This window comes from Ictalurus furcatus, chromosome 8 (genome assembly GCF_023375685.1).
Source record: "Ictalurus furcatus strain D&B chromosome 8, Billie_1.0, whole genome shotgun sequence".
In the NCBI taxonomy this organism is placed as follows: Eukaryota; Metazoa; Chordata; class Actinopteri; order Siluriformes; family Ictaluridae; genus Ictalurus; species Ictalurus furcatus.
Genome location: NC_071262.1, coordinates 3752709 through 3879009, shown reverse-complemented (window position 1 = coordinate 3879009; position 126301 = coordinate 3752709). Strand labels below are relative to the sequence as shown.

Genomic DNA, 126301 nt, shown 5'->3' with positions numbered 1-126301 from the left:
TTACCCTTTCTTCCTTTCCTGTTTTTGCACCTCAAACCCAGAGAACCTTAGCAGGCATCCTAGTGACGAAAAAAAGAAAGAAATGCATGCATGGGTCTAATTTACTGAAACCTCTTTAGTGAGGCCTTGTACAAAGTATTTTATTATATTTTGTAAATAAAACCCATATATAAAAAAAAAATTCTGTTGGGTTTTGTTTTTTTGACTGTTTGGATGATTAGCGTGTGAGTTAAAATGTCAGTGCTACTACCTTTTTTTGTATTTTAGCAAAGCTACCTGTCATTTACTGACAACTGCTAATTATTGAAATCAAGTAGTGTAAATGGATGAAAAGAAAAAGGGAGAAACAAAACAAACAAACAAAAAAAAGAGTTAAAAGCTATGCTCAAGCTTCTCCTGAGCTCAGCTGCCCTGTCAGTAGACACTCTCCAATAACAAGTATCGTAACTACAATATTTCCATTTTTAATCATCTATTAGGCCCTGTGATGGGTTGTAAATTGTTCTCAGAAAAACATCGTCTGAGTGTGATTATTAGACAGGCAGCGAAAAGAAGAATGTGTGATGGCTGTAAATTGCTCAGCATTTCATATTTAACCAACATCCAGGAAGAAGTATGCTCTGGCTGTTGAACAGAAATGTCAAAACAAATGACATATAATACGAAATGTCAGTGTTAAAACTGATGTACAGTGGTGCTTGAAAGTTTGTAGGATTTTACATTTACATTTATTCATTTAGCGGACGCTTTTATCCAAAGCGACTTACGAATGAGGAAATACAAGCAAAGCGATATATCAAGCGCAGAACAGTAAACGACCCTGTGTAGGATACATGCTACAGAAAAGGGAGGGAGGGATGGAGGAGGGATGATGGATGATGGAGGAAGGGAGGGAGGGAGGGATGGATGGAGGGATGGATGGATGATGGAAGGATGGATGGTTGGAGGGAGGGAGGGAGGGATGGATGATGGATGGAGGGAGAGATCTATGATGGAGGGATGGATGATGGAGGGATGGATGGAGGGAAAGATCTATGATGGAAGGAGGGAGGGATGGAGGGAAGGATCAAGGGAGGGAGAGATCTATGAAGGAGGGAGGGAGGGATGGATGATGGATGGATGGAGGGAGGGATGGATGGAGGGAGGAATGGATGATGGATGGATGGATGGATGGATGGAGGGAGGGAGGAAGGGATGGATGATGGAGGGATGGATGGATGATGGATGGATGGAGGGAGGGAGGGATGATGGATGGAGGGAGGGAGGGATGATGGATGGAGGGATGGATGGAGGGAGGGAGGGATGGATGATGGATGGATGGAGGGAGGGATGGATGATGGATGGAGGGATGGATGATGGATGGATGATGGATGGATGGATGGATGATGGATGGATAGATGGATGGATGGAGGGAGGGAGGGATGGATGATGGATGGATGGATGGATGGATGATGGATGGATGGATGGATGATGGATGGATAGATGGATGGATGGAGGGAGGGAGGGATGGATGATGGGTGGAGGGATGGATGGATGGAGGGAGGGATGGATGATGGATGGATGGAGGGAGGGATGATGGATGGAGGGATGGATGGAAGGATGGAGGGAGGGATGATGGATGGATGGAGGGAGGGATGATGGATGGAGGGATGGATGGAAGGAGGGAGGGAGGGATGATGGATGGATGGATGATGGAGGGAGGGAGGGAGGGAGGGATGGATGATGGATGGATGGAGGGAGGGAGGGAGGGATGGATGATGGATGGATGATGGCTGGATGGAGAGAGGGATGACCGATAAGTGTTTTCTTTTTTTTCCTGATCTGAATCATAATATGGATAATAAGAATTTTCTGAATGTACTCGACTAACTCCAGCCTTTGTCTCAGACGTTCATACGTTTTTAGAGAGCTGCAAAATACTTTAAAACGCTGTTGAATAGACCCTTCATGATTTACTGGCTAAACTGATCCTACCAAACCCCATGACTGTAGCAAACTTACTTCCTGAACACTTTCTGTGAAGGCTTTTTCGCAGATACATTCTTATTTGGTCTCAGATTGACTGTGATCTTGTTGGTCTAGTTTCATTGTGGAAGAACAGAAACACGCTCGGTATTGAATCCTTCCCACACAGAAACAGTCGAACACAATCATAATTCACTTTTCTTTTTTTTTTTAATATTCAAAGCCCGTCTCGGTCCAAGACGACGTTCAAGGGCTCCGCTACTAGAAGATGTTTCACGACAGGAGACGTTTTTACTTAAACCTGGAGAATTGATCAAGTTATTGACAAACCTTGTACCGCTAACCATCAGTTTTAAAAATCACACTCTCTCTCTCTCTCTCTCTTTCTCATGGGGCAAGATTACACAAAACATTTACCCCCTTGAAAATATTTAAGATATGGTAAGGAATAAAAAAAACTTTGAGACATGCTGTTACAGGATAATAATGTTGGTGTGGCGTGATGCTATTACAACCCAGAAGTTCATTCATTTCCAATAATATTACATCGCAAAGTGTTTTATGCCTCTTATAATACAGCAAGTTGCCAATTATTACAGTATTATATTCATTAAAGAAGGTCAAAAATCTTTAAAAACCTATTAATTAAAGGGCTATGAATAAAACACCTATAAGACCCTCAATCTGAATCTCAAGACATGTACTCCAGCCCTCCTTTTCTCACAGCTCCATCTACAGAGGCCTCGGAAAGTATTCAGACCCCGTCAGGGTTTACACACTTCACTGTGTTATAGATTTCATTTAAAAAACGGATTAAATGTACTCCTTGGGCCATCAATCTCTACCCAATAATCCAGTGGGTTTTTTGTTGTTGTTGTTTTTTGTTTGTTTTAGAAAAGTCTGCAAATTTATTAAAAAGCAAAAAGTGAAATCTCTATCATTTAGAGAAGTATTCGGACCCTCGACTAAGGCACTCCGACTCCACAAACTCGGGTGCGTCCTGTTTGCTTTAATTACTGATTTCATTTCATTTAATCTCTACTTGACTGGAGTCCATCTCTGGCAAATTCAATCGATTGGACATGATTTAGAAAGGCGCACACCTAAGTGCATAAGGTCCCACAATTCACAGAGCATGTCAGGCCATAAACCAAGACGTGTTCTGAAGACAAGGTGTTCCCAGTAGAACCGTAATCAAATTGTGGTTGGGAACCTGGAAGAGAACTAGATCTGGGCAAAACCATTGCTAAAGCATTATATGTTCCCAGGAGTGAAGATCCTTGTGAAATGAAAGAAACCTGTACGCAGGTTAGAAGGGTTTTGGTCAAAGCGGTGACCCAGAACCCAACGGCCACTATGACAGAACTCGAGAAGTCCTCCAGAGATGGGAAAACCTGTTGGACAAACATCTTAGAAACACTCCATAAATCAGGCCTTTATGGTAGAGCGGCTAGACCGAAGCGACTCCCGAGTCAGACGCACATGGCAGGCACTTAAAGGACTCTGAGAACATGACGAAAAAGGCTGATTGATTGATGAGACAAAAAAACAGGTACCGCTCAGCAACACTAGCTCTATAGTGAAACACGATGGGGGTAGAATCATGCTCTGGAGGCGTTTTACGTGAGGGAAGGATTAATGGAGCCAAATGTGCAGAGCTCCAGAGTGCACATGAACTCAGACTGGTGTGAAGGCCACCTTTCAGCACGACAACATCCCGCAGCATACAACCGAGAGTCAGGCAGGGCCGGTATTTATTTTTAATGGCTGAAACTTCGGTGTCTGACAGTTATAGGTTATAGTATCCTGATACTCAGCAGTCTCAGTGAATAGGGCTTAATAAAGAAGTTGCTTGAGAGATGCACGGTTGAGCTTTATCTCTAAGATCGTGCTGAAATCAAGGTTTCTTTCAGCTACGAAGGCATGAGTTTGCTTAAACATCTCTGATTACGGAGGAGCTTCGGTTTTCTTTTGAAGGCTTTGACTCATTCATGCTGCATTAGACATTGTGTCATCGCATCCTGCATTTGCTTTAAACCAGATAGTTGGGTAGATTGAGTCTCATCTCTCGGGTTCAGGGGGGCGCTCGCCTGCAAGAAAATCGCAGCGCTTGTTCTTCAGAATAAAGTGTCATATGAGCATCTGTAACCATATATAACCATAAAACAAACCAATGCTATAGTCGTATTCTGGAAAACCGCCAAAAACGATCGTCAAAGTAGGTTTTTCTGTATGTAATATATTTTGACCCCTCGACTAATGTATAAAACCCCGCCTTGTGCCCGATGCTCCCTGGGATAGGCTCCAGGTTTTCCCGTGACCCTGAAAAGGTTAAGCGGTATAGAAGATGGATGGATGGATGGAATCTTCTGAATTCTTCATATCTCTGGGGAAAAAAAAAAAGCCATCCAATCTCCCAAAACCATGTGGAGTAACGTCCAATGACACCAAAGGTGAATTTTTTGGCCGTAATACCAAAAGATATCACCAAAAGAACACCATACCCATGGGGAAGCATGGTGGTGGCAGCATCGTACTTCAGGGCTGCTTTTCTTCAGCTGGAACTGGGGCTTTAATCAGGATGGAGCGAATAATGAATAGCTCCAAATACCAATCGATTTTGACCCCAAAAAACCTTAAGTCTTCTGCTAAAACACTTAAGACGAAAAGGAATTTCACTTTTCACAATGACAACGACCCGACGCAAACCGCCAGATCAACAAAGGAACGGCTTCACCAAAACAAGATCACGGAGTCCAGACCTAAACCCGATCAAAAATCTGCGTAGTGACCTGAAGACGGCTCTGCGCAGGAGACGCCCGGCCGATCCGACAGAGTTAGAACGCCTTTACAAGGAAGACTGGCAAATTATCGTCAATATCGTTCAATACGTGATCGACTCTAACCCAAAAAGACTAGTCAAAGTTACTCCAAAGTAAGCATTAGTTTAGGGGTGTGCACACTTATGCAACCAGGTTATTGCACTCCCCCCCCACCCCCAACATATTAAAAAACGATTCTTATCGTTGTTGACTTTCATTTCTAAGTTAGAATCTCACAATAAAGGTAAAAAAAAAAAGGTTCTGACATGATTTATCTTGGTTTCATTTTTCACATAAACCCTGCCATTTTAACAGGGGTGTGTAAACTTTTTATATCCACCGTACACGCTGCAGCGAAACGGACAAATGCCTGTTCAGTTCGGCTTGTAATCAGATACCAGCTGTCGAAATGTCCACAAGTTGGAACAGAACCCTTTTTTTTAAATTTATATATATATATATTTGTTCCCCCAAATTTTCCACCAGTTTATTCACCTGCCAAATCAGACCCACCACCAGCTTTCCCCTATCACATGACCGCCCCCGACCGTGAAGGGTGAAGGCTAATATGCGGTTTCTTCGAGACACATGAATCCAGCCAACCTCCTCTTTTTGAATTGCTACTCACGTTGCGTCACAGGGCAGCATAACACACTCAGAGGAAAACGCTATCCCTCCCACACTGAGAACACAGCCAATTTTGCTCCTTTGGCTCCCAGCCATGGATAGCTGTGGCAATAGAGGGACACTAGGGGAATGCTTTTCTTCTGTGCCACTCAGGAGGCCTAGTTTAAGAAAGAAAAAAAAACAGTTTTTGCAACAACTTTACTTGTGATATGTGCAAAAAAAAATATTTCATTCAGGAAAGCCTGTAGTGTTCAGTAATATACTAGATAAATTTGTGAAGGATGTTCCCAGGCCTCCATCCATACATCCATTTTCTGTACCGCTAATCCACACAGGGTCACGGAGAGCTCGGAGAATATCCCAGGAGACCCGGGGCACGAGATGAGGGGCACCCTGGATGGGTGGCCAATCGCACAAACACTCACACACTAACGATCATTTGGAAATGCCGATCAGCGTACAATGCATGTCTTTGGACTGGAGAGGAAACTGGAGTACCCGGAGGAAACCCCCCCCCGAAGCACGAGGAGAACATGCACGCACAGAGCGGAGGTGGGAATAGAACCCCCCAACCCTGGAGGTGGGAGACAAACAAGCTAAGCCCTAAGCCATTGTTTCATACTGGCTTTTACACTAGTAGTTGTTTCGACTCTTTAAAATGAAAGTAGGAACCATTCTAAACACCTTTATCATGGAAAATATCTGGACATGGAAATGATTATGATGATTCAATGGACATGCAAATTAGTACATTAGGAGCTTATCTGGATCCTTAGAGCAACTCTGTCCTGGAAGCACGGGCGGGTAATGAGAATAACGGCGTGAATCACACAACCGCGGCTTTGTTGGTGACTGTACAGATTTATGCTGTTTACGCTTCGGTACAGGACCGAGGAGATAAGCGCAGTGCGACTGTCATCACGTCACTTAAACGTCAGACTTCCTAACAGGAGATGGATGAACCGCTTTGATATCTATGACTTACTTTGTAACATTTATTCCTTAAACCGAGCAAGAGTCATCACCGCAATCTGGCAAGAAAAGACGAGGTACTTTATCATCGTAGCATTGACTGGTATGTCTTCCCCCCCCCATCAGGCACGAGGAGAACGACCAAAGGATAAATCTAACGTGACACATTTCTTCCAAATATAACCCTTTTACTAGGATCACTCGCAGCTATTTATATGAAACACGTCAGGGACAAGCGTAATGCATCTTAACTGATGATAAACTGCTGACCGTTCTCAGATTAACGGACCAGGTTTCATGGCTATAAGGAAGCAGAAAGCTTTACGTAAACCGGATCGCACTAACAGCTTTTCAGGGTTTTTTTGCCATGTCTAAGTGGGAGAAGTTAAGTTCTCTTGTAGCGTCCGAGTTGAAGTTAGGTTAAAACGTTATATACAGGGTTTTACGCTAAACTCATGCTGGAGTTTGCTCGGTGGTTATTGTAAAACCCAGTATAGATGCGCACTCAGTGGTCTGGACTGTGACGTTACTGTACCTGTACATGTCTAATATAAGACAAGACATACATTCATTGATGGATTTTATTCCACACTGATGAACGGGAAAATCGAGAGATGAGAGATGACCAATCAGGTGAGAACGGGAGGAAAGGGGCAGGGCTCCAGGTGTGTCGGTTAACACCGGAGAGTTTAAAACGCCTTTCGAGACGTTGCTCTGTATATGTTCAGGTGTCGATTGGGGGAAAGACGCAGACTTTCGCAGGTTTTTGAGTAATAAACCAACCATAGCATCGTCGTTCTAGGTTAAAAAGAAGAGCTACTATGTAAAATGTGTAAGAGTTGGCAGGTGATGGAGTTACACTAAAAGATACTGAAACTTTTAGAGCTTTCTGATCGTATCGATTTTCAAATCTGACGGGTCAGGCGGCGTCGATTCGTAGTCAGGCGGCGTCGATTCGTAGTCAGATGGCGTCGATTCATAGTCAGGCGGTATCGATTCGTAGTCAGATGGCGTCGATTCATAGTCAGGCGGTATCGATTCATAGTCAGGCGGTATCGATTCATAGTCAGGCGGTATCGATTCGTAGTCAGATGGCGTCGATTCATAGTCATGCGGTGTCGATTCGTAGTCAGATGGCGTCGATTCATAGTCAGGCGGTATCGATTCATAGTCATGCGGTGTCGATTCGTAGTCAGATGGCGTCGATTCATAGTCAGGCGGTATCGATTCATAGTCATGCGGTGTCGATTCGTAGTCAGGCGGTGTCGATTCGTAGTCAGGCGGTATCGATTCATAGTCAGGCGGTGTCGATTCATAGTCAGGCGGTATCGATTCGTAGTCATGCGGTGTCGATTCGTAGTCAGGCGGTGTCGATTCGTAGTCAGGCGGTATCGATTCGTAGTCAGATGGCGTCGATTCATAGTCAGGCGGTATCGATTCGTAGTCATGCGGTGTCGATTCGTAGTCAGGCGGTGTCGATTCGTAGTCAGGCGGTATCGATTCATAGTCATGCGGTGTCGATTCATAGTCATGCGGTATCGATTCATAGTCATGCGGTGTCGATTCATAGTCAGGCGGTGTCGATTCGTAGTCAGGCGGTATCGATTCATAGTCATGCGGTATCGATTCGTAGTCAGATGGCGTCGATTCATAGTCAGGCGGTATCGATTCATAGTCATGCGGTGTCGATTCGTAGTCAGGCGGTGTCGATTCGTAGTCAGGCGGTATCGATTCATAGTCAGGCGGTGTCGATTCGTAGTCAGGCGGTGTCGATTCGTAGTCATGCGGTGTCGATTCGTAGTCAGGCGGTGTCGATTCGTAGTCAGGCGGTATCGATTCGTAGTCAGATGGCGTCGATTCATAGTCAGGCGGTATCGATTCGTAGTCATGCGGTGTCGATTCGTAGTCAGGCGGTGTCGATTCGTAGTCATGCGGTATCGATTCATAGTCATGCGGTGTCGATTCATAGTCATGCGGTATCGATTCATAGTCATGCGGTGTCGATTCGTAGTCAGGCGGTGTCGATTCGTAGTCAGGCGGTATCGATTCATAGTCATGCGGTGTCGATTCGTAGTCAGGCGGTGTCGATTCGTAGTCAGGCGGTGTCGATTCGTACACCAGTCCAGACAAGATTTCGCGATCGCAGAAATGAACGCAAATGCTGCAATATTTCAGAGGAGCTTGCGATTTTTCTAAATGAGAACAGATTTCAGAATTCAGCCAACGCCCTGCTCGAGTCATGTGCGTCGAACACGTGTACAGCTAAAAGGTCTCATTCGCAAAACAATTGGGGGGGGGGGGGGGGGGGAACTCAGCAAGTTGCATCAATTTTTTTTAATTTTTTTTTTTAATAAGAGAGACAGCAAAAGCAAACCCCCCCCCCCCCAAAAAACACAAATAAAAACTGCGAACTCCTGTACGGACTGATTTACTGTAAGAAACCGCAGCTGATAGTTTCGGCTGCAAGACGAATCACAAGTTTTAAATGAATCCTTTCATTCTAGTTCCCTTTTCTATAGTAATAGCGGCTTAACGGACACTCCAGATCCACCGAGTGAACTAATGTGTATTGTTGATGTGAAGTTTTCAACGAGGAGACGTTTTCTTTTCGTGTATTTGGAAGGAGTCTCCAGTGTCAGTTTTATAACAAGCAGAGTTAAAGCTGTAACTTAAATAAATGAGGCTAGTGATGGAACAACTGTTTATTGCTGTGATAACAGGAACTAAATCGCTTTGTGGATGTTCCACAATAGACAAACTCTAAATGGAAAAAAAAAAAAATTATTTAATAAATAAAAAAAACTTTAATAATTGGCAGTATGGGACATAGCGTTATTGGAAAATAGTCAAGAATAAGGTCCATTTAACGCTGATAATTTACAATTGATTATTTTCCTAAAGAACAGCACATCCTGTTGTGTTTTATTCGTTAGATATACTCCTATTGGTGAAAAAAAAAAAAAGTTTAAAATGGCAAAAACCTGAAATGGTTTTTCGAGTAAAATATTCCTTTAAGTAATAATCCATCCCTTTCACAGCACACAAAGGAACAGCGATGAAAATAATGCACAGCTTTATGATCAGAGTATACAAAACCTCAGCGAACACACAATTTGAGCACATTTGATGATACAAAAGAGAACAGAATATGACACATTGGAAGAAAAAAATCTATCTTTATTTATAAAAAGGCATACACTGGTCGACGTGAGGGCATTTTAAAAACTTCAAAAGTAGTTCTCAAAGAGAGTAACACTTCTTTTTTTCTTCTTTAATCTCATCCGTTTATGTGGGAAGAAATCGAGGTTGCCAGACTTTCTACAGAAATCCCTTTTTTTTTTTTTTTTAAATAAAAAATAAAAATAAAAATGTGAGCAAACACAACAAGGAGTTTTGAAATAAAAGTTGAGGAAATTAAGTAATACAAGTATTCATTTTATTTAGTGTATACATAATATACAAATAGACTGTTCATACTGCTTTAAACACCTATGCCTAAATAGCGCATACAGATTAAAAAGAAGAGAAAAATAAATAAACTGGAAATCAAACTGAGGCTGAGATGAATTTTGTTTGCTCAAAAAAAAAAAAGAAGAAGAAGAAGAAGAAGAAGAAGAAGAAAGTGTTGACGTGTTATAAAAACGCAATCCAATTCAGGAGCAACACAACTCCGAACCTGATTCTGTTCGTGAAATACAGCAGCACATTGTGCTAAAAATTGTTTTTTGTGTGTGTGTGTGTGTTTCTTTTCTTTTCTTTTTTTTTTGTACAGAAATGAGCTTTCAGCACGATACTGAAAATGTTACAATAAAAATGGCAGGTTAAAATACAAGCTACGACATTTCTAGGAAATTATCTAGGCAAGCCAAAAATACAAGGGTGCGAACAAATCCTCAGCTCAGACAGTGAGAGGGGGGGAAAAAAAAAAAAACAACAAGAGAGAGAATGAAGATGCTGACATGGCTGAAAGGTGGATGGGGCTCTGACTCGTCAAAGCGCACAACAGGGAATTCTGAAGAAGAAAAAGAAGAACATCATCACTGTGTGTGTTTCGGTCCGGGATGTGCTACATTATTGTAGACAATGCAGCAGCTGTAGTGATTGTACTGGAAAGCAAAAGTAGATACAGTGCATCTGAAATCCTAATGTGGAATACAATAATGGTCAGATTGGTGCGATGGTCTAATACGTTATCGAAACGTACCAACATCACGAACGACCATTTATTCATGCAAGGAGTCCCCGTTGTGTTCGGTTTGCATCGGCCGGAGGTAAAGCTCTTCCTTGAACATTTTTTGATGTAACCTGAGTGATAACGGGAACTAACCTGGTTCACGGACTCGACGTTACATGCGACTACAAGCATAAAAATCACGACGTCTCGTTCTTTAATTAATAGGAACGAATGAACTCGTTGGCATACTGCCGTGGTACGAGAGGAATAAAGCGTGCGGTTTATTCATTTCATATTTTCCTATAACAACGTAAACCTAGTAACCTAGTGTTTAATGCCACAGCACACAAAGCCATCCCTATACAACTGTGAGCTTCCAACTTTGTGGCAGCGGTTTGGGGAAGAACCACATACGGGTGTGATCGTCCGGCGTCCACGAACTTTTGGTCATACTTGGGTGTCATTGTCTTTCGGCTGCAAACTGCACGTGGAATTTTACAGAATGAATACAGAAATGTGCTTCAAATGATCTCATCGAGAATGTACATTAAGTCTCTCTCTAAAAGAACCCAATCCCCACACACAAACACACACACACACACACCAGAATATATATTATTTATTCAGGACTGTAGTTTAATTCTGTGCTTTTTGTGCATCCATAAAAAATAATGCATAAATACTTATAAAGTTTATATTATATAACAGTATTTATGCATTACTTTTTATAAAAGTTAGCGGTGACGAACAGTAAACTGAAGAAAGTTATTGTCGGTGACTCTGGGTATTAGACTAAAGTTAGCGGTGTCGCGTTACGTGCGTATGACGTCATGCACCGTTGACAAGGAAGCGGCTTATACTTCCGGTTTGTAAAAAAAAAAAAAAAAAAATGCTAATGTTCCTTTTGAGACGATATTACCTTTCTAAAATTCATACACTAGACGATGGAGTACATAGTGCATAGTGTAAGTGTATAGTATCATTTGGGACACAACTTTAGCGTTTACTCTCCGAGATTCGTTGAACACGATCTTCGTCGTCGATTATTATCGATTAGTTGTTGCAGCTCTAGATATAAGCGAGTCCGTGGACTGGAAACAATCGATGTGTTGCTTGGCATAGTGTAGTTATGTAGTCTTTTTAAACGACGTTTTAGGACAGAGGGTGAAACACGGCTTTACCGTCCTTATAAAATCAACATAAACGCTAGAAAATGTGTGCGCATCAAAGTTCACAGGCTCTGCTCGGGTCTTACCTCGTCCGTGTCAGGTTACATTATCTGTGCTTTTCAGATGATTTATGGGTGAGGAAACGTTAAGGACGAACGTCTTGATGTGAGAGACACGAAAGCAACGTGTCAGCAGTAACACAAAACTTCCGTGGTACAATGCACACGCCATCAAAAAAAAAAAAAAAAAAAAAAAAAAAAAAAAAAAAAAAAGACAAAAAGACTGCAGTGTAATCTACAGAGACAGGATCTCACGCGGGGGTTGAGCCGAAACGTGTTCGGGAGCTGGTGAAAAAGGAACGTTTGTTTACAGGAAGCCAAACGCACGTCCAGCGATACCCCTCACCAAACGTCTACATCAAAGGATATTGTTTCTTGTCTTCTTTCGCACCGGTGCTGTCGCGCTTTTTTTCAGACTTCTCTTTGTCGTGCCTGGATTCCTGTAATAAAAACACAAACAAATGAGGCGACATGAGAGTGATTGCGAAAGAAGTGAGAGTTCCTTAAATGAACAGGATGCGACAAACCTCCGTCGTGCACCTGAACGGAGCATCAAACATTTCACTGCCTTGCGATGCTGACTAGCAGTTCAAAGTAATAACAAACGAGCAAAATCAAATCGGAGCTTAAATCGAGCTGAATGAGACGGTGTTTAAACATTGCAGGTACAGTATGTGTGTAAATCAATCAGGAGTTTCCTGATACAAAAAAACTGTGCTTGGCAAGAGCAAGGCTTGTGCGATATAATGATATCATCCCTATACAATATTATGATGCCCCGATATCCAGGGAGTTTTATCTCCGATTATATTATATCATATCACCAGACATGCTAACTAACCGTTATGCTCCGCGAGAACATCCGAGTACGCTTGTACGAATCATCAGCGAGAGAAGAGTCAATGAACATTGAAATCCAGAATGAATTGTGCAGGCGTACTGGATGTTTTGAATATTAACAGACACTTCCTCGGAAGCTCCGCCCCCTCCCCCCTTTCCTCCATCTCATGAACTCTCACCGCCAGGGTAAAAGGAGTATGTGTTGAGTATATTGACGAATCTATCGATGTACGTTCGACTTGGATACCATGTAGATAGACAAGAATATCTCGTCACTGGTCAGAACGGCTCTTTTAGGTTTTCGACAGAAGGAGAAGAAGAAAAAAAAAACAAAAAAAAAGTCAATCCAAACCCAAAAAGATTCAAATGGGCCTACAATGAAGTACTGTATCTAAGACTTTTTTAAAAATGTTAACGGTGGTGATGATTTGAAAGTAATTAAGAATGCTGGGTTTGTGTTTTGTTTAACTGCATCCCTCCCGCTCGAAACTGTGAGCAGGATCGACGTAGAAACCGTCGACGGCGTGAACGCCGGACGGCCGATTTCCATCAGAATGCCGAATCGCTTAAAAATCCACCATCCGGCTGAGTCTGTGTGATTGCCGCGGCTCCCGACCGCACCGCTGATGATAACGTTACGTCTCCCCTACTCTCCTAAAATGCCTGTTTTCCTGTCTTCTTTCAGGCGAACAGTTCCGGGCGATTCATCCGTTTATTGTGATATTCTCGAATGGAAAATGGCACAGCATATACTCTTCTACTTTTGACAGCGAAAGCAGAAGAAAGACCGATCACGAGCGAATTCACTGAAGGGGAAAGGACACAGGATGTCCAAAACCTCAGTCTTGTGAGCCAATAGAAAACAAAAAGGCGGTGGTTCTACCATTTCTGCGTTAAATAAACAGGTTGTTCGATAATAAAAGTGTGTAAGGGTCGAATATGCTGTGTCACAGGGCTAAGTTCATATATATATATATATATATATATATATATATATATATATATATATATATATATATATATATATATATATATATATATATATATATATTTTTTTTTTTTTTTAAATGTAGTGAGTATTGTGTGTCCCTGTTGGGACAGATTTTGTCTCATGTCACGTCAGTAATAAAAGTTTAAAGACTCGGGAGCACAGAGCCGCCATGTTTGTGTTAAAACTGCTTTTGTCTGTGAATTTTGTGTCTGTTTTTTTTTTGTTCCGCGTGCTAGGATTCTAGTTAGCAACTTCGGCTGATAAATCTGATAGAGTGTTCACTATAACAATAATTTCAACTTGATTTGGCCAGTGATGAAACGGCTATGCAATCTGAATTAAAGAAATAACTACTGATGCAGGATAAAGGCGGAAACACTCCAAACCTGAGCTTAACTCGAATATACTAAAGCATCAGAGGGACGACTAATTATGTGGATAAGAGAAGGAAATGTGCAGAGTTTATTCAAACACCTGCACGTTACTCGACACTCCTGCTCGCACAGCAATAAATCCAGTTAATTTAACTTTAAGAAACGGAGTAGCTCTTATCGGCTCAAGTGAAATTTGCTCGACGAGCCTTGAAGGCCCGAGGGATTGAGTCAACATGACTGCATATTAAAGAGCAAAACCAGAAGACGTAGTGGTGTGCAATATCCTACTCAAAACGGCAAAAAAAAAAAAAAAAAAAAAAAAGAGAGAAAGCTGGATGTAATTTAAGCAGAAGCAATACGATGCTTATTTCAACATATAACATTTGTTTTGCTGGGAAATAATCAGAAATAGCGGTCTCTCTCGGTACACTCTCGTCCCACTGTGCCCCACATGTACGTGGACTTCAGATTCATAAGTAGACGTCGAGGAAGGTGTGCTGAAAAACCAGTACTGCTACCCAGTATCGCTTTCAATCAAGCGCGAAAGAAAGAAATTACCTTTTTGCCTCCAGAGGCCTTGTCGGTTTTGGCGAGATCGCCCTTGTCTTTGCTGGTGGATTTGGAGCGTTTGCCGTTGTCCTTGTCATTGGAGCGGGGCGAATCAGGCGGACTGGCGCTCTTACTGTGCTTTGAGGAGCCTGTGAGGAATAGGCAACAGCCGGGGTGAAGAAGATAACACACACAAGTGCTCTGATTGCCTCTGCATCTGAAAGAGTCTTCTGGCTCGCAAACAAACGAAAGCAGTTTCGACTCACTTGTTCCGTTCTCGTCTTTACGGCGCTTGGATTCCTGGCTCATCTCACGGTCGCTGTTGGAGTAGTCCTAAGGTGGTGGTGGTGGTGGTAGGGAGGAAAGGGGGGGGGGTGAGAGAAAACGAAAGAGGGAAGAAAAAAAGAAAAGAAAAGAAAACACAAAAATGAAGTCAGAACTGCAAATAACACTCCGGTCCCCCTCCATGCCACACTCTCTCTCACACACCAGGAGCTCACTATCTGCTGTTTACACCAAGCAAACTGCATATTATAGAGTGAGGCTTGTTTGAAACCTGAAGGACCACAATGACACACACACACACACACTTTCATCGCTTGCTGAGCACATGCACGGCCCCATTTTTCCGCCATCCGCCGGTGTAACTTCATAAACCAAGCCAAGGGTTCAAAAGAGGTGCACTCACTCGTTTGCGGTCCTTCCTGTCCTCCTTCTTGTCCCTCTCTTTGGAGCGGTCCCTGGATTTGTCGGACTCTTTCTTCTCGGCTTCGCTCTTGGTCAGGCTCGTGCTGTTGTTGGCGTGATGCTGCTGAAGCATTGTGGGATACAGCAAAGGGGGAAATTAGTGCGACGTCCCGAAGCTGTGGCTGGGCTCGCTGCACGACTCGACACATGAACATCGACATCTCAAACTGACGCTCCGCTCTCCGCGTCTCTAACGTGCTTTATTCCGAACGCGCCATTTCAAACGCACATCGGGAGACGCGCATAAACGGGCGTTAGTCATGTACGTCAACGTACTCTCTCTCTAGCTCTCGCAGGGAGCGGTATATTTGCGTGCGAGGTTGATCAGACGAGGTACTACGGCATCTTCTACAATACAAGTAGCTCGATAAAACTCCTCATCGGTGATGGAGCGTGTGACAACAGCCGGCCTGAACGCGCCGAGCCGTATCGGTGGGCGTGGTCAGCAAAAATGTGCGCAAGACCCTGATTAATAGTAAATAAGTTGCTGATTTCAATACCAATATCCGAGGAGAACCAAAAAGTACCACGACCTTCCGTTTCACGGCACTGAAACGGAACAGTCTAACCGCCATGATGATCAGTTTACCACACACACACACAAATCACATCAAGGCTCTGAAAGGAAGCCCGCGATGTCTAACAATTCCCAAATAAATCTGGGCGAGCGAAATCTCATTAGCACATCACATGAACCATGACAGCAAAAAGCTGCTCGCAGAACTATTCCTTTTGGACTACAAAAGTGGATCCGTTACATGAATAACGCCTTTCTAACTGGGACGCCGGGGTTTATTATTTCAACGGAATCAAATAGCACGACGATCTGAAGAAACCCTGCGTATCAGGATAATCAGAAGAACTTCCTTGTGCACAAATGCGTGTCATTTCTGCAACTCAAATTTTAAGACTTCGCCACAGTGTAGCCTGATCGCTACGAACAGGACAAACGGCAAAAGTGGTCCGTGACGATTCGGTTACATTGTAAAAGGCAGGTTCGCTGCCGCGAGACGAGCGGGAAAAACGAAGACGACACGTTGGTAAATAGCCTGCGCGTTAAGGACAGCCGCGGGATCGTAAAAGCTCTGGCTTTCTCTGGTAATTGACAACAATCTGTCAGTGTAAGCTACTAAACAGTAAATCACCTGCCGAATCCTCTCTGCTACTCAAAAGGCAAAAAAAAAAAACGCTAAATAAAGACAAGCGAGAGAGAGAGAGAGAGAGAGAGAGAGAGAGAGAGAGAGAACGAGCTTGTTAGCGCTGAAGAAGTCGACTGTACCACGGGACTTTCGAAAGCGCCTTTCGAGCTGTGAAGCCATTTTTTCTGGCACCTAATTAGGACTGTTACAAAATCCTCTCACTGCCAAGGTGCATAAAATCTTCATGCTTTCAAACTCAGCATGTTGGCTTGTACGAGGAAACTAAAAAGCTCAATATGGACTTTAAATGATAAACTGAAGTCACTTGTTTCACCTCATTTAGACAACAGAATTAGCTCTTTCCCCCCACCCAAACATCAGAGCTGTAATTAGCTTCGTTTCCACTAACACACACGCAGGCATTGGGTGCGATTTTATTTCCCCGATTGTGCTACCGAGACCTTAAAAAAAAAACGGTTTCTAGAAACGACAGAAGCATCGCTATGACATTTGCATATTATAAACTAAACTCAACTAGCGAGCTAACTGGATCAAGTTGGTCATTTGTACTCGAGGAACTACGTGTAATTATACGACGATGGAGTGAAAAGCTAGGTTTAGTTTGTATTTTGTGTTATTTATTTTTGCGCCACGGTGCGGTCGGACTCGCGAGTCGGATCGATAAGACGACGCCGGTCGACGTTTTACGACGGTGGCTTTGACGGCAGTTCAACTCAGAAGGTTTGGGAAGTGCGCGGCCTCCAACCGCTGGAGCCTACAGCAAACTGTGAGGACTGAAAAGACCATCGGAGTCTCGCTAGACACCAGGGACACCTCGTTCAACGACAGGACGACCCCTCTCATGAGCGCTCGTCACGCTCCTTCCACACGGCAGACGGTGCCACCGCCTGCAGACTCCGCAATAGTTTCTTCCCTGAGGCAGGCAGGTTACTTAACACCCCGCTGCCTCCCAGCGCACACCTGGGCTAGCCAAACACCTAACTCAGTACGACTCAGTCACTTTTATATTATGTTTGCTGCCAGTATTGCTGCTCTATTTGTGCTTCCACACTACACGATGGTTTACGGCCCACGTTGTGTGTACTTACTGCCCTGTTCGGTGGATTTATTGTCTTGCGCTCGTCTCACGCTGTCGTGTATTTGCACTTTAAGTAGTCTTGAGTACTGTTCCGTGTTGCACCATGGTCCTGAAGAAAAGACATTTTGTTCCGGTGTACACGAGCAATATAGAGGAACTATAAACGAATGTAAAGTACAGCTTCGTGAACTGCTGTAAGTGGAATAGAGCCTTTCGGGATGTGGCGTTTTACATGGGGGAGTGGGGGGGGGGGGGTCGCCACTGGGGTAGTAACCCATGTCACTTGATTCGTTTCCATCTGCATTTCTTACTTAAAACGTTATATTAATACTAACAAATCTAACAGAACGAGTACAAGGTTAAATAAATATGATTAACGTAGATACATGAAAACCTTTGAAAGCTATTACAAGACAATATAATAATTGTATCGTTCCATTGTATGACGGAGTACAACAATTAAATAAGCAAACTACTAAAGTGCGCTGGTAAAAGCAGGACTGGAGAAAAGGTTTCTAAAGGTCACGGTCTAAAACAGGATCTCCCAGGGTGCTGAAAATGAGAATAAGAAAGGGCATTTGGAAGAAAGCGGCTGACGGGGCGCTCTCATCGAGACTGTTGTTCAAAACCAAAACGTTATATATAATCCACTGGCAGGTTACGTTATTCGTTTTCGTTTTTTTTTTTTCTAAACATTTCTCTCAGATACTCATTCCTTCTGGCAGATTAAGTTCTCTTTCATGATCATTTCCTTGAGTGTAAATGGTTTGTTCTCCAGTGGAAGAGTAGCACATTAAAGCAGATGCATTGCTTGTTTACAAGATGTCAAAAAAAAGGTACATAAAGAATGGCCACATTGGGTTTTTATTGCTTGCTTTGCTCTGTCTGACGTGCGGTGTTCAAACTTTATATTGCTCTGACAGCTTGGATATTATCTTCTACACCGAGGACAAATGGTCTTATGCTGTGCGGGCTGGGGTTTTTTTTTTGTTGTTGTTGTTTTGTTTTTTTTTGGCTGGGATGATTCGCGTTCGCTTGTCCCTTCAAGACAGAACCGTCACTTCGAATCTATACAAATTCTTCTGACTGCTCACCTTTATCCTATGAAGGAACATTTCTATCCTGAGAGGAGTGGTCTCTTTCAGGACGACCCCCAACCCCAACCCCAACCCCACGCTCAGGGAAACGAGCGCACACGGAACCATTTAACGAGTCCGGGGAGAAAAGGCTGCAACGGCCTTTTACAAAAATCACCGGATCTCAACCCAACGGGGAGAAAAGTTTGGAGTGAAGGGGTTGGGTTAGACAGGGTTCTCCACCAGCATGATCGTCAAAAACACCAACTGAGGGAATATCTTTACGTAGGACGGCTCTAGTACCCTTCCAGAGCCTTGTAGAGTCTATGGCCAGCTGCACTGAAACCTTACGCAGAGAATTTATATTGGGTTTTCCCTTTAATTATATATACACTACAAATACTAAACCTGAAATCAAATTTTATATAAATATACGAACACTACACGCCACTAGAATTCACAAAAATAATAAATGACTATTTAAAAGAACGTCTTCTTTAGAGCTAAGAGTCCGATTTAAAAATGTAAAGCCTCCTCTTCTCACAACCATCTGACCTCGTAAGCAGAAGTTCCTTTAATAAAATATCACATTATTTAAGAAACTCTTAAAGGCTGGCTAAGGAAATGGCAGCCTGCAAATAAATAAATAAATAAATAAATAAATTCTGCAGGATCCTGCTTTTCAGAGAGGCACCATCAGCATATTTTCAAATATCCTGCCGTTGCTTTCACTGGCCATAACGGAAGAAAAACTCTTATCGGCCGAACAGCTGAAGGGAGCGGAGGAATATCAGAGCAAGCAAGGAGTCCAATGAGATGCAAAGACGACTAAGTGAGGCTCAGGAGAGCAGGGGGAAAGCAGAGAAAGAGAGGATATTGTGGAAAAGAAATTACATTAGCAGATTGTGAAGCATTTGTGTGCAGGTGTGTGTGTGTGTGTGTGTGTTGGGGAGCTGCAAGGAAAAAGTAGTTGATGAGATTTATGGTATGATTTCTTTGCACCGAAGCACAGATTTTGAGCTAATGAAGGGGCTTTTCCAGCGCGCGGGTCGGGCAGAATCTTGTTAAAGAGATTTTATTGCACTGGACTTTATAAAGTCATAAAACTCGTACCAAAAAAACCAAAAAACAACGCTCCGAGCACCTAATTCCTTGGGCAAATTTAAACGTAAATCAGCTTAATGTGTTCTCGTAAATAAATAAATAAATAAATAAATAAATAAATAAATAACCAGGAAAGCATTCAGCAGCACGGTTTTAAATGACAGGCTTACCGAGTATGCTCGGTAACACTACTTGTACACCGTCTGCCGTCCGTCCGTGACCTCGTCCTGATCCGACTCTTAACTCTACGTTCACGCTAAGTGGCAGGCGACCGTTAACGTGCGCCAGACGATTTCAGAGACGGCTGCAAGCGACACTGCGCCGAGGGACGTCTGAACCGAGAGTTCGTCCGTTCTTTGCAAATTAGGTATGACGTCGTGAAAAAAAGTGACCCCCCCCCCAAACCACAGGGTTAATTCGCACATGGAGGAAATACTCATCACCACGAGTTCCACCGTCATCTCCTGTCACATACAACCTCTCGATAAACGTGTACAAATACAGTCAAGAAGATACGTTGCTAATCTGCGTAATCGGACCGCACCGAGCCGAGCACTTAACGTGAAAATCAAAGACTGATTAGTACAATCCATAGTAAGAAGCGGTGAAGAAGAAGAAAAAAAAACCCCAAACAGACTGTATGACCAAGTAAGGTACAGCCCACAACAGATAATGCTGACATACGAAAATAAACCATGACGAGCTGGTGTGATATGCTTCTTTAGATCAATAATTATGGGTTTTTGTTTTTTTTTTTTGTGTTACACAACGTGTTCTTGTTGTAAAAAAACAACCCATTTATTATAAGGCTTAGACTGTGTGGAGTTTATACCGTGCACATCCGTGTGTACGTGCTGTCACCATAGAAACAATACCGGATTAGAAATAGCGCATTAATATAAACGCACGATTTGTGTCATGTTACCCGAGCTGTGCTGTTATATAAAAATAAATAAATAATCCGACCAATCAGAGTCGGGAATTCAACCACGCTGTGGGATCCGTTACACAGCAGCTCGTTTGAATTTGATTGACATTGTGAATAACAGCGCTGGGACAGTTCACTCTGTCTGTGTGTGTGTGTGTGTGTGTGTATCACTACTGTACGTTTGCGTCGGTCAGTCTGTGTGTCGCCTAGCAAAGCCCAACACTATCTTCTTTGGGAATGATTTTCATTTACAGAGTAAAAATAAACAAAAAAAAAAAAACCCCTTGCCCGTAGTGTGTCTGAAACGTCCTCGATATTACTCTCCCGTTTATGGAACTGCCGTGTAAAAGCGAGATCACGCTCGCGATTGTGCGGTACAGCAGCGCTCGTGCGCTATTTCCGAATTGAGCCGTGCTACGAGTAAAGTATCCCGACGTACGCCTTAACGTAATCAGCCTACCGGATACGACGCGGCGATCGGTACACTGACATCATCGAGCATGGAAAGAAAACGGATGTGAGTTTAAAAAAACGGTATGCACCTTGGCGGCTGAGTCCTTGAAGTCGTTGAGATTGTCCTGTAGGAATGAACGGAGATGACAGATGAGCTGAAGTAGTTGGCACACAGCAGGAGAAAGAGGTTGAGGGGGTGGGGAAGGTTGGCCGGCATTCAACGCATCCCCATAGAGACCTTCAAAGACTAGAACTTTGACATGGTTAGTGGAGGAAACAACTGGAGGCTAAATTGTGGCCTAATGCAGGAGCAATCTGAGACTAGATGTGCTTGGAGAACCTGGGTTGTGCGTTACTGGGTTTATTCGGTCGAAATAAATAATACATTTGACTAAGTCAGTGTGTGGGGTGTGTGTGTGTGTGTGTGCGCTAGAGGAGATAATTAACTTCAGCTAATGTTCTGAGACGTGCTACATTAAGTGCCCTGGTATGTAAGATATAAGTGAATTTTGTTGGTTTATATAAGGTCTTGGTGGTTGGGTGCATATGTAATTAGGGTGCATATAGAATTACAACAAGCTCCCTGGTTGCAGATAAGCAGCTCCTTCTGGAAAGGCTTTGCCCATGCTTTTTTTCCCCCCTGGTAGCCTTTCCTCCCTCTCACTATGAAGCTGCTGCTGGTGATGCATCATGGGGGTTTCCCTGGATGGCTGGAAGGCCAGTGTGCCTTTTGCAGAGGATGTGAAGATCTGGGGGAGCAGGGGGAAAAAAAGAAGGAGGAAAAAAGAAAAAAAAAAAAAAAAAAAAAAACACTTTCCGCAGATTTGGCAACTCTGGCCCACTTTCCGTCGCCAAAAAAGGGAGGAGGGAAAAAAAACCCCGCACAAGAGCCAAAGGGCGGGAGGGGGAGACGAAGGAAAAAAAAGAAAGAAAAAAAAGAAGCATCTCGATCTCGTCAGGAGGATCCAGGATGGACGTCACAGCTAAGGATGCAGAACACCACCACGCGAATTCCAACCGCTCTCGGATGCCAGGGCGCTCGGACTCGATGCTCTATTCGAGAGATCTTCCAGCAGCAACACGTTCTCTCGTCTCGGTGTTTAAAAAGCGGTGGCCTCGTTTATTTACTTTTACTCTCTCTTGGTGGATTTAACGCTACAGCCGAAGAAAGCCGCTCACAACCATTGGGAAAAAAAAAGAAAGAAAAAAAAGCTGAACGGTGATTTACAAAAATATAATATCTATATTTACAGCAAAACAAAATGCTTTATGTGAGAAAAATATTTTTCCAAGGCACTTGGGAGCTGTTTCGTCAGCACACAATATACAAAAAACGGGAGGCAAAAAAATCCGAAGCGACGGTTTAAATATTTTGGCATTGAAAGTCCATTGAATTCGATCGTTTAAAAAAATTCTATGTATTAAAAATAGATTCTCCAAGAAGAAAAAAAAATAAAAATAGTCCATGTGATGTGTAACTTCTCCCCCCTACTGCTCTCCTATGAAGGCTGGGTTCCAGAGGCCTCTCCCCTGAACTCTGGCATGTGGAAGGAGGGGACAAGAGGAAAACGGCCCTCCTCAGGCCATACTAACCTTAACTGCAGAGGAGTGTGAGGGCGAAGAGTGTGTGTCGAGCTTTCGTCTTTTTTGTTCTAGTGGAGAAAGGGGGAGAAGAAAAGAAGAAGAAAAAAAAAAACACACAAAAATACAAGGCTTTTAGTTTAAAGCTTTTGTTAATCACAAGCATAGTTTCTATTTACCAGACTGATGACATGGCTTCTAAATGTTTCTAGCCATAAAAGTACTTTAGCCCGTGGTGTGGTGTGCACTCAGGATATAGCCTAAGCTTTAAAATATACTATTCTATCCTGAGAAAAATATATTTCGATTGACCTTTAAACTTTTGTTCAATATCTCATTATGGGAAATGCCTCAGGTATGACCAACAACAGAAGCACCAATGACAGCAGATCTATCTAAAGCAGAGACCAATCACGGCAATGACACAGCAGCCTGACGTCCCACATATCACCTGCTACGACACTTGTGTCCGTCATTCTCGCGTACGTCGTTCTCCATAAAGACCACCGGCTTTCACAAACCGTCAAGAATTCTCAACGGTGAAAGTGGGATTACGGGGGTTATTTTTTTTTCTTTCTACTCCATACAAGCGCCAAGTTCGTTCCACTTCCAATGGCACGGCTCATTCCCCAAGCGCCTGGGAAAGAATTCCAACCCAGATTTGAGACGGCCATGCGTGACACTACAGAGCAAGCAGGCAAACTCCCAGCCTAAAGCTCCTAGCCATGCGGACTAGCTTGTGTCTGTAGAAACTCTGTGATGCTAAAGCTACCTGACCACGTCACTAGGATTTTGAGGACACTGAGGATAATATTCCATGATGAGCAGAAATCATGTTCTTGGCTAGGGTTCCTTTAAACGACGACGTGCTTGATAAAAGACCGCAGTAAAAGAAAGGTGAACATTTATTCTCAGTCTGGTGATCATACCGTCCCATGTTATGAGCCCACATTAGCTACAACTTATACTTTAATGAATCACGAGCAAAACTAAAAGACACCCAGCTGAAGCTAAGAGTGAGAAACGTGACTCTACAGCCTCTATGTCCTCAAGACTGTGGGGCAACACATGCACCTACAGTACAGTGATGAAATTATTAGCCCAAATCACACGTCTATACTTGAAAAATGTGGCTTACCCCGTTCAGACTCGATTCCGTCTGATCTGGGAACGGGGGACTTGAGGGACGCAGCGTTTTTCTCGCCCTTGCTGCTTTCCTTTAGCTTGCCCTCCTTGGCCACGTCTCGCTCCTTGGATGACTCTTTGTCTGCAGCCTTCGCGTCACTCTTGCTCTTCTCGTCCTTCTTGTCATCCTTCCTCTTGTCCTTCTCAGCCTTGGGGACCTTGTCCTTGGCGTCACCCGCTTTCTCCTCCTTCTGCTGCTTCTCCTTCCCTCCTGCCTTGGCCTCTGGAGTGCCGGCAACGGTCTTCTCCTTCTTTTCCTTTTTCTCCTTCACGCTCTTCTCCTTGTCCTCCTTCTCTTTGCTCCCTTTGATGCTGTAAGGACGACAACGTGCACATTTTGAGAACACGGTTCAGAGTTGCCCGCGGACTTCCCCGTGGAAGATCTACGACCCTGTCATCTCTTCGTTTGAAAGATTTTTCACATGGTACAGTCTTGCGAGTGGGTTAGTTTACACTCCCTTCAAATCCCCAAAGTAAGTCTTTATGAATGTTTTCTGAACTATGGATAAGAACTATAAATCCCAGAGTAGTATCCAGACCTCTTGCTCCTTTGCACTGAGGTGAACCACCCTTCTATCCAGTATCTGACTAATAGCACTGTCTCTGGCCTTAGCAAAGCACACTGGAGCCTGTAGGAACCATTACAAACTCATTACGTTCCCACTGGTCCCGAATGGGCCTTAATGGAGACCTTTCTTTCCAGCTCTCCGTGTGACTCTCCTTTGATGTCTTCTTTCAAAAACGATGCTTTATACATCCAATTTAACAGGCCTTTCGCGATCGTCTGGACGACGTAACAACCATATCGCGCCGAGACGGCTCGTTTTCAAAAGGGTTCTTTTGAGCGATCGCTCAATTTAATAGAACAGTAAGCAGATTCTAGCCTGGAACACTGTTCAAATTTGATTACGCAGTTCATAAGGAAGAGGTAGGCTTTGATAAAAGATTGATTTATTTGCAGAGTAGTTTGAAATAATAAGCTGGCGCTAAACTTCCTTGCCTCAGGGACTAACCTTTTAATAACGTTATCTAAGAGATGAGAGCGGTACATCATTGTGCAGTGCTCTCAGCGGTGTGTGCACGTGTGTTGGAGCAGGCCTCGGGTGTACCTGTTAGGTGTGCTGCTGCCGTTGCTGCTCGCTTTATTCGCCGCGGTCGGGTTTTTGCAGGCTGTTTTCTGAGCCACCTGAGATTTGTCCTTGGATTTCTCTGGAAATATGCACAAACGCACTCTTTAGGATTCAACCAAACAACATCTTTCATTATGTGACCCATGCTTCAAGCAACTGGCCAAAAGTTTTACAAAACTTAAATAGCTAATAAAGAAAGCGCTGCACTGAAGCCCTGATAAGGACAGACCGTACGGCACACGTATTCGACTTACGGCTCGAGTTCTTTAGTCAGGGAATATGATTCATACTAGGGATGAGTCTTCCCGTGATAATAACGATCAAGCCTAGTCCATGATGTATTTCTGCGTGCGATGGCGTGCGCCCCATTCGCAACTCGCGTGCAGAGCGAAAACAATTACCGTGGAAGGCGGACGTGAAGCTGAGGAGGAGTTTATCGCCAGACGAGGAGCTACCTCTACAATCTGGGACTGGTTCGGTTAGAGAAAAGCAGTTTTATTTTTAGATCGACGTTTGTGTTTCGGAGGCTCTCAAGATCACAGCCGTCACGTGTAGCCAAAAACAGTGGCGCATGGTGGTATGATTATATCGTCACTGATCTCGTTATCGCGATAAATACCAGAAAATATCGTGATATAGTTTTAAATCCATATCGCCCATCCGTAATTCATACTCACACACAGACATATATATACACATGTATATATACACACACACACACACACACACACACATTATACGTATAAATATATTTTAAATGATGCTCAATACATTTTGGAGCTTCCTCCCGCTACTACTCCTTCAGCAGTGTAAATTACACTCATCGCTAAACGTTAACGAATCGGTGAGTACGGTCAGTTTTGGAATGGGAAACGTAATGTGATTTGCTTGTAAGCTACAAATTGGATCAAACAGTCGGTAACCATTTTTGGACCGTACCGTAGCGCTCTTTCTACTCGACTCACCCGTGTCCTCGGCAGCTCCCTCCTCGTTTTTCCCAGCGTTGGCGGAGGCAGGGGCGGCGGTGCCAGGCTTGCCGGAGCTGCCCGGGCCGTTCTGCAGGGCGCCGGGGTTGGCGGTGCTCGCCGGCTCCTTGTAGTGGAACTCGTTCTCGGGCACCATGTGAGCTTTCCTGCTTTTCAACTGGCCAGAGTAGCTGCAAGTCACATACACGGTTAAAAATCACAGCGCACACACACCGCGGTGCACAGTCAAACATCTTTTACAGCACTATCTGATGTAACATTATCAACAAGAACAAACCCCGTACCCTGGGCTAGGTAGGATTCAACGAGTTATAATACGCCGAATGCTTGAAAATGTTTTCTTTTATTTATTCGTTTTATGGTTTGCGTGTATTCCACTTTCTTGTTGATTGCGTACATCTATACGAGTGCAAAAGATCAATAACGCCCCTCCACCTGGTTAGATTAGAAGTCACACTGGTGGCATAAACAAGTTGAATATCATTTTGTCACTTCAATTAACCCACAGGGAAGGCCTGAGTTTTAAAAACCCTCAGGGGTGAAAATGACCAAACTCGTTACTGGAAATCACTTCCTCGTTAACCTTCGACGGCACGAGCCGATCGAGAAACCTCAAATTCTACTCCTTTTATAAAACACCCTTGGTCATGTGACAGACGTGAAGCCGCAAGCCAAAAAGTAAAGGTGTAAATTAGCAGAGCTGGTAAAGCCAGTGGCCTACAGAACATGGAAAATATTTCAACTTGAACGCTTTACCAACTCGCCGCATTAAGTCCGCTCTAACAGGGTTTTAGCTTGAAGGTATTCTTAAAACCTGACCTATTAGTCCTAACATGAGGATATGTTTTTGAGACTGGATAAGAGCACCTGCCAAATACTAAAAATGTCATCGACGGACACAAAACCTAGAGTGCATTGGAGAAAAGGAAAAAAGAAAAAAAAACAACCTTGTACTGACTGATAAGATCATATTTATCATGACAGGACAGGCTGAGGTGAATTAATGGACTTCATTATGCTCCAATCTGGAAGGCTTTTAAAGCAAAGCTGACCATCTTTCTTCCCCATTGCCTGAATTAACAGAGCTAAAAAATACAAGCTTTTTGTAAACAAGGAAAAGTAAAAGCAAGAGTGTCGCATCATATTAATACAAATACACCAATATCGGCCTTATTCTTTTTGCCACCAGTTAAACCTTTCAGAATATATATATTATATATCCGACTACTCCAGAAATGGTACAGGCCGGTCAGAATGCAAGGTACCCCATGGCTAAAGCATAGAGGTCAGGCCTCTTCTCCTTCTCCTCTTGGCAGATCTTGTGCACTCGGCACTCGAGCGCCTGGCCCAGGTTCAGCACTTTCGGGTAGAAGGGCAGGATCTTGGTCAGCACGATGAGGATGTTGCGAATGTGGGTGTACTCGCCCGTCTCCAGGCAGTGCACTGAAGCCTAAGAAACGATACACAAAACACGAGTCTTATTAAAAGCTTTCGATTATCCACACTCACTGAGCACTTTATCAGAAAAACTGGACAGGGCTTCCTTTTGCTGGCAAAACAGCCTCAATTCTTCGTTGCATGGACTCCACAAGTTGTTGGGAACGTTCCTGTGAGAACCCGGTCCACGTTGATATGATTTTTCATGCTGCGAAACTCCGGTTCTACCCCATCCCAAAGGTGTTCTAAACCTCTAAACCTCTAGTGACTGTTGTGCGTGAAAATCAAAAGGAGCTCAGCAGTTACACAAAATCAAAACCAGCCAAGTATCCGGCGCCAACAATCACGCAACCTCCACTCTGATGGTTGATGTGAACGTCATCCAGAGCCTGTGACTTGCATGATTTTATGCGTTGCACAGCAGCCACGTGATTGGCTGATTAGATAACCGCATGAACGTGTCGGTGTACAGGCGTTCCTAATAAAGTGCCCGGTGAATGTAAACGTTGCACTGCATAAACAAATACACAGAATGCTTTGCTCGGCATCCCTTTTAAGACCAGAGGGATCAGTTTGCATCAGAAATTACAATCATCTTGAATCTAATTATAGAACTCTACAGGTACACGGGCCTTTATGTCTGTAGGTGGCATTATAATAGTCCACTTAATCAGCCAATATGCAATATCGGGCGATTTGGATCGACCGAGTTTCTTTTTCCTTCTCTAATGGGCTCCCAGTGAGGGCAGTACAAGACGAAATCGAAGGAGGCATACCATCATCATCTTTTAGGTTCTTCCGAAAGGGTCTAGACGCGTTCCTCAACGCAAGCGGCGACATTATTTGTTAAATTACGAAGTTACGAAATTTCCGAGTAAAATCTCATGTCATTCAATGGCGTTAAGATTATAATCCATCCATCCATCTTCTACCGCTTACTCCTTTTCAGGGTCACGGGGAAGCTGGAGCCTATCCCAGGGAGCATCGGGCACAAGGCGGGGTACACCCTGGACAGGGTGCCAGTCCATCGCAGGGCAATGGATGGATGGAAGATTATAAATCATAAGTGGGGTGCTAGGGAGCAGATTTAAATCATCCGGAAAATATTTTTAAAATGCATGGCGACTTGGCTAATTACGTTCACTGCACACGCTGCACACTACTGTGCTCTCAATCCATTCCAAAAAAAAAAAAAAAAGCAACAAGAAGCACACTAACTTTAGTCAGCTTGTAATGCCATTTGTGAACGACGTGTCTGAAGTTCTCGTAGTCGAGCTGGTCCGCTTTATTTCCTCCGTCAAAGCCACTGGCTCGGAAAATGGTCAGGAACCCTGGGTAATTGCCACACTCCTGGAAATGAAAGTGCAGCGGACGAGCACACGTCAGCTGAAGCCGCAGCTCGAAAAACAGAACGTCACTCACGCCGATACAGAGTAACTCGGCCGGCACGTACAGAGACGACAAGAATAAAATGCTCATGCGTGCACCTTCTCGTAGATGGCTTTATCGCTGTGCCATCGCGTCACCGTCTCCAGCATGCAGCACAGGAAACGGCCGTAACGCCGAGACTCGTTCTCTGTACAGCTCGCCACTGTGTAGATGATATCAGAGAACACCTGAAGACAGGACGGACAGGGACAAAGAAAGTGAGAGATGAGGCAGCGAACAAGACAAACAAGTTTTTTTTTTTGTTTTGTTTTTTTTAAAAAACCTCACACTGCTGCTTTAATGCACGTGATCTGTTTGATCACGTGCATTAAAACAGCGGTGTGTGTTTTTTTAAAAATCACTCGCTTATTTCGAAAGATTCGGCACCTGGCTTGAACGATCGACCTCTGGGGTAGAAAAAAAAAGAAAAAAAAAAAAAAAAAAAAAAGAGTTTTAAAGACTCACGCGATCGTAACAAAGCAGTGTGCAGAAGTTTGGCGTTTTCTGTTGGTGCACGAGTTCGACGAAGCGAGCGCAGTACACGGCGTCGATGGCTGAAAAGACGCAGCGCGGGAACAGACAGAGCTGGAGGAATTTAGTGATGGTCTCGTTCTTGGTCGATTCTGCAAAAAATAACGAAAAGGTAAATGAGAAAAATGGGTCGAGCACAGGAAACTTCTTTAAATATGTTAGTCATAAATATCCTGCGCCATTGGAAAAAACTAGGCAATTATCATCAGGAGAAATCGGTACTCACTGGCGAGTAACCAGTTGTCCTTCTCCAGCTTGAGGCGGTGTAAGACCCTCTGCACGTGCTCCAACTGCTTCTTCTCCTCCTCCTGTAGCTTGTCCTGCAGCGCAGTGCATCGCTCCTTCTCCTTCTTCTTTTTGTTCAGTGGCTTCGACGGAGGAAAAAACCCCGAAACAAAACAAAAAATAAAACACCGCGATCAACGACTTTGCTTCCCGGAAGACGTAAATCTTAAAACTGCTACTTTCTGTGAAGATCACGACCGAATGTCCTCATGTTCATCACACGAGCTCGACTGGTTTAGTATAACCTACAAGTTTGATGTTAGCCGGTTGACGGACTCTCGTAGCTCCGCCCCTTCGGCGACATAGAGCGCAAAAAAAAAAAAAAGGCTCCAATGTTCCACTCTTCAGTTTTCAGCAACTGTATTACTCTTCCTATTGTTCAAAGTGCACTACATCTCCGAGCTAGAGTGAGAAACGATTTAATCTGACTAAATAAACGTTTAAAAAGTTACCAGACCGTCCACTAATCCGACGATAATTAGTGTCTAATCGAAAATGGCTGAGAACAACAGGCATGAAAGAACAAATAAGTGATGATGAAATTGACTTTTTTCGTATCGTTATATTTATCTTGACGTTAAAACTAATCTATAATCATATGTAATTATAGCTTGCCATATAGCCAGAACATTTGACGGTCTCGGTGATGATTTTTTATTTTTTTTTAATCTGTGAAGTGATCTATTCCATATTATTCCTCTTGTCTGTAATGGCATACGGCTTTAATATAATATCACGCAGTCCTTATAAAAGTTGCCTCCTACCATCTCGGTGTTCTCGTCGATGGCCTTGATCTGCATCTTGAGCTTGTTGACCTCCCGGTCGTAGGCGCTATGGGGAACGGACAGGTCGTACATGGTGAGTGACCAGAAGGTGGCGTAGAACTGCGGACGCAGGTCGTCCCATACGCGAGGTAGGTGGAGCGAGACGACGGCTTCGTGCACAGGCGCCATCACCTGCTCGCACGCCGCGATGTACTTGTGGACCTTCTGCTGCTGCCGGTTTCCCTTCTCGGCCTTCTTCAGCTCGTCGTACTTGGCCTTGGGGAAAGGGGAAACCCGGATGATTAGGCCGTTCGGAAGCGAAACAAGAAACAGACGGAACGATGGAACGTGTCGGTGAAATAAAACCGGAGTGGGCACGGCTCGCAGACCGAGGCCAGAGAACGAGCTCGGCTTGGCAACGCGCCGGAATAAATCAGCGCCGCTAAGCAGCTCTGTGCTACACAGCTGGAGCCAGGGATTTTAAATCACTGGCACTTTTATGAAAACACCATCATTCCTGATGCATGCTAAAATGCAGTGTTGACAATGTGCTGCAAAGTAGATACGGAGAAAGTTGCATAGGGAGTGCAGGCAGGCAGGCAAATCTTGTTCAGGCAAGGGGAGGGGGTGTACATACTTCAGCATTTTTCTACTATTCAGTCTAATCTTGCAGCTTAATAAGAAACCCCCCCAACCCCGACACACACATAATACATACATCAGTAGCCAAGATAAATACTAAAAAGGAAGCAATAATGACTACACATGATGACGTAATCTAGATTACATGTTGGACAAGATCATTAAACGAACAATTTTACATGACTCACCATAATCTGATGGGCGTACATAGGGCGGGACAAGAAGAACGCGGCGTCATGAGGAGAGTGGAACCGGTTACAGAGCACGTCGATGGGAGGAACCCTCTTGATGTAGTCGTCCGTGCTCAGGTTGGACGCTAAAAAGCCGCCAAACTGCACCAGCGTGTCGTGACACTAGAGGTAAAAGGACAAGAAGAAGTGGACCGGTTCATCGTTAGACGAGGTTCTCTCAACGGTTCCCGGGCAAATTCTCGTCCTAAATCCTCAGGTCGCTCATTTATTTGTGGAACTGCACCTTGCTTTATTAAAGCCATTCATCACCAGGAGCCCATGCCCCGTCAGGAAATCAATGCATCGGCCAGTAAAGCAATTTAATGGGGCAAAGAGGAGCTGGAAAGAGCTTCCTAAATCCTAAGTAGCAAAGAAAAGAATTTTAAAAAATGCAGTTACTGCTACGGTTCCTTGTTGGTGAACTGGCAGCGTATTTATTTTTCCCCAAGTACAGGTCAAGAGCTTCAGATTATGGTCGGATCAAACATCAGAATGGGGGTGTGGTGGGAAGATTAGTGTGATCTCTGTGATGTTGATCGTCGCGTGGACGTTGAGACCACGTGGGCTGGTTCGAGTATTTCAGAAACTGCTGATCTCCTGGGACCTTCATCATCAAACAAAACGTTTTCATGGTTTTGCTTTTCCTCAGATCAGCAGGATCTGAAATACTTAGATGATTAGAACATTCCACGCATGAGATTGGTACTTCGGATTGGTAGCCTTCACATAAAATTAAACAAAGACAGACATTTCAGTTCCTGCCTACTCAAACGAACCAGAAGAAAACGAAATTCAGAAATGTTTGAAACATTTGAATGTTTTAACACCGTTTGTTTCTTTTGTAGCCGATGAGATGATGATTACGAACATAATTAAGCAGCAGTTGAAATATTTAACATTTGTGACCTATAAACAGCGCAGTCAAAGCTTTTCTGAACGCTAGAACGTCCGCACGCCGAAAGCCGACTGCGGAAGTACGATAAATCCGCTGACTGCATTTTAAACTCTGCGTAAATGACGTCGCAAGAGTGCATCGACATGTCAGATTAGCCCTTAATTAGCCCTTGTGAACTGATAGTTCAGTGAGTAAAGACTCATGAACTGAGCCAGAACCTAACAGATGGCAAAAGTTGTTTTTTTTTAAAAATCCACGCCAGCTCCTATGGCTATTTTCATGGCGAGAAACGTCTAAGGGACTGTATATAAGGTTTTTAAAATCTATTTAAAACCCTAAAAGTGCATTAGGTTTGACTTCGTTAAAAAATTTCTTCCAGAGTATTGAGTGAATAAAAAAAAGGATTCTCACGGGGTTGACACCAGTACAGTCTAATAAAAGATGTTTCAAGGATAATGGATTCTGGCAGAAGGTACATGTTGGCGAGTCTTCTCCTAATATTAAAAACCTGAGTGTCGTCCTGGAGTGACCTAATCGACGGCGGGTGTAGACGATCTGCTTCCAGCGATTTACCAACGACGGGGCTGATTTCATGGAGTTTGTTCATGGTGCGTTGGTCCCTCTCAGTTTGCCGCTCAGTTTATCGTTAATACACGAGTTTATGATGTTAAGTTTTAGGTCGGTGGGATGTATCGGACACGTTCTGAAATGCGCTGATGGATGTTTCTTTTGCAGCAACATCTGCGTCTTCGTTTCAGCCGGTAAAAGAAGCCTCGGTCAGAGAGCGGCCACAGGAACGCACATCGAAAGGAGAACGGTGACTGGTTCGGTCCGGCGTTTTACAACTCTAACCGTGTTGGAGTGACACGGCTCCTCTTGGGAATCTGGAGCTGCGACTTCTGTGTCCTTCCTTGCTTCGCTTGTAGGTTTTAATATACGTTTCTGTCTTTGGGAAGTTGGAGGCGTGACATTGCAGTGAATGAGTGGGGAATGTAGAAAGCAAGAAGGCAGGCCAAAAAAAAAAAAAAAAAAAAAAATAGTGGGCTGGTTCGGCAGAGAGTCATTCTTCTCAAAGTCATTCTTCCACCTGATTTATACTGCTACGAATTCTCTCCTTTCTACGTACTTGAGTGAAACGCCAACATTATGGGCAGAAGACTGGATGTGATGAAGCGTTGTTGCAATATTAGCCTAAAAAGTGAAAAATGAAATGCATTCAGTGTACGCAATTATTAGACCGTTTCTCGATTAATTGAAGATCCCAGAAAAGGGATGATGGCTCTATCATCTAATGACTCGGGTTTCGCCCGCGAAACCAATTCGCCTTGAATTGATGCCACCCCCCACCCACCAACCCAAAACACCACACCTTCTTCAGACAAATATCACTGTTCCTAGCTACAAGACATTCTAAAACAGTGGTCACCAACCCTCTTCCTCGAGATCTACCTTCCAATCAGTAAACTTCTCAAGGCAATGGTTAGATGGTCAGGTGTGCATGTATTATGGTTGGAGGTCAAGTCTTCAGATCTCCAGAAAAAGGGTTGGTGGTTCTTGACAATTGTGTGCCTCAACTTTGGCGAAGACCCACATAAGGGTGTGAAGGTCAGGCCTCCACGTACTTTTTGGCCATTATAGTGTACAATTTGAGAAATTTTACCAAGTGAGCTCGTTGGAAAAAATTGTAAGGAGGACAATTTCTTAACCATCAACGAACATCGAACTAAACTGTGAGGTGCACATAAGCACCATTAATGCGCACACGCCCTTATTTGGAAATTAAACTGAATACCAGCGGCTTCGTTTGTTCGTTGAGAGGAACTGCTTCGTAAACACAATTCGTCAAGATCACAACTTGTAGTGTCTACCGAGTTAAAGTATGTAAAATAAGACGAAGCCAGACAAACTACTAATTCTGGGGATTTTTTTTTGACGTGTCGAAGGGGGCTTTATGCATAAACCATGCAATCACATTTCAAAGTGCATTCAATGGCTGAGATGAGTCGATCAATCTCGGCGGGACGTCGTTGGGAGGCCTGACGCGTTTTGGCTGATTGTAATGAGGCGCACGCAACTTCCTACGCAGAGAGAGAGAGAAAAACAAGTCCAATTTATTAATTAAAACCGCTTCCCTGCCGAGGTCAGGGGGGGAAAAAAGCGTCGCACATTCACACCGCGGGCAATTATTCCCAACAATTCTACGATGCGAGGGTGCCTTCGCTAAAAGCTCTAATTTGTGACATTCAGAGAGGGGTGCAAAGAGAAAAAGAAAAAAAAAAAAAAAAAAGATATAACGCTGAACAGACAGGATCGTTCTGTATGCTAGCACAAAATGGAGTTGATGATGATGTTGAGTTTTTGGCACCATCTGCTGTGAATTGTGGCGGGTCTTGAAAACGTGGAGGAAACGAACAGTGCGTTGGCTTACCCGGCGAGTAATTGAGCTGTGCAGCTGGGTAACGAGAGAGAGAGAGGGAGAGAGAGAGAGGCAGAGAGAGAGAGGCAAAACTCTGGGTTTGAACGTGTGCGTGTTTGTTCGTGTGAAACGCTTTCATAAACTCCCTCGGGATTAGGAGGGGAGGAGAAAAAAAAATTACATCAGTTAGAAAAGTCTGGAACTTTTCACAGCGGGATCTAATTCGGGATGGTCGTGTACCTGATCGTAGAGTTTGCCCACTAGTTTCAGGTGTTTCTCCCCTCCCTCGGAGAAAACCACGCCGTTCCTCTGCTGAGCCATCAGCAGGCAGAGAGGAAGAGCCAGCTCGTGATCCAGCAGAGCGTCCTTCAGGCGCTGAGATGACTTCTTTGTGTTCCTGATCTGGCCGAAGTATCCTCCCTACTCCAAAATAAAAAAAAATCACCAATGAGCAAGCGGATTCACTTACCCCAAGGTTACGCTATTGCCATTATTAACCATTATTCTTATTTTGTCCATCACTTCATATCTATAAAACGTTCAATATTTAAACAAATACTCGCTTTGTAGAAGATATTCGAATAAAAAATTTTTTAAAAAACACGCACTGAAAGAGATTCATTTTACTAACGGACAGATTTCCTTCTTGTATCTCTGGTATTTTGGGCAAAAGCTTATTAGAAGAAGATCGCAGAGGACAGGACACAAGTACAGCGTGTCCTGTTAACCTCAGATAATGTAGAGCAGGCCCAGCCTTCGCTTTATATAAGTGGAATATTGAAGTTTTTTTCCCCCCCAAAAATAGAGGCACAGTCAGTCTTACACTGGCATTTTTCGGTTAAGTAAACGTTCACATGCAGACGAAAATCTTATCACGTGGTTCCATTGACACGTTAACTGGTTTCACTGACTCATCATCGCAGCTGAAGAAAACCTTTTACTTCACCCGCTGGAGAAAGTGTTTGTAAAAGACCAGGACTACTGCACCTCTGCTTTAAGCTGCTCTCCTCCGGTCATGGCCTCCAGCTGCTCCGCTGTCATTTCGTCTGTGATCTCGATCCCGGCCATCTTCTGCACCACCTCCTTCAGGATCAACAGATCAAAACTGGACAGGAGAGCAGAGGAGAGGTACAAGCTTAGATAACTGAAAGCACTGCTAAAAATGTGGGAGCTTTTTAAAGTCCGAGTAACAGGAGCGTAAACAAAGGAGAAAATTACTCAGAAATTGGCGGGGACCTGAACGCTTGACACGAGTCATTTAGATCAGACTGTACAATTAGTTCAGGGGTACCGGGCTAAACCTGCTGCTTCTCAGCATTTCATGGTAAACTAAAATCAATTACATAGCATTGCTTAATATAGACTTGAGGATTTCCTTTTAAAAACAATACCTCTTTCCCGCCTTCAGCTGATTGGTCACATACTGCAGCAAACCTCCCAGCTCGATAGGGTATTTCCGGAAAACCGCTCCACAAAGGCTGGCGAGACCTAGAACAGAACCGAGTCCAACGGGGTCAGATTTACTGAGAGAAACAAGAGTCGCAAGCGTGAGCGAAAACGGTCAAGCATTAAATATGTAATAAACTCGAGTGTTATAATGAAGCCATTTTTACGCCACCGTCTCTTGCGACTTGCAAATGACTAACGGTTTATAGTTAGATTTAAATGTCGTGGACACAGGTTAGTTAGACAAGTTAACACGTTAGTCTCCTAATCAAAAAATAAATGAATAAGTCACCACATCAACAATTATAGGTTTCTTAACTCCGTTTATAGTTAGTCTTCGATTGCGTGGCGTGTTAGCCGTGTCTAACTGATTAGAACGTGCACGTTACAATTATTACCCTTTCGCAGAGGTTCTCAACCTTTTGTAAGTAAAGCCCCCCAAGCCTTCCCTATCATGTGGCGCACCCCCCCCCCCCAATATTTTGGAGGAGACCAGGTACAATGACTACCTACACTACATAAAATATATCTATTGATCGATCTAGAACTATATCTATATACATCTATCTACCTACTTCTATATTTAATAATTAATATATCTACATATATATATATACATAAATATCTCTCTCTCTCTCTCTCTATATATATAGATAGATATAGACGTAGATATAGATAATATATCTATATATATATCTAAATATATATCTCTATATATATATACACACAGTATCTCACAAAAGTGAGTACACCCCTCACATTGTTGTAAATATTTGATTATAACTTTTCATGTGACAACACTGGAGAAATGACACTTTGCTACAATGTAAAGTAGTGAGTGTACAGCTTGTGTAACAGTGTAAATTTGCCGTCCCCTCAAAATAACTCAACACACAGCCGTTAATGTCTAAACCGCTGGCAACAAAAGTGAGTACACCCCTAAGGGAAATGTCCAAATTGGGCCCAATTTTCCCTCCCCGGTGTCATGTGACTTGTTAGTGTTGCAAGGTTTCAGGTGTGAATGGGGAGACATCAATCTTACCCACCCACAATTAGACAGTTTTCTTTATTGAATGACGAGATTATTATTAGTCTTAGACTATGAGGAATTCCTCTGGACGCAGTAGAATAGTAGAATTCATCCGAATGCACATTAAAAGCGTGGCGAGACTTACTTTGAAGCCAGGACGAGATAGTCGTGTCGTCATGCTTCATCTTCTCTTTCTCCGGGTTGGCTAAAGCTTCGATAATGCAATCTATGAAACAGAATCAAGGCCTGCAACATCTCTTTCAGATAACACAGCAGTCTTGAATCTCCACGAGTCATTTACATATTTTAAACTTGCTCGAAATATAGTCGAAAGGGCTGTCATCGACATAATAACCACATCGAAGCAGAATCTGTAACGAGCGGCTGTATTTTTAGCCAAAACGCAAGAGTTTAAGCATACAAGGCTGGCTGTCTTTCTTTTTAACGGAGCGGACACATTAGTTGGGTGGAACTACTAGTCAAGGTGAGCTACTCCACGTCACTGCGAACGGAGACAAATAACAGGGTTGGAGTTTTCAGAGTATCAGCAAGTTCCTGGGAGAGTGTTCCTTTGCGTGTGCGTGTGTGCGTGTGTGGGAGCTGAGCAGGATTATTATTTGGCACAGAGGTGGGTGGTGGGCTGTACTTCCCAGCAGGGTGAGCGGAGAAAAGGATACAAGCCAGAACATCATAGTTGAGAGAGGTGAGGTATTTCAGAGAATCCACCACAGGGGTGATAAGGTTGTCATACCACTGGATCTGGGAGAGAATCTAAACACACACACACACACACACACACACACACACAACAATGCCATTATATATTTAATATCTTACACTGATGCAGGTTTATAAGATTTTGCGTGACGTTTCAAATCTTTCAAGACGTCCTCTTCCATTACATGACGTGTTAGTATGCCCCAGTACAGTGTAAATAAAAGAACATCGTATAAATACGCCAATTGGGACGTAAGGACTGTGTTGGCTCCACCCCCTGGACGTTTGGTTCGACTCCAACCACATAGAAGCTTTAACAGTGCTTTAACAGTGACTCGTATCTGCATAAAGCAGTTGCGAATATTCGGTCATTACTGTCGAACGTTTCCAAGCGTACAGGATGTCACGATTCACTGCCTGTAATCACTGTCTGTGGAGGAGCTAGATTTAGAGCGGCCGTATTTAAACGTAGCGTCACTTCGTTCAGGCCGCAGATCGGTATTTAAAAACGCTCCGTAATCTCGGGAGCAGTGGAAAGTGATGGCTTTAGAAGAAAAGGGTCTGAGTAAAAACGTGGCGTTGAGACGGGCCAGCCGTTATGGCCGTCACGAGTGATAAAACACTCACGTAATCAAAGAGAATGGTGGGGTTACTGTGGCTCAGCTTGCCAATCTGCCTCCCTGACGGCTTCACGTTTTCCTTGGTCAGTCGCCTGAGAAAGAGAGAAAGAGAGAGAGAGAGAGAGATTATATCACCAAATTGTTACAAAAACAAAGAGTTACTTTTACTCATAAGACATTTCAAAGGCCCTAGATGAAAGACCATCTTCGCTGATGCTGTACAACTGCTTTCTGCTCTCCTTTTCCTGTAAAGTCGGCCATCTTAACGCCGAGTATTCCGCAATGTCACGTAACGTTGCGGTGGCTGGGATGACGAAGAAGCTCCAGGAGGCCAGAAGTCCCTCGCGAGAACGAGACAGCTTTAATGAATGTGTACTGTGAAAAAGAGGACAGCTCTAGCACATTTGACGAGCTGCTCTAGCACGTCTGATGAGGCGCTCCAGCTCACTGCGGCGCGCACCCACGCTGCGGGTTTGAAGGGAATTTAATTGGGATGAGCGTGATGCTGGGCAAGATCCTCTCTCTTTAAGGCCTGCGAGTTTGCTGGGAACAGAGTTTCAACGGAATCACTGAGGAAACCTGGTGCCTTGGTCAAAAACCGAAATATGAAGAAAAGAACGCGTCTAAAGGAGCTGGTCAGTGGTGCGGAAAGAAAGAGAGGGGAAGAAGGGGGAAAAAAAAACCCCCCATAAGCGGACGAGCAGCGGTTGTTCATCCTTTAACTGCACTGGGGAGCCTAAGTGAGTGGCTTGCTCAGGCTTCAGAGCACAATAAGCAACCGGTAATGACGCATCCTGGTTTATGGGGAGAAGATGGATAAAGCCACTCCATTTGAAATGGGCAAAGAGGGGGGAAGCTACGTGAATGCACACACGTTGAGAAGTCTTACATACGGAGTGCAGCATGGCGAAAATTTTAGACCCGCAAATTTTAAGAGACGAGAATATCGGGATTCGGTCTCCCATCATTAAAATCGAATGGCTACTGCGGCTGTGCGTCTCTAGTCCCTGGCTTTTATTAATCCTAAAGAATCAACAGCAGCGCTTCATTTCTGCTTCGGTGCATACAGTGATCCTCTGTGGCACTGTCGTAGTCTCACACACTCCACTGCTCCATCTCGCTCCCTCTCTTTCTTTCTCACAAACACACCCACACACAGTTACTTGATGGCCCTGTCTTGTCATATCTTTCTCCACACCCATTACTTGTACATTACCGATATTACCTCTAGCTCGCCGAATAAAGAATCGCTCTAGACGCTCCTCGGAAGCTCTAGCGGCATTAACGGTCATCCGGCTGTAACGTGAAATGTTAGCGGTAGCTATCGTTTTCCATACCTAATGGGCCGAGACCGCATTAAAGACACAAAATATGCATACAGCCTTCTTTGTCACCGAGTGGAAAGGTGTACTGATGAGAGACCTGAATACTGGCAAAGAACTCCCAGTATCAACCTCCAATAAAAATGCTTTGCACAGAAGCAATGATGCTGAGAAAAAGAAAAAAAAAAAAAAAAACCCAAACTAACTACCAAGTAGTACAAAAGCATTGGATTGATCTAGCAACACGGCTATATAGTGGACATTTTCTCAGGATCAAAAGTAACTGGACAAACCAGCAATTATAAATATAAGAATCATTAATACTTGGATGCAAATCCTTTGCAGTCAATGACTGCCTCAAGTCTGGGACCCATGGACATCACCAAACGCTGAGTTTCCTCCTTCGAGATGCTTTGCCAGGCCTTTACGTCAGCCGCATTCACTTGTTGCTTGTTTGTGGGTCTTTCTGCCTTCGGTTTAATCTTCAGTAAGTGAAAAGTAGCTCAAGTGGGTTGAGGTCATTGGACATTTAAGAACATTTACTTTCTTTGCCGTAAGAATCTTGTGTTGCTGCTGCGGTGTTTTAGGTTATTACCCTTCTGTATTGTGAAGCGCCGTACTATCGGTTTTGCCGCATTGGACTGAATCTGAGCAGAAAGTATAGCTCTATACACGTCAGAACACGTTCACGCTGCTACTTCTGTCAGCAGTCGCATCATCAAGACATACAACTGACCCAGATCCATCGGCAGCCACGCATGCCCATGCCATAACACTGCCTCCACTATGTTTGACAGATGATGTGGTATGCTGTGGATCAAGAGCCCTTCCTTTCCTTCTCCATACTCTTCTCTTCCCATCATTCTGACACAAGTTAACCTTGGATTCATTTGTCCAAATGAGTCTAATCTGGCCTTTCCGTTCTTGAGTGTTACCAGTGGTTTGCATCTTGAGGTAAACCCTCTGTATTTACATTCATGAAGGAGTCTCTTGGTTGTCGACCTTGACACTGACACACCCTACCTCCTCCAGAGTGTTCTTACTTGACTAGATGTTGTGAAGGGGTTTTTCTTCACCAAGAAAAGAATTGTGATCATGCACTTTAGTTGATATAGTGGTCTTCCAGGCCTTTTGGTGTTGCTGAGCACGCCAGCGCATTCCTTGTTTTTAGGAATGCACTAAATTAATAGGAATGTTGCAAATCCTAATGTTTCTGCTATTTCTCCGATAGGTCTGTGTTGGGGGTTTTTTCAGCCTGATGATGGCCTCCTTCGCTTGCATCGACATTTCTCTGGACCACATACTGAAAGTGGAATAAACTCTGTGGCTGTCTGCTTTTGTAACCCATCTGCCCCATGTTCAAGATATTGTGTGTTCCGGGATGCTTTCGTGCACACCATGGTCCTAGGAGAGTTGTAGAGAGCATCACTGTCAAGAAAAAAAGGCTAGCAAATTGAAGCATTGGGAAACGCAAATTACTAGCGGATTAGCAAGGACAGAAATAAAACACAGAGGTGGGGCTTAAAGGAATAACACAAAGAAAGCGATTTAAATGCTTCTTAAGGTGATCTGATCAAACGTTATGCCTTTCAAAACATTTAATACCAGTTGGCAAATTTTCTCTAGCGGGTTCTCAGCTCCAGTGCTTGGGACCGAATAAACAGGCACAGTTTGATGTTTTCCTTACTCTCAACACATCGGGCCCACCTCATTAAAGGCTTAATAACGAGCTGATCAGTTGGATCAGGTGTGTAGGGAAAACAACAAGCTGTGCAGGGCAGGGGGTCCCCAGGACTGGCGTTATGAACCCTTGCGCTATATTAATGTATACTGTAATGATTTAGAAACCTCATTATCTGGCGTCACTTTCCGGTTCCCTTCCCGAGTCTGGTTCCTCTCGAGGTTTCTTCCTTGGACTTGATTGATAATTAACTCAAGGATCTACATTTACATTTGTATTTTTTGTAAAGTTCCTTTGTGACAATTGTCTATAGTTAAAAACGCTACAGACGCAAATCAAATCGATTCCTTTTCAGAACATAAAGAATGTAAAAATGCATTTTCTTGCAACGAAGTCCGCAATTCTGCAATCCATCAGCAAGGGTAATTGGCTCAGAGTTGATCGTTTTAATGCAGAGCAAATCTCTGGCATGCGTGCTTCGATTTCGACTATTCAACGGCTACTCGGAATTCCGAGAAGAAATGAACGACAGATTATGCTACCGGAGGGCGCGATTGTGAATTGGCCTCCATCATGTTAGCCCACAGAACCACTTTCTTCAAGAGAATCAATAGTCAGGGTTCTGCTTAAACAGAAAGACTGAGTTAATTTATTCGGAGGGTAGTTGGCTTGGTATGAACGTTGCCCAGTGTGACAGAAGCGACAATGGGAGGACACACACGAGCAGAGCAATCTCGGTCAGCCAGCATTTCTCCAGCCGCAGCAGAGCTGTCAGGATAACTGATGGACTCTCCTTTCATATTTCTTGTCCAGAGAGCGAGAGCCATCGGGTCCAGCGGGGATGACGCATGAAAAGGGCACGAGAGGTGGATCTTTGAAAGAGTGACAGAAACCAGTCTTGATCCCCGTATCATTGGGCAGGCATTATGAGCATCGCTGCGGTGCACAAAACCTGCAGAATCTCTCCATCACATTTGTCTTCACTGTCATCACTTTGTAGCCCGAGGCCAGTAGCTCCTGGAGGGACACAGTTATACCTCCGTGGGGGGGGGGGGCGGAGGGGAGGTTACAAGGCTTTGGATATTCTATGTTTCAATTGATCTCATCATTGCCCATTCTGCTGGATTCAAAACATAGCTAGTTAACAACTTGGCCATGTTTGATTAGCACCGTTTGTTATCAAGTTCAGAGAAATAGCATGTAAAAAAAAAAAACTACCCCTTCTGTGGAATAATAACGAACATCCCCCACCCCCCTTCCGAATACGCAGAATGCCTCTCAGTCCTAGAATTACACAAGGTAACGGAGTGAGAAGCACCAGCATTTGGAACACACTGTCTTTTTGCCTGCACACCAGGCTGATGCCTCATGGGAAACACAGCCTGCCAACTCTGATTAAAACTAACGGCAAACCACAGACAAGGACAAATAAGCAAAATAAAGGAACAGTACAGCAGATGAAGTGGCTCCTCAATATATTACAGCTGAGCACATACTGTACTGTGTGTGATCTGCGTAAAAACCCACAATTAACCAGACTGAAATGCTGCTGATGCAAATGTCACCTAGACAGAACAATAAGAGGATAGAAGAACAAAAAAAGGGGGGAAGAATAACACGACATTTGATGAAAAATGAAGAAATAAAAGACAAGAAAGACGGACATATTAGATCATGCAGCATTAAGCTTACGTTACTTCCTACTTTAGGAAAAAAGTTTCGTATATCCTTTACATACTTAAATTAAGTTGAACGTACGCTGACAGAGTTTACTGCACAGTAATGACTTCAAATCCTTCTCCGTTTACACAGAGAAAGCGAGGGTGCTGCATCTTTCGAGTGGGGAAAATTACGATGAGATTACTGAGGAAGGAGAGGGCAGGGTCTCCAGAGGTCAATTAATATAAGAGAGTGTAAAATAGCTACACGATTGACGATCATTCCTGACTGGCTCATCGGGAGGGAGGGAGGGGCTGACTGACTCTTGAGTAACAGCGGCATACACGGATGTTAAAATGCCGAGCTCCTACATGAAAGGTGGAAAGACTGGCAGGTCTGGGGTGCATGGCATCACTGCTGGTGGTTTAGCAGCACAGACTGAAATGTCTATGTCATGTAAAATAAAAATATATATACAGCGCCCTCCGCTAACATTGGCACCGTCTGTAAATACGAGCAAAGAAAGCTGTGAAAAATTCTCTTTATTGTTTAGAAACTCACAAAAATACTCTGCTGTCATGGATATCAAACAACTGAAAACACAACCTATGCTTATTCAAAAAATCTCTGTTTAAATATAGGTGTGCAACAATTATTGGCATCTTTTTAGTCCATACTTTGTGCTACCTCTCTTTGCCAAGATAACAGCTTTGAGTCTTCTCCTATAACGCCTGATGAGGTTGGAGAATACATGGCGAGGGATCTGAGACCGTTCCTCCATACAGAATCTCTCCAGATCCTTCACATTTCGAGGTCCACGCTGGTGGACTCTCCTCTTCAGTTCACCCCACAGGTTTTCTATGGGGTTCAGGTCAGGGGACTGGGATGGTCATGGCAGGACCTTGATTTTGTGGTCAGTAAACCATTTTTGGGTTGATTTTGATGTATGTTTTGGATCGTTGTCCTGCTGGAAGATCCATCCACGGCCCAGTCAGGTTTTCATTTAATATCTGTTGATATTTGATAGAGTCCATGATGCCATGTATCCTAACAAAATGTCCAGGTCCTCTGGCAGAAAAACAGACCCAAAACATTAAAGATCCACCTCCATATTTAACCGTGGGCATGAGGTATGTCTTCATATGGCTACCTCTCTGTGTACCAAAACCACCTCTGGTGATTATTACCAAAAAGCTCGATTTTGGTTTCATCTGACCATCGAACCCATTTGAAGTTCCAGTAGTGTCGGGCGAACTGAAGACGCTCGAGTTTGTATTTGGATGAGAGTAGAGGCTTTTTTCGTGAAGCCCTTCCAAACAGCTTGTGGTGATTACTCAGATATTGATAACCAATCCGAACGCATAATACGACGACATAATATAGTATTACACAAGATTATACACCGTCTACATTTATTCTACGATGCTTAACACCTAACGTGGGTGAATGTGGAATGATTGTCTGGTGTTTTCGATCCACTTCTGGTGCTTTCATCTGTAGACAATGAACACGTAATTGACAAACTCACTCTCTGGAACGGCTCTACGTAACATCCAGCGAGTCACCAAACCAAAAACACTGATGAATCAGGAACTAAACAACACGCATTGTAATTCTTCCAACTGTGCCTTTCAAATACGTATTCTAAAAGCACTCTAAATAAGTTATCCTTTTTAAGTAGAGTAACCGAATATGTTACTGATTATATTCAAGACCGAATATCACAAACGACTACGATTTTGTGCGTCGCTTGAATCGAGTGCATCAACTTTATTAACAGGCACCGTGTCAAAGAGGATCAAAATGTTCACCCTACTAATGTTAACTTACCGTAACGCGTCTTTTTGGCCTTTTTTTTTTAAGGTGCCTGATGAAAAACTATGAAAATCCAGCATTAGCACTGTTTAAAACAAACGATGGCATTGAGACAAGCTGCTAACGTGTTCACATGTCAGGGACGCACGAGAGTTCCCGCGAAAACACGCGTTTCTGACAGCTTCCTTTAAACTCTCGTCCCAACCCTGTTCCGACACTGACGTCTGCGCTCGTTTACTTTTAATGTTTCCCCATCTCCCTGCCTTCAATTACCCAACCCAACATCATTTATTCGAGCCGTTTGAAGAAGGGAAGAGGGACCTGATGCAGCAATACCACGAAGCTGTTGCTTCATTAAAAAAGCTCATCAATATGCACAGGGGACATGGGTAATAAGTCTCACACACACACACAAAGAGCAAGGTAAACACTTTTGAAGGAAGTGCGGCATTAAGATGACACTAAGTGGCATGTGTTCAGGGTCGCCTTCCAGTAGCAGAGCTGAGAAGCGGTGTGTCGTCATGTATTCACACCCTTCAACCACTTACTGCTCATTACGCTCAGGGTTGTTTAATTAGGATGATTAATGTTGCTTTTTTTTTTTTTTTTTTTTTTTTTTTTTTAAATAGGTACAAAACTGCGTTACGGGAATTCGGCTTACTTCATGATGTACTTGGCTCTGTCCACTGTCTGGGCCTTCACCTTTACCAACAGCGGGTGGCTGCTGTACGTCTCGTTCTTCCACTGCCCGTAAAGCCGATACCTAAAAAGCACACGTTAGCGTTTTCACTTGCTCTAGGCATTGTAAAGGTCTCGAACTGTGTGAGGAAAAGAAAAAAAAAGAAAAACGGGTCAGAGAAAAATGGTCAAATTGGATCGAGCTTCCAGGAAGTCCGTAGTAACTGGTATAAGCACTCTTGAGAACCGTGGTGAACAGAAGAGCATCTCAGACCTTGAGGTAGATGAGTTACAATAGCAGAAGACATCACCAGCTTTCACTCCTGGAAGCTGAAGACTGGAAAAAGACCTGGTGATATTTATTTATTTATTTATATAAATAAAATCTTCAGATATTGGTGAGACTGTGCCGACGATAGCCACGAATTCCTGTTCTTGGCTGACAGGAGTGGAACCCCGTGTGGTCTTCTTTTCTCTCCTAGGTTCGGTGATGTTTCATGCATGCGGAGATGCTTGCTCTGCTCACCGCACTTATAAAGAGTGATTACACAAGTTACTACATGCTGCCTGGCAGCTCGAACCCGATCGGGCCATTTTCCTCGGACCTCTCTCATCGGCAAGGCGTTATATATATATATATATATATATATATATATATATATATATATATATATATATATAAAAACACACACACTCAAACCTAAAATTACTTTACACAACTGTTACAAAATGAACACGACTGCATGTCCGGTCCATTTCAGATGTTCCACCTAATAACAAATTAGGTTTTAAGCCGCGTTTAGACCCGAAAGCAGCTTTATAAATAAATGGTGTTTTGTATTCAGGTGCAGCTTCTGAAATGTGTGGGAGATGAGAATGAGAGCAGCGCAGGGAGGAAGAAGACGAAATCAATGCGAAACAGGTTACCGTGACAACCCTGCTTGCGAACAGTCTTACACAGAGGACTAGAGGGGGTGTAATCTTGGAATCAGTTACAGTTAGAGATCTCTTCTTACACAGGGTTATAATTCGGCCAGCCCTAGCTCCGAGACGACCCACACGACCGTAGGTTCTACTTTTAGTAAAAGAACCCAACGTTACTGCGGGCACAGCCACACTCCAGTACCTGTGGTGGTAAGGGAACAGCTTAAAGAAGCCCCAGATTTCCTCTGACATGCAGGCGTTGCAGTCCATGAGCGTGAGCGAAGGCAGCAGCACCTGGTCAGCAATGCTGAGGAAACAGCTGAGCAGCGTGTCCTGAGAGCCAAACACACAAAAAGAGATTACACAGAAGGAGGGAGGAAAGGAGTACGGGGTTATGTAATCGGCCATCCCATGTGTACGGTTTTATATGAGCGTCTGCCTGTTTTTGATTATACGCAGCCTTTTCAAAACAGACTACCGAGCTTTTTGCTTTATTTGCTGGGGGGGAGGGGTCACAGCCATATGCAGTGTGTATTTATTGCATTGTATAATCAATCAGATCAAAAACACAAATATGAAATGGGCTTTCCCTGTACTTAAAGTAGCCGTGCGCAACGAACAAAGACAAACTAGATGGAAAAATATATATTATATATAAAAATGACAATTGTGAAGCATCATCACAGCATGTTATTTAAATCACAGCAAGTTTATTCTGCTGTAAGCTCTCGGAAACTTGCGTTTAATCTAAACGACCACTGGTGCCTTTTGTTCCCCTGACTGCATGCTTCATAACTTCCCTTTTATGTCCCATGACTCACCATTTTCTCCTTGGCATCTTGCTTGCTTTCACTGTGGTACTATCAGGCAGAGAGGAAGGGATGAAAGGAGGGAGGACGGGGCAGAGAGAGAGAGAGAGAGAGAGAGAGAGAGAGAGAGAAAAGAAGAAAAAAAAAAAAAAGGAGAGATCATTCAAATGCAGATCAATACAGGCTTACAGCACTACATCCCTACTGATTCTGCTAAGTTACACAAGAGTGCACACTTCGAAACGAGGCCCAAATTATACAGAGCGGTGCACACTCTCATGCCAGAACGCCTGTGCCTTTATTGACCACCGACCTGAAGCAGTGTTTCTAACACATCTTATAGACCGTTTTGACTTTTTGTGTGTTTTTTTATTTATTTTTTTAATATAAATAAATAAATGAATAAAAACCACAGCGCTGACGAATTCTCGATTGCTCAGGAGGCGTGGACGAATTTCACAGCGGCTCCGACAGCCGCTCCGGCCGTAAAGCGGATCGCGGGTTTATATTAAAGCGCTCGGTCTAACGGATATGCTATAGTTTCTATAGTAACAGCCGATTCCCAGGGACGTCTATGGCGGCCGCACCGCATAACCCGAGGCTAATAATAAACGGATTTAAAAAAAAACAAAAAACAAACAAAAAAAAGAAAAACGGCTAAACGCGTGTACCCAAACTCCTCCTGATCTACTGCTGGTCTGCGCAATAACAATATGCTCGACAGCAGCGGTTACGCAAGCACGTGAACAATTAATAGATCCATTAGCGTGCCGGAGCTTTGCGATTAGCAATAGGGCGCAGTGACAGCGAGACGGAATACCGGTAAACAAACGTGCCTGTCATAACACGAGCCACGGCAATGGATTAATTGTGCTGCTAGCACCAAAAAAGAAAAAAAAGAAAAGGAAAAAAAAAAAAAAAAAAACACACCACCTAATTAACCCCCACCCCCCACCCCTTCCTCATTACATACCGCTGAACGGTGAATATAATTCAGGTAAAACAAAGCATTTCAGGAGCTTTTCAAACACAACAGACAAGCACAAGAGTGAGTTTACATACGACTTAAGCACGACTTAATTTATTTACCTGGATTTCAAATTAGCGAAATGCTTACCCTATTTCTGGGATTAAGGGCCAGTGAATACTACATATACAATAACAGTTTGCACACACCGACTCAGAGCAAGGTTTGTTTTGGTTGTGTTTTTATCTGGAATGAGTGTAACAGTAATACTGAAACGCGTAATACTTTACGCGCGTGCAAAGCAACCCAAGATGTTCCGACAGACTTTACGTGACTTTAGGATTTCTCCTAAAATCGAAATTGTTGTCGGGGTTGTATATGTGTAGATCAGTGAAAGGTTACGGGTCTAACGTTTAGCTTAGAAAAAAACTAGCATGTGCACACGCGTCTAAAGGGTACTGTAGATCACCTGCTATGAGTGTGTTAAACCACAAGAGCCTTATTCCTGTGTTTTAACTGCAGAACTGCTTGATGTTGTACAGTTACATCTCATCAAGTGAACATATCCTGAATAAACGAAGGATTATTGAAAATGTCAAACAAATAAGCCCACTAAGCACTATTACTAAACATGCTTACCAAAATTTATTTCGTATGAACGCTTGAAATAAGCGTTATAACAGAATAAGACAATTACAAGCTTGAAATGAAGCACAAAAGCAAGAAATATGCTTAATGACATTATACGTGCCTTAAAAAAATTGAATAAAGCCGCCGCCGCCTTCTTCGTAAGACTTTAAAGAGAAATCTTAGTTGAATTTGCCTAGATTCATGATATTTTTACTCACCAAGATACAAGTTTTTCAGCATTTAAAACAGATATTCTTGGAGCTAGGAGGTTTCAAATACGTTCTGAATGTAAATCAAGCTATTCGAATATTAGGCTGGTTATTTATACGTTATCGAACGCACCGAACGTAATGGACAACGTGAAAGAAAAGACCTTTTTGGTCCATTTAAGATAAGCGCAGCAAGAACTGTTTAAACTATCAACTCGATATTTACTTATTAATCATGACGTCCTTAAGCAGCGCGGTAATCACTGTATATTCTGCGTGGTGTCAGTCCCTGCTAATCCAGGAACGCCGTTCTTCCGCTCGGTGCTCACCTCTTTCATGAAGCTTTTTCCCAGACGTACGATCTTGGCGAACAGGATGGGGTCGTGGGAGAGGTGCGGGCCCAGGTAACCCAGCATGGTGAACACATCCTTACAGAGATCCTCGAAGCTCTCGACGGGACCCGGAGCTTGCCTGTTCCTCAGCAGGTTCAACACGCAGCCTTTGGCGCCTTTAGGGACGCCGGCCCTGCGGAAACGACGCGGTGGATTGAGCGGACGTTTTCCAGACAGAAAATCAAGATCGGCGAGTTGCTTTTTCAGCCTTAAAACAGTCGACGTCTATTTAGCATGCAGTGATTTTAACGGGAAGTTTCTCTCATCGCATCTAAAAGACATGACCAACACGAGTGTGTAGCATTTTGACGTTATTTTAATGAAACAATCGATAGAAAATACACTCTCTTACACAATTAAGCCAATTTCACACTTATAAAATCGTTATAATGTATATATATTTACCCAGGTTGTTTAAAGAGAAGGCTGGATTCAGTTAGTACGGTGTGTGTGTGTGTGTACCTGCGGTATAGAGGCTCCACGATGAGGTGCAGCAGCTGGCACAACGCCACAGCAATGGATTTATGCGAGGTGGCGTAGAAGGGCGGCATCTGCTCCATGATGCTCTGTGCATGCTGCCAGTCTCCGATCTGCAGCAGCGCCTCGAGCAGGCCCAGTTTCTGGTTATTGGGAGGCTGGAACGAGAAAAGGGAGGTGAAGAGGTATTACGCTACTACGTCCTTGACGTCTGGCTACGTCTTGTGCAGCAAACGGAGGCGCTGAGGAGTTATTCACACACTAGGGTTTCTTAAGACATCTAGTGTTCATGGTCTAAAAAGAGAACTGGAGGCGAGTGTGAGAAGTACGCAACTCGCACCATGTTCACACACACACACACTGTGCAATAAGCAGTAAGTCTACCTGGGCCCTGGGGACTCGGGGCTAAATAAACACGATCGAAACCGTTCCTCGTCGAATCGCTGTGAAGCACGGAGCCGATCTATTCTAAAACGCGCGCCGCCGAAACAAGAGCGGCAGAACGATTAGCTTCGGCGAAGAGCCAGCTGAAGAACGCTGCAGGCATTGATTAGCCTGGTCCGTTCCATAAAGCTTAAACACGCAAAGCTGGACGCATGAGTGAGTCTGGGTTCGTGTGGATGTGGATTCGATCGCATGCCGGCCCTGTCTCAGGTGCTTAACGAGGTGCGGTTCTGCACCGATGGGGCCGCTCAGAAATCGGCACGCTCCCGTCCCTGCGGTCGAACGGTGTCGCGCGGCCCCGACTGACTGAAGGGCAAAAGAAGCCGCTGACTATAAATCCTTTAATTAAGGAAGTCGGGGATTAAACGGGTATTACAGTAAGGAATTATATGTCAGTTGTGCATTGTGGGTTCTTGGTAGGATCCTCAGGAGGAGGGAGAAGTTACCATGCAGGGGGATTGCAGCGGCATTTGTTTTTAACTGTATTTAATAACAAGGGGGGAAAAAAAAAAAAAAGACTAAATAGACACTCTGTGCTTTTTCTCCATTAACAACACCTCAGAGGTGCAGTGAATGTTTTCAGTTTCTGAGATGGACCTCTGGAGCCTCAAACACTCGGGGTGCATCGATACCGATACCACACTTGTTCGAAGCGGAATTAAAAGCGCAGTCCTTCTGGACGACTGAATCGAAACCTTTTCGTTCTTTTCCTCTTCTTTGTCCTTCTCCTTTTCCTTATCGTCGCTCTTCTCCGAGGGCACCACCACCATGGTGAGCTTGCGGGCGATCTGCTTGGCCTCCAGGATCTCCCTTTTGTGCTCTTCCACGATGCTGGAGTCCAGTGGGAGCAGCTGTATAACACACACAGAAAAAAAAAAAAAAAAAAAAGGACAGAGGTAAGCAAGTTCCTGTACCGGTGCCTGTTAGCAGAGATCCACTATGAAGTATGGGAGGTTTCCGTTTAATGGTTGTGATTATTTATACTTCGCTAAACACTAAAACTGAACCCCAAAAAAGATACTTATTTCTGCTCAAACCACAAAAGACTCATTTAAGAGCTAGGTTGGGCTAGTCCATGTCCGTTTCAGCTCGTGTGTATTATTCTTTTAAGGGTGCCAATCATTCTGCTTTTCTATACGATAATTCGACGCGTACGTTAAGAGGAGGCACAGCCACAACGTGACACTTTTATTCGATTGATTCTTGGCATAAATGCAATGTTTTTTTTAACAGACAGGAAAACCGGTCACGCACATGTACATAGAGATCCTCCAGTGCGATGAGATGGTGCTGGAGAAGGGCAGCGGCGACGTGGTACAGAGACGACGGGGTTTCTCCGTTCGGTTCCTGAGGAGAAAACAAGGCATGTTAATGCACATCGTGCTTTCTTTAAACCTAAAACACTACGAGCTGTACGCTATATTCAAATCGACCAAATTTAATACGCGATAAGTCATTTCGGGATATTAAAAATAAGAACAAATAATAATTCTGTCCTCTTGAATAAAAATATAATAATAATAATAATAATGCAACTCTGTACTCTCTCGGAGATCCGTTCCTGGCATGGTCTAGTTTAGTCTTTATCCTATTCTGGTTACTGCCGCTGAGCTGAAGCCTTTGTTCCGGTCCTCGTTTTAATCCTTCGCTCAGGCCTCCAAAATATCTTCACGCACTTCCTAATTAAGTTGTTAAAGAGAGCCGTTTTAACGGCGAAACCTTGTAATTCCTTGTAATTTCATTAGCTCGATGACTTGATCGTCATAAGCTCAATAAATGAGACACGAAAAAAATTATTTATACACTGTGGACCAGCATCATGAGCTCTGTTCAATGTCGGACAAGTGATGACACACACACACACACACACACGCTAATGTAATGTAATATCTACTGTAAAAATCATTGCTTGTGCAAGTCCCAATAGTTCCTTTTACAAGTACCGAATAAAAACCCGACAACTGAAACCTTTGGTACTGGACCCAGCGTCGGGTGAACAAAAGAACTATTAAATCGTCTTTCAGGTACTTTGTATGTAAAAACGGACACAGGGACCCCTTGAAAAGGAGTTATGGTGTTGCAGGATGATTTCGGTACGATCACCGTACTGTAAACAGTGAGACTTGGACTAGTTGTACACGTGAACGTGGGGTAATGAACGTGACGTAGTTACGTTACAGACGTATCTCTGGGATTGTATTGCGTTCAACTCACGTTCCTAACCTCACTTTTCCAGCCTCCGAGTAGATAAAAGCACCCCGAGTTCACCGTACGGCGTCACGTCAACGTGGATGCTCACAAAATGGCCGCTCGTATATATAAAAAAATAATAATAATAATCTTTTATAATATTTTTGTCTCAATTGGGATCTCTATCTACTTTTAGAACTCATGTGAAAATCTGATGTTTCAGGTCACATTTATGAAAAAACATAGAAAATTCTCAAGGGTTCACAAACGTTCAAGCGCCACTGTAAATACATGTGAAGGTCATGTGACCTAGGAACGCTCAAGTACAAACTGTGTGGCCACAAACCCTACAACAAGAGCGTATAATAAAGATCAAAACGATGAGTCTGGATTCGAACGAGGTGTATGTAGTACACACACGGAGTTCTCGGCGTGGCGATCGTATTAATTTAGGACTGCGGTTTAATTATCGGCGCTTTTTTGTGCATCTGTTAAAAAAAAAAAAAGAAGAAAAGAAAAAGAAAAAATGCATACATTGTGAAAACAATCGTAAGGTGCGACCCTAGTGTAAACGACACTCCTGCACGAAGGCGACCTCACCTGATGGAATTTGAACTTGAAGCCCAGGATGTGGCACAGGGTCTGGTGCTCACACATGTACGACTTGATCAGAGGGATGAAGAACTCGTCCTGGTCCGAACGGCACTCGTACACTTCCAAAATGATGTCCAACACGCGGTTCGGGTCCAAGTTGAAACATCCTGCGGAGAGAAGGAAAACGGATGAAGACGGAGTTTGTCTGTTAAAAACGCTAGACGGGATGTTATCTGTGCAAAACATTCCCGTGTTCCGACAAATCCGGACTGACGAATGAAACCCGCACCGACGCGTCCGATCTGAAGCTCCGTCAAGTAACCAACTGCTCATAACGACGGACGTAAACACGCTACGAAGACGCAGCAACACATCGGATTACTGACTGCAACAGTAGCGTGCTTTTTCTCATCGCGACAGATTACTTCTGATCACTCCTCTCGTAATTACTGCAGGTCGGGACCTCTATTACGCCCGGGGGAGAAATTTATCACCAGGCGATGTTACTCAAGACACCCGAGGTTCGAGACGATACAAAGCGATGAAAACCAAGCGGAGCATATGGGTCGAGTAGGATATAATAAAGAGCTCGGTACCTATTAAAGACTTGATGCTCTCCAGGACGAGATGGCTGGTGACGTTTCCTGAGAGGTCCTGGCCCAGCTCTGTCACGAGCTTGGCGTAGCCTTCGTTCTCCTCACGCAACAAGTTGAACTTCTGCTGTTTGTAACTGCAAAAGAGGTGCACAGGGTTTATTACAAAGCGACAGCCGTGCTATAAATGACCAGCTCGATTAAAAACCAGTTGTGAATTTATTATAGTTTTTTTTTTTTTTTTTTAAATCAGACGGTTGCTGAAGAAACCATTAACAGGTCTTGGAGTAACAACCGCTAAAAGCTTACACGAGAATTTCTCAGGATAGCGCCGTTTGTACGCGACGTACGCGGACTACGAGTGCGAACGGATGCTTAGCTGTAAGCTAGATATTTAGGAACGGCAACTTGGGCACACTTACAACAACCACGTATACGGGAATATTCCGACGCCTGTCCGCGTATAGACGTCGTATTTGGAATACGGCTGCGACCCGAATATAGGCCTTATACGGAATCTGACGCGCATGTCGGCGTCGTCGTTGTTGGGTTTTTTTAAGAATCGATAACGTGCGCTTTAACCTACACCTATGACGTGAATTCACAAAGTTCATCGACACGTCCTGACCGATCACATTCGATTCTACTGTAGAAAAGGTTTCCGCGGACGTTCGTTTCATTGCCGTTCCGTTAAGTCTGTTAAAAAGAAAAAAAAGCCACAGCTACGTGCTTCGTTTAAACCGGACCGGACAATTTTATCCCGCGCGTCTGTACTGCCTCGGAAACGGCGCTTTCGAGAGCTTGAGCGGCTCTTTGCTGGCGCGTGTATTAATTAATAACGGCGTCAAATATTACCCGTTACCGACTGCTGTATTGGTGAAGTGCGTTTCCCCACTGAGTATCCAGCTGATTACACGGTTCCTTTTCAGTCAAACACCTTGTATCGTTTATATTTTTTTTTAAATTCGGGTTGTACGCGTCTTGTAGAGCGAATCCTAGTCCACTACATTTCAATATCTTACTCCAACCCTGTCTTAGAGTCAGAGATCGCTTTCGTTGGCGTTTTATTGGGTTTGGTTGCGAACCATGCAGGCAAAGAAATACCCTGAGCAGAATTGTGTTTCTATTTAGCATTTATATGAGTGTGATTAGGATGCAGTGTTATGCATTTGTGCGAAAAGCCTTTATTATCCACTTATCTTTCATTCAGAGCAATATGTAGTCGTCGGTTTTGGATCGCGGTGTCCGTAAAACTGATATACGGAATCTAAAAATGGCATCGTTAAACTCTTAGGGGGTTATATCTGCCTTTTAAACAGCTTTGCCAGGAAACAAAACTGATCGGCTTGAATTAAATCACGTCATTGGGACTCCTTACATGGATCAACAGAACCATTATCTCTGATTAGCAGGCTTTAATGGCGCACAGAAGGATTTGAGCCTAGCTGAAATGAGAAAGACTTAAATACAGGGTGTCCCGAAAGCCTCCACACACACATACATTAACATATACATACATACATATATATTATATATATATATTTTATATATATATTTATATGTATATCGGGGACTATGTTTGGGGTTGTGCCTTCGTCAGTGGATGGTCGTGGACGTCCGGTTCGCAACACTTTTTGAATTTGTTAAGTTTGGCGACAGCGTCGTGTGTGTGTTGGTGTGAAACATTTATTTCGCCACGTTTAACGCTTAGTGAGCGCGCTCGTGCGTGGGACGGTGAGGTAAACGACAAGCACAGCCCCATTCAGAGAGGTAAGCGAGCCTTCCCGTGTAGAAAGCTCTCGGAAAATTGATAAGAACTCTAAGAATCAGACCGACACAAAGGCGTGAAATTAATCATTGTCAGCGGAAGCCCTGCGGAGCGCGTTGCGTATAAAAGAAAATGAGGTGGCGGGTAAATTACAGAGTTGCGGCGCTTTCCTGACATTCGCGCACGACGCAGCGCTGCGGAAAAGGAAACAAGACAAACGCGACGGAGGAAGACAATATGATAAACGGGGGGGGGGGGGGGGTTAAGAGGCCTTGCTCGCAGTCGTCGAATTGAAGTGGGAACGCGTGGCGAGACGGGACGAGACGAGAGATTACGGGGAAGGTTTCTATTTTATAACACTTTCCGTGTCTGACAACTCGGCGTGAAGCTGAAAGTGGAGCGATAGTGTCTGGCTCTGGCAACCATGCACAAAACCAGCAGACTCTTAGTAGCAGCAAACGAGAGCTTCAGAGTCAAACTCTAGCAGAGTTCGGTGAACCCGAGGGCTTTTCGAAGCGTGTTCACAAAACCGACGTCTTCCACGTAGATCTAAAATGCAAGTGGAGATTGAGTTACAGGTCCTGAAGAAACGCTGAACAGTCTTCGTGACCGAAGCTGTTGCTAGCCTGCCAATAACAAACCCTCTCTCAGGGTCGCTTAGTTCTTTTTCGCCGTTTTGATCCGAAATCGAGGTCAACTAGTCGGGGGGGGGATCTCCTCAACCACCACTAGTGTGTAGCATCCACCTGGATGATGCGACGTTGGCCATAGCGCAACAGAACGCCCACCACGCACCAGCTATTAGTGGAGAGGAGAAGAGAGTGATGTAGACAATTCAGGGATGGGCATTATTAGGGGGCCGTGATAGAGAAGGACCAGTGGGGGAATTTTAATGACCACCGGGAGTCAGGACCTCGGTTTAACGTCTCCTCCGAAAGATGATAAACCGAGATAGACAGCACGTTAGCTGGGTCACATAGCACTCCCACTTGGAAGCACTCTCCAATCAGTCCATTCATTTCGGCCTAACCGTCCTCCTGATGCTGGTACGAATTCATTCTGCTAATTAGGGCGATCTATCAAAAGTTTTCCTGCCTCGAGTCTGATTTCTCCCGCTCGCCACTTTTCGTTCCTGCAATTATCCAATCAGCGGCAGCGCAACGCATAAATTCACGCGGATACAGTTCAAGAGCGTCAGTTAATATTCACATCAAGCATCGAGAACGGGGAAAGACTCTGATCTTAGTGACTTTGGCAATTTCACGGTTGTTAGTGCCAGATGGGTTGGTCTGAGTGTTTCAGTAACTGCTCGAGATCTTCACACACGCATGCGAGTGTCTAGGGTTTACATGGAAACAACATCCTGTTTTGATCAGAGGAGGTTCAAGCTGACGGTTCTGCTACGGTAACTCAAATAAGCACTCTATAACTCGTCGGCAGAGAAGCACCTTAGAATGCACGACGGGTCGAATCTTGAGGCGGATACGTTACAACAGCAGAAGACCACGTCTAGTCCTTTCCTGTCAACCTAGAATAGGAATTCTCAGGGTTGGGCGCAGGCTCACTGAAAATGGACAGATGAAGACCCTCTCCTGGTCTGATGAATCTCGATTACTTCTGCGACGTGCATAATGTAGGGTCGGAATTCGGCGTAAACAGGACGGACCCGTAGACAAATGAACGTGGTGATGGTCTCAAAGGAAGGACGGTTCCTAACACCTTGCGAAAGTTATACCACAAACAACTGAGGTAGGTCTGAGAGCAAAGGGGTGGGTGGGAAGCTACACTAAATGGCCAAACGTACACGGACTCCTGACTTTCACACCCATTGGCGATTCTCTGCCACGAAGTTGGAAGCAAACAATTAAAAAGTCTAAAACGTCTTCGTATGCTGTAGCATCGAGAGTTCCCAAACATGTTCCAGCATGACGATGATCCTGTGCACAAAGCGAGCTCCGTGAAGACATGGTTTGCTCCAAGGTTGGAGTGGAAGAACTCACGTGGTCTGCACATGATGAACTGGATCTCTGACTGCACCCCTCACTCACCCAACATCACTGCCTGGTCTCACTAATGCTCTTGCGGCTGAATGAACAAATCAACGCAACCACGCTCCTAAACCTAATGGAAAGCCTTTCCAGAAGAACGCGAGCTGTTATAGAAGCACTAACTAAACAATGGGACGGTCAGGTGTCCACAAATTTTTGGATATATAGTGGGCGTTCTGCAGCGTTAGGGTTGGATCAACACCACACGTTGATTTTGGCATGAACTGCAGTAAGAAGTCAATTCGTTACTGCATCCAGCATTTTATTTCTCCTATCCATCGCAGGGATCTTCTTCGTTTTCTGTGTAATCCGGTTCGGTTAAATCGTCACTGCCCCCTAATGCACGAACGCATTACTGCGTGCACGTTCGGACGGTCTCTCTCACACACGCGCACACACACGAACATCACACTGGATATGACAGTGAAGACAGCTTGATAATGATTACGGTGAGAATGCATTATGTTGAAACTACTCACAACAGCTTGGTCTTGATTTTGACAATCTTCTGGTTGAACTGCTGCGCCTGCTTGATCAAGCCGAGGGACTCGAGCGTGTCGGGGTCGAGCCTCTCTTTCAGGACGGCTTCAGAAACACAACACTTCGGGGAGGGGAACGCAAAACAGAAACGTATTACTCACTGACTCGCTCGTGGCAAACAAATTAAGCTGCTTGAATTTGCAACCGCGTCACGTTAGAAAGCGGTTACGCCAGATTTTTCTTTCGTGCAACCGTTTCATGTGTAATTAGGCTGTAATTGTATTGACTCCAGGAGAAAGGGGAAGAAAAAAAAAAAAAAAAAAGGTGTGTTTTACTGGACAGAATTGAGGTCAAACTACATCCCAATCACAGCTAATCCAAGTGTTCTGAATGCACCACAGGGAAATTATTTATCACAAGGGGGCAGATGCAAGCTTCTGGGTGTTTTGCAGCACTTTGAGGGGAAAAACAGAAGCATACCAAAAAACAAAAAAAAAAAAAAAAAGGGTGGAGTTTGCATTTTGGACAGGGCAACACTGCCACACAGTGGTGATTGCTAGCATATGAACGTGGATTCGGTACTGCACTGCAGTCACGAAGGCGGCAGAGACGGAGGAGGAAGGGCGGAAACGGCACGTACCAAACACGCTCCCACCAGCTGGATAAAATGGTCACGCTTGTGTTTCTCCTCCAAACATCCGGTCTCGATATCTGCACATATGTGAGAAGAACTGTGTTAAGCTCACATGGGACATAAGCAGGACTGTTCAAAAAAAAGGTTACCCGTCATCGTATTATCAGAGTCCAAGTACTCAAACGTCCAGCGGCTGGAGTCGGACCTGACCCAGCTCCTCCTAGCATAAGACTTAGCGATAAGTGTGTTGTTGAGTGCTACATGGGTTAGGCTTATAGGAAGTAGGAGCTGGATCAGGACCAGATCCACCCCCTGGACTTCTGGCCTGGCTCCTGTGTTAAGGATTACAGTGAGAGTGTACCATGATTAACTCGATCACACCAACTGTAACTGAAATTTAAATCATTTAAAAGAGTCATAGTAAAGGCCTTTAAAATAATTACAATTAAAATTAGACTTGAATACTAAAATAAAAAGTTTTGTGGCTCATTATGAATGTGTCAGCTTTAAGGTGATCTATAAGCTAGTGCGCTCCAGAACAATTTTAGAATATATACGCATTCAAAATGTACAGCCTCTCTCTCTGATACGGATCAACAGCTCCGATGACATCATTCTGCACTCCAGTTCCTCGACAGATGTTCTGTCCGATCAAATGCTCTCTAGAATCTGAAGTGTCCCGCCTCCAACATTTTATAATATATATATATACACACATATATATACATACATACAAATACTTTTTTTTTATCATCTTGCCTAAAAGCTATTGGCTATTTAAAAAGGGGGAGGAGCCACTCAATATGTTCCGCCCTGACTTCCCGTTTCAGTGGAAACGACGTCAATACGTCGAACAACGCCGCGCGCTTCAAGTCACTTCGCGGGGAATTTTTTCCAACAAACATGCGAATAAAAGAATGAATAATAAGGTCATAGTGTAGGCAAATAAAATAAAAAAAAGTGGGGTTTTTTTTTTTTAGTTGTTTTCTTTTAAATGTTTTATTAAGCTTTATTTATCCATCAATTTTGAAAACATTTGACCTCAACCCATGTATTCATAATACTGGATATTACATATAATTAATATACATAATATATTTAAGCATACTTAATAATTAAGAGAAGATGACGACTCAACAATAAAATAAAGTGAAATATGATAACAACCAGACTTACCTAACACACAGAAAACATCAGCTAAAATAGAAGGCATTTCTTCCCGCAGTTCCTGAAACAGATGCAAAATCAGTATTAGCGCAATAAATACAACTCACTGCCCACAAACATCATCATCATCATCAAAGTCACCATAAAGCAGAACTTCTTTGCTCTATAAGCGGCCTTTCCTGATACGAAGTCACAGCCTGGACATCAGCGACGAGCAACAAAGAGCCGAGATTTCATATGAATTAGTCATGACGCAGTGAAACACCAACGGACTCAACAGATCATCTTCATTAAATTCCTTCAAGTAAATAATATTATGAACTGGGGGTGGGGGGGGGGGGGGCACAAACAAAATATAAACATGGTTTGTGTTTACAGTAATTCCTCGGAGAGTGTAATATAGTGGAAACTCAGGGCCACATCGGTGACTTGTCGGCTTGTGACGTGCATGCGGAGTGAAAAAAAAAAAAGCCTGCTCATTTGGAAGAAAAGCTGAATTTGGGCTCGACGTTGGCCGACGCACAAGAAGCTAATCCAAAAAAAAGAAAAGCACAGGAAGCAAATCGAGGCGAGGCGAGTAATCCATCAGTAGCACGTTTCAGCTTTGCTTAGCACGCTAGTTTCATCATCTCTGATAAACTGTCACGGCGGCTCCGAGAGCAATCTGTGACGTGCTCCTGCTTCCCCGCGCCGCAGACGACGGCAGCGACTACGCCGATCGCGCACTCCAGATCTGATCTGTACGTCTCGACAGCTCAGCGACGACCCGTTTCACATCCTTCAGGCAGCGCGGAACCTAATCCACGTCTACAGGGTGATTTTATTGGGTGAAGGATGTTCCCTTGCTCCGAACTTGGTCCGAATATTGTTGAGACGCGGCTGACGGAGAATTGCGAAAGGAGACTCGATCGCTTAAAAATATTAAAGGTGTTGCCGTGGTAACGCATCAACCTTTAATACTCTGTCGTTTCGGGAGAGGTTCAGAGACCAGGAACTGCTGGCACCTGAAAACTGGAAGCGCCAATCACTGACTAAAAGGTTCCAACTGTGCAGCTCTTGGCACCAGGACAATCTGGACTCCAACATGAACGGCACTTCGTTGATACTTCACTTGTACACTAGCACATCAAACAGCGAACGTTCAGAGGTGCGTGTGCCCATCTAGAAAAAAAAATAGCTCCAGAGAACATCCGTGTCACATCACAAGCTCGCGTGTGAAGTTTGTCAAGCGGTGGGATTCATGAGAAGGTGCATCGCGCCATAAATAAATACCCAGAAGCCGTCTGGAGCGTGTTGTGTTTCGAAGAACATGGTATATTTTTTAAAAACTGGGATTTGGTAGAGACGACAGGGAGCAGGTTTTTGTTCCTATGACTGCTGAACGGAAGAAAAACCAGCACTGGAGACCGACACTAGAGAACACCACCAGTCTTCCCCACCTATTTGTCCACACAGACCCGTAATTAGCTTGCCCAGGCTGTCTGAGCTAAACCTTGCTATCGAAACGCAATTTCCTCACACAAACACAAACTACGAAAGTCACGTGACTCTTGTAGACAAATCAAATCAAGCGCCTGGAAAATTGGCTCGGAAAAGTAAAAACGCCGGAGAGCGAGAGGTCCGTCTGGATAGACGACGAGGGCCACACGGTTCAAACGGCCGGACACTCGGGCCGTCGAGCCGAATCTCACTAGCCGATGAGAGTGAATCCCTGTTAAGCCCCGCCCAGACGTGAGATTTGAGCGTAAACTTACGGAGCGCGAACTAAAGCTCGGGCGGCGCGTTCGTAAACCATGATTAGCGAAAGAGAAGCTTAGGAAACCGCTAACAAAAGAACGCTGCTTTATTTGAAGACCGCGTTCGTGTTTTCCTTTGTTCGTTCTCTTTGGATGTTTTTTTTTGTTTCTTGGGGAAAAAGAAAAGGATACGGTAAATACTTTTGGCACAAATGTAATTCCACAGCTTTGAAGAAATCTGGATGCGGACGTAGATTTAGTTCCCTAATGGAGTAAGCAGGAGGCGAGGGGGGAAAAAAAATCTTTCTTCTGGCAAAGAAAGCAGTTTACCCCCAGCTCTCTTCGCCTTCGCGGCCCACATCTCCACGAGCCATCTCTACTCCGCGTTTTTCCATTCTTTCTTTTGACGCGTTTCTGTACGGACGTGTTTATTTTCGTGAAAAAGCGGGATTTGGGGGGGATCAGGTGTGCTTTGTCGGGGATCTCTCGGGTGTGAGCGCTCGTGTACTGTGCACGAAGCGATTAAAGTTATCTAGTGCGAGCAGATCAGCCAAAGTTCTGCGGTTTACTTTAGCACGAAGACGCCCGTAACTGTGCTACACACAAACAAAAACAATCGCAGTCCTGCGGGTAACAACCTGGAAACACCGTGGTGTACTGCAGCTCAGCAGAGACCAAGAAATGCTGTGCAACACTAAACACTATAAATATTCCAGTTTAGTTTGAACTAGATTTCGCTCGCCTCGTGCGACTCTACACTTCACAGAGGTTCTAAATGTCCCGATGTTAGCACTCACGCTACATTCACACAATCTCTTTTCTGAGCAAATCTTGCGCTTGAAATAAATAAATAAATAGTCCCCAAGTTTGGGTGCACGCTCCTGTATCTCGGCGAACGTCCTAACAGATGGTCACGCCGAGTTTTGCTGTAACGAGGTGTTGAAAACTCACCATAACATCAGCCAGGAGGCTGGCGGCCACGTCAACCTTGAGACCGCCGTGGACCACGTGCCAGCAGAGCTCGTACAGGGCCATCTGAAGATCTACAGAGAGAGAGAGAGAGGGAGAGAGAGAGAGAAAGTGAGGGAGAGGGAGAGAGAGAGAAAGGTAGGGAGGGAGAGAGAGAGAAAGAGAGGGAGAGAGGGAGAAAGGGTTGGAGGGAGAGGGAGAAAGAGAAAGGAAGGGAGAGAGAGAGAGAAAGAGAAAGGGAGGGAGAGAAAGAGAAAGGGAGAGAGAGAGAAAGGGAGAGAGAGAAAGGGAGGGAGAGAGAGAGAGAGAAAGGGAGGGAGGGAGAGGGAGAGAAAGGGAGGGAGGGAGAGAGAGAGAAAGGGAGGGAGGGAGGGAGAGAGAGAAAGGAAGGGAGGGAGGGAGAGAGAGAAAGGGAGGGAGGGAGAAAGAGAGAGAGAGAGAGAGAGAGGGAGAGAGAGAGAGGGAGAGAGAGAGAGAGAAAGGGAGAGAGAGAGAGGGAGAGAGAGAGAGAGAAAGGGAGAGAGAGAGAGAAAGGGAGGGAGGGAGAGGGAAAGAGAGGGAGGGGGGAGAGGGAAAGAGAGGGAGGGGGGGAGAGGGAGGGAGGGAGAGAGAGAAAGAGAGAGATGATGATTAACAAAACCCCGCCCCCACGGGGTTAACTCAGAGATACTGAGGGCAGTGTGAAAGGTGGATCGATCGTGCTTTTTAAACACTATTTTAAGCCTGTAACGTTCTTCTGTGAATCTGGGTAACCCACATGTCCAAACCCCCGGGGCACAAGCTGCACCGTGGTGTTCCACACAATCCTGTGCAGAGTAAATAAACCTTATAACGAAAATAAGAAAATGTATTAATCGCTCGACGACAAAATGAGCAGGGTATAAATTCAAATAAATCTCAACGTTAGTCCGTTTGAATAAACGTCAAATCTGTCGTGTGTAATTAATTACAGGGCTGCACAATACAAATAAAATTAAATAAAAAAAACTCATGATGCTGCTAATTAGGACTGATCCATCTACTGTTTCTAATGGAAATAAATAAAAATCACAACAATGCCTACATTTCGATGGGCAAAATAAAGTCACCTACATCAACAAGTCACCACAGAGGAATATCTCGATGACGCTCCGTCTACACACGGCTCAGCCGAATCCCCCATGATTCCCTGTTTACCGCTTCCGCGCTCTACCCAGGGGGAACGCCCTTCCTTCGTTAACATATAAACTGCCCTGAACAACTTTGTCAACCGGTCTGCTAACATCTGTAAACACGTCGGAAAACAATCCAGGCGCTGTCGGCTTGAATCGCCGTGGCGACCAGTCGTGAGGAAAGGAAAACCACCGAAGAAGAAGAAAGAGGAAGATGGGGCACGAACCCGAAAAGGAAAACTCACCTACTACAGCCTCTCTGCAACTTGCAGAGTTATCAATGGATCGTATTTTCCACTCGCAGCGTTTTCGTTTCGTTTGTTTTAAATAAAGACTGAAAGAGTTGTCGAAAGCTTCGTGGTGACGTTGAAGTCACGTGACCGTCGTGTCGTTCGTTTAAATCCTTTAAACTTCAGTTTTTGTTTCTTCTGGTGATTACGTTTAAAGCGTCAAAATTCATTTGTGAAGAGCGTCTTGATGAACAAAACGTCCAAGAAGCATAAACTTATAAAATCGGTCCCAGAGCTCATGCGGTATTTTCTGCAAAAATGGAAAAAAAAAGTCCTGGTGGAACCGGGTTGACGCGAACTTCCGGGCTGGCCTACAAAAAAAAGTGGTCCCTGTATCAACGGCTCGGAAACCGAGGCGACCTCAAGGCCGTCGGATCTGGCACTCTGTACTCCTCCTTTAGAGATTAGTGACACGGAAAGTCAAAACACTTTCTTGAAGCTTCGACGTTTCTGTACTCTGAAGACTCTGAACGGGGATCGTTTTGAAAGCACGTGAAGACGCCGCACAGCTGCACGGTCTCTAACGAGCCAGGCGAAATGATGTCAGACTCAAAACTCAATTATTTACATCCCCCAAAAAATGTTCTCACTTACCTTTAAGGAACACTTCCTCGTCGGCTTTCCCCGCCAGGTCCCGACACAGCTGCAGGCTACAAGACAGGAATCGAGAAATAATTCAGTATCTTACGTTGCAGCAGGGTCTGATTTATTTTTATATAAACACACACACATAAATTAAATAAAATGTATACGTGTGTATATACATATTACATATATACACACACACACGCAAAAGTTTTAAGTACCTTTATTTTTTTTTTTAAAGTACAAACTTTGTTATAGATTTATATTTTACGACTTCTACATTATTGAGTCAGTACAAAAACATTTTAGATTCGCAAATGTTTGTACGCCAGTAAAGAAAGCGGCGTATTAAGTGGTAATAGTCCACTTTTCAGACAAAACACATAATGATGTCTGCTGGGTTTCGCTACGAAAATAAGAATCGAGTGCGGCAGTCGGAGCCAAACTCTCCAGAAGAACCGTGTCTGGTTCTGAACGATGCTCAATAAAACTTACAGCCTCACAAAACTGCACTAATTCGACCCGAGACTACTCATTTCTTTTTTTTTTTAAAGCAAAAGAAGCGTCACACCAAACATCGCCTTCGTTTCATTTTGTGCTCCTTAAAGTTTTGGAGAAACATTTAATGTCATCGTTTCGCAGGCTCTACAGCATTTCTGTACACAGTGCAGACGTCGTGACGTCCTACAGGATGATCACGTGCTCGTTCACTTCCTCCAGTCTGCATTAATGCTCTTAACTAGATAACTAGTTCACCGCTTTATTACCTAAACAGCCGATTGGACCTTTCTCTGTATCGCCCCCTGGGCGTGGCAGCTACAGCCGTCGACTCGCAAACAATAAAACAGACACGAAGTATAAACTCTTTCTTGTTAGGGGGTCATTCTTATGGACATCAACAACAGCGACAGCAGACAGAGAATACATACAACTAACGTAGCCTCTTTTACAACTCGAGCTTTCGCTAACCTGCATAGGTATTCATGTAACTGTTTTTTGTTCTCCATGTAGATCGTAAACCATTGAAATCGCTTGGGAAATGTAAACGTTATTGTGCTTTTTATCCTGAAAAACCGCAGCTCCCCTGTGTTTCTTTACAAAGAGAAGTCGCCACCTACTGGCCCGGCATGCATAATGCAGCGTTTTTAGTCGTTTTCTCGGATCCGTGCGATCGGGGATCGTTTTGACGACGTTGTCGTCTGTACACAAAACTTTTCCGTTTTTAGTACGTCGTCGTAATGTAAACGTTTTGTAAGGAATTGAATCCTCTAACCGACCCTGAAAGCGCAGGTCACTGGGGGTCACTCAGGCCTGTGCCTACTGACTCTTCTAAGTAAAAGCATTTACTTTACATCTTCCATCACTAGAGAATAATGACGAATATTGTCTGAACTTCTTACTGAGAGAAAGTGTGTGTGTGTGTGTATATATATATACACACACACACACATATATACACACATATATATACATATATATATACACACGTATATACACACACACATATTATATATATATATATATATATACACACACACACATATATACACACATATACACACACGTATATACATATATATATATACACACATACACACACACACGTATATACATATACATATATATATATATATATACACACACATACACACACACATACATATACATATATATATATATATATATATATATATATATATATATATATATATATATATATAAATAACATTACACACACACATACACAGTATGTTTTGGGAAAGTTTCCCAGTCAGAGCTCGAGCGAATCCAACCTTGAAGAAGCTGTGTGTGTGTGTGTGTGTGTGTGTGTGTGTGTGTGTGAAAGCACTGTTTTGTCACAGGACGTTCGGAGGTGAACAACCGGCACGCAGTCGAGGAGGGGAGGACAGATAATCGATGAAGATGTTCTTCTGACTCACAGCCCAGATGTGGAAATTTTCTAAATTTATCCACGCCTTAACCGATCAGACTCGTTCGACCTGCCGTGATGACTAGCTTAGCGATTGTGCGAGAGTATTATCGGTACTGTAACGAGCGTGTACGCAGAGCGGCCTGCGAACTCCTTGCTGAGCGTGACGCCGATTTCTGCTGAGGACACCGCAAACTATTCTTCAGTAAAAGTTTCGTCAGCCGACTGCATCTCGTGCCTCTTGGCCTTCGTTCGTCCTAGCTGGTCCTTGGATCTTTAACTGTACATTCCCCTACACCTTCAGGTAATCCAAAAAGAATCAGATTACATTACGTTCATATTGTGATACTTGGATTACGTTACTAAATGACATCATTTATCTAGTTATTTGTAACTCTAACAGAATACATTTTTGAAGTAAACCCTCCCAACCCTGAACACACACACATACCCACACACACAAGGATGTGCAAGGAGACTTTGGTACTATCGTCCTAAATTTAGCCTTTAATTTTCACCACGGGGTTGTGAGATTTTTAAACGAGCGCTGATATTTTTAGACAAGGTTATACCATATTGTGGAAAAACTCAAACCCCTAACCCCAATATTTTGCACTGGACTTACACCGTCAATACGTTTACATGGACAACAATATCCTGATATTAACCCGATTAAGACGATACTCTGATTAAGAAACTAGCATGTAAACAGCGATTACTGATGACCTTAATCCGGCTGAAGTCATACACGAAGTAAACACAAACCGAATTGTGGAGTATTCCTGTTTTAGTTGCATTACAGACATGTACACACCTTAATCACACTATTAACGTCGTGTGGGAGATTTCACCACGTTTTGTGACAGGACACCTACCGAAAATTCTCTTTCCATTAAAACGACTCTCTCAGAGCAGTCCATACTTCGTTCTCTCATCCGGTACCTCCGAGTTTGTCGCGGTGGCATGAATGAATTGTTGCCGAACGAACGTACAGTGGAGGAACGCTGCTGGAGAATTTGTATCCGCGGTCGTCTATTTGCACGTATAGCATGACAAATAATTAACTCCACTCGAAGCTTTCGTAAAATGAAACACCCAACGCTGTATACGGTACCATAACGAAGACAAACTGTATGCTGACGCGTGAAATTCTGGAGGGAACGTCGGATGGCGTGGCGCGTGGCATAATGACGTGTGCCGTTAATCGTTCTATAACGTGTAAAACGGGAACGTGAAAGGAATATTCTAAACACGACTCATGTAAACAACTTAATCACAATACTGTCTCATTCAGAATAAAGTCAATAATTAGATTACTGCTGTCCATGTAAACCTAGTCGGTGTGTGTGTGTGTGTGTGTGTGAGGCCAACACCACAAGGTTTTATATTGGACATTCGCTGCACATTCGAGCTTCTCTCGTCTATTTCTCAATAAATACACACACAAAAAGGACAAAACCTGTACGTTCTTACTCCGGAGTGAGCAGAGAACCAAATACAACTGAACACATTTGACAATTTTCTCCCGTTATAGCCAGCTGAAGCCAACCTTTCAGAAACGCAGCTCAACGGCGCTGTACAGTAATGGAGTCCGTAAGGGACCGTCTAAAAAGTGCACGACCTGGACAACTGTGTAAGATCCTACCAAGATTATTATACTCGTCTACTTCGCACGATACCTAACGCATCGTAGTGTTAGGATACAGTATAGATAGTCATTGTTTTTATAGCACTCATATGGTATTGAGTATTAAATGACATACATTTTTATAACACAAACTTATCGTGCCATATCTCTTAGCAACTACTTAGCAATTGCTACCAACTACAGCAAATATATTTTTAAAAAAAACTCAGTTTTCACATTTTTTTTAAAAAGAAAACCACTAAAAATTCAATAACTTTTAGACTGTACGAGTTAAACATATAAAATCAAATGCAATACAATACAGTCTATTATTACTAACTACAGCTAATACTTAAAAACTCTGTTTCTAAATTTTTTATGATGATAATTCACACGATATTATACTCCATTCTTCTTATCAAAAGACAACTCTATTTTGAAAATAATCGAGGGGGTTTTTTTGGTTTAAAAAAAGAAAAATAATTAAAATTCACTGACTTTCAGACTGTACGAGTTAAACACGTCAAACGAAACACAATAGGTTCGTTTATTATCGCTACTAACTACAGCAAATATATTTAAAAACTCAGTTTCTAAATTTATGATGACTCACACAATATTATACTCCATCTATTTAGAAAATCAAAAGGTGGGGGTTTTTTTTGGTTTAAAAAAGAAAAACAATTTAAATTCAATAGCTTTCTGCCTGTGCGAGTTAAACGTGTGAAACTACATGCACTATGAAACTGTTCATTATTGATACTAACTACAGCAAATATATTCTTAACAACTCAGTTATTTTTTTTTTTTTAATGAGAAAAATAATTAAAATCCAGTAACTTTTAAACTGTAGGCGTTAAACTAAATGTAAAACTAAACGTAATATGATTCTGCTCATCATTACTAATAAATATCTCGCGCTCCATTAACATAAAATAAACGGTTAAATCAACACTGGTATAAAGCTGGCTTGACGTTGGACGTCCGATATTCGATAACCCTACACCACATGACTGGAATAAAGCTGGCTTGACGTTCGACGTCCGATATTCGATAACCCTACAATGCATGACTGGAATAAAGCTGGCTTGACGTTCGACGTCCGATATTCGCAGATATGCGGAAATTAAGGGACCGTCTCAAAAGTTACATACGACATTGTGAAACACGTTTCTAACTTCAACAGCATTTGCAGGGAATGACTTACAGTCATATAACCAACTCTAAAGTGTTCCTGTGGGTGTCAGCTATAACGCACACCTATTAGATTTTTGATATTTAACAAAATAAGCTATTAAATCACATGTAAATTAGATATGAATTTCACTACAGAATGGGCCCATACACAAAATATACCATAATTCAAAGCTCAATAGCATTTGAAGGGAATGACGTACAGTCATGAAGCCAACTGTAAAGTGTTCGGCTAGGTGTCGGGTATGACGCACACCTTGAATATTTTTTGATATTTAACCCTACAATGCATGAACCAAAAAAAAAAATAAACGTTCACGAATGCATAAAGGGGGTCAAAATGACCCGTACGTTTTTTCTTCAAAAAAATATATACATATATAGATATCCTATTAATGAAATAATTAAAAGAACTGATGATCCACGAATGTTTTAACATTTCAAACATTATTTGTTTGCTTTTAATTTATTTATGAACATGTTTAGATTTTGGATAGGAGCCAAAGGAGTTCAAAATTATTTACATAGGCAGGTCCCTTAATTTACGCTCATCTCCGAATATCGAACGGCCAGCTTTATAACTGTTAAATCAACGATATTGTATTAGCCAAGAGCTCGCAGTCGTTTGCGCGACTGACCAAAAGGCTATAAAAAGGATTATATATGTTAAAAGGTACATGTACTCTGAAGAATAAACACTATAATGAACTAATAGTCAGTAATGAAGCCGCTAACTAAAGTTTATTCATATATGGGCTAACACTGAACCGCTAACTGACTGCAGCCGTGTAGGCAGCTAAGCTAAGCGCTAACACTGTACATGAGCACCGAACAGCCAGTGTGGAGCTTTATAACCTGTCAGAATAAAACACAAAAACATTGACTTATATCATACTGTTGTTTGGTTTAAAGTTCCTTTATAAAGTGGTGAAATAACTGGTTCTTCAGCAGCATGAACCACGGCGTCGACTATAATTCAGTGCTTCTGGGTTTCAGAGCGTTTCAGACCCGTTTGTTAGTTGTTGTTTTTTTAAACAAACGTTATATTTTTAAAATATTATATTATAACTCGCACAGATTAGACTGCTCGTGAAAATTAAAAAAAAAAAGGTTTATTTCTGTAAGAGCTAAGAGTAAGAACAGCGCGTTCGCCTGAAACTAATCTTATGACTCGACCTGATTATTAGCTGCTAGTTAGTTACTAACGCTAGCGCGAGACGAAGCTAACACGACGTTATGCTCGTTAGTTCGGGTTTTTATTTATTTTTTTTAGTTAAAAGCAAATACAACGCAGTTACGACCTGGTTTGCTAATAAGTTAGCTTCCGAGCCTGCTAATCTGCATTAAGGTCCATGTACTGACCGCATTGCATCCTGCTAGCGATGCTAACGCGGCTAACCAACGCGGCTGGATGAAGCGACAATGAAGGAACTGGTGTGTTTTACACATTTAACTCGCGCAGCCATGTTTTAACTGTTAAATCGGACAGATAACGGGAATTGTTTATATCTCGGTACGTGTCTCGAGAGTAAAATTCTACTCACAAGTCATTTTTTCCGGATTTTTCCCAGTTTTTGATCCAATCAGTAGGGAGGATCAGCGCCGCCATCTTCCCCACTACACCACCGCACTGTTACCCGGATGTTCAGCACGACGCCCCGGTTCAAGTGGTGTAATTGTTTGCTTCCCTACCCGTTTTCCGACGCATGTCATTTCCAGCGCTACGATTGGTTCATGGTTCAGTCTCGTAGGAAGTACGCGGTTTCTGATTAGCTAGCAGCTAGCTTGTGGGAACAGCCAATCCGAGTGTAGACGGCCTAGTCTGTCAGGTTACATGTGTGAGGAGAAAAATACGTCGTTGGGGCCGCTCTTCAAATCTAGACATGTCGAAGGTGTCGTGTGGGTCTGATTTTACAAAGGAGAAACTTCCTTCAGCACTTCCTTTTCATGGTTTTAGCTAACAGTTGTTAGAAACATCTGAGAAACATCTGCCTTCAACTGAAAACCATTATATATATATATATATATATATATATATATATATATATATATATATATAACACTCCAAACATGTTAGTAAGGGTCAGAGGTGAAGATGTTAAAATCTTCCAAGCAATGAGTTTGCACTTTGTTTTTATCTGAGTAACACACTCACCGTCCGTCCACTTTATTAGGAACACCTGTACACCTACTAATTTATGCAGTTATCCAGTCAGCCAATCATGTGGCAGCAGCGCAATGCATAAAATCACGAAGATACAGGTCAAGAGCTTCAGTTCATGTTCACATCAAACATGGAAAAGTCTGATCTCTGTGACTTTGACCACGGCAGGGTTGTTGGTACCAGAAGGGCTGGTTTGAGTATTTCAGAAACTGCTGATCTTGTAGGTTTTTCATACACACTACAGTCTCTAGAGAGATCAGTGAACAGAGGGACTGCAGGCTGAAACAGCTTGTTGATGAGAGAGATCAGAGGTGAATAATCAGACTGGATCGAGCTGACAGGAAGGATGTAGTAACTCAAATAATTGCTCTTGACAACTATAATGAGCAGAAAAGCATCTCGAAACACACAACGCCTCAAACCTTGAGGTGGAAGAGCTGCCAAAGCAGAAGGTCACATCAGGTTCCATGCCTGTCAGCCAAAAACAAGAATCTGAGATGATCATGGCATGGGCACAGGCTCACCCAAACTGGACAGCTGAAGACAGGAAAAACATCACAAAGGACTATTAAATTCAGAAGTATGTGAAATCTAATTTGTAATAAATAAATAAATACGAATGCATCAAAAGATAATGCATTAATGGTTTTTCTAAATGTACAATTTTTATATATAGCACATTCTCCTCACATCTCCAGGGTTGGGGGTTCGATTCCTGCCGCTGCCCTGTGTGTGCAGAGTTTGCATGTTTTCCCCCTTGCTGTGGGGGTTCCTCCGGGTACTCTTGTTTCCTTCCCCAATCCAAAGATATGCATGGTAGGCTGATTGGCGTGTCCAAAGTGTCCGCAATGTATGAATGGGTGTGTGAGTGTGTACGTGATTTGTGCCCTGCGATGGATTGGCACCCCACCCAGGGTGTAACCTGCCTTGTGCCCGATGATCCCTGGGGTGGGCTCCAGGTTCCCTGCGACCCTGAACAGTATTAAAGGAGTTCCCATCTACACCGGACACATATTGGCTGCTTTTCGGAATATTTCGCTCCACCATTAAAAAAAAAAAAAAAAGATTTTGTAAATAAAATGTTAGTTTTCTAGTGAAAGAAATGAATATGTTGGCACAATTATATATCAAACATTTAATCATACACCTTTAGATCAAAAGGTTTTTAAGATCATGTGAATAATTTTAGTCGAGTGTCTCTTTTGACCAATAGTGTGTGTGTATGTATATATATATACACACATACATATATTTGTATATGTATGTATATGTATATACATATATATGTGTGTATATATATATACTTGAAACATAGACAAATTATAATTACTTATAAAAACAAATGCAATATATTTAGATGCTTTAAAAAAAATTATAATAAAATAAAGAAACAAAAAGCAAATTATTAAATAAAGGAATATTGGTTTAAATAAGGGTAAATAACAGTAGGTACACAAATGCATGTGCATTTTCAATGAATAAATAAATAATCTGAAAATAAGAAAATAAAGATATATATATCTAGATTTAAAAAAATACATACGCAGTAAATGTATAAAGAAATAATGCAACGTTTAAACAGACTACTAAAGACTAATAAAATTCTAGAACTATAAAAATTAGTAAATATACTATATATACATATATATAAAGTACATTTACTAATTTTTATATATATATATAATGATTATTACATGAATCAATCGAAATGAATCAAGTAATGAACGCGTATTCAGAAACACAAATATAGGCATTAAAATGAAGTTAAAATAAAATTTAAATGTATGGTTTTTTTATATAATAATATAATAATATAATAAAATTCAGATTTAACGTCATTTTATTTTGAAAGGTCGTGGCACGCGCGCGGTCTGTCCAATAGAAAAGTTACAGGAGTGTACAGGAGGAGCGCTCGCTCGTGCTCCGCCGCGGCAGCTACGGAAATGGTGCCTAAACTTTTGCTCGCGCTGGTTTTTGTTTTGTGTTTTCACGGAACTCCGTCAAATGGACAGAAGAAGAAGGAGGTCAGTGGGTCGTGTGTGTGGTCGCGGGGAGTCGCTGCGTGTTTACGGGACTCTGTTTAACCTCTCTGTGCTGTCAGTTAATCCTCTTAGCTGTGTGTGTAGCTGTGTATGCTAGCTGAGCTAAACCCCTAAACTCCACTCTTACTTTAATCCTGTCTGGGATGATGTGTAGTGCACTCTCTGTAGTGCAGTATAAGCTTATTTTGGTGGTGTTTGGGGGTGAGAGCTGTAGTCTGCACTGATGTGTTAGCTAGTGTGCAAAAAAAATAAAATAAATAATAATAATAATAATAACAGGAAGTTAAGCTTTGTAAGTGAAGATGTCTTGAGTCACATGTTTACCTGCTTTTTTTCTTTAAAAACAAACAAACAGAATAGATATATAATAAATAGCCAAACCTAAGTCTAAATCTCAATCTCAAATGCTCCTTTAATATTACTACATGAAGTGAAGAAGCCTTTATTTCCTCTTCTTTCTACTTAAACAAATCAAGGTGAGCAAGCAAGGCAGGAAGTGAAGCTAAACAAATGAGCTGGTGTGTTCATGGGTGGTAAAGATGTAAGCAGATGATTATATATATATATATATATATATATATATATATATATATATATATATATTAGAAGTGTAGGAGAAGTAAACTACAGTATGATATATCATCACTTATTATATGATTGTACGTTAGCACATGCGCCTCACACCTCCAGGGTCGGGGGTTCGATTCCCGCCGTGGCCCTGTGTGTGTGGAGTTTGCATGTTCTCCCCGTGCTGCGAGGGTTTCCTCCGGGTACTCCGGTTTCCTCCCCCAGTCCAAAGACATGCATGGTAGGATGATTGGTGTGTCCAAAGTGTCCGTAGTGTGTGAATGTGTATGTGATTGTGCCCTGCGATGGACTGGCACCCTGTCCAGGGTGTACCCCGCCTTGTGCTCCATGCTCCCTGGGATAGGCTCCACGTTTCCCCGTGACCCCGAAAAGGATAAAGCAGTATAGGAGGTGGATGGATGGATGGACGGACGTTAGATTGAAATTGAAGTTATTGGTACTATGGTGTGGTGATAAACACTTTGATCTTGATGCCTGTTTTAAAATGCACGGCTCTGTGCCGTGGAGAAATTCAGGGCAAGATGTGAATCAGGAAGTGATGCTAAACAAATGAACCGTTTTCCGCCTCCCATCCGTAACTGCAGGCTTTTTTTGACGGTCGCATATTCTCACACTGCTCTGATGGGTATACTACATACCATATGGAATAATAATAATAAGAGGAAGAAGAATGTGACGGTTTGTTCTTTTTTCGCGGCGTAACTCCTTTCTTTTTTCATCCCCGAAAGCAGTCCGAACGGATAATAACGAGGAGAACGTTAGTAATTTGTCTGAATTTGTCCCCACAGACGCTGCTCTCGGAAAAGGTCGGACAGATGATGGACTGGACGGCGAAGAGAGCCGTGATCCGAATGAACGGAGACAAGTTCAGGCGGTTTGTCCGAGCGCCTCCGCGCAACTACTCCGTCGTCATCATGTTCACGGCCCTGCAGCCTCAGAGGCAGTGTGGAGTGTGCAGGTGAGGAGATGAAAACCAGATGAGAACTTCCTTTAGGTTCTAGCTGTGACAAAATGTATGCGATATGCCACATAATCAGCTGATCTGCGTATCACTCGGTAGCCGTAGACTCGTTCATCAAGAACTGGGAAGTTAATTTCTACTTTCCAGGTTTATTTTAGACTAACGTTATGACAGGAAACGGATATCCACAGATGCTCGTTGTTGTGTAAAGCCAGTCTAAATAAAAGAGAGTGACGCTTAAAACTCGTTTACCGGCAGTTTTATTTCCTAACAAGTTATTGTCCAGGGTTGGAGGTTCGAGTCCTGCCTCCACCTCGTGTGCGCGGAGATTCCATGTTCTCCACGTGGTGGTAGTGGTGGTGGAGTAGTGGTTCTTCCAGGTTATCCGGTTTCCTGTGCGATGGGTTGGCACCCCATCCGAGGTGTCCCCCTGCCTTGAGTTTCCTGGGATAGTCTCCAAGCTCCTGTTCAACCCTGTGTAGGATGAGCGGTACAGGAAGTGGATGGATGCATGACTGTGCACGTCTTTGTCCATTCTTAGGGCTCAGGATTTGGCATGTAAACAGTATCTGTAATAATGAGTGTGAGGAAGGCCAACCTGAGCATTCAGAGAAGTATCAGGTCGTTAAAAATCGAATCGCACGCACACTAAGCTGCTCACAAACATATAGAGAAACTGTAGTAATTGTGGAGAGAAACTCTTACACAGCATGCAGGGAAATTGTTGTGCTTGTATATAGAAACTTATTATTATTATTATTATTACACAGTCCGTACAGGATTTTGCAGAGTTTTTTTTTGTTTGTTTTTTTTGTGTGTGTGATCGTAACACAATGCCAAAACACAGTGTCCGGCGCTTGTGAATCGACGTGAAACGCGCACTGTGATGAGGTCTGATGACGCCCAGATCTGCGGCGATTTAGAAAAATCGCAAGCTCCTTCGAACATTGCGCCGTTTGCTCGATCTCGCATTCATTTCTGCGTTCAAATCTCGCAGGGACTGATCGCAACGTGCGTGAACACTTTGTGGAAATGAACGAGTAGAATCAGTCACCGATGGCATAGACACAGGGACGCCTCTGCTAGAAACAAGCCTAGCCTGTGCCTCAAGTAGTCTTAAAATATGCTTCGGAGTATATTTTCTATACGGGGTGGACTCTAGAGAAGAAATACTGTTTCAGACATTTGACCTTGCTGTGACCTTGATCCTGTTTGGATCAATTCCATACGAATCCATTCACTCATTTTATATACATATATAAAACATTATATATATATATATGTATGTGTGTGTATACGTGTGTATATATTATATTACACACACCACCTAGTGTATATAGCCTGTAGCAGTGTGCTACTTTGACATATGGTTAAGTGTGATAGTTTGCTATTTTTGTAGATTATGTTAAATCACTGCGATTGGTTCATGGGCTGCTCTTCTTTCACTGTGTATATAGGCAGGCAGATGAGGAATACCAAATCCTTGCGAATTCCTGGCGCTACTCCAGCGCATTTACCAACAAGATTTTCTTTGCAATGGTGGATTTTGATGAAGGCGCGGACGTGTTTCAAATGGTAACCCATGTTGTTGTTGTTTTTTTTGTATTTTTTTGTTTTTGTTTTTTAAAACTACACTCTCACTATTCTCAGGCTATTTATAATGGTAAAACCTGTACGTTTTATAGTTTCTTTATGGTGTCAGGTGTGCTTTAGTAATGAAAAGGGAAGCCACATGAATCCACAGTGTGGAGTAGAACTTTTTCTTTCCAGGAAGTAAGTAGGTTTGCATGGAAAGGCCATCGTCATTGAAATTGTTTGGTGAGAAGTCAGAACACAGCTCATTTAAGGAAAGTCTGAAGTACAGCTGCAGTAATTCGCATCTCTTTCTCCAGCTTAACATGAACTCGGCCCCCACGTTCATCAACTTCCCAGCCAAGGGGAAGCCAAAGCGCGCAGACACGTATGAGCTGCAGGTCCGAGGCTTTGCGGCTGAACAGCTTGCTCGATGGGTTGCTGACAGAACCGAGGTTCATGTAAGTTAAACCGTCGACACATCGGGTCGTTCTGTTTCTTAAAAATACGCATATGCAACATTTGATGTCGAGACCTTTTATCATTCAGCTCAGCGTCGCTTCCAGTAATGGCCAAGCAGCATTTACATTTACCTTGATGCCATTTTCTGGATGGTTTGTTTTTTTCCGCCAGAGGAACTTGCAGAAGTGCTTTCGGTGTTTGGAAACATTTCATTCTTCATCAGTTTCATTTGTAATGAAGCGTTTGTGATTTAAATTCAATTGTAATGTTCACAATAATAGAAATATCTCTTTTCAAGACAAAACAATGCACAATCTGGATATTTATCGTATGCAAGATACATTGGACCGGTTTGTTTTCAGTGTGATGGAGTGATTAAGTATTATGCATTCATTTCAATTTTAATGTAAAAAGTGTAAGAAGCCACGCCTCCTTCAGTAAGACTGACAGGCACTGTAGCCACACCCACTTCGCTAGGACTGATAGACAAAGAAGCCACACCCACTTCTCTAGGACTGACAGGCAAAGAAGCCACACTTACCTCGCTAGGACTGATGGGCACAGAAGCCACACCCACTTCACTGTAACTCACAGGCACAGAAGCCACACCCACTTCACTGTAACTCACAGGCACAGAAGCCACACCCACTTCACTGTAATTCACAGGCACTGTGGCCACACCCACTTTGCTAGGACTGACAGGCACAGAAGCCACACCCACTTCACTGTAACTCACAGGCACAGAAGCCACACCCACTTCACTTTAACTCACATGCACAGGAGCCACACCCACTACAGTGGGACTGAAAGTTTTTCAAGACTGACAGTTTGTTTTATTTATTTAAGGAGTATTAATAATTTTAGCACATATTTTGAAGAAAAAAGGGATAAAAAATAGCTGTACTATAGTTTGAGTGGAAAATTTGAACGATGGTGTTGATTTTCTGCTAGACTCTACACTTATTTCTTTGCCTGTTGTTATGGGTGCCAATAATTCAGGAAGGCCCTGTATCTCTGGTCGACCTTTTATTTTTGTTTGTGCTTGTTTGTCCTGACAGATCAGGGTGATCAGACCACCGAACTACGCTGGGCCGCTGATGCTGGGCTTGCTCCTGGCCCTCATTGGGAGCTTGGCGTACGTGCGGCGCAATAATCTCGAGTTTCTCTACAACAAAAACGTCTGGGCTTTTTCAGCACTGGTCAGTACTCACCGCGTTTATATGTAAACGGCGTAAAACGGGTTCCTCCGGTATCAACCTCGTCGAGTTGTCGATTTACTGCTAGGGTTGAGCCCACAGGCTATAGCAGTAGTAATATAGAACCCATAATATGTTGTTTAAGCCTTACTTACAGCCAGAACGAATCATTTATTTATTTCACAACAGCGTAATGATGACAGTAACGACTGCTGACTTTATTGATTTGTTTTTTTTCCCCCCACACAGTTTTTAATATTAGTCAAACATATATTCTCTTTTTGTCCTCAGTGTTTCGTTTTGATCATGACGTCCGGCCAGATGTGGAACCACATTCGAGGGCCTCCATACGCTCACAAAAATCCCAGCACTGGTCAAGTGGTGAGTTCAGCGTTCAAGCACTGCAATGTTAGCATACTGGCGTGAAGCCTATTTTATTTATTTATCTAAATCTGACTGTGTTTTGTGTGTGTGTGTGTGTGTGTGTGTGTGTGTGTTTCCCTTTTTCTATTTCAGAGTTACATCCACGGAAGCAGCCAAGCTCAGTTTGTGGCCGAGACACACATCGTTCTTCTGTTCAGTATCCATTATATTAAGACTACACTTCTCAAATAGCTCTAGTCACACATGCTGCGGAGTCTCGATAAGTAAGGAGTAAAGCCTGGGGAGGGGGGAGGGGGGGTGCTATTGTAGAAAACTGTTCAATGGGTAGCGTGCACATACTATACAACGTCCAAAAGCACTTCATTCCTCTTATGCCACAGCAATTTGCCAACGATTGCTGCATTTTTAACCATTTATAACCATGTACACTACCGGTCAAAAGTTTGTGGACACTCGACTGAAACGTTTCTCACGGTCTTAAAACCCTTTCGATCTGAAGGTGTGATCAAACGTGTGAAATCGGTGTTGTCGACAAAAATATAATCGTGCCGACGTATTCGCTTCTCTCATTAGAAAACTAACCTTTTATTTACAAAAAAAAAAATTTTTTAAACGGACGACCGGGAGCGAAATATTCCGAAAAGCAGACGATAAGAGTCTGGCGTAGACGGGAACTCCTTTAATCCTGTTTAAAAATCATCTCAGGGAAATTCCTCAAAGAAACCGGTTGAGAAAATTTCTGGAAATTCTAGGCAAAAAGGGCGTCTACTCTGAAGATGCTAAAATGCTAAGTTATTTTGATTTATTTCCGATTTTTATAATCACAACATAATTCCCATAATTCCCTTTGTGTTACTCCAGAGTTCAATCTTTAGTTACTTTACTTTGCGTTACTCCTTAATGAAACCTTCGCCATATCAACTATTATGTTCTTTTTTTTTTCCTTGTTAAATTATAAAAAAAAAAAAGAAGTTTATCATCAGGCTTAGATCATGTGAAGCGTCCACCGTACATGATGTTGGAACAAGTGCATTCATTTAATCCTTTAAATGGTCAGATTTTACTGTCGCAGGGAATAATCCCACAATTTCCGATTTGAGATATAAATGTATAGAGAATACAACCGCAGTAACTTTCTTGGACACACCTTAACCCTCTGGTTCAGACGCAGCCATCACTTTCGGGATGGTGCTTCTACACGAGGCGGCGACTTCCGATCTGGACATCGGGAAGAGGAAGAGTACGTCGCGTTATTCTGCTTTTGTTCATTTGATGTTGTTTTAATGTAAAGAGAGAAGTGGTTAATGGCAAGCGATATACATTTCTTTCTAGGTAGTGTTATGATGTTTTCACATTAGCACTAACCCTTGCACATTTCTCACATCTAGTCATGTGTGTCGCCGGAATCGGGCTTGTGATACTCTTCTTCAGCTGGCTGTTGTCCATCTTCAAGGCCAAATACCACGGATATCCTTACAGGTAGATTCTTCACGTCCTGTTTATAACGAAAGCGGTGAAACACTATGCGTTCTCCAGTCGGTCAATCACGTGGCAGCGGCACAACGCATCAAATCGTACAGAACGGTGCGAAAAAAAATCAAAAAACATCCTGCCGAGTTTCTGCAAGAACTACAGAACTGCCACTCACTGGATGTTTTTTTTTTTTGTTTTGTTTTTCGCACCATTCTGTGTAAACTCCTAGAGATTTGTATTGTGTGAAAATCCCAGGAGATCAGCTTCTGGCTCTGAAATACTCAAACCAGCCCGGCTGGCACCTGCAACCGTGCCACGGTCAAAGTCACAGAGATCACACTGATAACCCCACCGCCCTCGGTTCCAGTGTTTGATGTGAGCTTTACAAATCAGAATCTTTAGTTACGTGAATGATTCGATGCATTGCATGATCGGCAAACCGCACGAGTATACACGCGTTCCTAATCAAATGGTAGAACCCGTCTTAAATTAGCCAGGGTTAAAGCGACGACGATAATCCGTCACGATATCTGACGGCTTTGGCTCCTCTTAAACAAATCGCCGAGAATATAACGCGTGCAAATAAAGACTGAAGAACACCCATTTATTGGTGACGCACACATGAGAGTAAGACTTTCCAGGAGGACGTGGGACTTCATAGATCCTTATAAAGTTCAACTGAATTATTTTTAGGTCGAAGTCGCGAGGTAGCTGCCGATAACCGATTAATCAACCGATAGCTTTTAAAATCGATCACATGACACTCGAAGTGAAATATTGATGAATTTGTTACAAAGATAAACAGCAGTGTCTGTGCCATGAAAATGTACTTTTTAAAAATGAAATAAATATTAATGTGTATGAAGTATTAATAAATATTACAAGTAAATAAATGATGCACATCCAAACTGAAGCAAAAAGTAACTCTCTAAATAACGCACAAAAATAGAGACATGAATATTGAACAAATAAAATAAAATTTTTTAAAAAACACTTCAAATAACACGACAAAATTTGTCAGCGATTGGTTTATATTTCTCGTACTGTACGTAACGAGATCATCTTGAAGGTTTCGAAACATTTCAGACATTTTGTATTTCATACAGACGGGCTTTAAATGGGTAAACCCGAGTAGAGAATTGTTGTTCAACTAACACGGGCGGCTTTTTCTCCGTCTCTTGCAGTTTCCTGATGAGTTGAGTTAAGCACAGACCTGGAGTATAATTCCAGGATCCTCAGTGGAAGGTCGACGTTTGAAGAACCCCTTTTTCCTCAGAACCTTCTACAGTTCAACAAGCCTTACTGGTTCACAATAATGAGTAGTGTAATTTCTGTCTGATTTCTTTGTGTGTGTGTGTGTGGGTGGGTGGGTTTTTTTTGTTTGTTTGTTTGGGGTTGTTTTTTGTTGGCTTTTTGTTTTTTTTTAACGTCCAAATGAATTTTTTGATTGGTGTGTTTAAACATTTTTTTAGCAAAAGCAACTGAGGACTTGTTACTCTGAAAGCTCTGGACAGTAGATCAGAAGTATTGTGATTGTTGTGATGTTTGCTGGTAAATGCATTATTACCCTCTACAGGCTATGCAGTCCTTCATTTACCTGTTCTAACGTTAAAGGTGCAAACTCCAGGTTAGACGGCGCACGAGGACGAGCACAACGTTTTCCACGCTACCTCGTGTCTCTACTCGTGTCCTTTTGAAGCGTTCCAAAGCCAAAACGAAGCAGTTTGTTAGTTAGTGTACTGTAGTTGCTTTTGTCTGGGGGGGGGGAGGCTGAGTGTGTGAACGTACCACTCTGTTCGGTTTGCGTAAATCTTTGTGATTCTGATGTCCCTGTATTCCATTCATGTTTTAATACGCCCTTGTCGACTTTCCCTAACGACTCAGAAAGTGCCTACTGTCTGTCACGTGTGGCCAGGAAATAGGATAGAACAGCGAGTGGATATTTCCGCCTCGTCAACCTGCGAGCATAGTGTCGTTCCCACGGTGATTCGTACCGACTGTTACTTTTGAACCACGCGCAGAGGCATATCGGCTCGCTGACTACCCGGTACAGTAATTATATTACGTCAGCCGTCTACGGCGTTGTTAACTCGGTCCCTCAAACCTGCAGCAGGTTTTCATTTGAGCTGATTAAAGTGTTGAAGTGGAAGTGGACAAGTGTGTTTAAAACAGTAATGGAACACAGCCCCGGTCCGCTTGTTAAGGAAATGACTCGTACACCTATGCTAAAAAAAAAAAAAAAAAAAAAAATCAAGGTGCTGCTCTGTGTAATGCCTCAGGTGATGCCACATGCCATTAAAAGTGCCTTAAGTACCAGTTTGGTTGTGTGGTTGTGTTTTGTGCTTGATCTCAATATGAGAATGTAATGAATAGGAAAACTGATGATGGCAGAGGAAAGGTGTAGCCCAAAATACTCTACGTGTCTGGTTAGTGCTCCAAGTGATTCAGATTTAAATCTGAAGTGGGCGTGGCCTAAAACAGAAGGGGGTTTACCCAACCTCTATGCCTTTGGAAACACCGAGTACATAATTAGCATCAGCTAGAGATGTACGTATTGATGTATGTGTTGATTCATTGAACCCGCTCACACCAATATTATTTGTGTTTGTAAATGCCTGTGAACTTTTCTAACGAATTTAGATGGCTCTGTTTCCCAAAATATAAACAAACCAGCCTAATTTTAACCACAGTAATCCCAACCAGGAAGTGACCTAAGGATGAATAAACGAACCTTGTAAACACTTCATGTAGCTTCTTTTCTGCTCACTCACATAGATATGAAGGTAAAAACCTCTGCTCAGTAGTTGAACCCTTTGGGCAAGCTTTACAAATATAAAGGGGTTTAAATATGAGGTAACATATAGGCTAAATTCGCTTAGTCATTCATAACAATGGGTAAGACCAGGGAATATAGCGGTGATGTGCGGCAAAAGGTTGTTGAGCTTCACAAAATGGGAAGGGGTGGTAAGAAATTAGAAGAAGTGTTGAAAATGCCCATTTCCACCATCAGGGCAATGATTAAGAAGTTCCAGTCAACTGGAAATGTTATGAATCGAGCTGGAATTGGGCGTGTGTCTATATCGTCTCAGCGCACTGTGAAGAGGACGGTTCGAGTGGACAAAAAATCTCCAAGGATCACAGCTGGAGAAATGCAGAAGTTAGTCGTGTCTTGGGGTCAGAAAGTCTCCAAAACTACAATCTGAAGTCACCTACATCACCACAAGTTGTTTGGAAGGGTTTCAAGAAAAAATCCTCTACTCTCATCCAAAAATAAACTCGAGCGTCTTCAGTTCGCCAGACACTACTGGAACTTCAAATGGGTTCGATGGTCAGATGAAACCAAAATAGAGCTTTTTGGTAATAAACACCAGAGGTGGTTTTGGTGCACACAGAGAGGTAGCCATATGGAAAAGTACCTCATGCCCACGGTTAAATATGTTGGTGGATCTTTAATGTTTTGGGGCTGTTTTTCTGCCAGAGGACCTGGACATTTTGTTAGGATACATGGCATCATGGACTCTATTAAATATCAACAGATATTAAATGAAAACCTGACTGCCTCTGCCAGAAAGCTTCAAATGGGCCGTGGTTGGATCTTCCAGCAGGACAATGATCCAAAACATCATCAAAATCAACACAAAAATGGTTTACTGACCACAAAATCAAGGTCCTGCCATGACCATCCCAGTCCCCTGACCTGAACCCCATAGAAAACCTGTGGGGTGAACTGAAGAGGAGAGTCCACCAGCGTGGACCTCGAAATGTGAAGGATCTGGAGAGATTCTGTATGGAGGAACGGTCTCAGATCCCTCGCCATGTATTCTCCGACCTCATCAGGCATTATAGGAGAAGACTCAGAGCTGTTATCTTGGCAAAGGGATGTAGCACAAAGTATTGACTAAAAGGCTGCCAATAATTGTTGTGTGTGTGTGTGTGTGTGTGTGTATACCTTTTTTATATATACAGAACTGTGGAAAAGCCTTAGGCACATGTAAATGTAACACCCCTTTGATGTTTAAAAATGCACCAGTCGTTTCAGGTTCCCTTTGTGCAGTTTTATGAGCTGGTGAGTTTTTCTGAGTTTTTCTGTCCATTGCACATCATGTCTTCTTATTCACTTACACCCCTAATGTAGAGTTCCTCTTGAGCGGACTCCCAGCTATACTCCGAGTGGCCTTTCCTCTGCGTTTTTGTCTTTAAAGGAGCCGGTTGTTGTTGTTGTTGTTTTTTTTTTTTGAGCCATCATTAACGAACCTTTTCTTTCCCCCGAACCGTTCCCGTTCCCTGTGCTGAAACTGTATTTGTGCCTCGTGAGCAGCACACATGAGCTGGGAGTGAGCACAGACCACAGAGCTGATTTCTGGGCCTGAAAAACATCACCAGAAAGCTGAAACGGAACCATCAGCTTCTCGAAAACAGTTTCCATATTACACGTTGCTAATAAGAGGTCAGAAGTCAAGGTTGAATTAAATGATAGTGATTTACAGTGCCGTTAACTGGAAACCGCTCCCACAGAGCCACGTTCACACGCTCACACGCTCACGCGTTTCCTTTCAGGCTAGAGCTGGTCCGAAAAAAAGCAGATGCTACTTCTGCACACTAGGTGGCACAGGTCGCTTTGTAAACGTCTGTATTTCTCACAAATTTCTGCATCTGAACAGTTCTTCTGAATTTTAATTCTGTCCCACGTGACCGCATTTGTACATCAAGGCATCTTGATCGATAACCTTCAGTCATTAAACAGGTCCGAAAGACTTGTAAAACATTCTCCCTTTTATCTTAAATATTAATATCGATAATGTTTATAGTAGAGTTTGGGACGTACTACGTAATCTTGTCAAAATAAATAAAGAAAGAAATAAATAAAGGCGATGTACATATTTTTTTTATAATGACACAGGTTCTTCTTTGTCCACTTTCAAGGCACTACGCAGTTTTTTCTACACTACTTTATGTCCTCCAGGGCTCCCCACCACCACACACACACACACACACACACACACCACATCATAAAAATATCATAAAATAGTCTTGAATGTAAGAAAGGCACATTATTGAATTAGCATAATTGAGGTTTATTATTTCTTCTTGTTTTTTTTTTTTTTCTTCTTCATGAATTATCATATAATTATGAAGAGAGAATTTGTCTGTATGAGGCTTATTTATTAGTGTAATAAATAAATGAATGTATTCAATATCAGCTTATTGTTTCATCCGGTCTTTCTGGTTTCTTCTTCCTGTACAGACTTTTACATTTAAAAACGTTTTGCGTTTAGAACATTCATAGCCTTTTCTTTCATTTCATTTCTGATTATTATTATTATTATTATTATTATTATTATTGCCCTGTGTTGGATTGGCACCCTGTCCAGGGTGTACCCCGCCTTGTGCCTGATGCTCCCTGGGATAGGCTCCAGGTTTCCCCGTGACCCTGAAGGAAGGATGGATGGATTATTATTATTGTTATTATTATTATTATTATTATTATTATTATTAAATTTTTCCTCATTCCTTCTCTTGTTTTACTTTTACCCTTTTTAAAAAACTTATAAACGTAAAGAAGTTATGAAATGGACATTATGCTATCGAATATTTGTACATATTTTACATTTGAAAAAATGTTAAATACGTTTTGCTATTCATTTTGTGTAATAAATAAATATGTTTATTTATTTATTTAATATAAACTTATATATATATATAAAAAAAATTCTATCATCCAATATTTCTGGTTTCTTCTTATAGATACTTTCTGATAGGAAAAAAAAAAATCACATTTGCAACAGAAAAACTAATTATTTGGGCGTTTTTTTTTCATGATTTAAAATAGTCTTAATGTAAATCTAGTATAAGAACTGAAATATAAAAATATCAAATGATTTCTCTTCATGTAGTGACTTTCAGGTTTATTTGTGAGGTCAAAGTTCGTGACTGCGAATGCAAAAAGTGTGTCTTGTTGGTAGTTTGTTTATTTTGTTGGATTTGATTTGATTTTTCTCCTCTTAATCCACTTTAGATCATATGAAAATTGCTCTAAAGTCTGGGATTATGTAAGCAGTGGTTCAGCTCCGTCCTGCCCTCATTTACATGCCGGAACAGGTGAGGTTTTTTGCCACTGCGAATCCGAACGTCCCATGCTGGAATGTCAGCGGGCCAATCACACCAGAAGCTGCCTTCGCTACCATAAAAGGCAACAGGCCGAGCACTCACAGTAGCACGCAGTGTGTGTGTGTGTGTGTGTGTGTGTGTGTGTGTTTCCCTGCAGAAGGCCTGCATTGTTCCTCACTCAGCCAAAGGGGATACAGATGCCAACCACATGTCTAAATATAGAGCCCAATTTCACAATAAAGTATGGTGGCCTCATCAAAAAGGGAGTGACTCCACACTAACGTAACGTCTCGGGGTGCACCAGTGATGGCTACGGCTGCATTCTTTTTGTTGTTGTTGTTGTTGTTGTTGTTTTTAGCAGAACTGTAATGGACAGGGTATGAAAAACTGATTCGAGCAACGTTCTCTAAAAGGAATGTTCGTGTCGTACGTCAGCCCAGCCCTGAACCCATTTATCTGATCTTCTGATACCTGTGAAGATGGTTTGGTTTTAAATACCTCCCCCAGGACAGTAGGGGATTTTCAAACCCTTCTGTCGAGATTTATAGCTCTTTTTATGGTCGCGTTCTCAGCCGGCTAGTTTCCTGCATGGCGTAATCTCTCGCTTCAGTTTAGGTATCTGCTGATTAGGGCTTGTTTTCATGCCTTCGACTCATTTGAAAAGGAAAGACAATACAGCAGAAGGGGCAAACCTGTAGCTAGTGTGTGGAGTGCTTCTGAGCATTAGCGCTAGCTTAAACTCTTACGTTTAGTCATGGTTCTTCCTGTTCTTCCTACAACTGTCTCACGTTTGTTTTTGTTCAGTTACCGTCTCACTCCTAGCTTCTTTAACAGCTATTAAGTGTGTTTGCATGGCCTTCTACCTTACTTGTATGTTGCTTTAAGTAAAAGTGACTTCCAAGGGAATAGACAGAGTTTGTTTCATTACTATACTTAGGTGTTATTTTGGGATATTTATACTTTAGTCGAGTGTTCATTTAAACGGACTACTTGGATACTTACGTAATTACATTTCCAAGAAAATAACATACTTTATCCTCATTACATTTTTATTTAGACCTTCAAAGTACTCTTTAGGTCTCTTCTTCTCTCATCCAGTCAGTGACTATACCCTATATGTCAATCGAATGGGTTCAGTTTAGCATCCAGTCATCGTGACCTTCTCATGCAAGACAGTACACTCACTGAGCACTTTATTAGGCAAACTGTACAAAGATTGGACAGGGCATCCTTTTGCACACAAAACAGCCTCAATTCTTCGTTGCATGGACTCCACAAGATGTTGGAAACGTTCCTGTGAGATTCTGGTCCACGTTGATAGGATTTTTCAGGTGTACTTTCATGCTGTGAATCTCTGGTTCTACCACATCCCAAAGGTGTTCTACTGGATTCAGATCCGGTGACTGGGAAGGTCACCGAAGAACACTGAACTCATTGTCATGTTCGTGAAACCAGTTTGAGACGGCTTTTGTTTTGTGGCATGGTGCGTTATTATATGCTGGAAGTAGCCATTAGAAGATGGGTAAATTGTGGCCATGAAGGGATGCACGTTGTCAGCAACGATACTCAAATAGGCTGTGGCATTCATGCAATGATTAATTGGTATTTACCCAAAGTGCGCCAAGAAAACATTCCCCACAGCATTACACCACCTCCACCAGCCTGAACTGTTGACATAAGGCAGGTTGGGTTTGTGGATTCATGTCGTTGGCGCCAAATTCTGACCCGACCCTCAGCAGAAATCGAGATTCATCAGACCAGGCGACGTCTTTCCAGTCTTCCACTGTCCGGTTTTGGTGCGCCTGTGCCCAGTCTGCATTCTCGGCTTTCTGTTCTTGGCTGACAGAAGTGGAACCTGACGTGATGATCTTCTGCTGTAGCCTATCCGCCTCATGATTCTAACATGTTGTGCATTCTGCGATGCTTTTCTGTTCACCACAATTGTACAGAGTGGTTATCCGAGTTACTGTAGCGTTTCTGTCAGCTCGAACCAGTCTGGCCGTTCTCTGTAGACCTCATCTCTCATCAACAAGGCGTTCCCGTCTGCAGAACAACCGCTCGCTGGGTGTTTTTTTTTCTTTATTGCACCATTTTGAATAAACCTCTATAGACTGTTGTGCGTGAAAATCCGAGGAGCTCAGAAGTTCTAGAAATAATCAAACGGCCCTATCTGGCACCAACAAAAATACCTACCACTGAGATGTTATTTCTTCCCCATATTGATAGTTGATGTGAACATTAACCCAAAGCAGCTGGCCCGTACCCGCACGATTTTATGCATTGCACAGCTGCCACAGGATTTACTGATTAGATAACTACATGAATGAGTAGGTGTACAGGTGTTCCTAATAAAGTGTTCACTGAGTCCACCCATGTGCATAATAATATGGATTGCAGTGTTGAACTTGAGCATGAGCGCCCCTGGCCCTACATCATTAAGACTTCTAAACGATGAGGTGTCTCCTTTGCCACCCAAGCAGGCATGAGCTCTCTCGTTTGAAAAAGCATGTCGAGGTAAGTTCTGCTAATTAGCTAATGCTAACCGTCTATATTTAACCGAGTTTGGCTGTTTTCTTTGCTAATGCCAGGTCGGTAGACTGAAGAATACCCAGAATACAAAAAACGAAACAAGCAATCTCTCTTGGTGTACTCTTGAATAAAAGATTTGAAGCTATACCCATGTCTAGACTCTAGTTTAGAGATCTAGTTGGTGTGCACCAGTTGAAGCAGTTACAATACAGGGTGTTTTGACACTTTCAGCATTCCGTGTGCCCTCAGATTGTGACTCAGCACTTTTGTACGTATGTGAACACAACAAATGAACTTGGACCCCTCTACAAGCAGCTGTCTACAAGCAAGCCATACTCAGAATACCTACAGTAGAACTGGTCTCAGTACAGTTCGTTTATGGCCCCATTTTGTGGTCCACTTGAGTCATGTCTTGTAAAAACAAAGTGTTCCCAGCTTACTTCAGGTTTGCCTTATGGTTCAGCTTTCGATGACCTTGTAGACAAAATACAAGCGTATAACAGTCTAACGGCTTCCCATGCAGTCGTCTGGTCCACAGACAATGTAACTAATGTTAGGTAGGACAGAATAATACAGGTTTATAGAGTCATTGTGGCACTAGCAAGAACTACTACTACTACTACTACTACTAATATTAATAATAATAACAACAACAACAACTCCTGTACATTAGCCTATTATTTTAATACACACTCATTGACCATGGGATGGGCTAGACCAGCAGAAAACCACATTAGGTTCCACTCCTATCAGCCACAGACAGGAATTTAAAACTACAGTTTGCTCAGGCTTACAGAAACTGGACAGTTGAAGATAGGAAAACGTATGCTTGGTCTTTTTCCAATCTTCAACTGGCATCAACACCCATGGTACAGTCAAACTCACTGAGATCACACTTCCGCCCATTCTGTAGGTTAGCTAATGCTCACGGCCTGTAGCGGCCTGATTTGATGAATTGTGCTGCTGTTACATGATTGTCTGATTGGATAATTGTATGAATGCGTGGGTGTACAGGTGTTCCTAATAAAGCCATGTATATACTGTAGTTGCATGTATTTCGTCTTGGCCAACTATTTTGATGAGAGTCACATGGCATAAAGCACAAATTGATTTGGATGGTTCTGCAACAAAATACCTTTCTCCTTACATCCTTTTTTCCCAGATATTTTCCTGGTATATCGCTTCAGTTCTGCTTTTTGCACTCTCCAGAGTATTTTTTTTTTCATCCACTGCCAGATGGGAGCATCATGTAAAAAGAAACCGTTTTATATGATGAGTTTATACATAATCCAGTAGCGGTATGAGTTTTAGCGAGCTCCTTAAGCGTAAAATGTCCAAAAGGTCTTGTTTTGAGTCTATTTGTACTATATATTAAACACCAAAAGCACCAAAAGAGGTTATTTGCTGCTACGTTTCTTTCAGGTCCACTTTAACAAGACTGAGTGTGGTTTGTTTTAAAAGACCTAGAAGTGAAAACATTCACAATCTAGAAAAAAAAAAGGCAGACATTGCTGACCAGCCTACTATGCTGCTCACGCTGAATATTTTCACAATGGTGTCATTGTAAATTCCGTACTTAACCTCTAAATGTAATCTTTCAGTTATAGATTACTGGAAGTTTCTTTTGGCTTTCCCGTGCCTCTTTTTTTTTTCTTAGGGGTTGCTAAGGGGCTGTTTGGTTAGTTTGTTGACCTGTGTGTATGCTTTTTCTTCTTCTTTTTATTTTTTATTTTTTATTATACAGTGGAGGAAATTGGAAAGTATTGGACGTGTCAACATTTGTTTCAGTAAATATATTTCCAATGAGGTTATTCACATGAAATTTTCACCAGACATCAGTATTAAGTCAAGAAATCTGAAAATATAAAGAATCCACAACATTAAAGTGCATAAATAAAGTTATGTGTAATGAAGTGGAATGGCACGGGAAAAAAGTATCGAACACGCTAAGAAAAAGCAGTTCTACAAGGCAAGGTAAGGCAAGGAACCAGCTGAAATTTTGGGTTTCCCTCCCTCTTTTTTTAATTAGGGGTTGCTGTTTGATTAGTTTGTTGACCCGTGTGTATGCTTTTTCTTCTTCTGTGGTAGCTCAGTAGTTAGTTTATGCTAGTGCCTGGATGGAATTCATATTGTGCCAGAGATCCACTGTTGGACCCTTGGGCAAGACTCTTAGCAGTGTTTATTTACACATATACAATATGTTTGTATTGTTTGTAACAGTTGATCATTATCTACTGTTTACCACCTGCTACCCTATCCACACCCCGCCCCTGCAACACCTCCATGATCCAACAGGGTGTGTTCTGCCAATACACAAAACAAGTGTCCATGTCATCATCAAGGTTCTCAAATACACCGAAGTGGCTACCACAATCAAATGGCAGCTCATGTCTCCTCCCTGACTTTCCACCAAATGATTTAAATCAGAGCTATGACCGGCAAACGGCATGTTGTAGACGTGTTACACTGGAAGTATTCAGGATTGTTAACTAAATAGGTTTGGTACTATAATACTGCTGGTGTTGTTGGACCCTGAGGGGATGGGATGGGTGGGGGTGAGTTGCGAGGATGGCCTAGATGGTTGAGATAGGATTTGTTCTCAGGAGAAATGATTTTAAGGTTCTTACTGTGGATGTTCCCTGAAGGGTGTGTCAGAGAAACGTCATTAAGGTCATAGCTGAAACTTATGGACCAGTCCCGTACCTGTCATTTACTGTACATTTACATTAGTTGTACATGGATGGCAGGTGGTCCACTGTGTAGCGTTGCCACCTCACCGCTGCAAGGTTTGTCCTGCGTCCATGTGGGTCTCTTCCAGATTCCGAAGTTTCCTCTCACCTCCCAAAAACATGCAGGTAGGCCAACTGGCTACTCTAAATTGCTTTAAGTTTGAATGAGTGGATCAAGGGGACATTTATCTTAGCCAATTCACCTACTGGCATGTTTTTGGAAGGTGGGATGAAACCACAAACCAGACAGAAACTTGAACTGAGGAGAGGATTGAACCATGGACGCTGTGATGTCACAATGACCCAATTAGTTGTACCTCGAGAAACAAAAATGTACTCATACAGCACTCTTTTGCACAATTAGGGTGCAAATATAATGCTGTCGTTGCCCTTAGCCCTTCACCACTCAGCTATCTGGCTGAATTGGATCGCACATGCTTGTCATGTTGACTAAAAGTGAATAAACCAACAACATCCATCCTTAACGTGTACATTCAATTAAGACACCCGTGCTTGAACTTTGCAACTCTCTTTGACTGAGCAGTGAAAGCTGTTTGGCACCTGTTCTTGCTGTTGGGAGTGTGTGTGATGTGTGCATTTCAGGTTGGTGAAGTGAAGTCACTCCTCGGGGCTTGATACACACCCAAACGTGTCTCTCGGGGCCTCCTCCTAAGCACACGCCTCACTCTCATCCATAATAAGAGGGTAGGGACAAGCGAGGCCCTGTATATAAGACTGGGAGGATAAAAATAAAATCAGGTCCACCTACGGTACATTGGTTTACACTCAGCCTCACATTTCGACTTGATTTGATCTTTTTTCAAACCAGTTTTTTGTGTTCAATCTCCGTGTAAGGCAGAACAATACAAAAACCATACACACCTCGTGTGACGTAACCCAAACCAGAAAAACAGACAGACTGACTGCCTGATGACTCAGATATAATTATATCCTCAAATCTACATTACAAAATTCCCTTTTTTTTCCCTCCCTAAATAGACTCCACCCCAACTAGGAATGTCAGTGCTGTAGTGAAGTTGTCCCTCAAGTTAACGTTTTTCTACAAGGAAGGGGGATAACATTTCACCCTTATGAACCTGCACAGAAAATCGTTTGGTGAGCAAACCAGCTTGTCATGTGTGCTTGAGCGCTTACAACTGACTATTTGTAATATGTCAGGAATGCAAAATGTTGTTTTAGGCTGTATGTACTATATAGAAATTTGTTCTTTTCAGTACATAATGGGTGTCATGCAGCTGATGTATAGAATTAGGATTACCAGAAATTGCATCCTGTTTCAGTGACACAATAAATCAGTATTATGTTTGATTCTTATATAACGTACTTAAATGTCTGTAGTCCTACTTGAGTAATATCACTTTCTATATTGTTTGTGTGTGTATATATATATATATATATAGGTAGAATTAGTGTTAATAGTAGGAGTAGTGATAGTAGTAATAGTCTTTATTGATCATATATACATTACAGCACAGTGAAATTATTTTCTTTGCATACCCCAGCATGTCAGGAAGCTGGGGTCAGAGCGCAGGGTCAGTCATGATACAGCGCCCCTGGAGCAGAGAGGGTTAAGGGCCTTGCTCAAGGGCCCAACAGTGGCAGCTTGGTAGTGCTGGGGCTTGAACCCCCGACCTTCCGATCAGTAACCCAGAGCCTTAACTGCCAAGCCACCACTGCCCCCTAAGTAGGAGACGTAGGAGTAGTAATAGTAGTAGGAATAGTAGGCGTAGGAGGAGTATCCGGCATCCGGGATAAAACATGTGCCAGAATCAAAATATGCAGACGGGTGGTCCGCTGTGGCGAGAGCAGCCGAAAGGCGGGGGAAAACCCCCCACTGGCTTGCAGGAGATTAATGGCTAAGAACCCTAATGTGAAAAAGCTGAAGGATTCCCCGGTGTGTGTATGATATAATATTTGCATAATGCAGTCTGGATATTGTAGTGAAGCAAACAGTGATGGACTTCAGCATGACAACTCTACAAAACTGTGAACTGAGCCAAAATGCAGAGGTTGAGAGATAATGAGCATAATGAGCTGCAGAATACTACAAAACATGTCAAGCCACATATTTGCAAGTGCAGACCACACCCTCAACTAAATCTGGAACTCTTAAAAAAATATATAATAATAATAATTGGGAAATTATGACCAATTGGTAATAATTAATAATAATTAAAGACGTTTGTGTAGGTGTTGTTGAATAGTATGGAGGAGATGGGGAGGTGGCGGGTGCAGAAAAAGAGACAGGAATTTGTAGGAACTTGGAAGAAGGATGAGCTTCAGGTTTGGTCCTTTTCCCAAACTGCAATTATATCATAACGTCATTTAAATCCACTAATAAATGTAAACGGCATCCTAGACACGCTATTTCTTTAATTAGGAACTAGCGGTTATAAAATTATACGGGGAAGTTCTCTACAAATGACCATATGGCCACCTGACCATCACATCTATACAGTGAGGGAAAAAAGTATTTGATCCCCTGCTGATTTTGTACGTTTGCCCACTGACAAAGAAATTATCAGTCTGTAATTTTAATGGTAGGTTTATTTGAACAGTGAGAGACAGAATAACAACAAGAAAATCCAGAAAAACGCATGTCAAAAATGTTATAAATTGATTTGCATTTTAATGAGGGAAATAAGTATTTGACCCCCTCTCAATCAGAAAGATTTCTGGCTCCCAGGTGTCTTTTATACAGGTAACGAGCTGAGATTAGGAGCACACTCTTAAAGGGAGTGCTCCTAATCTCAGCTCGTTACCTGTATAAAAGACACCTGTCCACAGAAGCAATCAATCAATCAGATTCCAAACTCTCCACCATGGCCAAGACCAAAGAGCTCTCCAAGGATGTCAGGGACAAGACTGTAGACCAACACAAGTCTGGAATGGGCTACAAGACCATTGCCAAGCAGCTTGGTGAGAAGGTGACAACAGTTGGTGCGATTATTCGCAAATGGAAGAAACACAAAAGAACTGTCAATCTCCCTCGGCCTGGGGCTCCATGCAAGATCTCACCTCGTGGAGTTGCAATGATCATGAGAACAGTGAGGAATCAGCCCAGAACTACACGGGAGGATCTTGTCAATGATCTCAAGGCAGCTGGGACCATAGTCACCAAGAAAACAATCGGTAACACACTACGCCGTGAAGGACTGAAATCCTGCAGCGCCCGCAAGGTCCCCCTGCTCAAGAAAGCACATATACATGCCCGTCTGAAGTTTGCCAATGAACATCTGAATGATTCAGAGGACAACTGGGTGAAAGTGTTGTGGTCAGATGAGACCAAAATGGAGCTCTTTGGCATCAACTCAACTCGCCGTGTTTGGAGGAGGAGGAATGCTGCCTATGACCCCAAGAACACCATCCCCACCGTCAAACATGGAGGTGGAAACATTATGCTTTGGGGGTGTTTTTCTGCTAAGGGGACAGGACAACTTCACCGCATCAAAGGGACGATGGACGGGGCCATGTACCGTCAAATCTTGGGTGAAAACCTCCTTCCCTCAGCCAGGGCATTGAAAATGGGTTGTGGATGGGTATTCCAGCATGACAATGACCCAAAACACACGGCCAAGGCAACAAAGGAGTGGCTCAAGAAGAAGCACATTAAGGTCCTGGAGTGGCCTAGCCAGTCTCCAGACCTTAATCCCATAGAAAATCTGTGGGGGGAGCTGAAGGTTCGAGTTGCCAAACGTCAGCCTCGAAACTTAATGACTTGGAGAAGATCTGCAAAGAGGAGTGGGACAAAATCCCTCCTGAGATGTGTGCAAACCTGGTGGCCAACTACAAGAAACGTCTGACCTCTGTGATTGCCAACAAGGGTTTTGCCACCAAGTACTAAGTCATGTTTTGCAGAGGGGTCAAATACATATTTCCCTCATTAAAATGCAAATCAATTTATAACATTTTTGACATGCGTTTTTCTGGATTTTCTTGTTGTTATTCTGTCTCTCACTGTTCAAATAAATCTACCATTAAAATTATAGACTGATCATTTCTTTGTCAGTGGGCAAACATACAAAATCAGCAGGGGATCAAATACTTTTTTCCCTCACTGTACGTGTGTATATTTTTTTCCCAATGTCCCAATCCAGATTTATAATCTTTTCTGTTGTAATAACCTCCACACTTCTGTTAAGGCTTTCCACTAGATTTTGGAGCGTGGCTATGGGGATTTGTCCAATAAGCCGCAAGAGCATCGGTGAGACATTGAGTGAGGAGGTCTGGGGTGCAGTCGGTGTTCCAGTTCATCCCAAAGGTGTTCAGTGGGGTTGAGGTCAGGGCTCTGAGCAGGTCACGTGAGTTCTTCCAGTTCAACCTTGGTACACCATGTCTTGGTTGCACAGGGGCATCGTCATGCTAGAACAGGTTTGGGCCTCTTAGTTCCATTGAAGGGAACTAAGAGTTCTGCTGTTATAGACAGTGGGTAATGGGTAAAGTTGTTCTTTCAGTTTTCCGACAGGGAAGTGTGGGGGGAGGGGGGGGGATTAAGAGGAATAAAACACTTCAGGCTGTGCTGACGTTACATTACATTACATTTTTTCCTCCTTCTTATAACAGCACGCCTCATTGTTTCATTCCTTACATATTAGGCATGTTATTCTCCAGTACTGCATTTATTCGCTTTACAAATATAAAGAGAATTCAAGCATCAATAGCTTCGGCGAGAAAAAAAAAAAAAATCTCAGCTTCATCCTCTGGCACAATGGACAATTGAAATACTGGAGCCTGTCAAAATACCGGAACATGGAGTGCTACATGTTTATTGTTCTATTATTTTATTGACTTATAAAGGGATGGCTATACTACATCTGAACGCTCTCATGCATGTCGTAACTTTTACAGCATCGTTTAAAATCATCTCTGTATGTTTTAAATGTTTGGAATGAGCTAGAAACTGTGGTCTAGAAATCAAGAATCCTGCGTAAGCAAGTATATGTCAAATGTGATAAGCGATATGATATACCAGGGCAAGGAGCAAAGTGATAAGCTGAGATAAAATCTTCTGTCTGTGTGCATTGTGAAAAATGATCTAGGATTGATCGATTTTTCTTATCTCTGATCAAACCCATCAGGTGTAGTATTAAACGGTCTAAGAGGTTAGAAAGTAGTGTCATTGGTAGACGTAGTAAAAAAGTTAGTACTATTCAAAATAATCCTATTGAGAATTCATGTTAAGAGATTACTGCGGTAAATCTACAAATTATACAAGATTTGCCAAAATAATAACAAGTGCTGTGTCAACATTAGGCAGCTAATTGGATAAAGCAGCTCAAATCAAACATGATACTCAGAGATGTAATTACAGTCCATCTGATATAGCACTTTTTGTATCTCCCCACACAGAACTAACACACCTAACAGGCTCAACAGGTGTGTTGTCAGAGAGGTCCATTGGTTGTCTCGCTTAGCATCTGTCACTTTTCATCACCCATCCTGTAGGAAGTGCCTGCAGCTGAGAAAACACAATTGCAGGAAGTACAAATACGGAGGAACCAAATACACCATTGAGCACCATTCTTCCAAAAACACTCCCGAGATCTTTGTTTTGATGATGGTGATGGTTGAGTCTTCGACTGGGTTGAGATCCTGTGACCGCGAAGGCCACGGCATACAATATACATCCTTATCAAACCATTCGGTGAGCCCTTGTGCCCTGTGGATGGGGGTGGGGGGGGGTGGGCGTGGTCATCCTAGGAAAGACCACTCTCATCAGGATAGAAATGTTTCATCATACACGCATCAAACACTTTATATGTTAAGCGTTCGGCGTATAAGAGAGTAGATGTAGGGAGGGTAGGAAAGGAGGTTACTTATCCTCAATATCCATTTTTTGATGACGTTATCAGGTTACTTGTGATTTTATTACAAGGGCCATTTTTAGGAGTAAGGGCAGTAATCAGAATATGGGTGTGGCAGGTTCAGCTTCAAGATTCTCCCAGTTTTGATCCTGAGCTTGAGTTACTGCCTGGATGGAGTTTCGCATGCCCTCCCTGTGTCTGTGTTAGTTTTCACTGGGTTCTCCTGGTACCTCCCATTGGCTACATTGGTATACTGCTATAGGTTTGAATTTGTGTATGCATGGTGCTCAGTGTTCCTGGCACTGGCTCCAGCTACACCGCCACTCTGACTCGGATAAAGTAAGTCCCTCCAGGATTTTTCAAAATTACCGCAGATTTACCACAGATTTGGGCCAAGACGTGTCGTGTGACGTCGTCACAACGTACGTTCAGCCGAAGCCCACTTCGAATCACGTGCGTCGAACACGAGTACAGCTTAAAGGTCTCATTCACCAGCAAACATCATTGTGAAAGACTGTGCAAAACAATTTCGCGAGATTGCGATTTTGACAATTCAAGAAGTTTTCCGTTAAAAAAAAGCACAAAAAACGCTGCAAAGGTGCAGTGAAATCGAGCATTTTTGGCGGCAACAATCACAAAAAAAACTCTATGAAATCCTGTACGGTCTGTAAAGTGCATACTGAAGATGAATGGATGATGAATGAATGATGAATGAATGTTATAATGTTTATTTTATGCAATCACTTTTGCTCAAGAAGCAGCACGGTGGTGCAGCAGGTAGCGTTGCTGTCTCACCACTCCAGGGTTCAGGGTTCCTGAGCTCGGGTTACTGTCTGTATGGAGTTTTGCATGTGCTCCCCATGTCCATGTGAGTTTCTTGCAGGTTCTCTGGTTTACACCCACCTCCCAAACACGCTGGTAGGTGCATTAGCGTCTCAGAATCGCCCAGAGGTGCTGTGCACGAGTGAGAAAATGTATGTGTGCCTGGCATCCTGCGTTGGACTGCCAAACACCGTCCAGGGTGTATTCCTCACGCCCTCACGCCTAGTATTCCCGTCATAAGCTGTGGATACGCAGCGACCCTGATTAAGGAAGAGCTCGGTTTTATGAAAGACGCCAATAATTCTGGAGGACACTGCATGCAGTCCTTCAGACTCCTTCGTCTTGTCTTCGGCGATTTCTTTAAGGCACGACATTCAATTCCCACTGTATGGACTGGACCTAGTAAAAGATGCATTTGCACTTCAAAAAGCAAAGCCTGTTGTGCTGACCAGGCTGCTATGATGGCATTTAATCATTTTCCTTTGTTAATTTTTTTTAAAGTGCAGTAACTGTAAGGGTTTTTTTAAAATCAAGCGTGCTAGCAAGACCGCAACTGCTCAAACACCCCGAGACACAGCAGGGGAGGATATGTTTTGACAAACCTTGATTAGAGCTTTAAAAGCAGCCTCCATCCCACACCTTGAGGACAGAACCTTCTATTACCATCTAGCTGAGCATTATATAATCAGAAAAAAGGGTGTGTTTGGTGCTTATTAGCGGAATGACTAGGACCAGTGGCCTAAATTTAGATAAACACTATGTTTCAGGTAGCTTAAAATCAGTCACTAAGAGAAGGGTGTTTGTATTAAAGCACACCAGTGCATCAAAAAGGCCAGTGAATGACTCAAAACACAATTTATCTCAAGAGTACGCTACAATCAACAGGTATCTTTGAACTTTTCTAATTCAAGAGTGTAACGTCACATAAAAAGGGGTGTGGCTGTAAAGGCGGGGTATCTGCCACGTAAAGCAGGAATCGGACCAATCCTATTAAAGACGCCTTTGCAGTGTTACGGCGTTTTGGACCAATGAGAGTAGAGTGTGGGCGGGGCGGGGCGGGGCTTAACGTCCGTTGTCCAGTGTTAGTGGAGAGATTTGAAGAGACCGTAGGAGAGTCAGTACTGCAGGACCAGCAGTGAGTAAGTAGTTATCTGTCTAATTTCATCAACACGGTCTAGGTGTTGTTTTATTCGGATATACTCAGATATTTCTGCGTGTTCTTTAGGTTCTGCATGACGAGCTTTTCTTATCATATTCCTGTAATATTTATTTGTCGCTGTTTTTTTTTTTTTTCTTTAGATAAAAATGGACGCTTTATTAACATTTGTGTTTGTCAACTTCTTCAAGCTGTTATAACCATGTCTGACCTGTTTGGCGACAAGTCAACATTTGTTTTAAAGAGGGAAAAAAACAAAACAAAACAAAACAAAACTAAACTCAAAGACTTGCGCGAGGAGAGAGTGTAGCGCGAGCTCGCGCGCACTTGGTAACTGAGCTCGAGCTCATGCAACTTGTTCTACAGCTGTCGCGCGAGACGCAAACATTGTAACGCAAACCGTCGTTTATTCGTTAATTCTCGCTATTAATCAGCTAAAGACGACGTTTTGCACTCTTTTACCCCACCCTTCCTTCATATAGTATGTATATAGTATGTCAAGATGTAGTAATGATGAGATTGTGTGATCAGCGCGTGCGCTTCTGGGCTTTTCCGCCTGTCCGCGAGCGAGCGAGCGGTTCCTCCGGGTCCACCGGTTTCATCCCTCCTCCCTAAAACAAAACAAAACATGACCTGGCAGTGTCCTGACAAATTGTCCTAGGGTGTTTGCACATGCGCACTGCTGTTTCGCGTGCCCATAAATTCATGCATTTGCATATATTTTAATACTGGAGGCATTTTCTGACCATGGATGTATTTCAACTGGAGGCATTTTGGGATCATGTTACAGTAATAAAACACCAGTGCAGGTACGAGCCGTCCTCTGCATTTGACCGACGTTTCCTTGAGTAGGATGGAATTAAATTTGTTCAATACCAAAACGTATGGAACGTAGCGTTGGGAGAAATGAACAAAAATATACAAGGGGAGAAGGTATAAACACTCTGAAACTGTAAACCGTGAACTCGGTGGTCTTCGGATAAACACATAAAATAAAATTCTTCGTTAACAGCTTCGATTTCGTCGAGCGCGGTTCAAGGACGTGCCGTATGAGTTTTCATTCAAACGTTTTTGTTTACGTTCGCCATTCCGGCACAAACCTCTCGTGTGGGCGGGGCTTCACAGCGATTTACTCTCATCCGCTAGTGAGATTTGATCGACAGTTCGAATGTCTAGTCGAGTAGGAGGAGGACGACGACGACGCCCCTGAGAGCTCATCTCGAACAAATAGTCGTTATGAGACTACCCGAACCTCAGATATTTGCAAGCTAATACGCTGATTAAGTATGCAAAAACGTTTCCACTACAAAGTACAAACACTATGACTATACGCGCTCTCAAATTCGCCATACTGAAATCTCTCCTTCCTGGTCAGATCCAAATCTCACTAGCCAATGAGAGTAAATCGCTGTTAAGCCCCGCCCATGCGTGAGATTTGTGCCAGAACGGCGAGCGTAAACAAAAACAAAACGGACACTCTGGCAGCGCGTTCGTAAACCGCGATTAGCGAAAACGAAGCTTAGAACACTCTTAACAAAGAACGCGGTTTGGTTTGAAGACTATTTTACATTTTGGGTTCACTGTTTTTCAGTTTCTGAGTGTGTGTGTGTTTTTTTTTTTTTTTTTTTCTTTCTTTCTCGTCGTACATCTTTGTTTCTTGAAACGTTACGGTCGATACTTTTGGCACAAATGTAGTTTTTTAGCTAACATAATAACAGGAAACGTACGTTGTGTCTGCGTCACACCTAGGTGCTGAATGTTCTTCTACTTAATTGTAAGATATTTCTCAGATTTCTGTCTCTAATATGCCTTATATACGTTTATTTATACCCAGCATGGACGTGCTGATATTGGGTGATGGAATGTAACTTATATACATGCATTCCTGTGTTAGTTTCTATACTTTAGTATTTCTGTCAGTCAGACTACTCAAGAATAAAAGAAGTAAAACCGCCTCATTATCTTGGCAGGCCACTCAGGCTCGAGGAAGAAAAAACGCATTCCAGTGTCGAGGCTAGCCTCGCGTCTTCCTCGACGGTTAGATCGCTGTTAAAATAAAACCTACGACAGGTTTAAGTGGAAAAGGCACCGTATGGAGTGCTGTACGCTGCTGAGAAAGTAGACCGATTTGCATAAAGGTTGCGTTTAGCATAATGTCAACCAACCACAAAATGCATTTATGCATGACCTTATTTATTTATTTATTTACTCTTTTAGTGCGCTGGATACATTCTTGGACAAACATAGCATCCCACTGGCGTGACAAACTTGCGAATGTTGACAGTGATAGATAACGATATCGGTATGAGAAACCCTGTGTAAGCCCATCGTTTCCGTTGCCGATTAGGCGAGTCGAGCGCAGGTCGGTGCTCAAAAACACACTCTCTATTAGGAAAAGTTCAAGTAATACGGAGGCGCCGATGTGTCTCGGCTTGTATTCCTTAGGGGAAGAAACGAAGCCTTTCCTAGTAGGGTTATTCCGGTTATGAAATGCGCCTGGATCCGAGCTGTCCCATTGGTCGAGGGATTAAAGCGACGCCTAAAACGTTTGAGTCCAATTTTTCTCTATCGATCTGGATATTAGTAACAGGATAGAACTTTATTTAACACTGTCACGACGCTTCCGGATAATGCCGATTTTAAATAGTTTTTAACTTTGTAGTTTAAACTGTAGTTAACTGTAGTGTGTTTATCGTTTATTCGCGATACGTTTAATCTCGAGGTGTCCGAGTTCTATGACGGATGTGTGTTCCGCCTGATTTTGTTCGGTTTCATCGCTATTTCCACGTACCGGCGTGATCCTGATTCAGAAAGGATCGTGTCATCATCCGCACATGCTAATTAATACACATAGTAAACCCCTGACTGATGTGTGTAGTGCAGCTGGTGGCGTGGTTTTGGGCGCGTGGACTACAGTTAGAACGTTTAAAGTCAGTAAGACGTAGGAGGATTTTATTTCTCTCTCTCTCTCTCTCTCTCTCGCTCTCCTTTTTCTGCTGTATGAGAGGAGAAAATCTGCCTGGAGCCCAGCTATCTTGGCTATCTGGAATTTTTAGATGTTAGAACAAATGAGTAGTGTTCCCAGACTTTGTTCAGCAGCGTAATTAAGCTTGGTCACACTTTAGATATCCAAACCACTTCCGTGGAATATGACGGAATAGCGGTGTGGTCTTTCTTAAGGACAGCGTTGTCATGAGCAGATGGCCACTCGGTCTCGGGCCCGCGTTTACTCGCCGTCTCACCAGATTTGTTTAAACGCGATTCCTGCATGCAGTTCAGCACCGCGCCGTCTGAGCGGACGGTATACGCTGGCTTTATGCCGAACACATGAGCAACGCGGTCAGGCCGTATCCGTTGGCTGTTTCGGTGTAAACTAGGGATGGCTGATTATTAAAAAATAAAAATAAAAAAATCACATTATTAATCACATGTACATTACAGCACAGTGAAATTATTTTCTTTGCATTTTCTTTGAATTTCTTTTCTTTGCAAATTATTTACCCCAGCATGTGGCTTAGTGGTTAGCACGTTTGCGTCACACCTCCGGGGTTCGATTCCCACCGTGGCCCTGTGTGTGCGGAGTTTGCATGTTCTCCCCGTGCTGCGGGGGTTTCCTCCGGGTACTCCGGTTTCCTCCCCCAGTCCAAAGACATGCATGGTAGGTTGATTGGCGTGTCCAAAAGTGTCCGTAGTGTATGAATGGGTGTGTGAGTGTGTATGTGATTGTGCCCTGCGATGGATTGGCACCCTGTCCAGGGTGTACCCCGCCTCGTGCCCGATGCTCCCTGGGATAGACTCCAGGTTCCCCCGTGACCCTGAAAAGGATAAAGCGGTATAGAAGATGGATGGAAGGATGGACCCCAGCATGTTAGGAAGCAGGGTCAGCCATGATGCAGCACCCTTGGAGCAGAGAGGGTTAAGGGCCTTGCTCAAGGACCCACAGGGGCAGCTTATCAGTGCTGGGGCTTGAACCCTCGACCTTCCGATCAGTAACCCAGAGCCTTAACCGCCAACTGCTAAAATGCAAACGGGGGAAAGATAACAGGGGAGACATTACGGTCAACTGAACTCAAAACGACAAAGCATGTATTCTGAAAATCATCTGTGGAGATGTAAGTCTAGATAGAAGTTTGCCCGGAGTCCTGTACACTAACCTTCATCCATATGTACAGTCACCGGGGAACATTATGGTGACTGTTAATGGACCAGCGCTATGTTAACATTTGTTTGCGGTAATGTACAGGTATGTAAATATAAAAGCTTTCTGTAGCGTAGAGCTGCGGCGAGCCGTTCCGTCTTTATAGATGATGTCAGAGTGAAATAACAGCAGCGTGGATCTAAAAGCAGTCGAAGACATCTGATATAATGTGATCGCCAGATGTTCGGCTGAAGTAAAGCAGCGGTTTAGTACAGCTCGTCTGACACGGAGTCCCAGCAGATTTACTAGTTTAAATCTAATGAAACGCACTGGATTTAGTCGTTAGCGTAGACGTAAGAACCGAGCCTTGTATTGCAGTGTTCATTTCACAGCGAGTTGTAGAAGTCGGTTCTGGAATTCTGCGCCTGCCGTCTTTTCAAGAGCTGAACGATGAAAACACTCCGGCCCGGGGGGAAAGCGGCCCTGTGCAGAAGCAGAAACAGGCCTGTGTGTTCGCTCGTGTAGCTGCTCAACGTTTTAGACACGCTCCCTGAAACTAGACCCGGATTCTTCGTCTTGTTGGGAATGTCTGGTTCTGGATTTTCTGGAAACCAGTGCAGGGTGACGGAAAAGACATTTCTAAAGGCGTGCGTGTGTGTGTATATATAATGTGTGTGTGCGTGTGTGTGTGTGTGTGTGTGTGTGTATATATAATGTATATGTGTGTTTGTGTGTATACGCGCGTGTATGTGTATATGTAATGTGTATGTATATATGTGTGTATATACGCGCGCGTGCGTGCGTGTGTGTGTGTGTTTATTTATTGGTTTAGCAGATGCTTTTATCCAAAGCAACTTACAAATGATTAAATAAAGCAAAGTGATGTATCAAGCAGAGAACAGGTACAGGTATTGCTAGAGTACAGGTGTTGCTACTGTACAAGATCTTTAATTGTACACAGAGGTACTCGTGTCCACAGAGCATGGCTTCTCGGAGTAACCGCGGAGTTAAATTCTACAGCTTTACATCTTAAGGAGTTCAAACGGCTGACTGGAAAGTTCCTCCATGTTGGTTCAGCAGGTTTTTGTTTTGCCAGTTTGTCAGCGCAGAGGTTTCGTAGCTCTCTGGTTACGTCCTTGAACGGAAGCCGAAACGTGGCAGCGCTCCCGATGTAGTCAAAGCCACCACCTTTGTCCCAGACGGTCGGGACGACGTTTCACCAAACTGACTTCGCGAATAGGAGAACCAGAAGGAAAAATCAGCAAGCTGCAAACGCTGTTCAGCGACGTATTCTAAATCTGCTGCTCGGACGAAGGAGGTAGTGCTGATGCGGAGTTATCGTGGTGACGCAGGTCACCTGCCAGGTGTGAGTGTAGACACGACGTTGTGAGCAGGTTTAAGTCTTCTGCTTAAAGATCAGCTCCACCGTGAAGCTCTTCAGATACGTATACAGGGAAATATTTCCGACGCGCTTTAGCGGTTCTCGTGCCGAGTTCTCCGCTGGTGTTGTGTCCGTGTCGTTTCACGGTTCCGTGTGAATTCCCCACACCGTTACGGCTCGGTTCGGCTAGTTAGCGATCCACGGTATGATTAGGTAGAGATGTCTAGAGTGAAGAGTTTTTCATCGCGTTTATCGTATTAGGAAGAGTTCTCCGAGCGGGTGGATTTGCGTGTGGATTTGTGCGACCTTTGCCCTGTGTATCCCTCCTGATCAGAGAGATTTAAATCATATTTTCCACTGCTGGTGCTCAGCTCAGAACTGGGAAGCTTCTAAGTGTGTCAGTCTTTCGGGAATAAACGGTGCCACGTTTTTTTTTTTTTTTTTTTCCCTTCCTGTAAAAGCTGTCGGTTTGAAGATCTATTAGTCACGGCGGTAGCCTTGAATCATCCTCAGCGACAGCCAGTTTGAATAGGAAATGACAAACGGCTCTGATATTTAGCGGTGAAGGTGTTGGACTACTTTTGATCGCCTTGAGCTACCGGGAGTTAACGTTATTCCTCGTACAGACGTAAAGTCTGTGTGTCTGCTCGGCTTGTTAATCTTGCCGCCAGTTGGAGAATTAAAGGAAAGAGCGGCGCTTGTCCGCTCGGCGGGAACCGTCGCTGCAGATCGGTACAAAGTTCTTCTGCGTGATCAACCTTATCCTTTATGATTAAGCCTTTAATGATGGGAACGGCGTCTGCCTGGACGACTCCTCGCCCTTCACGGTGCTCTGAAGGGTTTCACGAATATGAAACCGGTCATGTGATACAGTCTTGACAGTCGTCAGATCTGACCTCAGGCGAACGCCTGGTCTCCTACACTATCAGTAGAAACACCGATCTTTCGGAAGATCTCTGACATGCCCAGCGTTCAGACTGAGCGGCGAGCACCTCCAGGGTCTCATGGTTGATATCCAGTTTGCACACTACAGTCCCAGGAAAATTTCAACTCTCGTTTCTTTTACCTCTCCTGATAACACGAAGGCAGCTGATGCTTCACAGAAACCACCTTGTTTGGGCAGCGTGATATCTGAAACTTAAACAGTTGCCTGTACGGACGCTTAGTTTGCCTATGCACCTGTCACGTTTTGCTCTACAGCATGATTTGGGTCCCTCGTGTGTGCATCACAACTGTTCCTTAGGCATCCAACCGTAAGCAAAACTTTGGACAACAGCGGTTCAGCCTGATGAATCAGACCTTGTGTCCTTGGCCTGATGGAATTCCACTCCTGCTGGTGCTCCCAAATGTTTCACAACACACCTCTCCACACACGCCAGATCTTTTCAAGCGCTTTTGTTGCCGACGCACCAGCCGAGACTTGTCGAACGGGTGATCTCCCGTCCCGTGTTTGAGCTTGTAGTACGTCGCTCATAGATCTGCTCGCAGCTGTGTCATATTTGAAAGAATTCTCTTTTTTTTTTTTCACTCTGTCAGTGACCGGCCCTTTTTCAACGTTTCCCCCCCCCCGTGTCGAGGGCTTCCTGAGAACACGAGCGTGTCAGCGATCGGTGTATATCCACGGCCCTTCCGTTCTCTGCCTCTGAAATCGCTTTTCCTTTGATGGACTTGAAACGATGTCGCGTTTTGTGTAACGTGTGGTGGTGGTTTTCTTTCTTGAATGAGCTAGGATAGCGGTACGTTCTCTGAAGATACAACAGGACTAAAAGGATTGGATTTGAATTCCAAGAGAGAAATATAATAACAGTTCATTTTGATGGACACGGACGGCAGTAATCTAATCATCGACCTTATTCTGAATAAGATAATATTCTGATTAAGGTGTTTACATGAGGTCGTGTTTGGAATACTCCTTTCACGTTCCTGTTTTACATGTTCGAGAACATGGATCGATTAACGGCGCACGTCATTACGTCACCGCGCCACGCTGTCCGACGTCCCTCCGGAATTTCACGTATCTGCATACAGTTCGTCTTTGTTATGGTACCGTATACAGTTTGGGGTGTTTCATATTGATGCAGTTAATGATTTGTCATGCTTTATGTGCAAATAGATGACTGCTTGAAGCCGTGGCCTGCGTCCCAAAGCTATATAGTAGCCGATATACGTGTATACTACGATATAGGAGGCAAGTACGCGGTTTGGGACGCAGCCGTGCTCTCTTGTTTGCCGTCAAACGGTCGAGCGCTGCCGTGTGTGTACGTGTCCTGTCGCACAACGCGGTGAAAACTCTCACACGACGTTAAGTGTGATTAAGGTGTGTACATGTCTGTAACGCGACTAAAACAGGAATACTCCACACGTCTTAATTCGATTTGTGTCTACTTCGAGTACGACTTTAGTCGGATTAAGGTCATCGATAATCGCCGTTTACGTGCTAGTTTCTTAATCAGAGTACCGACTTAATCGGGTTCGTATCGGATTATTGTCGTGCGTGTAAACGTACTGAAAGAGTAATGATTTATAATCCTACAATCCGGTCTCACCCGGCAGAGGATAGGCTTTGAGTCTGGATCATCTAAAGGAAAAAAGGACTAAAAGAACTTCCTGAGACAACACGTGGAAGAAAGCGTTCCCAGTGCCAGCTCTGGCTTACTCATAAAGGATTTAAATATGAATCAGCGTTCGGATTTCCAAGAAGCTGCGTTCCGACCGGGTCTGTTGTGTAAAGCGCTGTACGGATGGAGCCGAGTCGAGCGCACGGCGTTAATACCGTGACAGCAATGCTAGTTCGATTCTTTGGTTCTTTTCGTTGGATGGTTTTGTTATTTAAATGGACTCTGTTCGAGAGAGCAGTAGTAAGTCTCGGTCAGGGCAGCAGTAGCTAGTCAGACTGAGTCTAGGTTTTTTTTTTTCGCCCCGTGTACATCTGGCGGTGGTAAAAAAAAAAAAAAAAAACGTGCTTTTTTCTCTCGCACACATTTTTAACACATTTCTCCCCATCCTCCTCCTTCCTCCTCAGAGGCAGGGGAGGCAGCTCGCATTGCTGGGCAGGAAGTGTTCTGACTTGCTGCCTGAGGTCTTTGTGAGGCAGACAGGAATGCTGGCGCTCCACATTCGCCTCGGAGGGTGTGGAGGGAGCACTGCTTCTGCCTCACTCGCACCACAGGTCTGCTCCATCTCTTTCTCTCTCTCTCTCTCTTCCTCTTTTGTTTTGTTTTTTTCTTTTTACACTCTTTTGCTCATTCTCCTGCTCACCCTTTTTAACTCGCTTAGACTTGGAGCACACTTTTTTACCCCCCCTCCTCGTGTTCTGTATCTTGCTTTATTGCTTTTAATGTTTCGAGCCGGTTTTCTTTCCGAACTTTCAGCAGTTCTAAAGGACCGAAGAGGAAAAGGTCGCGTCGCGCTTTTGCTGCTCGCATTGTTTTCATTGTTCTCTCGGTGGCTCACGGCCGTTAGGGCGGAGAACACGCGCACCGATATTCCGCTTAGTCTGTCAGCTCGGATCCCGTGGGAGGAGCACGTCTGTGCGTTTCTGTGTCTGTGTGTGTTTGTGTGTGTGTGTGTGTGTGTGTGTGTGTGTGCGTGCGCGCTTGTCTGCCTGAAGAGTTTGGTTAATAATGCATAATGTTTTAATGACTCCAGGCCTCCCAGGTTGCTTCATGTCATGTATGAAAGCTGTAGGATCTCGTTCGTTGGGTTGAAAGAGAGAAGTCGTTCACGCGAAGCACGGTTTGGGTTTTTAAACTCATTTGAGAAGAAAACAAACTTCATCCAAATCAAAGTGCCACGGCCGGGGTAGTCTCCGTGTCCCGAAGCTTCGGGTGGAGCGTCCGAGATGTCGCTCGGGTATAGGATCAGACAGACCTCGAAACGTCTTGTTGTGAATATGACACGAAGCCACACCCCCTCCCCACCCCACCCCACCCCACCCCAAAAAATAAAAGATTATTTTCGTACTGTATTTAGGTCATCAAAGCTGATCCGGAGTCAGGTTTAATCTAGAAATCCAGAAGGACTAATCTCATAAGTGAACAGCATGTATTTATTTGTTTTTATCCTTTAGTTTGTCTCATTGTTACTGTGTGTGTGTGTGTGTGTGTGAGAGAGAGAGAGAGAGACAGTTTACGGATGGCTCGTGTGAAGAGCGAGGCGTGACAGAAAGGCATTGTGATGGGTGTGTGCAGGTCCACCTCTGTGGCGTTGAGTCATCGCTGGGAAAGCGGGACAGTTTAACGCGTCGGCTTCTTCGCATCGTTTAGTTTTCTAGTCTTGTTTTTAAACCCCTTGTTGTTTATTTTTTTTTTTTTTTAAGCATGACTCTTTGAAAAGCAAGGGGGAAAAAATCATCATGCGAATAGTAACAGTAGTCAGTGCCGTGTCAGTCAGAAGTGGTGATGAAGTGGCGTAGAATTCAATTCAAGAATAAAACCGACTGGTGCGTTTAATCACAGGATCCTAATCGAGACGTTCTGATCGAGCTGAGCCGAACGGTGATACCGGCATCACGATAAATGACGCCGCTTTTCATGGATGTCATAATTATATCTTTTTATTCAATGATTTCTTAAAGGTCTCGTACAGTAGATCCACGTGCATCCGAGGACAAAAACACTTTAACGTGCTCATAATTTAAACTGCCGCATTAGCTTCCCCCCCCCCCCCCCCCCCCCCCCAGCGTCACAAACGACTCGTCCGAAACTCCTCCTTTCAGAGAGCATACTCTGCTCCGATTGGTCAGATGTCCCAGTCTGTCGTGATTGGTCTACCGCTGTCAGCGTGTTTCAAAAAGGAAACACCCACTACCATAACGAGTTTCAGCTCCGTCTGTCAGCGAGCGGCCGATGAAGACGAGAGGCGGGGCTTTTTGTCACGAACCTACGTAGGTTAGGACAGGAAGTAAAGTCTGGAATCACTAACGACTCGATTCAGCTGTTCAGAATCGGTTCATTCTTTTGGGAGTCGATGACTCCGTTTGTCGCGCGCTTTGATTTTTGAAACGTCGCAGACTTTTTACATTCACAAACAGCTACGTAGATAACACACTACATGAAAGGGAATATTTGAAAAAAGGCATCATTGCATTTTTATTATTTTTTTTAGTTATTTTTTAACAGTACTGTATTGCTGGGAAATTGTTTGCAAAATGAAATATTATGATACGTATCGTGTATGAAAGAAATGCCGGTCAAGAATCATTATATGATTCTGATTTCGATTTTTTATTTATTTTTTTTCATCTGGCCCACATATATTTTCTAACCAAATATTGTTGCATATTGTGTGCATATGTGTAAAAAGGCTGTTCCATAATTAGCTAAATTATTATTATTATTATTATTATTATTAATAATAATAAAGTTTTGTTGTTGTTGTTACTACAGTAGAATAATCGTCTTCTAAACTTTTATCATGGTTTTTTTTTTTTTTTCGAGCTTCTTAAAAGTTGTTTGATTCAGTTGTGTGACCGCAAAAACCAAACAAACGCCCAATCCAAACCAAACGAACGTGCTCCAGGTCTCATCTGACGCGCAGATCAGTGCTGGCGTCACAAATCTCCGCAGCCTAGAGCTATGAACAGGTCGCCGTTTTGTTTTTTTTTTTTGTTTGTTTTTTTTTGGTATTTCCTGAGCTCATCATATAGTTATCGATGGCATTTTTGTTAGCTTTACGAATCCTACATCCGTGGTTATGTAAATATTGACCATGTGGAAATGATTCCGAAAGAAAACATGTCGAAAAAGAAAGGTTTCGCAAGCAGTCGCGTTGACTTGATCTTTTCCCAGACTTCGGGACAAACGCAGTGATTTTTATTTGCATGCGTACAGGTAGTAATCCTTTGCATCTCATGCAAAGTAAATGTACTGTATTCTGTGTGTGTGTGTGTGTGTGGGGGGGGTGGTGATGTATTAGCTTTGCACGTCAGTCTAAGAGTAGACCGTTACAGCGTGATAAATCTGAAAGCAAAGCAAAGGAATGAATCGGCCTTGGAAGTGAATGGCGTCTTTATTTTGCGTGACCTCTCTCTCTCTCTCTCTCTCTCTCTCTCTCTCTCTCTCTCTCTCTCTCTCTGTTCCTCTCCCAACAGGAAAAAGAAAGGAAAAAAAGACAGGCACATAGTTGGAGCGAGGAAGGTACAGGTCGTTCTCCAGGGAGATGGCAGCGAAGATATCCAAAGACGAGCTGGAGGAGCTGCGCGAAGCCTTCGGGAAAGTCGGTGAGCAGACTTCCTGTTCTGCCGGCTCGGCCAGTAAATCCGCACGCTAATCAGAAGCTGCGAATCTCCTGGAACAAGCAGCTCACGAGAAATCTATCGTCGGGGTTTTCGCTGTTGAAATGTTTCAGGGTACTAGGTTTGGATCATTGGTTTTGGAAGGCGGTTTTGTCCGGTCTGAAGGCTGGAGCTGGTGAGGTTTCACTTCACTTCAAGGCTCGTCCAGCTAGTTAATGGAATCGGGCGTGCCTCGTGTGTGTGTGTGTGTGTGTGTGTGTGTGTGTGTATGTGAGAAAGGGCAAAGGATGACACCTCTGTCGACAGTGTATTAGCCTTTCACACAGCGCGATGAAATGCTTTAGGTGATAACGTGTACATTTTAAAAATTTTTTTTAGATTTGCTACTTTGTCCATATGAAGACGGGCATCGCGGTCTGTAACTACACACCGTGTTATAGATTTATGATAGAAACGCGGTACAAAAGATAAATGTCAATAAAATTCCCGTCAGCAGGTTATAAAAAAGTTTTACCATGCGTGTGTGACCGTGCATGAGGTGATCTCATGTCATACACGCATACTAAGGTGCATATTCCACCGTCGTTGTGCATGATGATGCGTGTATGAAATGAAGCTCTGTCCATGTCTGAATATACACGCTACGGTTTTAATTTCATGCCAAGAACGACTATAACCGCTACGTCTTTAGTTTCCAAACCTAGTTACTGTTATTGTATCAGACCCGGTGTTAAAGCTGCAAAAAAAAAAAAAAAGAAGAAAACTGTAAATCTCCACCAAGAGGCTTTCTTAGCTTGTAACGTAGCTAACATGCTAAGATGTAACAACACCACCACCACCTTCTTTCCCCTTTCCAAACATCAGCGCAGCGCTGTAGCGGGAAAGGAATTTAGTTGGCGTTAACAATGTTGAATAGCGTGTCGACATGTTGTACGTAACGCCCCGTGTATATAAAGAATCAACAATGCGCCCCAATCGTAAATACTTCCATGTGCTTTTCCGGCTGGGATTGCGATTACAGCAGTCGAGACACACGAGGGGCAGCAGCGGTCACGCCGAACTTTGAGGCGAGTGTTTGCGTTTATTTCTTCAAAGGAAGTCTGTTGGTTAGTACTCGACAAAATACGTGAAAACGTGTTTTCTAGGCATTTTCGTGAAGGATAAACACGGACACTGCAGCGGTTTCCGGTGCTGGCTGTGAGTCTTCTGTCCAGTACTACAGCATTCCTCCTCAGCAAACACGAGTCATTAGCAGTGGCGTTCTTTCTAATTTCGTGCATGCCCTCCCTTTAGCAGTTTTCTCCAAATTCATGCATGTAAAGCCTGTACTGACTGGAGCTGTAGATTTAGCTAGGTGTCCAACCTCATCCACATCGGTGCTTCTGGGATTTCTGGGTTTTGCTGCTTTTATAAGCTTGCTAGAATTTGCTGCTGTGGAGATAAAAAACCGTGCAGAACTCGAATGATGACGTTTTCTGTCTCGACACATGACTCTTAGAAAAGCAGAGCTCCTGGCCGAGAAGTCTGCTGAGTAAAGACAGAAGCTGAGCCTAGATGTTTAAGCTATACGTCACAGTGCAGCGTTTTAGCTTAAAATGGCTGACTACAGGCCGCCGCAGCATTCCCGGATCAAGCCGTTAATGCTCGTTAATGCTCGTTAATGCTTAGCCTTTACTTTCCTCTGAGAGCCGTGCAGCCTTCAGGCAAGTCTCTGCTCGACATTGTATGCATGGAGGGCATTAGGTAGGGTATACAGCACCATTATATCCTACCCTATGTAATGCACTAGGTAGGGTATATAATACAGCACCGTTATATCCTACCATATGTAGGACACTAGGTAGGGTATATAATACAGCACCATTATATCCTACCATATGTAGGGCACTAGGTAGGGTATATAATACAGTGCCATTATATCCTACCATATGTAGGGCACTAGGTAGGGTATATAATACAGTGCCATTATATCCTACCATATGTAGGGCACTAGGTAGGGTATATAATACAGCACCATTATATCCTACCATATGTAGGGCACTAGGTAGGGTATATAATACAGTGCCATTATATCCTACCATATGTAGGGCACTAGGTAGGGTATATAATGCAGCACCATTATATCCTACCCTGTGTAGGGCTCAAACAAACTGAATGGGGAACCCCTGTTACTTCAGCTTACTTTAGGTTATGAAATGATTTTGGGATAAACATTTGTTGTGTCTTAAATCAGTATTAAAAAAAAAAAAGCCTTTTGAGAGAAGAGAACCAAACTTTGACAGGTAGACAGTCAAAATTTCACATGAAGATTTTTGTACCAGTAGAAAAGAGACCATTATGTAATGGTTTTGAAATCAATTTAAAAAGGCCCACGCACATGTCCGGGTTCGGCTCGCGTTCATGCTGCGCGAGTAAGAAGCCAAAGACAGCGTGACTCACCTGCTGGAGTGTGCCGAGCCATGCCACAGCATCTGGTGAAAAGTCTCCATTTCACAACCTATATGACAAAATCTTGTCTTGTCTTCCGGCATGAAAAGAATCCCTTCCTTGATAAGGCTTCGATAGGAGATTTCGTCCTTGCGCCATGTCTTCCATCATGTCTGGTGTCTGATCTAATTAAGGTTACTGTTGAAGTCACAAATATTTGAAGGACATTACATGTCCGTGTACTGTGCCGTATAATAGTGTATCCACCTCGTCGACTCCGAATATCCTCCGAGTACAGCTAGCTCGATATACAATAAGCTTGTAATATCGTATGATACGGCACATCGTTAGCTAAGTAGCACCCTTTTCTGACACTGAATAATGAGGAAATGTTTTTATTAGTTTATTTAAGGTTTTATACGCTCCTGCGTGTACGTTTTAATAATCTGGGAGCAGAGTCGGGAGCATGAAAGCTTTAAATCATCCCAGGAGCCACGGCGTCATTAAAGCCGCTTCACTTCCTCCTCGTGAGTTGCTATGGCGCAACGGCTGATTTCGGATGAATCGAATAGCAAAACCAAAAGCGTTTCGTAATTGCTTCCGCGTGGCTCGTACTACTTAACTGACGGAGAAACGATCTCTCTGCAGATCTGGACAGTAACGGCTACATCAACGACTACGAGCTCCATGACCTTTTCAAAGAGGCCAACCTGCCCCTTCCTGGGTACAAAGTCCGTGAGATCATCCAGAAGCTGATGATCGAGGGGGACAAAGACAAGGACAACAGGATCAGCTTCGATGAATTTGTTTCAGTGAGTAACTTCAGCAGGTTTCAAAACACTGTTTGTGCTTACGGTGAAATTTTGTCACGATGAAATAATAGTAATTATCTTTGAGCAGATGTGTAATATTATCTAATCTTGAAAGAGCGCCTCCTAAACACTTAATCCGCTGAATCATCCAATGGTAGCTCTTTGACTACCGTAGACACACACACACACTCTACCTTGTTTTATAGGGCTCCACTTCTTTCGTAAAACACCTGATCTTATTCGTCATCGTTTACGAATTTGTTTTTGGATTATATTCTTTCAAGTCATGGGAATGAGTCATCTTATAAAATGGGTTCCATAGGAAGTTTTATAAGACGCTACGACTGACACTGCTCAGAGGAAGTGAACGTGTACAATCACTTTTCAGTCGTCGTCATCATCATCATCATCATCATCAGATTCCTGAGCAGATCCGTGTGACCCTCCGTCCTGTGAAACAGGAAGTGCACGTCTAGGCCTCTTGACTCCTGATTTTCCTCGTCACTGCCCCAGCGTTTGTTTAGTCTGCCGGGACAGTCATTAAGGTGTGGATGGGAGATTATATTACAGTTGCTGTCGGCGGTTTTCCTCTAGCTTCCACTTGAAATTTTAAGGGTCTGTGCTGATTGCTGATTGGGCGTGGCCAAAAAAAAGTAAATAAATAAAACGTGCGACTGTACTTTTGGCCGTGTCATTTCGAAAGGGTCACACGGAGGCCATCGAACGTCTCGGTAACCTTTTTAGCAGAAACGAAGCCCACGCTCGCATTGCTTTTTCTCCAGATCTTCCAGGAGCTTAAAAGTAGCGATATTGCAAAGACCTTCCGCAATGCTATCAACAAGAAAGAGGGCATCCTGGCCATCGGGGGCACGTCAGAGCTGTCCAGTGCAGGCACGCAGCACTCCTTCTCGGGTAAAACATCTTCTCTTTCTTAAATAAAACTAATCAGGCTTGTTTACATTACACTACTAACTTCTTTCTCGATAACTTTAGATTTGCACCTCTGGATTATGTTTGGTTGGCTGGACTGAGAAGTGAGAATGCCCTCTTGTGTGTCCACTTGTGTTTTTACTTTTGTGTGTGTGTGTGTGTGTGTGTGCAATCCAGAGGAGGAGAGGTTTGCGTTTGCTAACTGGATCAATACTGCCTTGGAGAAAGACCCGGACTGCAAGCACGTGCTGCCAGTGAACCCCACCACAAACAACCTCTTCAAGGCTGTAGGCGATGGCATCGTGCTGTGGTGAGTCCGGTTAGATGATCGTTTACGTATCGTATTGTCCGATTCCCTTTTTTTTTTTTTTTTTTAAGGGAAGAAATCTCCTGAAATCGTGTCTGTTCCCCTATCAGTAAAATGATCAACCTGTCCGTCCCTGATACAATCGACGAGAGGACAATAAACAAGAAGAAACTGACGCCGTTCACAGCACAGGTTTGTGTCGCTGCATCGTTTCTATGACCGCACTCATTGTTTAGGAGATTGTTAAGGGATAGACGTTGTGTAAATAAATAAATAAATAAATAAATAAATAAATAAAGTGCTGTCCGCTTAGCAACTCCAGGCAAATAACGATGGCATTCTAGTGCGTGGTTGTATAATATAGTTTTATTTTTTTTCTCCGAGTTATAAATGACGCTAGTGTCAGACCCAGCATTCCTCACCCAGTCCCTTATCCCCTCCTCCTCCTCCTCCTCCTTGTAGGAGAACCTCAACCTGGCGCTGAACTCTGCTTCAGCTATCGGCTGCCACGTGGTGAACATCGGCGCTCTGGATCTGCGCGAAGGAAAGCCGCATCTGGTGCTGGGCCTGTTGTGGCAGATCATCAAGATCGGCCTGTTCGCAGACATCGAGCTCAGCAGGAACGAGGGTGAGCTCGATTTCACCCGCTGACCAGAAACTGACACCGTTTCAGAAGCGACGCGATCGGGCTGATGCCATTGGCCAGGAATTCAGACAAACAGTGCCTCACTATGTAGGAGTAAATTATTAAGTAAAGGGAAGAATGTTCGAAACGCTGCAGGACGGGATTAATTGATTTCAGACAAATAAGCTTGCTCTGTCTGGATTGTAGAAATCGAAGGCGTCAGCTTTTTGCATTAAGTACAACACGTGCAGTAATGCGTGGTGCGCGGGATCGGACTCAAACCTGCACTCTTCTCTTCTCGGGGTGGGGCTAGGACATTAGAGGAGACGCGCCGCCAGTAGCGTAAGATACAGTGTACATACGTTATAAACCAGCAGATAAAACACAACATTAGTATTCTGGGATGCTGTAATGTAGAAACCCGTTATGTTTGTGTGTTTCCCGTTGTATGTTTATGAATACACAGCCCCTTCAGTCTGCTGGTTGTGTTTATAGTTGTGTGTTTACATCGTTATGCTGACTCATGTGCATGTGTGCGCTTTCCCAGCGCTGGCAGCGTTGCTGCGGGAAGGCGAGACCCTGGAGGATCTGATGAAACTTTCCCCAGAGGAGTTGCTCCTGCGATGGGCGAACTTCCATCTGCACAACGCCGGCTGGCAGAAAATCAACAATTTCAGCTCCGATATTAAGGTAAACCTGTCGGCCATTTGTTTTCTCATTTCAGCCTCACTGATTTTACTGCACATTTGTGCTGGAAAAGTGAAAGGGGAAAAAAAAAAAAATTGCGCAAAATGAACTCCTATTTCGTATCGAATTCAAGGGGGTCGACAGAGTAGTCCGTCCCCTTTTCCCCTAAAGGGGGATCTCCTACGAGCGATCAAGGGTTAACCGAGCTTTGGCGCTTAACAATCATGTGTTGAACCGGTATCGCTAACGTTTCACTATTTTAAGTGACATATGCACATGTTCTGTATTCTGAATCGATTACAGGAACATTATTCAAATAAAGTAAATAAGGCATGCTGGGAAAAACCGAGTTTAGCCAAACACAGTTAGTACAGTAACCGAGCGTGAACATGTCTTCGATTTTTAATCATCGACATTTTTTGTTGTTGTTGCTGTTATTAGCTGCCTGAGGAGTGAAATGCTAAATTAAGTGTGTGTGTGTGTGTGTGTGTGTGTGTGTGTGTGTGTGGTGTCGAAACAAACTACTCTTGATGTTTATTAAAAGGTGCGAGTATCATTTAATCCATATCTATATCCATATAAAAAAAAAAGAATACTCCTCCACTTACTTTCCGTGTCTGTGTTCATATTCGTTTAGGACGCGTTATCTGTTTGTTTGATCTGTATTCCTATTCGGTTACACCTCAAATTTTCCTACGGGGAAAGATCCTCAGGGCTGCAGTCTTTTGTGTTTTTAACGCTTGGCACTCACCCCTCGGGTGTTGTTGTGACAGCAGTGTGAGTTATAGACCAATCTCAGGATTGAGCCTTTGAGGTCGAGCAGCATGGTGCCTGGCAGCCAACAACGTGCTCAGCACTCTCACACACTTTCTCTTTCTCTGTACGCCTCTGCTCATCCCTTTTTATTATTCTTCCTTTCACTCCTTCCCCGTCGGTACGCCAAGCCGAGCAGCGTTAAACGTTCGCTTGTGTCACTCCCTCCTGTGTCGGCTTCAGGTAAGACATCGAAATGTAGAGAACCTGGAAAGATCGAGTTTTAAGAACAGTTAGGAGAACGCAGTGCTGTGTTAGAGTAATTACCGACACCGGTGATTATAGTCTGATGTGTTATGACTCGGTACATTTCCCCATTTATTTGTTTATTTATTGGGCGTGTTCCTGGTTTGTATATGCAAATGTGTTGGGATAATAGCAGGTTGTATATTTATGATGTCACACCATGTCCTGCAGCAGATCTTGTTTCTTATCTTGATTACTGAATAAAGGACCAAAGAACTCTGTCTTATCCTTTATCTTTCCTTATGCTTCAGCTCTCAGACTTCTCATACACTGTAAAGGTACTAATGGAGGTTTTTGTTTTCCCCCTAAAACGCACAAATGAGCTTCATTTTGGCATGAATTATTATTATTTACTTTTGGCATATTACATTCTGTGATCTTTTTAATTTCTGAACTTTCTCAGGACATCCCAGCATGCTCATGAGTTCCTCGTTTTTATATATATATATATGTATATGTATATATATATGTATATGTATATGTATATATGTGTGTGTATGTATATGTGTATATGTGTGTGTGTGTGTGTGTGTGTGTGTGTGTGTGTGTAATATCATTTTTTTAAATATATATATAAATGTTGAAGTTGTCTGTCTGTGTGAAAAGTCAATAATAATAATAATAATAATAATAATAATAATAATAATAATAATGTTATTCTTTGTGAATCTTGTAGGACTCCAGGGCGTATTTCCATCTCCTGAACCAAATTGCACCCAAAGGCACTAAAGAGGGCGAGGAACGTATAGACATCAGCATGGCCGGCTTCAATGTAAGTCCTGCTTCACGATGTGCCTCCGAATGCGCGTCCGTGTCATCTGCTCGCATGAACAGCTTGGGACGGAAACCGATGAATTCCTGTATGCATGTAGGGGTTGTAATGGATTTTCCACAAATACCTTGGCTTATCTTGTTGTTTTTCGCCTGATGTTCTAGTGCTTTGCAGATGTGAACCCAAATACCCTTAGGGCTTGAACTAAGGATTAAAAAAAAAAAGTGATCTGTTTAGCAGGGCAAGAACTTGCATCGTATCTTTAGCATTATCTGTATTTCTTTACTGTTGATCATACTTAATTTAATATGATAAATAATTTTTTTGAGGCTCTGGCAAGACACTCAGGCCATTCTGAGAGGAGCACAGCTTGAACGCAAGTGTTAAGCCTTAGCTCAGCGGTAAGCAGAGTCGGGGCAGAGTGAGGGCGGACAAAGTTAATGCTCCTGACGGGGGCGGGGGGGACGACGACTAGCCAAACACGCTCCATTTGGATAACTGTGGTTTTCATGCAACACGTAATAGCGGGCGAGTTCTGTGCAGGCTCATGTCCTGGCTTCCTCCACATTCTCCTGAAAATACCTTCCAGCCATGTTGTTCGAGACCGAATGTTTCATGGAAACCGACTCCACGCTATACATTTTACAGCATGTCCGTCCACAGCAAAAGGCTGACGCGATCAGCGCATCTGGTAACGCCGCAGTCGCCGAACTCGCCGTCTCACGGGAAGCTCTTTCGTGTTACGCTTTACATCCACGTCGGTCTCAAACCTGCTTGCGCGCAGCGTTCTAGTGTTGCTTGAGAAAATTTCGCCGCTTTAGTCAGCTTTTACAGAATGGCAGGAAATTCCATAGCAATTAGCTATATTCACAAGATGCCAAAATATGGACGTTCGTATCCACAGGGACGGTTTCTCCGGCTTTACGCGCTTTAAACCTCTTTCAAGCCAGTTGTTTGCTTGTTTTTCTTTGGTCCATTTTTGTTGCACTGTACTTCTGTTGTACTTGAAGGGACTTCCAGGGTTCTGGCACTGATCTGGAAGGGTTTTCTATTTTTTAGAAAATAATGGACTTCAACGGATGCATTTACAGACCTGGGGGGAAAAAAAAAAAATCCTTCGTATTCGGTACTAAATCACATTTTGCATTACAGCAGGGTGCAGTTTATCGTGTTTTAAAACTTTGTAAGATTGCGTGCGCTCTAAATCATGACCAGCATCATACGTACACGTTCTCCGGAAACTTCCGAGTATAGGCAAATGGATGCATACAGTACGTTTACCACGATTTATTTATTTATTTATTTATTTATTTTCCTCCAAATGCTACGCCTCTGGTTCTTTTGGAGAGCAGCATGCTCTGGAGTCACATTCAGGTGATTCAGAGGTTCACAATGCCATGTGAATGTACTTAACCCCCTCGTGGTGCCAAGAGAACCCAGTGGGGAAACAGCAGTGGCTAGACAGCACCAGGATGTAAAAGAGGCCTTTTCATACCGAATTTAATGTGCCGTTGTTCTCGGGTCTTTTTCAGGGTTACGCCGTGACCGACGTTACCCAGAGACAAGGCCGCTTCCTCACGCCAGCTTTGTGTTTGTGTGCGCACGCTATGAATACCCCCTTTTTCAATGGCTGTGCTTCCGTTTCACGCTGCACACACTGTTATCTAAAGCTGATTACATCATGCTGGGTTGCTTTCCCTCCACACAAAGACCAGATTTGGTCTGATGTGTGTGTGGGTGTGTGTGTGGGTGTGTGTGTGTATATTTACATTTTTACATCAGCTTCATTTTATTTTAGTGTGTAGAATTCTTTCAATCCAAGAGACAAGTGTTATCGACACTACTGTTGTAAAAAAAATACTGTTTACTATTTTGTCACGATTCATGTTTTTGTTTTACGCGCCTTTTTTTTTTGCGCTCTCGATTTGGCTTTAACTCTGACTGACATCAGAGAATCGGATCGGTATTTTCTGCTAGTAATTTGCAACCCTGAACCGAAAAGTGTTTATTCAAGGCCTCGGCAGGTGTACGTAATTAAACCAGAGGAGGAAGGTTTAGTGATTTAAAAGATTCGACGTAAGAAACGAAGCCGTGAAGTCATTTGATCTGTTTTGCTTTTTCAGGAGAAAGACGACTTGAAAAGGGCAGAGGCTATGCTGCAGCAGGCTGAGAGACTTGGCTGCAGACAGTTTGTCACGCCCACTGACGTGGTGTCTGGAAACCCCAAACTTAACCTGGCGTTTGTGGCCAATCTCTTTAACAAGTATCCAGCACTGACCAAACCTGAGAACCAGGACATCGACTGGGGCCTGCTGGAGGGTGAGAAAAGAGGCGGAGACAGACCGCTCCCTTACTCCCCCAACCCATCCCCCCTCCCCTTACTCCCAAACAAACAGCTGCCAGATCCATGCAAATACCATGCTATAGCCGTTTCATGGTTATTTTCCAACCCAAGCACCATCTATTACTTTTCTTGGTCAGTTTGTGTCCATCAATTATGGACTGGAGCTCTAAAAAATAGACATTTCTTCATCTTCTTGAAATAGACTTGTTGAGTGCAGTTACAGAGGGTGTGTTGAAGATGGCAGAGAACGGGACTTTTACTTTAGATGGGAACGTGGCCAAATACCATGATCATTTCCTGAGTGCTATTATCTTCAAGAGGGTGTTGGTGCCATCTAGTGGTTAAACAGCCAAACTGCTTCTATGCTTCTTTTTCTATACTTAGAACTCTGGTCTGATTAAAAAAAAAATAAATAAAAATTTTAATTAAGCAAGGCTGGGCATAGAATCCAGCATAGTTTGGTGATTCCTCTGCTCCAACATGTTCACTAGACGAGGTAGTTTTCTATGGAGTCGAATCAGGTATCTTTAAGCACACAGATCACCAAACTACTGTAATTGTACAAACCTGCTCTGAAAACGTCTTGGAAATCAGAAAGCTTGTAAGATGGAGGTAAAACTATACAGAAAGCAGTCAGTAAAAGCTGTGTGTATGTGTGCGGGGGTGTTTTTCGTGTCTCTACAGGTGAAACCAGAGAGGAGAGAACTTTCCGAAACTGGATGAACTCACTGGGTGTGAACCCTCATGTCAACCACCTATATGGGTAAAACTTTGCTCCCTGATGTTGTGAAACATCATAACACAAATCTCTCCTCTGGAACGGTGCTGGTTCACGTTATATATTTTGAAACATGCTTCCTTACCCCCCCCCAACCTACAGTGATCTCCAAGATGCGCTGGTCATCCTGCAGCTCTACGAGAGGATCAAGGTTCACGTCGACTGGAGCAATAAAGTCAACAAGCCGCCTTACCCGAAGATCGGCTCAAACATGAAGAAGGTATCCGTTTCCTTTTCTTGATGTTGCACGCTAGGCTGGTCACAGGCTCACGGTTTCATGGTTATTCGAGTAGTTTTCTTCTAATTTTTGAACAATAGAAAGTCCCCTATATGAAGGACTTCCCCCATGGAAGAAAACGTACTGACGTCATAAAGCACTGACACTGGAGACTCCTTCCGTAAACGTCTTACAGAAAGCTTCATACATTTATGGCATTTTGGCAGACGGCCTTATCCAGAGCGACTCACATTTATCTCATTATATTATTATCTGAGGTCATGGGCCTTGCTCAAGGGCCCAGCAGTGACAGCTTAGCGGTGCTGGGATTTGAACTCATGACCTTCTGAGCAATACTCCAACACCTTAACCACTGACCCTAGTGCTACCAAATCAACCGTATCAACTATTCTACTCCTCTGAATAGAATCCCCCCCGCCCGCTTTTGGGTAAATATTATCTGGAGTGTCCACCATACAAGTTGTTACCATAGAAACAATAAGAGCAGGTATAAGACCGTAGACCTGTGATTTGGATTACGGCCAGCACTTTCTGACGGATACGTGCAAAAAAACAAATGCACGTGTGAAAATGTATGTGTTTGTGTACGTGTGTGTGTGTGTGTGTATGACCACAGCTGGAGAACTGCAACTACGCTGTGGACCTGGGGAAAACTGCAGCCAAATTTTCACTGGTGGGCATTGGAGGCCAAGATCTAAACGATGGGAACCCCACCCTGACCCTGGCTCTCGTCTGGCAGTTAATGAGAAGGTAGAGTCTCCTTTAGTGTAGTGTAGTGTAATATAGCTAGCACAAAATTTAAAAAAAACAAAACAACCGCAACTGATGTTTGTTATTCTGAAAGAAATCAACTGAATCATGTTACGAGGAGGGATTCTATTGTCGGTCCTTTTGAACAGATTTACTTGAAACGTATGAGGCAATAGAAACTTTGAGAAACAACTCTCCTTACACAACTTAATACATTCTGCTTAGAGTAGTTCCGAACGCTGCCTTGTTCTTGTGTTCATTTTCTGGCGTCCATCTTCTGTGTTTTTAGATACACTCTGAACGTCCTCGAGGACCTGGGCGAGGGAGAGAAGGTGAACGACGACATCATCGTCAACTGGGTTAATAAGACTTTGGCAGGGGCAGGAAAGAAGACAAAGATTTCAAGCTTTAAGGTATGCGTTGAACTGGCACTAGTGTGTATACGTGTGTGTGTAATATGTATACAAGTATGTTTATTTTATTATTATATATAATATTTTATATTGTACCTACTCTAGTCTAGTCATGTACTCCTAAGCAGCACTGTAATTTTTTTACAGGACAAAGAGATCAGCTCCAGCTTGCCAGTGTTGGACCTTATAGACGCCATCCAGCCAGGCTGCGTCAACTACGAGCTAGTAAAAACCGGCAGCCTGGCAGAGAGCGACAAGCTGGACAACGCTAAGTAAGTCATAGCCGAGAATAACGGCAACGCCGTCATCTTTCTGTTAAATTCTGTCTCATCGACGTCTCCGTGCACTGGTGTATAGGTGCGAGGATAGTCGGCAGTAATACATCAAGACAAGACGTAATCGTTATTGGATACACATTTCGTTGTCTTGATGTCTAAATCATGGTTTTATTCATTTTTAAGAGCACGAGAAAGTAAGGTTTATGCTAGCGACTGGAGCATGTGAGTCACGACCCACCACCGGGTCCTTTTCACCTAGATACGGACTCGGAGTAGATGTTGCCGTCGCCTTTGGCTGCCAGATGGATCAATCGAAAGACCACGGTGTCGTACACAGCCCGATACGTCTGTGAAATGTCTATAAAGCACCGGAGCTGACAGTGGAAAGGGTAAACCAGCTGAATTATGAAAAGGGGGACTTGAATGTTGAATTCCTAGAAAGAAATACTATATTTGAGATGTTTACGTTGAGAACATCGAGAATGCCACGTCCACCTTGCGTGTGCGGAGTCTGTATGTTCCGTCCGTGCTTCGGGGGATTCCTCCCCCAGTCTGAAGACATGCGCTGCATGCTGATCGGAATCTCCGACTTGTCTATGGTGTGTGAAAGTGAGTGGGCCCCCACCCCCCCCCCGTCCAGGGTGTCCCCTCAGATAGGCTTCAGGCTCCTCCGTGACCCTGTGTAGGATAAGCGGTACAGAAAATGGATGGATGGAGACCTCAGCAGCTGATATCTAACCCCCCACTATTTTCCTTCCTCCGCAGATATGCTGTATCCATGGCCAGGAAGATCGGCGCGCGTGTGTACGCACTGCCTGATGACCTGGTGGAGGTTAAGCCCAAAATGGTCATGACCGTGTTCGCTTGCCTGATGGGTCGAGGAATGAAGAGGGCGTAAAGAAAATAAATAAAATAAATAAAAATCTAAAAAAAACAAACAAAAAAACGTAAGGACGCTCCGGCCAATCAAAAGCCGACGTCTGACGCACAAGCCGTTTGCTGGATGAAAGGCTTCAGGTTGAATAATTTAGCCATAACAGTTATGAAAAAAGAAGCAGATGTTAAAGAATCATGTTTAAGTTTGGCAAGACGGGGGTTATATTTGTAAATGGGGAATGGGGGATTTAGCTAAGGAAGGGTGGGATGTTTTTTGTTCTTTTTTTTTTTTTCTTTTTTTTTTCCTAGACCATATTTAAGGTTCCAGCAGGTTCCGTGCCTGGTACATGCCTTTCTACCTTAACGATGCAAGATGACCAAAACATACCCCGCGATGGAACCTAAGCCATGTCGGACCGTGCCGTGTTGTATTTTAATTTGCATAATTGATCATGGAGGAATGTACACAAGTGACTGGTGTCATTTTAAACTATTCATCTTGAATCTGACCGCTCTAAACCGGTGTGTGCGTGTGTGCGTGCGTGCGTGTGTGTGTGTGTGTGTGCGCGTGTGTACGAACATGGAGACAAGGCCTTGCTCGTGTGCAGTATTGTCTATATGCAGTACGTAATCCCGTGGCCTCATTATAAGACATCGGACGAGATGCTTATTTTTCCTAGCGTTTTATACGTAAGTAGAGTTTATGGTAAAGCAGTTAGACATCCTACATAAACATCCTTTGCAGGCTGAAGCTTTAACACATTCCATAGTTATGATCTCATTTTACTGTGTCTTATGTACATGTATACTCAAATGTGCTTTTTTTTTTTTTACATAGAAGACCAGGACGATCCAAACAAAGATAATTATGCATGAACAATCCTTTTTTTTTTTTTTTTTTTTTAAGAATTGTTTAAAAATTGAAAGCAATACACTCCTGGGAATTTGACAAAAGCTTTAAGAAAAAAAAAATGTATCGAAGGCCGTGTAGACGTTTCAAAAGGGAAAGGAAAAATAAAAACTATGGGAAGATAAAAACGCTAAATGAGGTTCGGTGTAGAACTTGTCTTTGTGGGTTGACTGTAATGTTAATAAAACTGGAACTGCCTGGATTTATTGGAGCATGTTGACTGGACGTATGACTAAGACCAAAACCTTGTAAACATTTCTTGCAACTTGACCATCTGCATACTGAAAATAAACCAGTTCATAACATATAAATATATATATATTTTTCTTTCTTAATCTGTTTATTTAAATATCCTCTCATCTCAAGATTTCTCTGCAAACAAAGGGAAGGAAATCGCCGACCTGGTGATGGTGACTAGACGCGAGGGTATTTTTCTGTCCGTGTCGCTTTTTATTCCGATACGGAATGTAGCTTACGGTCTTGTACGCGTGGGTGTCTCTTTATCACGGTAGAAATCTGGCTTTGAGATCTGATCCTACCCGTCATTGTTTGTCTCTCTTCAATCCTTCAGCACGTTTAGTTCTTAAACGTGCTCCTTTAAGCCGGTGGTTTTCAATGTGGAGGCCACCAGGGGGCGCACGGGGGCCCTCAACAATTTGGTGTCAAAAATAAATAAATACAAGATTCTCACTCTCGGACAACCCCCCCCACACACACACACACACACACACACGATCACTTCCTAATGTAATGTAAAGATGAAATAGGTAATTATTAATAAAAAAAAAAGGGGGATATATTCAGAAGTCTGTATTTTTAATGTGTTTTAAAGACATCTTGAAAAAGGGGGGCCTCGGTCAAATGTTAATGCCGTTTGGGGGGCCTTGCGCTGGAAAAGTTTGTGAACCCCTGCTCTAAGCTGTTATTTTAAATAGAATATGTAAGGATCCCAAAGT

The 126301-nt window shown here is 43.2% G+C and overlaps 3 protein-coding genes across 11 annotated transcripts; 2 read left to right on the top strand and 1 right to left on the bottom strand.

The window, feature by feature from the left end:
- Positions 1-9542: 9542 nt before the first annotated feature.
- On the bottom strand, positions 9543-71043 carry thoc2 (THO complex 2). 8 transcript variants are annotated; one of them, XM_053630331.1, is made up of 39 exons: positions 70919-71043; positions 64633-64688; positions 62580-62671; positions 59902-59953; positions 58732-58802; positions 58091-58212; positions 53799-53932; positions 53209-53369; positions 51673-51765; positions 51114-51269; positions 49960-50132; positions 49435-49630; positions 47312-47350; positions 46693-46823; positions 45550-45651; positions 38419-38503; positions 37752-37845; positions 37220-37300; positions 35990-36086; positions 35586-35703; positions 34839-35018; positions 31246-31410; positions 30416-30691; positions 29593-29734; positions 29301-29458; positions 28895-29023; positions 28626-28757; positions 27236-27420; positions 25950-26140; positions 24964-25063; positions 23808-24166; positions 22682-22740; positions 21178-21243; positions 15231-15353; positions 14809-14875; positions 14552-14691; positions 12158-12228; positions 11816-11863; positions 9543-10398 (listed from the first exon to the last, which is right to left on the bottom strand). In XM_053630331.1, the coding sequence occupies exons 1-38, from the start codon at positions 70981-70983 to the stop codon at positions 11836-11838; spliced, it is 4689 nt and encodes a 1562-aa protein (XP_053486306.1). In that variant the 5' UTR covers positions 70984-71043; the 3' UTR covers positions 9543-10398; positions 11816-11835. The 8 variants fall into 8 exon arrangements, 6 of the variants coding, with proteins under 6 accessions (XP_053486306.1, XP_053486307.1, XP_053486308.1 ...); XM_053630332.1 differs by having other exon boundaries at positions 15231-15350; XM_053630333.1 differs by having other exon boundaries at positions 21178-21213.
- A 2382-nt stretch (positions 71044-73425) lies between these two features.
- Positions 73426-82387, top strand: magt1 (magnesium transporter 1). Its single transcript, XM_053631110.1, has 10 exons — positions 73426-73562; positions 74957-75126; positions 76587-76704; positions 77022-77162; positions 78222-78362; positions 78651-78740; positions 78876-78939; positions 79909-79983; positions 80132-80222; positions 81401-82387. The coding sequence occupies exons 1-10, from the start codon at positions 73482-73484 to the stop codon at positions 81414-81416; spliced, it is 987 nt and encodes a 328-aa protein (XP_053487085.1). The 5' UTR covers positions 73426-73481; the 3' UTR covers positions 81417-82387.
- Positions 82388-99289: 16902 nt separating this feature from the next.
- On the top strand, positions 99290-125656 carry pls3 (plastin 3 (T isoform)). Of its 2 annotated transcripts, none has more exons than XM_053630400.1 (16): positions 99290-99368; positions 110996-111124; positions 114215-114378; positions 115161-115290; positions 115486-115618; positions 115726-115807; positions 116078-116243; positions 116788-116930; positions 118663-118758; positions 120882-121077; positions 121787-121865; positions 121983-122100; positions 122735-122868; positions 123158-123281; positions 123429-123553; positions 124325-125656. In XM_053630400.1, exons 2-16 carry the CDS (start codon positions 111064-111066, stop codon positions 124455-124457), a joined length of 1884 nt encoding a protein of 627 aa, XP_053486375.1. In that variant the 5' UTR covers positions 99290-99368; positions 110996-111063; the 3' UTR covers positions 124458-125656. The 2 variants fall into 2 exon arrangements, with proteins under 2 accessions (XP_053486375.1, XP_053486376.1); XM_053630401.1 differs by lacking the exon at positions 99290-99368 and adding an exon at positions 107977-108073.
- Positions 125657-126301: the final 645 nt, after the last annotated feature.

Coding starts and splice junctions, on each gene's coding strand:
- thoc2 (XM_053630331.1), bottom strand. CDS start 70,983: ATGGCGGCGCTGATCCTCCCTACTGATTGGATCAAAAACTGGGAAAAA. Junction 24,167..24,963: donor GGCAGCAGCACACCTAACAG/GTACACCCGAGG, acceptor TCGTCCTTACAG/CATCAAAGGGAGCAAAGAGA. Junction 12,229..14,551: donor AGGCCTCTGGAGGCAAAAAG/GTAATTTCTTTC, acceptor TTTTTATTACAG/GAATCCAGGCACGACAAAGA.
- magt1 (XM_053631110.1), top strand. CDS start 73,482: ATGGTGCCTAAACTTTTGCTCGCGCTGGTTTTTGTTTTGTGTTTTCAC. Junction 76,705..77,021: donor GCGCGGACGTGTTTCAAATG/GTAACCCATGTT, acceptor CTCTTTCTCCAG/CTTAACATGAACTCGGCCCC. Junction 77,163..78,221: donor CTGACAGAACCGAGGTTCAT/GTAAGTTAAACC, acceptor TTGTCCTGACAG/ATCAGGGTGATCAGACCACC.
- pls3 (XM_053630400.1), top strand. CDS start 111,064: ATGGCAGCGAAGATATCCAAAGACGAGCTGGAGGAGCTGCGCGAAGCC. Junction 111,125..114,214: donor CGAAGCCTTCGGGAAAGTCG/GTGAGCAGACTT, acceptor ATCTCTCTGCAG/ATCTGGACAGTAACGGCTAC. Junction 115,808..116,077: donor TGACGCCGTTCACAGCACAG/GTTTGTGTCGCT, acceptor TCCTCCTTGTAG/GAGAACCTCAACCTGGCGCT.